Source organism: Lagopus muta, chromosome 14 (genome assembly GCF_023343835.1).
Source record: "Lagopus muta isolate bLagMut1 chromosome 14, bLagMut1 primary, whole genome shotgun sequence".
Lineage (NCBI taxonomy): Eukaryota > Metazoa > Chordata > Aves > Galliformes > Phasianidae > Lagopus > Lagopus muta.
This window is the reverse complement of record NC_064446.1, coordinates 1,773,413-1,915,824: the sequence shown is the minus strand read 5'-3', so window position 1 is coordinate 1,915,824 and position 142,412 is coordinate 1,773,413. Positions and strand designations below refer to the sequence as shown.

General features: G+C 52.6%; 1 protein-coding gene across 3 annotated transcripts; it reads right to left on the bottom strand.

The window, feature by feature from the left end:
* Positions 1–81,631: 81,631 nt before the first annotated feature.
* On the bottom strand, positions 81,632–128,810 carry PCDH1 (protocadherin 1). 3 transcript variants are annotated; one of them, XM_048960944.1, is made up of 6 exons: positions 128,718–128,810; positions 127,565–127,714; positions 122,043–122,857; positions 118,514–120,706; positions 104,515–104,734; positions 81,632–82,201 (listed from the first exon to the last, which is right to left on the bottom strand). In XM_048960944.1, exons 2-6 carry the CDS (start codon positions 127,626–127,628, stop codon positions 81,816–81,818), a joined length of 3,678 nt encoding a protein of 1,225 aa, XP_048816901.1. In that variant the 5' UTR covers positions 127,629–127,714; positions 128,718–128,810; the 3' UTR covers positions 81,632–81,815. The 3 variants fall into 3 exon arrangements, with proteins under 3 accessions (XP_048816901.1, XP_048816900.1, XP_048816902.1); XM_048960945.1 differs by lacking the exon at positions 128,718–128,810 and adding an exon at positions 83,528–83,569 and having other exon boundaries at positions 82,089–82,201; positions 127,565–127,928; XM_048960943.1 differs by lacking the exon at positions 128,718–128,810 and having other exon boundaries at positions 127,565–127,928.
* Between the last annotated feature and the right edge of the window lie 13,602 nt (positions 128,811–142,412).

The following is a 142,412-nucleotide window of genomic DNA, read 5'->3' as shown; positions in this document are numbered from 1 at the left end:
TTGCAGTGCCGAGCTTGGAGGAGGAGCTGCAGAACTGGAGAATCAAGTGGTTCCAGAATGCTTCGGAGTCCAATGCTGAGTCTATTTGCTATGAGAGCAAAGGATCTTGATAAGCCAAGCTGAATACATATTGAGCATCGAAAGCAACATTAAGCTACACAACCTCCACTTCCATATCCCGTTGGTCTCTGTTCCGCTACTATTACAAAGACTGCTGCAAAAACTGCTTTAGTCCAGCTTTCTGCTCAAAGCAGGACCAAATCCAGAACCAAATCAGGTTGCTCAGTGCTTGACCTGCCTCATAGGAAAGCACCTTCTCCTTGTGTTCAGCTGGGATTTCCCTTGCAGTGTGCTCCTGTTGCCTTCTTTTGGTGTGCCTCTCCAGGAAGAATCGTAGAATCATTAAGGTTGAAAAAGACAACTAAGGTCATCTAATCCAACTGTCCACCTACAGCAACATTGCCCACTAAATCATGTCTCTAAGTACTACATTTATCCTTTCCTTGAACATCTCCAGGAAGGGTAACAGCACTACTTCCCAGACATTCTGTTCCAATGCCTGACCACTCTTTCTGAGAAGGAATTCTCACCAATTACCCAATCCTAACCTGCTCTAGCACTACATTACACCATTACCTCACATCTTATTGCTGTTACTTGGGAGAAGAGGCCGACCCCCACCTCACCACAGCCTCCTTTTAGGAAGTTACTTACTTCCATCTTCTCCACACCCTCTGAGGCTTTGCTGATGACATACAATGGCTTCTTGCTTATTGTTCTTCTGCTTCCTACATCTGTTGGACTTGCTGTTTTCTTTGTGGAATAGCGGAGGTAATTAAAAAGGAGCTTTCCAGATAAATCACCTTCCATCTTCCTCTCCTGTGCTGACAGAATCCCAGAATGGAACACCAAGTAGATGGGAAGATTGCTCCCTCCAGAAATCACAAGGGTTTCATGGTTCCCTCTCTACTTAATGAAGAGAGATTATCTCTGCAGATTTAATCCTCCACCTTTGGGATTTTCCACCGCAGCTCCACCCCTGGCTCTGCCCTGGAGGAACCTGTATCATTGCTGGCTGCTCAGGGATCCCCTGGGAGCCTTCGGATGCCCATCCTGGTTTGAATCTGGCACACTCCGCACTCCCCTTTCTGTTGTCACGTACACGTGCTCTGAGCTCAGCCACTTTCCCCAGCCTCACATTCATATTTAACTTCAGACAGCTAATTCAGATTGAGCTGTTTCTTCTCCAGACAAACTTGTCAGGGCTTATTTGTATGCCTCCCTTGTTCTTCTTCAGAGCCTCTACCTTTTGCTTTCCTGAATTGTAATTAAAAACCTACATCTGTCCTGCAGACCCTGGGAACAATTTCCAGATCCGATACAGAACTACAGCCACATTTCAGATTCCTGCCAGCACAAGACTCCTTCCACTTGTTGCTTGTTGCCATTCAAACTGCCATCCAGACAGAATCTGTGTCTTGTTCTGGCAGCTGAAAGCATTAATAAACCGTAAATCCAAATGAAAATTGAAGTTTAGAAGATGCTCCATCACTCATGGACTGAAGACCACTCTCAGTGGTTTCCAGGCCAAAACATCAGATCAGGAATAGGTCTTCCTGCAGGCAGCCAACATCCTTAATTTATCAGTGACTCAGAAGTCTCTTTAGAGATAAGAATTAAGGACAACATAAAACTCAGCAAGATGAGAATTGCCACCGAGGCAGCATGAATCACATGGTAGGTTGAATTTGTTCCAAGAATCTGGATATTGATACAGTGAAATGGAGATCCATGCATCTAGGAACAAAGATTTACATACAGAGAGGGGCTGTTGTACAGGGCATAGATTAGAAAAGCACAGTGGGATTGAATGAAAGACATATGAACTTGAGGTCCTCATAGAGGGGAATTACAAAGAACAACAAGCACTGGCTTCACCTTCATACAGGACTGTGAGTGTTTTTATTAAGACCACCAATGTGCTCAGTGCCCAGTTCCAGGGTCACACATACTGAAAATCTGGAAAGACTCCAAAAAAGAGGTATGCTGGTTAGTGAAACGATGAAAAAAATCCTCATTTTATAATGAAAGGTTTAATGAAAAGCACTTTAAATAGTTACTTGACACAACTCTGGAAGTACCCAGCAAAAGAGACTGCATTTGAGACCAGGGAGCTCTTTAATCTGGCGATCAAAGATGTAACAAGATCTGATGTCTGGAAGCTGAAATTAGACAAATACAACCTGAAAAGAAGACATATTCCAACAGTGAATTATCCATCAAGCAATGTATGGAAGAGGTGGCTGATTCCTCGTTACCTGGAGTTTTATTCCTTGAGATTGGATGCCTTTCTGAAACAGCTACACCAGCTCAGCCAGAAATTATAGGCTTGACATAGGAATCGCTTGGTAAAACTATCTGGTCCTGGTGATGAAGGAGGGCAGCATAGCCTTTTGGCCTTAACATCAATAATCCATGGCATTTTGTCATGGAGACATTTGCTCATCTTGATCTACATGACTTTAAAAGCCACATGAACAAGTCTAGTTGCACTCGAGTTACCCTGAGTTATTTACAGATTACTCCACTGCATACAAGAGCTCAGTATCAAGTTCTTCAATTCCATCACATTTGCATGATCTGCCCATGGCAGGAGGTTGGAACTAGATGATCTTTAAGGTCCCTTCCAACACAAACCAATCTATGCTTCCGTGGTCTGCATAGATCCTCTTCTTCTTGCTGCTCCTCTCTCCAGGATTTCACTATCCTAACAACTTTGGCACAAAATCACCCACCTTAAAGCAGAGCTAATCTGCTTCAAGGGCCAGATTCCTCTTCTTCAGGGAGAGGCAGTTGGTTCAATCCACCCCCAGACTGTGAATAGCTGCACTCATTGCGTGCTCCCAGAAGGATTCCCAGGTGGGAAACTGCCCAACTTGGCCTCATTTGAGCATGGAGGAGGCTGGGCAAGTCCCAGGGTGGGCTGGGGAGAACCCCAGACCAGAGGTGATTCATGCGGAGGCTGCGCTCCTGTTCTTGGCACAGCCCAGAGCAGTGGGCACAGCCTTTGCTTACCTGCTTTCCGATGTAAGTTGTCTTTTGGATTTGCATAATCCAGTACAGTAAACAGTACAGTGGGATGAGACTAAACCAGGGGTAAAAAGAGGAAAACACAAACATGTTTACCTAGGCTAATGAGCAGCAGTCTGATCAGCAGTGAGCTGCCACCTGGACTCCTGAAGGGCACAGCTTGGCACAGGGTGGGAAAGCCGGGGGGGTGAGAGGTGGAGGAGAGCATCCATGCGTGTGGGAGAAAGCAAAATGAGGGATGCCATGGCTTCCCACCTCCACAGCATCCTAGCAGTGCCTTGGGTTGCTGTGGAACCATGTGCAGTTGGTGGGGGCTGCTGCCCCGCTCCTCAGCACTGTCTGGTGGCATTTTCTCCTCCAGCAGAAGTGCAGGGTGGGATGCTCAGAAAAGCAAAGCAGCTGTCCCAGACCTCTGCCTTCTTTCTCTGCTTCCCCAGCTCCAGCCATAAGGACTGGGAAGAGAGATCACCCTCAGGAACAAAGCAAGGTTTGAAGAAGGGGTCGTGTTTGAAATAAGAGATTGGGAAATCAACACGCGTTGTCACTCTGTTGTTGAAATGTCAGGTTACCTTTTTTCCTTCCCAAGAGATTTTGAGAGTAAATTTATTTTAATTAAATGGCTTGAAGGGAAACAGAACACGATGTTTCATTTTGGATTTAACGCAACATTTCATTCCACCCTAATTCCAATTTTTTGATGCTTTGTGTCTTGAAAGAGGCCTGGAAAAAGGGATTCAGCCAAAGGAGTGCAGTCTTGGCTCCATTAGCAAACTGGAGACAAACCACTGTACAAAGCCCTCCCTACAGGTAAAACTCTGACACGTGCCAGGCTAGAGGTAGAGAAGCTTTCAATAGGGGCTCCCTTGTTCACTTGCACTGCTTCTGCCTCCCTGGCTTGGAAAATGGGAACTCCAGTGGAAAGCAACCTGCTGCCCACAACTGGAGTGCGTAATAAGGTGTATGTTTTATATGGGAGACGGTATTAATGGGGCTTAGTGGATGAAAGAGTCTCCACGGCATCATAAATTCCCTAGACAAGCTTTTGGTGTCATAGTGCTTCTTGTTATAATGAAGGGGATTTGAATAGGATGTAATGTAGTTGGGAGCTAAGATATGGCAGCAATTTATCAGGAGAATCTGCTGCCGTGCTTGGGAAAATGAAAGCTTTTTTAGATATAGATACAGATGGATTGGAAATGGACTTGCTTCTCACACAAGAGGCTCCTTTATCACCAATAATATCAGGACAAATACTGCTTTGCACTTGGCACTGCCTCTAATTGCATTAACATATCAGTTGCGAGTGGTAATGCTTCCAGCCAGAAACTCATCACCAGCAGAGCCTCTGGCATCCGAAGAAGGGTGCCAGCTGCTTGTAGGTGTGAATATTGTCATAAATGGGATTTCATAAGCAGAAGTAAAAGATCTGCTCGTATCTCCTTCTGTAGTAAATGAAGCAGCTCTTTGCTTTGCAACTCCTCATTCCCCTTCCCTGGCTGGCAGCATGTGCACGGATGCATGCAGAGGAAGGAAGAGAAACTTTGGGGGGAATAAAGGAAAGCTTTACACTACAGGGACAATGTCTCCTATGAGTTCTCAGAGCATAAACCTTCTGCTTTTGTATCGACTCACTGCCACCCTGCAGCGGGACAGCGTGTGTCTAATCTTGGCATGACAAAGAACATAGAGCACTGGGGAATAAGCCAGGAAGAGAACTTAAAAAGTACCTTAAAATAAAGTATGGGGACAAAATATGACATCATAACCACATTACTCTTCCTGGCTGGGATAACTGGAGGGGATCTGAACAAGGCAGTATGCACAGCAAGTGCAGAAAGACTATCTGATGTCCCACTGTCTCAAGTACGCATGGCTGGCCACCATGCTCCTTATATAGTGGATGCTGTCCATCCTGCAACAGCAGCCCTGAAGCATGACTTGTGCACACTGTGCACCTGCACGGGCACCAATGGGCACTAACTTTCCCAACTGCCTGCATTTGGGCTCCCCACCCACCCCTCCAGCAGCTCTACTTAAATTCAGACTTGAGCCTCTACCTCTGCTTTGCTGTAAGTGTTCCTAATTCTGAGGGGTTTTCATGGCTGGATTTTGGACCTGGCTCAATTGTTTCACTTCAGGGCTGCGTTGCCACTGGCCTGGTATCATGCAGTCTGTGCCAGCCCTGAGTGCTGCCCTGTGCTGGCTTTGTCTTGATGTCCCTTCACACTGAGGGCTATCAAGGAAGCTTTCTCTTCTCATGGAGAGCCAGTGTGGGGCACTGAGGAGTCTTCCAGCTCCTGCAGAAGGAAAGCAGGCTCTATTATGAAGGGACAAAGAAGGAGAAGAAGAGTGGGGAAGCAGAGCTGTGCCCTCAGAGCTGGTCTTCTTCCCAGCTTCCTTGGTTTGGCCATGCAGCAATCCCCTGGCAAGCAGGATTGCTGTGTGAGACAAAAAAAGAAAGATAGAGGTACACTTTATACACTTTATGTATATTCTTACTTTTCTCCTTGCTGAACACCGAAGGACTGTGCTGCCCAAACAGACATCACTGAGTTCACAGGAGGAACTGAAGTACGTCCTTCCTGCTTGCATCCCTGGTGGCCTCTCTGTGCCTCGTGGCTTTTTGAAGGTCAGCCTGCTGCTGAGGTTTTGATGCTGGGTACAGGCAATGTTTGGGATTGCTCTGCCTTCTGCCTGCACTGATAGCAGAACCTGTAAGTGGGGTACCCAGGCAGCATGAGGACATGTGCCAGGGCTTCAGTGGGGAGGAGGAAAGGGTTCTGATGGGGAAAAAGAAACTTTTCCTAAAACAAATCCTTAACTGGGCATCATTTCTCTGGTGTCTGCCCTCAGTTCAGGTTAAATCTGAATGACCTCCTCCCAGTTCTCAGAGGGATAAGGAGGTTGCCCTCAACATTTGGGCTGTGATTTGGGTGGGAAGGGGAAGAATTTGGATCTGTTCTGTCACTGCTGTGGGGTTTCTTAAGTGTCAGCTACTCAGGATGTAAATGCTGCATACATCAGGGCACTCAGAATTTGGCTCATTCTCTTTTGATCTCATATTTGTGTCTTTTTCAAGGCTTTGGATCTGTTTATACACCCCACCCCCTTCTTTTCTCCTTTATAACTCTAATCATCCCTTTTAGCTTCTAAAGATAGGGTAATGTTGTGATAAGGAAAAAGTAATTTTGCAGCTTGACCTAAAAATGGGCATGGTTGGATATAGTCAATCCTAGGAATGCAGTCTCAGAATTAGGCACAACTTCCAAAAGTCCAAATCTGGAGTTTTCTTGTGCTGTGTTCTAGGTGACCCTTGGGGCAGCTTGTGCTGTCCCCTGCCACGAATGCCTGGCACTGGGACTTTGGCTGCAGCCCAGGAGCAAATAGGAAGGGTGGGGTGGAGGTCTGATACGCTCACGTTGGTTTTGATGGCTTTAAGGAGTGTCATGGCAACAGTGTTAGCTGGATAATTAATATTGCACACAGGACTGTAGTGCAGACAGAGAAGACAGTGCTTGAAATCCACAGAACCCCTCTGCATGACTCTGCTGTCCCAGTTGGGTGTGGGCTGCTCTGTCCCAGGACCAGCAGGGCATGGGAAAGGCCAGAAGACCTATGTGCAATGCCCCAGCCGTCCCTATTTCTAGCACAAGGTTTGACTTGTGGGCACAGCATTGATCCTGCTGGAAAGGACCAGGGCACTGCTGTGTGCTGTGCTCCTGATTTCCCCATCCACAAGAGGGAGAGCAGAGAGCCGAGGAGAAGCTTCTCCAGGATGCCTCCTGCAAGAAGCATTAGATCTCCCACCTGTGCAACCATGAGCTCAGTGAAGTGAGTCCTGCAAAAGGAAAAAGGCATCTTTGGTGAGGTCTGAGAGCTGACTTTGTTTGCTGTGTGATGCTGGATGGAAGAAACATCCAGTTGAGAGCACCTGCTGGTGTATGAGCACTCAGCATGCCAGGAATGGTGGAACTGAGACTCCCCAACACCCCCTAGAATGAAGCATGTCTCCAGTGGTGGAGGTCCTGGAGGTGTTCAAGAAAAAGGTAGATGGGGCATGGAGGAATGTGGTTAGTGGGCACGGTGGGGTTGGGTTGATGATTGGACTGGATGCTCTTCGTGGTCGCTTCCAACCTTAACAATTCAATGGTTCTAAGTGCTGGGGAGAAAGGTGATGTGAGAATTCCAAACCAGTACAGCCCTGGCACACAGCACCAGCAGTCCCCACTGTTCTGGCAGCCACCAACCTGCCATCATACTTAGGGGTCTGGCTCCTGTCAGCCCATCCTGCCCTCTGGACACTCCCTTCAGGTGGATGTGCTCAGCTCCTTTGGAGAAAGGGGCAATTTCCTTTCCTTGGGGCTTCCACACTCTGCAGGGAGCAGCAGCAAGCATGAGGAAGGATTAGATTTCCTTGCCAGAGCCTTTATCAGAAGATATAATACACAATACCCACAGTGAAGTGTGAACAAACAAAATGAACAGCTCTGCTGTTCATTAACACGGCGTAGGTGTTGGCTTATATGAGGAAAGTCAACCACTGTTGCTGTGGGGAGCTGTTAAGTTGAATAGCAGCGGCCTGCTGTAAGTGAAGAGGTACCGGCCTGAAAGGAGGAATGTTGCTATTGTAATTGCATCTGCCATAATGAGGAGCTTGGGAGTGGGGCTGATAAGCAGCTAGATAACACACTAATGAGCAGGATGGCTATGGGCTGTCAAAGGACTAGCTCAGGCATCCGCAGGACCCCCATGGTATTGCAGGAGAAGGAAGTGCGGACCAGGAAACAGCCAAATATAGCATTTAAAAGATGTATAGGGCGAACCGAGCACTTAATGCTGATAATAATTGGAGCTTGAGGGTGTGCTTAGTGTATGAATAAAGTAATTAACCAATTAAAAATGCACAAGAGACACATGATAGAAAATGATAACCAACAGGAAAATGATTGATGCCCCGTGCAGGGAGCGGCAGCAGTCGGTGTGCATTATTAGGAGACGCCTGGTCTCTTCAGATACCGACCCACTGGGTACTCTTTGATCACTGGTCTCCAGCGTCGTGCTTGCCACCTGCTGTGCTGCCTGTGTGATAAATTGTTTGGAATTAATTCTCTCCCTCCCTACAGGAAACAGACTCTTGAAAATGTTGGGACCCGCTCTGGTTGGCTTTGAAATGACCAAGCATGTGGCGTGGCCTGAGGGCAGCTGCTCTCTGGAGCCACAGTGCCGGAGCAGAGCAGCAGCCAACACCGTGTGGCACACACACAATTCCCTGGATGAGCCGGGGGGAGTTAATCTGGGGATGCATGATTGCGTTCTCCTTTTGCTATTTTCTTCTGTTGAGGTCCCCAGAAAATGTCAGTAAGAAAGATGGAGGTTTCAAAGTGAACGCAACAGTGAAGGTCATCTGCATGGCTGGAATTCAGGTGCCTTCTGGATGAGCACTGTGGCTCACTCTTTCTTGTGCAGCTGCAGTTTCATTTTTGCTAGATCCAGCTCTGGGAACGTAGCTGTGGTTGTGCCAGCATAGAGCTCCTGCTGGGTGCTGTAGGACCCTTCATCTGCTGCCAGACTGGGAAAGTGCAGAGGCAGAAGACAAGCCATGGGAAGGGAAAGGACCAATGGGATGGGATGCTGCCCTGGAGAACCACATGCAATTCTTATCTTTGCTACAGTGCTCCCATTCGATAGCCAGCAATTTGTGTACACCATATATTTCACCTGGGACTTCTCATGAGTTCTCCACTTCCCAGCATCTGGCTGGAGGCTCTGCTGCTTGAATTAAGGCTTCGAGTTGCACTATAACCAGAGTTAGTAGGAATATTACTCTGAAAATAAAACCCATCCTTGTAATGAGCTTTCTGGAGAAAAATGTCAGGGACTGGGTGTCTCATATCGGGCATCTAAAACTAATGGATCTATTTAATCTTCATAAACCTGATTCTGCATTATGGAGTCTTGTGAAAATGAATTCATGAACATCCGTGAAGCACTTGGGTACCAGAACGATGAGTTTCATAGCAAAGCAGATGAGGACATTAATATTTCTCTGTTTGTTGCAAGAACAGTGGGCAGTGGCCGGTAAATAAGGCAGCAATAAAAAATGAGGATGAAATACAAAGTAAGAGACTGTGCTCATGCTCAGCAGCATCACATCGAGCTGTTGGCTTGGTAACCTCCCTGCTGCTTCCATGTGGGTTTTGCTCTGAGTTCAGGGTGTTGATTTACCTTGGTGATGGTTCTGTGCTATCCCTCTGCCAGAGAGTGTTCTTGGGCCAGAGAAGGCCACAAAGCAACTTGCCAGCTGTGGATATGTTGTAGGTTAAAAACAAAACAGCTTCAGCTTCAAAGATTTCAGCTCACAGATATGAAGTGCTGCACCTCTTCAGCATCTCACCTGCTCTGCAGCACCCACCTTCCTGGGCAGGAGGTGCTGCTGAGGTTTGGGCTCCTGTTTGGAGATGCTGGAGTTCAGAGAATCACAGAATGGCCTGGGCTGGGAGGCATCTCAAGGATCATGAATCTCTAACCCCACCAGCACAGGCAGGGCCACCAAACTCCCCATTTAATACCAGCCCAGGCTGCCCAGGGCCCCATCCAACCTGGCCCTGAACACCTCCAGGGACAGGGCATCCACAGCCTCTGTGGGCAGCAGTGCCAGCACCTCACTACTCACTCTGTAAAGAACTTCCCCCTGACATGAAGACTGAGCAGATGAGTGTCATGTCTGTGCTGCGCCAAAGCACAGTGACAGAGGTTGAGATGCTGTGCCCACTTGACATGGATGCTGTCTCTGGGGATGTGGGATCAAACTGTGTGCTGCAGTGCCTGAGCAAGCTGCAGGGATGTAGCCAGAAGTTTCTGCTTGCTTCTTTTTCCCCCATCCCACAGCCTATTTTAAATGTGTTAGTATATACAGTAAGCTTACATGATATGCTGTGATTTATAGATAGATGTATCCTGTCTATCAGCTCCTTTCCAGGCCTGGTAAGTAGCAAGGCTGGCATCTGCCTCTCTGTAGATGTGTCTTTGAGCTGCTGCAGCCAAGCAGCAGACCTGGTGTCTCAAGAGGACAGCAGTCATTATGCAAACAGAGTAAGCTTCCCCCAGCACCCCACTGCTCTGCCCAGAGAGCAGGGACAAGCCAAGCTGTGATTCCCTCCATGTCTGCGTCTGCAAGGGAGTCAGGGAAACAAATAGATTTTCTCTTTTTTTTTTTACACCATTGCTTTGCTCTCTCTGTCACAGAATCACAGCATGTCTTGAGCTGTGTGGGACCCACAAGGACCATTGAGTCCAATCCCTGCTGCTGCACTGTACATCCTTTCATCTTTCTCCTTTTTACCTTCCTCTCTCACCACAATGGTCAGACCATCGACTCAAGGCTGTTTATCTGAATATTTCAGCCCCCTGAGCCTCCCCACAATACAACTTGAAGTATTGACACGTTTTTTGTGCTTATTATTTCTAACGGCTTATTCATTCCCTTCCCTCCTCACAATAGAGCCTGTAGGGTGACCTCAACCATGAGGAATGGCAAAGGGCTGAGTGAAAAGGCGCTCTACCTTGGGGTGTGACACACCACCTAAAGGACAGGATTCTTCTTGTCTGTGTGATTAAATGCCATAAGTACATCTGCTCCGCCCGAAAACATGCTTCTGCACTCCGCCACAGAAAGAGTTCTGGTCCCTTGAATAAATGAGCCTGAGCTCTGGGCTCAAAATCCACGGCTTATGAGCATGCTACAGATATTAGTCACATTGTCTAATGCAATGCTGGAAAGCCCTTGGATGCTACAGCGACAGGCACAGTGTGAGCACTTGTACGAACTAGAATAAAAAAGCTGCTTCCTGCAAGCAGTCATGAGCAGGCTTAATGTAATTCAGTTTCTAGCAGAGGAAGTCTGCCCGACCCACTCATTTTCCCTCCCCTCTCTGCTGAATGAGTTTGATATCTGTGTTATTGAAGAAGAGTCAAGTCAAATAGAAGAGGCTTGCGTTTATGTCCTGATTCAGAAAAGCGCTTGAGAAGCTACTTAGCTTTAAGGTGATGGTTAGAGCTGAGCATCTGTGTGAGTGCTCTGTTTCACTGGGGCTGTGACCCAGATCCAAAGCAAGCCCTGTGTACCTGATGTGGTCCTGCAACAAAGCTCACTCCTTGTATTAACAAGAGGTGGACTTTCTCAAAATCCTATTCAAGTTGTCCTAGTAGGGTAGATAATCTCTCCTCATTTCTCTGACGTTAATCTTTCTCTTTATGCCCCAGCAAAGTCTCAGAGCTCCTCAGCTTTGGTGGAGATGCACACACCCAGGCAGCAGAGCATCCTGTGTGCCCCCCAAGAGTGTCAGAGCACCACAGCACATCTTGCTGGTGAGGGATGCAGGCAGGGGGTCCAAGGGCAAGGGGGTCCTTCTCAGAGATGTGCTGGTGAGATCAGAGCAAGAACACGGGGAACAGCACCCTGACATCCTGTAGTTCTGTGTTATGGCTAAAAAATGAGTCTTGTTGCATGATCATGAGGTAAGACAATGGTACAGTTAATATTAGGAATAACCACAAACGTTCTTGCAAGGGATAATGAAGTCTGAAAGGCTTTGAAGCATTTTGTGGAATTTGGCTCTCTCCCTGCATAGGTTTCATTTTCCTGGGGCAGACACGTTGGCCACACCCTTGTGCTCACAGATTTCCCCTTGGCTCACTGAACCTGAGCCTTTCCATTGAAACCAACCGCATCCGTGTTCCGTTCCCACCTTCCATCCACCACCTGGGCACTCTGAGATGGGGCACAGAAGGAACCCTTGCAGGCTGCACCCTGGTGTTGTGTCCTGAGCCTTCTCCCAGCCTGCCCCCCCTTAAGTCCCCAGCATTCTGCCCTCACTCTTCTGCCACCCATTTTGAGGTCCCAGGCTCTAGCCCCCCCCCCCATGGAACCCATCTCCTGCTGCATCCCACCCACCCACAGACAGTATCCCACAGGGGCCAGCTCAGTGAGGAGCAGATTAAAAAGGATCTCCATTGTGAAAAATGTCAATATTTACATTCTCTGCGTTAAGTTGTTCTTTTTCCGACTTTCTCCCCTAAGTGCCTGATCTACTGTTTTGAAAAGGCACGGACCCTAAGAGCAACACAACCAGGAACTGACAGAATTAATAAAAGAGAGGCTGGGGCTTATGAAAATAAGATGATATTAACAAGATAATTATCTCTCATCAAATTAGTCCAGAGGGAGCCAAGCCAAGCTCCACTCAGTAGCCTAGGAGGAAAGGAACTGGCAGGGGAAGCTATTTGTACAACAACAATAGAAGAGCTCTGCCCTTCTCCAGGAAAGGGCTCAGAGCAGTGAGACACCACTGTGATAAGCACTTTATAAATGCAGATAGAGGGAACCTTTTGTCTGCGGAGCTGGGAGCCGTTTCCAGCGCAGCAGCGCAGCTCAGGAGTGGGATGGAGCAGGGCTCCCAGAGGGCTGCAGCTTGAAGTGCCCGGGATGCTCATGCAGCACTGCCTGGCGGTGCTACCTGCTGCCCTCTGCTATTTTTCTTCCTCCTTTCTCTCATCTCCTTCCTCTTATTTTTTTTTTTTTTTTTCTCTGCTCTTAAGGCCGGAGGATTTATTTTTCACCTGCATGCCTATCTGGGTTTAACTTGGATTTAGCCTCGCTGGAGACCTCTCGTTGCTCTAATCTCCCTCTTTATCTTCGTCTTTCATCAAAACAAGGCAGCTGGGTGTAGCACCTCGCTGGTACACTTCGCCTGAGCGCAGCGGTCCCACCGCTCCATGGGCGGCGCTGGGGAAGGGGCTCCCTCAGACACCACGGTGGCCATAGCAGTCAGAGAAGATCTTGGGAGATGTCAGCAGTTTGCTGTCCCTGCATTGGAGTCTTACCCAGTGTCAGACCCTAAACCCGCTCCAAAGAACCACCCTACTGTGGCTGAGTATCCTGTTCAGCTACCAAGCAAAGAAATCCCACACTTCCCCCCCCCTAAGGCTTCCAAAGTAGAGGCTTGTCTTTGCAATTACACCACCAGCTGTATTTCAGGCGTCTCAACTCATTTCATTTTCACTCTTTCTTGCTATTTATGTGGCCGCAGTTTCCCTATGTGAAGCACCTGCAGGCTCTCGGTGTGCTTCATTTCGTAACCTACCTCTGAGCCACTGCCTTCTCCTGCTCCCCTAGATGGCAACTTAAGACAAGCATTCCTGCAGCTGGGAGCCGTGCCGGGCAGGGAGGAGAGGGCAGCAAAGCAGATGATGGACTGAATTCCGCAGTGCCGTTCTGTCACCAACCAGACAAATGCCACCTCGGGCTGCCTTGTGGGTGAGCCTCCTGTGGGAGTTTCTCATCGCTTTGCTCTCAGATGAGCAGGTTGGGCTCTGCATTCTTTACTTGCTGGAAATGTCATGGAGCTGTAAACTCAGTTGTTGAGTTTGCATGGGAACAGGTGGATGCTTATGAGCGCCAGAAGCCTGTCAGATTGTTTCTGTACCCCATGGAGGGGTGCCCAGTGTCTGGTCTGTGTCCTCTGGGCACAGGGAGGTGTTTGGACCATATTTTAGAGAGGGTCTTGGAAAGAAATCCCAGGAGCTGAATGCTTGCTGAGCAGGTGTTGGGTGGTGGGATACATGACCATCACAGTGAGCATGGCTTTGTGCAGACTCCCAGAGCAGTCCTATTTTCAGAGATCTCACTGCCCAAGTGCCCAGGGCTTGAGAGACCACCCCAATGTGGGGGGCTTGGTGCTGTGCTCCTGCTGCTGCAATCATCAGCTCCAACTTGGCTTCCCTCAGCGGAGAATCACAGAATGGCTTACACTGAGGGGCACCTAAAATAACATCTGGTTCCTACCCCCCTGCTGTGGGCTGGATGCCCCAAACCAGCTCAGGCTGTCCAGAGCCCCATCCAGACTGCTCTTGGGCACCTCCAGGGATGGAGCACCCATAGCTCTCTGGGCAGTAGTGCCAGGGCCTCGCTGCCCTCTGAATGTTGCAGCATAATTTGCTGTGGAGCTCGGGCCTCAGTAAATGAATACGTTGTGGAGCAGCTGAATGAGCAAATTAAGACTTTTGGCCTCTTCTGGCAGTGGAGAAAGCCACGCTCACCCCATGCGCCAGGCTGCTGAGGTCTGCCAAGTGCAAAGCCATCTGAAAAAAAAAAAAAAAGGCAAAACGATTCAGTGAGCTAGAAAATGCCCGGGCTGTTGTGTGAAATTCCTCTGCACAAACCCTGTCACTCCTCCTCAGCCTTGCACCCAGCTTTGCCTTTGATGGGCATCGCTCGCATTAATTGGAGGCGACAGGGTGCTGGGGAGTGATCGGGTGGGTCTCCTGGCGTCACACCCCGGCCATCGCGCTGCTCTCGCTGTCCCTTTGCTCCTTCTCCTGGCCTGCTGCCAGCCACTTGCCACCGAGATCACAGAAGGGGCAAGAGGCAAAATGTTTGGTGCCACTTCCAATTAGCAAATTATTTTATCTTCTGGTTCCTCGCTCTAAATCTGTTATGGCGGCTGGAAAATGCCTCCCTTGGCTGACTAGATGGATGCACAGGATATTTTTTTAATTTGAAGGAGGGGGAGAAAAACTCATAGGCATCCTCAGATCTGTTCTCCACTCCACCTCCAGCCCCCAGCTCTGCTGGAGCGGCGAGCTCAGGGAAACCTGCCCGGTTGCTGTGTTTGTGTCACGGAGCAGGGAGCGATCCCAGCACTGATAGCTGCCTGCTGGCTCCGCACACAGAAATGTGGCCTGACATGGGGAGATGGCCCCAGAGCAGGGCTGCTCTCCTGGGGCTCTGCAGCCTGTCACCGTGCATGGCTCATGCGTATCCTGACGGGACAGGGATGACCCCATGGCACCTCCGCTTCCAACTGCTGGGCAGCAGGCAGAGAGAGCAGGAGTGGGGGGATCCTGAACACAAATTGCAACCAGAGGCTGTGTTGCATGTGGAAGTGGGCTGAGCCAGGGGTTGTGAACATCTCGACCCTGCAGATACCTTGAGCTGATCCCCTCTTCCCCTCCAAATGTCATTTTTTAGCTGCTGTGACCGCCGTGGAGAGAGATCTGTGTCCAAGCAGCACACATTGTGCACGAGTTCAGGAATGCAAACCTCATCTTGGCACAGCCTGGAGAGCAAAGGACTGAGCAAGAGTCCTGGAGGGAAGGACTGAGGATATCACCCAGTTTATAAGGAAGCAAGCTGCTGAAGTGCTCAGAGCATGCCCCGGGTGGGCAATGCAGCGTGCCAGAGATATCACACCTTGCAGAGGCTGCCGAGACCCTGCCATGAGCCAGCAGTGCTCGAGGGCATCACACAGAGGAACCGGGCTCTCCCGTGCAGACAAGGCTCTAAGAAAACCTTAGACACAGCTAAATGAGTGGCAAAGATAAAAGAGCAGAGATAAGAGATTAGAACTCCTATTTGACAACAACACGATCTTCATATCTGCGGTAGATGAGCAGGTAAAAGAGCCGTATTCAAGCACTTGAAGTATTGTCTTGAGAAACAGGGAGTAATTAGCCTACCAGGAGGTGGATTATGCTTTGCTTGCCTTAGATTCAGAATGGGGTTGCAAAGGAAGTTTGGGTCACCTGTAAATGGGGATCTCTGCAGAAAATAGGGGTTGCTGCATCCTCTATGCTGCTGTTTGGGGAGGGCTGCCGTCTCTTTAATTACAGATGTAAAATGGCCTTAATCTGAGCAGAGCAAACAGTCTGACACTATTGACGCCCAATTTACATCTATTAACATGCAGACAAAGCTGGTTTGCTTAGCTCCTGGGTTTTCTCATCACCAATTTGCTGACCATCTCCTTCCCAGGAACATGACCAAAGCCAGGAAGGTTTCTCCATCGCTAAATGTTATTTGGGTTTTTCTAAGCTTCCAGCTGTGTTGATCAGAGATATTTTGGGCATTGTTCTCTGCTATCTAAGGCACCACACCTCGCTGTACTGGGTTCAGAGCAGGCCTCTATCTGCAGCCACATCTCTCATTAGGAAGTGTGCTCGTGGGAAGGTGAGAATAGCACAAGGGAGCACCTCATGTCTTAGCTTTGCCACAGGCTGATACTGGAAAGTGCTGAGGAAGGGCTTGTGAGCAGGGTGAGCCCACAGATCTGGCTGCCGTGATGACAGCCTCCAGCAGCAGCAAGCAGGCTTCTGGTAAGAGGCTTCCCAAGCTGGAGATTGTATCAGCACCTCAGGTTTTGATTCCTTGATGGATATCTATGCTGGTAATTTATGTCAATTTCTGGGCTCACCTGTGCAGGACCACAGGGTCACGTAATCCCCAGCACCTCTTTTTAGCTCATGTCAATCCCACTGCTCCACCATTTCACTCGTTGAGCCTACTTATTCCTCAGTGCTTTATAGGGAAAATTCATCCCCAAGTCCTCTTCCATCACATTTTCAGATCTCTTTAGCTCAGCTTCTTCCCAACAGTGGCCATTTCATGGACCTGATCACTTCCATCTTTCTTCTGCCAAGTGCTTTGGAAACCAGAGTTCCAAGGCAGCCAGGGCTATTATGGACGTGCACGCAGCACGGACTTACACTTGGACAGAGAAATGCTTTTTTGATCACTCAGACCCAGGAACACCAACCTCAGTTTGTCCTTTGCTGTCACCTAACCTGCTCCATTACTCTTTTGATGCCAAATAATGAAGTGCAGGCACTTGTTCTTCCAGACCCAGCAGTGCTTCGGGAGGCCCCGTACCCAGCCCTGTGGCCCATCCTGTCAGGAACAACCTGCAGCAGGGAGATGAAAAACATCACAGTGTGTATAAGGAGGCAAAGCTCAACCCTGCCAGTGTGCGCCAGCATTGTATTCCACTGTCTCCTAATGTTTGACTTTGAAATGCTAATGTTCTTTTAAAGTAGGTAATTTTCATGTAACTTCTATCTACAGGACTCAAAGGAGGTGTTTATTAAGATCCTGCCTGTCCTGGGGCATAGGTAATGAATTACAGAGCCTTTCCCTGACCAAAATCCAGCCTGGCTGCTCTGCACTGACGCCGTTCCCAGCCTCAGAAGCAGCAGGGGTGGCCAAGGTCTGGCAGTGCATGTCCAGGGAGGTGTCGGGTGCAGCTCCCACCTCATTCCTTATCCTCTGGACCCTCCTCATGAGCCCCTGAGATGTTGGCAGGAAGGACACACCATCTCCTGGCCTGTGTGCTCAGCCCACACCCCAGTATTTGAACCTCAGGGTGATAGGTCCAGAGCTGGTGGAGTGCAAGCTCAGGGTATCTCAGGGGCTTCTGGGGCAGGGGAAGAAAGTTTGGTGGTGACCTAGCTGGAGAGGGACAGAAAAGCACAGCAGCACGAAGACTGATAGCACCTGACATCCCACGCTTGTATGCCTTTCCACTAGGTTCTACTGTGCTGGCTCCACCAGATCCCACCATTCAACCACGCATACCATCCAGTTTCCATCCTACCAGTGCTGGTAACCATGGTGTGTAGAATCATAAAATCATCCGGACTGGAAAAGACCTTCAAGACCATTTTGTGGTGTGCACGACCACCTTCACCCATCTGCGCCCTTGGGGCCGCATCCTGGCACTGTAGGATGGCACCATGTCTCAGGGCTCCAGCCATGGGGCTAGGAGGGGACCAGAACCAGCCCCACAAGGGGCTTGGGGAAAAAGAGTAGGAGCCTTCCCTGGCTGTAGCCTGGAGGCTTTTTCTGGGCTGTGGCATGCTATAGCTATGCCATGAGCTCAGGGAGCTGGGGAGAAGTCGTTTCATTGTTGGAGCTTGTTAGGAAAGCAGGGTTTGTATGCTGTGCAGTTGGCAGAGCAGCGATGCTTCCACAGAACCACACAGCAGCAGTGCCGAATGCTCTGCCCTGTGCGCCAGAGCAGACCCAGCCATGTGCACAGCAAGCAGCATCCCCAGAACACCCCCTGAGCATCACACACGAGCCCAGGTGACATTTTTAACCAGCGTTCTACAGACAAGCTCTCTGCAAGCAGCACACACCGACTTCATCTGAGTATTGTTTATCCTGGGGGCACGGGGCAAGCCAGGAATGTGTCGGAGCAGCCAGCCGGGTGCTGTTTGTCCGAGAGCGTCTGGAGTCGATCTGTCTGGTTGGGCCCTGAGTCAGCTGGGGAGCGCTGCAGAAGAGCCCCAGGAGCAGGGGAGGAGTGGTTCGGACTGGCTTGGCTGGCTGGGGAGGCACCAGCCGGGCTTGGGACGAGCAAAGAGCCAGCCCCGAGCTCCCCGGCAGCATGGGCAAGGCTTAGACAACTCATCCCGCGACTGAAAAAGAGAAGGAAAATGAGATTTGTCAAAGCTGCTGTCCTGCTTTGAAGGGCCACTCCCAGCGCTGATGAAAGCCGGTCTGCGCAGGGAAGCCTCTGCAGAGGGCACGGCAGCCTGGGGAGGCACCGCAGCGCTTGGGACGGGAGCTGATTCCCATAGTGAATCCCGCAGCACCTCCCAGCCTGGGATGCGCAGCGGAGACCGGCACCGGTTTGGGAGCAGGGAGCGGAGCCGATCCCCTCCTGCGTCACCGCGGTGCACGGAGAGCTTTCTAGATGACTTGGCATGCTGTCCCGTTAATAATAGAAAGCGAGGCTGCCCGGATTCTGTGTTCTGGTGTGAATTATGCGCACAAAATACAATTTGCTTTGCTAATGGTTTTTTGCCGTTTTGGTGCTGGGGAACTTTTCAGAAATCATTACCATGCGCTCGGCTCTTTATATTTTTCTCTCTCTTCTCAGGCAATTTGTCAGAAGGGATTTTTTGACAATTTCACTGAACCATGCTTGAGAGCGGGTTAACCCCTCACGAGCTTTGAGCATTTTCCTCTCCTTTCCACTGGCTTGGAGTGGTTTGTTACGGCTGCCTTCATTAGCAGGAAGCTGGAAGGACGGGCAGATGGATGGGTGGCTATCCGTTCCTCGGGCTCTGCATTCAAAATCCTCTTTGACATCCCCTGCGCTTTCAAACTCTCGGTCCTCTGGATAATGAGAGACTCTCCATTCCTCGGGGACACCTAAACAGTGGGATAATTGCAGTGGTACTGTTAGGGATGTCTCCAAAAGCACTGAACCGTGGCGCATCCCTGAGCTAGGTATGCATGCCAGCACTCCCCTAGGCACAGACTGGGCTCCTGCATGCTGCTTGCCCCTACGTTTGCTGGAGGAGTCCCTTTGCAGACCCTCAGACCTTGCACAGCGTCTGCCCCATGATCTCAGACACATCCAGGGCTTTTCTGCTCTGGATGTGAAGCTCTGCTACACAGAGAGGTCTGATGGGGATGGAGGTGGCCAGCAGGAAAGGTGATGCTGCAAGCCACTGGTGCCTACTTATATCCTTTCTGTGGGATGTTTAGAGGTGTTTCATCACCACCACCACCTCTTCTCATTCAACAGAGCAGCATCGCAGGGAAATGTATTGGAGATGTTCCTCAGGCCCCAGCCTGCATTCACAGGATGCTCGCTCAAACACAAACTCCCTTTGAGCACATGTGGACACTGAAGCATGTATATCCTGCCTAATTTACTTGCATTCATATCAGCATCATCAAATTTTGCAAGCTAAGTGGTGGGGAGCAAGCATATCTGAAGTGACAAGAGACCATCCTGGGGGGACATAGATCCTGGAGCAGGCAGCGGTGGGGATGTGTGGTCTCAAGCTGTTGCATCTTTGATTTTGCTATATTTTTGCAGTACCTGAACAGGGCTGTCAGCCACTGTGCTGTAGCCAGAGGCTGGGGCAGCTGGCTCCCTCCCTCTGCCTGAAACTCCCTGAGCATGCTGGCTGTAGCTGCCCCTTTTCTTCTGCTGAGAAAATTCTGCCTGTGTGCCAGCCTAGGAGGGGCTCCATTAGGATGAATGCAATCCTTTTGTTCTTACTCATTATTTGGATCATTTCTGATGAGTTATTTCAAATAAGAAGTGGATGAGACTAGCTTGGACATTGATGGCTGAAGTCTTCCTGTTGAGCGATGCTTATCATCTCCAGCAGATGCTGCCAGGCACCAGGTCTGTTAATTGCTGCGGTGGTTTCTGTGATGTTGGCAGATGATGTCACACGTTAAGCCATTGGGTTTTCTGCCAGGTGAAGCTGGTGTGTATCCTTGCTGTCTTTGGGGCTTCTGTGTCCTGCATGACTCCCTATGGGTGATCGTTAATGGATCCACTTTGGCCATGGTGGGTTAATCTCTGGGATTTCTGTGGAGCTGAAAATCCTTTTCCTTATTATTTCCCATCCTTCTCATTCATATGCTCCACAACCTCAGTTTTGGAGATGTGGCCCTTTAAAGCCCCTCCAGCATCTCAGACTCTGTGCCAAGCCAGGTCTGTGGACAGAGATGCCAACTGGGCGGCAGCAGTGCTTGCTGTAATGCTGGCAGCTTCCTCAGCTCTCTCTGGCCTGTGCTACCATCCCACTGCTTTTCCATGACAAATTAATCATTTAACCTCTCTGAGGTCACAGTTCCATTTACGAAAGCCAGCCCACAGCACACAACTTTCAATTTGCAGCCCTACCAGAGAGGTTTCTCTGATACTGCTAAGGACATGAAGCCGGGCGGTTAAATGAGCAGGGAAGCCTATCACTTCGTGAAAGCATCTAAATATCTGCAATGTCACTTTGCTAAAGCATCACTTTCTGAAGTGAACTAAATCTCCGCGATGTCAGCTCTTGGAGGACAAATCCCGTGGTTTTTTTCTTTATCTTTGTTGAGCTTATCTCTTAAGGATGGTTGATGCTTATTTTCCATCATTTTCACGGACACATTGAACCCAGCACCGTTGTGCGTGGTCCCTGTGGTGAAACACCGGCATCTCTGGGTGGTCCATGAGCCCCGATGGACTCAGCTGTCCCAGGTGGCCTTGGGGAGGTCTGCAACTCACTTCCTCCAGTGGACTCTTAGCAGTCCAGCAAGGCAAGCATCAACAAGGGCATCCGAGTTGCTCAGAGATTTACCTGAGTCAATCCAGCACCATTTGGAAGGTCTCAAAACATGTAGCTGAAGGCCAAGTGTCTCTTCGAACTCTATGTGAAATATGCTGGACCGAATCCTTGAAAAATAACCCAGGCTCAGGGAACCTAGGAAGCTGGCCAGCACTAGGAGTCCTGTGCAGCTCAGAATGCAAAGAATTAATTGGAAAAGCAAAATAATTTTACATGAACTAAACCTTTAAATGAAACTGAGGAAATCCAAAGCCCTAACTGTTGTGGTTTCTTGGAGCCAGAAAATTGCAACAATCTGTAGCCCATAACTAAACCCTCACAAACGTGTGAATGTTGCTGTCAAGACCATTAAGAACCTTTGCAGGTGTCTTTTTTTGCCTTGAGAGCACAAAGCACCACGATATTCAAAAAACAATCTTCTGACTCACTTTCACGTCCTTTCGGGTCACTTTCTCTCTGCATTGTGCCGCCCCAACACAGGGGTTGGAGAAGGGCACTTTTCTCCCTATAGATTTCATATCCCTCTCCCAGATGCATCCTCAGTCTGCAGAGCAGCTTGCTGTGAAGCTCAGGGAATGCCTACAGCCCTGGAAATGAGACGTGTACTCCTTAGTGTGTATAGTTGGAACAAAATGGTGAGAGACCCTCTTTGCCTGCAACTCCTCATTTTACTCATTGTAACTGCTGCTAAAGGGCACCTCTGCTTCCTTCTACTCCTGCTGCCTTGAATTCCTTCTTCTCCTTCCTACTGTCTTGTCATTCCCCTCCATTCAGGCAACCCTTCATCTCTGTACATCAACGCTGACCATCAGAACCGTGATGCTGGGCATCCCTCACTTCTCCTCCTTTGATGTGCTGCTCCCTGGCTCCCAGCTCTCACATCTCCAATGCCCCAGGTCTTCATGAAGTGCCATCAGAGCTCTCCATCCATCCTGCCCATCCTTGCAGCATCCAGCCCAGCTCCTCGCCATATTCCAGCATCGGGTGCTCGATCCTCTGCCAAGCAGCTTCTCCCCCAGCACTGACCTTCCGCACGCAAGCTGCCGAGCAGCACGCTCAGGCGTTTGTCACTTAACATCTTGATTACTGTCACTTCTGCCATCTCCAGAGTTGCTCCTAGCCACGTCCCCCTCCATTTGGTTTCTGTTGCAATGCTTCATGACCCACGCACGCAGAGATAATCGCATCAGAGAGCATGGGAATGGCTTCATGGACTCAGAGCAGAGGTTTCTGAAGCCAGGAGTAAATAATTAGGGAAGAACGTGAGGAATTGGGCATACTGGGGTGATCTCCCCAGCTGTCCCAACCTTCCCACGCTGTGGGTTATGGCAGATTCGTGTCTAACAGCCGCGGGCAGAGCTGCCCTCAGTGGGCGTGCAGTGCCTTTCTGGATGCATCCTACAGCAGCAGCGAGGTGCAATAATGAGCCATAAAAGAAGGTGCTTTCTTTTGTTTGTCTTAAACAAGTGGCAGGATAGTTTCATTTTCATTCGTATATAATGAGAAGCCGTGAATAATCACTCACTAATCACTTTCTCTGAGCTATTCACGGCTTTACAAAACTAATCACATCCCCCTTTAGTCATCCCTGTTCAAGGCCAAAGAGCTGTTATGTCTTCAGTCTCCTTACAAGAAGTCATCTATTCCTGCAGTCGGGTTCTTCCCTGGTGCTCCCACTGCTGCTGCATCATTGGGTTGAAGAGTTAGACCCCATGAAGACACATCTCAGGAGGAAGGGCTGCATCGGACATAGCATGGCCCCAGACACCGCCAGAAAGGATCTGCCCATCTGTGCTGGCTTCAGAACACCTTCTGATGGGAGAATTGCTCCAGGTAGGTAAGGAGACATCTCTCCAATTCTACTTGGGTCTCCAAACACAGCAAAGAGTGGTGACTATCACAGCAGGCTGTGTGCCTCACACATGGAGCCCCGGGAGCCATCCGCTCCAGCAGTGAAGACCTGCATGCCCGTGACTGCAACCCAGCAGAATGTTAGGAAACAAGAAGTTAATAAAAGAGCATCTTCTCCATTAAATCTCAGTGTGGGGAAGTTTTCTTTCCCTTTCTTTCAAGGCAGATGTTTCCCATCCCTATAGAGTCCAGGTGCACGGGGCTGCAGAGGGGATATTAATCTGGGGCTGGGGACACAGCTGAAGGCTGGGATGCTCCCATAGCATGGGTGCATAGGTTCCTCAGCAGAAGGTGTCAGTGCCAGAAATGGGTTTTGGGAATAGTTAGGATGTCCTAACCGCAGTTCTGAGGAGCTGGGAGTACCGAGGGAGGTAGGCAGGACTGGGATTATTTATCTGCTTGCCCATCACAGCGGTGGCTGGAGGCTATCAATGCAGAATCAATACTGTGTTGCAAAGCCCCAAGCCAACCATAGGGAATTTCTGCTGCATCTCCTCATGTGGGATAAAATCTTTGCCGAGGACTGGTTTTTGGTTTTGATTTTTCTTCTTCCTCCTTTTTCTTCTTTTTTTTTTTTTTTAAATTTCATTGATTTCCTTTGTTAGCTGGGCTGGTTAATGGGCTGAGCCATGCTGGACTCTTTGGTGAGGGGAGGGGAGATGATGGGACTTGTTTAAGCGTTGTGTTCTCACAGTGGGAAGGCAAAAATGTCAAGGTCAGATGGATACACCTGTCCTCCAGCCAGGAGTAGGTGGGCAGCAGGGATGTGGGGAGGGGAAGAGAGCCCTTGTGTGCAGTGAGCACAAACCTCTGCTCAAACTAAGCCTAAGGGGCACCATCGGTCAACAGACAGATGAAGTTTCCTTTTCATCAACCGACAGTCCAACACAGCCCAAGACCTCCAATGTTAACCCAAAGCAAACACTGCAGGGCAACATCAGAGCCGGGTGGATTTGTTTGCTGAGCCGGGCAGATTTTGGGGGATGTGTGGAGGTGAGGTGCTGCCTGCAGGGAGGGTCTGATGCTGTGCAAAGGGGAGGAAAACGATGCACGGCCCTTGGGGATGGAGGGAGGGAGGGAGGGAGAGAGTGGGGCTGCTGGAGGATGCTCAGCCCGTGGGGAGCGAGGAGGATGCTGTGCCGCCGGGCTGCTCGGGGCAGTCCATGCAGCGCCGCTCCCACGAGGAGCCGGCAATACGAGCTGCTTCCCCTTTAACGCGCTGGGAAAGGGAAAAAAAAAAAAAAAAAAAAAAAAAAAAAAAAAAAAAAGACGCAAATAAGGAGCCGGCCGAAAATTAGTAGAGCAGAAAACTCCAAATGATGCAGAGCTAATTCCTTAAGTGTCAGACAGGCTGCCAGCCCCTCCGCTTCGCGGCCCCCCAACCCCTTAGCACCCCCAGGGCCAAACCCGTCCCCTGGGACGCCCGCAGATCGCAGGCACAGCATGCCCCCATCCCCCACTTCCCCCCCGGGGCCGGCAGCATCGCCCCCGGGCAGCCCCGCAGCACCGGGGTGAAAGGGCAGGGGAAGTTTTTTTTCTTTTTTTTCGTCTTCTTCTTTTTTTTTTTAATATACTTTTATTGGGCTGTAAATTTCTTTTCTCTCCCCACCGGCTCGGATCGATGCTCGCAGTTTACCGAAGTCTCAGGCACACAGATTAAATCCTCTCCCTCTATTACATGAGATGGGCTTTTATTCTCCCTCTGATCACTCGGAAATAAACACAGCGCGAGCGAGGGTGGGGGAGGCAGGAGGAGGGCTGGGGCCGGCCAATTTCAGACCTGTTTATTCCCTACCAGCCTCGGAGCTCGCAGCCATTAAACAAGCCGCTGCCGCAGCCTTTCTCCTCCTGCTTTCCCCTTTCCCCTTTTCCCGCTTCCCTATCTCCCTCCTCTCCCTCCCCCATTATTTTTAGAAGAACAATAATAATTAGGCAGAGCAGCCTCTAACACAATCGTTTCAGCCTGAACAGGCAATTAGGACAGGCAGAGCGAGGCTAATGAACGGTGCACGGGTCCCCCCCAGTGCCGCCCCTCGGTCCTTTCCCCGCGTTCCCGAGACGTGTGGCTCGGCGGCCGAGCTGCCTCCGTTAGCACAGGAGGGAGCTGGCGGCAGCACGACCCCCCCCGGGGGGCTGAGGATGGAGACGGAGCCATGCACTGAGCCAAGGGTGATGAGCGAGAGCCGCGCGCGGAGGCCGCAGCAGAGCTGCCAAGCTGCAGCCTTGGCGCGGGGAAGTCGTCTGCAGAGCAAGAGTGACAGCCCGTGTGCGGCCTTGGGGTGAGGCCGTGTGCGCCTGTGAGGTTGCCTCATCGCCCCGTGGCAAAGCTGGGTTTCGGCACTGAAACGCCAGCGCTGCAGTGGTGCCACAGGCTGAGCTCTGCACATGAATTCCCCCCATAACGAGCATTCCCGGAGATGCGGTGTGGTACCCGGGGCCAAGCAGCTGCACTGAAATATTCATGCCAAGCTCGCTTTGAAGACAGCATGATTTCTTGGAAACTTGCTGCGTGTCTTAAATGGAGCTGTCTGCTCTGCACGGCTGCCTGGGTGTGATGGGAGCAAGCGGGGTCCCTGCAACGCCAGCAAGCAGGAGCTGCAACACACAGGTCCCCGTCACACCTGCAGCTCCCCAGCCTTGCCATCACCGATCCTGAGATGCAGCCGGGACACATCCTGGAGTCCTGCAGACATTTGCTGCCTCAAGGAGGCTGTGGAACACATCCCACGCGGGAGCCTTCAGGTGATGGGATGCCAGGGTTGTGTGCTATCAGGGGAGCAGAGCTGAGCAGCAAAACCCAACAGGAGTGGCCCCAGTTCCCAAAGGTCACCACGACCAGCTCTCGTGGTGTGGGACAGTATCTGAGTCACATGGCAGGGGGTGCCCTGGGAGCAGCTGACCCCTGGGCCAGAAGCAGCTCTGGATTGCTGTGCTCAGTGCTGGCACTTGGCAATGGGGAGCAGCAAACAGATGGGAGATGTCCCCAGCCCCAGAGCCTGATTCAAGTGGATGTGGGAAAGGGAACATCAGTTACACTGGGTGTTTTCCTACACCATGCTCTGCCGTGGCCCCGGATTGGCTCTCCTAACACGCCTAGGTTAAAGTGAGGGGGCCGTTTGGCCCCAAAGCTTCTCAGCATATTGAGATTACATGATACATAGTGGTCAACCTATGCAAGAAAGCAGAATATCCCATCTGCCTGTTCAGCAGAGCCTGAGAGCCGTCTCCACGCAGCCTCCTGGTCTGCACCCACCGCTGTGTATCTCAAACCCTAACGTAATTTGCTGTCCCTTAGGCTGCTCTCAGTATTACTGCTTTCCAAATGTCTCTCTCCCAGTCTCCGTGGTGTTAAATTATATTTCCCCAGCTGGATTACTTTGCATTTGTTCAGAATGAATTTCATTTGGCTATTTCCTTCCTATGCCTGACCCTTCTTTCCCAGGGCATTATCTCTTAGCTCTTTGTCCTCACCAGGATTTGCAGCACCTTCCCATTTCATATCCTCTGCAAATTTAATTAACATGCTCTTTACCCTCCCTCTTTCAGATCAAATGAAGATGTTAAAGGAGAGCAGACCTGGCACAGATCTAACCACTAACCACTAACAACAATACAAGTACCTTGCACTTAAATTATGCACTTTCCATCGGAAGATTTCAAGAGCCTTTGCCGAACTGGATAAGTATAATTATTAAAGCCGGGAACTCCGTTACACTGGGGAATTTAATATTTGAGGTCTGCCTGAGGGCACATGTCTTGTTGGCTGTTGTGCAGCCATGGACACTGACAGCCCCGGCTGGGCTGCTCTCGTCGCGCCGCGCTGCTCCCTCAGACACAGAGTCCCTGGGTGGGGAGCTGCTTTCGGGAGAAGCAAAAGCAGTGACCTGGCACCAGGCTCTGAAGCATCTTCTGGAGTCGTTCCAGCAAATGCATCATGCTGAAATGCTGCTGAATGAGGAAAAGCTCAGACAATGCTTCAGGGTTTATCTGCAGCCACGCGGTGGGGAAACAGAGGCGTGGAGCTGCTGGTCGGTGTGGGGTTGGCACTGGGCAGCGCTCTGGGGTGGGACCCCAGGGCCGCTCGCTTGGGCTTGGAGACGCCTTCCCCAGTTCCTATGGGCACAGCCTGCTCCCTGCCCCAACGCCTGCTCACATCCTCCTTTGGCATCATCCTAACAGTATCCTGCAGCCATGTGGCAACTGGGGCTGAGTCAAAGGGGGGTTTGTAGGACACGATTACCAAGCTTCTTACAAGGCAAAGGCCTTTTTTCCCCTGTTTTCCAACATTTAACAACTAAATGTTCTCATCTTGTTAGCGTTACCTTGATGATGAATAATGCATACTGCTCTTGCTTTGTGCAGTGCTGCCTTCTTCAATCTCTGTTGCGTTATGTGTGCACGCATTCAAGCACGCTATCAAATTTTCCTTGGCGACTTCCTCCAGCTAAAAAAGCCCAAGAGCTCCACGGGGTGCGTGCCTAAAGAGTTGTGCTTTCCTGGTGATGCCATTGCCTCCTGTAGCCCAGCACTGCCACAGGCTCCTGCCTTGCAGGGGAAATCCTGCTACTGTGTGCTGAAGCATCATTCCTCCCCGTGCTTCTCCCTTCTGAGAAGGCAGCTCGTAGCCTTGATTTCAGCAGCAATATTTCTGAGCAGGCATTCAGTGTTTCTTGTCAGGAGTGGTGAATGAAGCCCAGCAGTGCTGTTTAAAGAAAATGTTGCGTGGCACCAAATGGAGATGAGGGAGCCGTGTAATTCCAGCTGGAAATTAGCTTCTGGCACCAGAGCAGTGGGTGCCCGTATGCCTAACCCTAACTGAGGAGTGGCCTCAGGAACCTATTTCTCCTAGCATCATTCACCCGTGAAAGAAACGGGCTGACACTGTACTGGGTGCCAACTTTTGCATCCTTTGCAGACCTTGCTGTGTCAGATATGCTCCAGGTAGCTCCTAGGGGCAGTGGATTCCAAGTTTCCAGCCCTTGCTGGCAGTGGCATCCAGCTGTATGTGATGCATCACGGAATTCCTGATGAGGGTAATCCCATGTGTTTTCCACCCCAAAATCATGCTGATTTCCAATGCAATCCATTTCTTTACCTTTTCAATACACACCCTTGTCCCTGCAGAGCAAGGATCATTCCAGGATGCACGCTGTGATGGAGATGGAAGATAGTGCACGAGCTCCTGCACATCAAAGTCAGGAGCTTTTTCCCTTACTTGCTGTTCTCTGCACAATTTATTATCAAAGAGTCGTGCCAAGCTCCTGAGTGCATCCTGTGTGGGCACAACTGTGCACACACAGCAACAGCGAGCTGGGGGCATCGCTTTGCTAGGTGTGTCTTCTCAGAAAGAGTGGTAATGCATTGATACAAGATGCCCAGGGAGGTTGGTGGAGCCACCGTCCATGAAGGTGTTCAAAATTATATGGATGTGACATGGAGGGATATGGTTAGTGGACGTGGTGGGGATGGGCTGGCAGTTGGACTGGATGATCTTAGTGGTCTTTTCCAACCTTGATGATTCTATGAGTCTATGAATTGCCTCTTCTCAATGCCAGACCTGCTCGGCTAGGATATCCTGGCTGGGAAAAGCCTGTTTCTTGGAGGGGTAAGGCAGAATTTTGGGGGCTCGGAGAAGTAAGGTGCAAAGCATGGCATGGTTTGTCTGTGGCCATTCGTTGGGCTGGAAGTGGGTAACACAGCTCTGCACACATCTCTCACATTCTCAGTGCCGTGAATTTCATTTTGTCCTCTTCAATTATTAATCCAGCAATGCAGCTGCCTCCCCACTCCATGCCTCCAGGCCTCAGTTGGAGTTTCCAGTTTCATCTCCTCCCACATCACCAAGGATGCAGGCAGGCGCAGAGGTGACAGGGAGGAATACCCATGGGAACTCACATCCCCAAGCTGGTGGCTCCTGGTGTCCTGGCATCCTAAATGCCTTGGGGCTCTCTTTCCCCAGAAGCTGCAGAGCCTCATGGTGCCAAGTTCGAACCCCACTCCTGAGTTAGTGGCACGTTGCTGGGCTGTGGGGGGAGGGCTCAGTCCTGAAGCTTGTCTTTTTGCATGGATGACACCTCAGCCTATGTGTTTTCTAGGCACTGGAGCAGGTTGTCCAGAGATGTGGTGAGTGTTCTGTCCCTGGAGACACCCAAGGTCATTCTGAACAGGGCTCTGAGCATCTGATCAAGCCATAGGTGTCCCTATTCATTGCAGGGGAGTCAGACCAGATGGCCTTTAATGGTCCCTTCCAAACCTATTGATACTATGATTCTATGAAAAATATCCAGAAAGCCTAGGCTGTATCCAGGAAGGATCAAGGCTATGTGGAACCAGGATCTAGGACGGGGTATCTGCACTCAGATTCTCTCTCCTCTCTTATACTGATCTCTCTCTTACCCTGATTACCATAACAGTACCCCCACGCTCTTCATTTCCTGTCTTGTGCCACTGCTTGGTGAAGAAGCTTCGAGTGGAGGTAGCATCTCTGTGATAAAGCAGGATGTGGTTCCTCCTGCTCGTAGATGGGGAAGTATGCATGGGGAGATGGGAATAGGAGATGCAGTGGGATGAGTTTCCAGATAGAAAGGAACATAGAGCAAAAGGCAATAACCAGCATGGCTAGAAATCAGTACACAAATGTTATTAAGAGAGAATAATGCTTTCATGCAGCTTGTCCAGGATTGCTAATGAGGGGTTGTGTGCATCTCCCTCCATAAGCTTGCATAGCCAGTGAGGTTTTTTGGTTTGAGAAAACCACAGCACAAAGTCTTGCTCATTTTCAATCATAGAATCATAGAATCACCAAGGTTGTAAAAGACTCACGGGATCACCCAGTTCAACCATCCACCAATCACCAATAGCTCTCATTGAACCATGTCCCTCAACACAATGTCCAGATGTTCCTTGAATACCTCCAGGGTCAGTGATTCCACCACCTCTGGGCAGCCCATTTTAAAGCAGCATGACAGGCTGTGCTGAATGGCTGTGCATAAGGAGAAACCTTTGAAGCTAAGGTCGATAACCCAGATGCCTCAGTAGGGCCAGCTGATGGAAGCTGCCTGGCCCCAATGAACGGGCACGGTGTGAGACAGCATTGTATAGGGCTTGGAGGGACCGGGCAGAGGGATGCCAGCACCAGGGGATGGCTGTGCTGATCTTCATAAGAATTATAGAATGATTGGGTTGAAAGGGACCTTGCAGCCCATCCAGTTCCAACCCCTGCCATGGGCAGGATGCCCCCCAGCAGCTCAGGCTTCCCAGGGCCCCATGCGTGGCCTTGGGCACCTCCAGGGTTGGTGCACTCACACTTCTCTGGACAGCAGTGCCAGGGCTTTGCTGCCTTCTGGGTGAAGAATTCCCTTGTTTTTCTTTCCTCCCTTGAAGTATCTTCAGTGTGAGAGCTCCCTTGGTATTTTAGAATTGTGGCTAAAGAGCTTTTCCTGCCCTTCCTCAAGGGCATGAGCTGCGGTGCAGATTGGGTTCCCATCATTTTGGCACCCCACCTGGGACCCAGTGGCGGGCTTTTGCTGTGCCAGAGGCTCCTCGTGTGCTGTCTTTTCTTCTCGGCCTCTCCAGGTGGTCCCACTGCCAGCCTCTCCCTGCCCGCTGGCACCTCGGCAGCACTGAGCATTCTACCACCTTCCACTCACTTTCCCCAGCTTGCCAACGTGTCACTTACACCACCATCCATGTCACCTCCGATCCTGGCCCACAACGTGCAGTGTGTCACCTCAGCAGAGGATGAACCACTGAGAACTCGAGAGCCAGCCAAGCAGAAAGCAAAGCATATGTCATCTCTCCTTATGTTTACAGGGGAGAACATCACCTGGCATCACCGGAGACAAGGGCACGCGTTGAGCGATCTCCTCCCGAGGAGTCGGCATTGATGGAGCCTCAGCTCCAGCACCTCCCAGCAGGTCGCCCCAGCAGCCCCACATGAACGTCTCTTCATTGACTTTTGGAGCTTGCTGCACAGCCTCAGCCTCGTGTCAAGCACAGATGTACGTCCATTTGAACCATCTTGGGGCTCGGAAGGGAAAAATGCATTTCTTCAGGGTAGTGCTAGCACAGAAACAAGTGAGAGCAGGGCCTGGCCTGATCTATCTGGCCCTAAGGAGGCTTAATTGCAGAGCAGTTTGCTGCAAATGTCCCATGAAATTCTCATCTCCTTTGCTGTGTCACCATGCATTTGGCACTTCTTTTCATCACCATCTCTTTCTTTAATGTCTCTATCTTTTAGAACTCCTTCCCCTACAGTGTTTCTGCTCTTGTATTTCACACCTCTGGACAGCTCTGGTGGAGATCCTTCAGCATCATCCCTTCATGAGCCCAGGCACAGCCATGATCCCACTCATTTGGCCCAGAAAGCCATTGTGGATGTGCTAGGATATGCCTTTATCCTCATCTTTTGTAAGATCTTCAGCCTCCCGTTGCACATCACACCCTGACTGCCTTTTGTCTCAGTCACAGGAATACACAACACCCGAGGGCTCATCTCTCTACCTGGCTTTTAAAGCATTGTACTTGTCTCATCGCCAGCTCTTGTCTGCAGGAGCCAGCGTGTCAGCGTAATGTGTTACTGCCTGCCGCGGTGCTTCTCGTTAGCTGCTTCTTCCTCAGCATCCCACCTCTTGCAGTGACAGGCTTGGGGAGATGGAACACTGGAGGAACCTCCTCCTGGAGATGTTTGAGTTGCCTGAGGGCTGTGTTTGTACCTCGCCAGAATGAGCTGTTCTGCTCTCGTTTCTGTCATGGTGAAGCTGGAGTGCTGTGCAGGGGGCTGTTTCTGGTAGCTTGGTGGCACGGCTGAGCTTGCAGTTTGTGATGGGTCTGCATGTGTCCTCCATTACAATGCTTCCCATCACCTACAGTGGGGAAGAAATGGGCCCACAACCATTTTTTGGCCATCCCTAGGTGCTCCCACGATAGTAAGCTTTCCTTAATTTTCTGGGTCTAACTGCAAGACTGGGATCCAGCTGGCCATCAGCTATAGGCCACAGGATGCTGAACCATACTGGGATATGGAAATCCTCCATCTCCATCTTACAAACATCAAATCCAGATCAGAACCTCTCTATTGCATACAAGTGCCAACATGCTGAATGACAACATTACCTGAACACAGTTGAGAACACTGGGCACCAAAAAGAAGCAATGCTGCTGGCCTCCCCAATGGAGGCATGCACCTTTTATCCATACATCCCACACCCATTTGTTTACATACCTATAAATCCATAGGGGCACATACACGTGTTCACCCCTCTGTGTGCTTGGTGGGTCTGTAACCCATTTCAGGGGGGCAGAAGGGTCTCTGGATGGGTGGGATGTGCTGTTGTTTGGGAGAGATGGGATGCAGCCCCGTGCAAAGTGCCTGACACACCTGTAATGAGGATGATTGAGAGCTGAGTGCAGGATGATACTGAACAATATAAGTAAGTGGTTTTAGTGTCAGCAATCTTCAAACTTGCTGTCAAAGGGAACATTTAAACGATTTTCCTGCTACTCCAACGCATTCAGGTTATATTTATACCCAGAGAAAACTGGTGCTATAAATGTCAGGTTTGGAGAAGGGCTGGTTGCATCCATCAGAGGAGGAATTAGAAAGTAAGGAGGAATGATGTATCATTGCCACTGACAGACCTGTCTACAGAGAGCACCCTGCAGGCTGACCTGTGTGCTGGGTGCCCTGGACTTGGTGTCCTGTACCAGCATTGTGAGTAGGATGAGTATGGCCTGCGCTGGGCAGTGCTCTGAGGGGGAATGTCCTGAAGCCTGTAAAAAGCAGAAGAATGCACACCAGCACAAGAGAGATGTGATAAGATTGGCAATCATTCTGTTTTGCTGGTGGAAGCAGAAGAATAAAGGAGATTGTTGGGAAGACTTACCCTGCTCACTGAGCAGGGGGATTCATTAATTATTCTGGCCTTTCTCTTGGCTCTCCAGCTTTCCAGCAACTCCCCATTGTGTCCGCTGGGTCTCCAGCCCCACTGGGCTGTGCATTACCCCTGCCCTGCCAGCACAGCCCTTCTAAAAGCCCTGCAAGCTCTGCTCATGTTGGAAGTGGGTCCTTCTTCATCCAAGAGACTGTTTCCTTCATTTGGGTTGTGCACTCAGTGCTGGGCAGGGCTGCCTCACTTCCGAGGCACAGCCCCATCCTGCTCCAGCCTCCATTGGGGCTGGCAAAGAGGAGAAGGTGGGAGGCACTGAATGTCTATCAGAGTGGGCTACAAGCACTGAGACCATAGAGTTGGTATTTTGGGAGGCAGAAGATGAAAGTTTTGGCCTTTCTTTTCCTTTGGGGACAGCCCAGCACCTGCTTTGGGGAATTCCTACACCTGCTTTGTTGTAGGAGATTGGGATGGACTGAAGTTGGCAGAGAGGTGAGGCATGGGGGATTTCAATAGCTTTGAGCAATTCTTGGGATGCCCACAGCAAACCAGAGCTTACAGAAAACCCTTTAGGATCTCTCAGGCAATGAAGGAGGATCCCCATGACTCACATACTGTATTGGGGAGATGCACAGGGCACGTTCTGCTGTTGCTGTAGGACAGCTTTGCAGGGTGGCACATCCAGTTCCAATGGGCTGATGGCATTGCTGCTCCCAGAGCCCCGATCCTGCACAAGTCCACCACAGTGCTGCAGAAGTTCAAAGCATTCAGCAGAATTTCTTTTCCTCAGCAACCTTCCTGGCACATCCTGCCCCGCTGCCCTTTTGCTGGCGCTGCGCAGCCGGGGTGAAGTTGGAATAAACAGCGTTGTTTTTTCTGCTGCAAATTTGACAGAAATGTGATGGTGTATTCAAACGTAATCCAGGTCAAATTGGCAGTGGCAGGTGAACCAGCCGTGCACAGCTCTTGCTGCACAGAAGGAGTCACTGAAATTCAGTTAATTGAGGGCAAAGGAATAAAAAAAAAAAAAAAAAAAAAACCAAGCAGGAGGAAAAAAAATTGACATTCCCGAGAACCTTTCACGTATCAGCGGGAAATCGTTCCTAGATCAGCTAGCGGGTCGTGTTGACAAGTCTGAGAGCGAGAAAAGGTCAGCGCTGCGGGGTGTGTGGGATGCAGGGGGGGATTCCGATGGCAGAGGCAGCGGGAGCTCAGCGCTGCCCCGAAACCTCCTCTGGCTCTGCCTCCTCTCAACCAGACCTCCATTGAGCTGTGCTGACACTCCTGCCTCCTGCCTCCAAGCCATCTGCCCTTACAAAACGCTCTGGGAATGGAGCCCGCGTGTGCTGCAGCCAAATCCTGCAATGCTTTGCTATGGTGAAATGCAGTGCGGGGTTGAACTGCATTGGTGGGAGCTCTTTATTTTTGCTAGACAGCTTTGCCACCCTTCATGGTCCTGGGCTCCTGGTCTGGGCATGTTGACTGCATGCTGTCCATCCACCATCACCACAGCCAGTGTGGCTTCACCCTGCAGAACTAGCGTGCATGCAGAGAAATGCTGCATTTGGATGAGAAATAGGTAGGGAAAGGGCAATTTGAGCAGTCTGTAAGAGCCCACTGGGGATTAAAGGGCAACGATTTTCTTGGTCTGAGTAACAATGCAGAAAGAGATCCAGAGCTTGAATCAGTATGTCGGCAAATTTGGACTAAAAGACAACCAACACCTTACGCAGGGCTGTTGCAGTTTCCATTTGGTGGCATCTGAACTCTTTATTCATTATTATTCTTTGAAGAAAAAAATACAGTTTATTTCAAACAGATTTTGGTTGAAGGAAGCGGCAACACCAGAAAGTGAGTGCGTATAGGCAGTGTGGCAGCAGCACCTGCCCTTGGGCCATCTCTGGATGGGCTGATCATTGTTTTGCATCAATCTGGGGTGCAAACAAATAATTCAAAGACCAGTCATGTTAGCATGGATGAGTTCCCCACAATAGCGCTGACACTGGCAACCTAGGCAATGGGAAAAGGGAAGGCTCATGAGCAGCCTATGCTACCCAGTGATAAACACAGGGAAACAACAGGTTATTCTCTGAGGATAGGATTGTGAGACAATGGATATCTTCAAGCTCATCTGCTTGTTCCTTCCAGCACATGACATTTTTGGGGCTACTTTTCTCTGGTGCTGAGTGGGACACAGGGCCAGGCAGGCTGGATGGAACCATCCCTCTCCCAACAGAGCCCAGAGCAGATGCTGGGTAAGGGAACAAAGATGGCTAAGCACACCCAATGTTCTCTCACCACCTCCCACCCTCCTACAACTTCCAGCTTGGAGTATCCCTGAGCCAGGCATCATTGCTGTGTTCTCAGGAACACTCTGTGGACTCTTCTATCTGCTCTGCCCTTGCACCCATGGAGATTCTTAATCTACCCGTGCTCTGCAGACACTTTGCACTTCCCCTTCTCACATCGAAATGAACACACAGCAGGGGGGTCAGAGGAGTCGTCCTCTTCTTTTCTGATGCACCATGGAAATCAGAGATGGGACTGAGCAAGGCGAAGCCTTTGTGGAGCCTGGGAACATTTGCGCAGCATCAGATAGTGGAGGCAGCACAGAATGGTGAAGGAGAATTGAAATAAGACCCTGGAGCCCCTCGCCTGGGTTTGGTGTCTGCTCAGGGTCAGATTTCTGCAGGAAGAAGCAAAGAAAATTACTGTCATCACCCCATTCCAGTGGTAGCACAGTCAGGAGGATGCTCCCGGCTGCACTGCCACAGACCCACGCAGCAACACCGCCAGGGCTCTGTCTCCTCTGGGTGTCCTTTGGGTGTTTCCATCAACCCCCCCCATTCCAACAGCTGAAGGAACATCATCACCCCGTCCTGCCTCATGGGAGGAAGGGAGTCCTCAGGCACTTCCAGCTGCCCCTGTGCAGCCCAGGTCTGCCTGATCGAAGCACGGGGATGAGATTAGTGCTTCCTCCTGACCTGAGCAGCTCACCGAGTCTTATGTTTGTTAGGGAGAAAATGGATTAGAAAGTCATCTTGCTTGGTTGTAATCCTATTTCAAAAAATGCTCTGAGCCCTGTGTCCCTAAGTAGGGGGGGCTTGCCTCAAGCTGCTTTACAGCACCCACAGGAATACCCACCTCCCAGCCAGCCCACCATCCAGCAGCAAGATGGTTTGTGCAACCACCTGCATCTCCGGGCAATTGCTCTATCCAAACAACTAGCCAAAAGGGAAACAGCAGGATGGAAAAATTAAGAAATCCGACTGCCTTCTCAGCCACAAAACAAACCATAGCATTGTTAGAATTGCACAGTGAGAGATGGGCATGCCTGCAATGCATTTTCCTTGTCGGGGTGGCAGCCCCCAGGGCTGTCCCATGGAGTCATTCCTGGCCTGCCCTGTTACTGCTCCCACGGGTTTCAGGAAGGTGAAGAGCCCAAAACACGTCCATGCCTCTCTGCTTGGAATGCAGCCCCCTGCTGTTGTCAACCTGTGGGAAGAACGTTTTCTTTTCCAGCCATCTCCCTCCACACAGCAAACTCCACTTGGTGCCTGTTTTGGACATGGTGCTCTTAAACGTGGCACTGCTGAGACAGGCCAGAAAGATAAGCTGACTCCTTCCCACTCTAGCTCCTATGCTTAAAATCATGGTGCTCCCTAGCAGAGAGCCTTTAACCCAAGGTGCCTGCCTTGGGGAGGCTGTGCACCACAGGGAACCCCCAAGGAAATGTGGAGATGTGAGACCAGCTGAAGCAGGCACATTCATTTAGAGCTCTGACTGCAGAATGCAAAATGTGAGGTTGTGAAAGCCAGGGAGCTTTCCCCCTGAACAACCCTGAATTCCTATAAAGCCCAATGGACTGTGCCAGCTGCTCTGGGAAATTTCATCCTCCATCCTGCTGGCAGCTGAGAGTGCCCCAGCACTGGGTGGAGGAAATGGAAGTTTAGTAAAATGTTCCAGAATCAGTTGAATCTCCCAGCCTGCTCCAAAGCAGGTGTGAAATACAGTATGCTCCTCATGCACCCCGGAACTGGGCAGGATTCACTCAACACAAGGCTCTGGATGCACATTCTTTATCTCACTGACAAGATTTATAAAGGCCCTGAGATTTATTCTGCCTGTAAAATCCTGCTAAATGTAGAGATGAGTTGTACAAGGGCTATTGTTTGGAAATGCATCGTGTCTGCTGGCAGAAAAATGGCCACATCCCTACCCAAAGTCATGCCGCTGCCAGGTGCGCTGGGACTGCTCTGAGAACCCATCTGGAGTACTGTGTCCAGGTCTGGAGTCTCCAGTACAAGATAGGGAGCTGTTGGAGAGGGTCCAGAGGAGGGACACAAAGATAACTGGGGGGCTGGAGCACCTCCTCTATGAAGACAGGCTGGAGAAAAGAAGGCTGCGGGATGACCTCATTGCAGCCTTTCAGTACCTAAAGGGAGCCTATAAAAAGGAGGGGAGTCAACTCTTTGAAAGGGTGGATAACAGCAGGACAAGGGGAAATGGTTTTGAGAGAGGGAAGATTTAGGTTGGATGTCAGGGGGAAGTTCTTTGCAGAGAGAGTGGTGAGATGTGGAACAGCTGCCCGGAGAGGTTGTGGATGCCCCATCCCTAGTGGTGTTCAAGGCCAAGATTGGATGGAGCCCTGGGCTGCCTGGTCTTTTATTAAACGGGGGGTTGGTGGCAGGGGGGTTGGAGATTCATGATCCTTGAGGTGCCTTCCAACCCAGGCTATTCTGTGATTCTGTGATTCTGTGAGATGCTCAGGGAGGGATGCAGGCAGCAGATACTATCCCACCCTACTACTGCTGCTGTAAGGTGAAGTGAGGAGAGGGGGGACATGGGTGGACCCAGCATGGGTAGAACTCGGAGGGAGGGAGGATGCTGGGGTGCCCATGGAGGAGGGAGGGTCATCACAATGGCTCTGATGGGTGAGGGCATCCATGGCAGGACCAAACAGGCTGTGGCTGATGGCAGCTGTGGGGCTCATTAGCCTGCAGCCTGGGGGGGGGGGAGGACAGGACTTGTGGTGGAAGGGCTCTTTTTGAGGGAAACGTGAAATTTTCTCTTTCGAAAGAAAAAAAAAAAAAAAAAAGAATAAAATAATGTGGAGTCGGGGAACGAGCCTGAGGGTTACCATGGAAACCCTTCGCAGAGCCGCGTCGCAGCAGGAGACACAGCCACAGCCACAGCGTCTCCGGGGCTGCAGCAGCGATGCCGATGGGCACCCAGGGCCGCTGCACCCGGAGCACGTACATCACCCGCTCCACCCAGGCCAGGGAACCCAAGGACAGAGACGTGCTGAGAGCCAATGAGCCACCAACGGCCCCGCGCGCCGGCCACCAGCCTGGGATCAACGCGTCCCGCGGAGCAGCGGCAGCGCACCGCCTCGCCGCAGATTGGCTCCGAGTCGTATCGCGAGGAAGATCAATAGAACAAATTACAATGGCAGAACAATACGGGAGACCTGAAAACCCCCCAATTACCGAAAACCTAATTAATGTGTTGCGAAACAAACACTGTGGCGATGCTTCAAACGGTATTCGCATGGCCACAAAAGTTTCACAAGGGAGGCAAAGCAATTCGTTAGCCCGTGGCAGTGAGGTGGGAAGGAGCCCAAAATGAGAGCGAGAATGGAAAACAATTGCTTTGATACAGCCACAGCTGGGAAAAAACAAGTGCTCTTTTCCAACACGCAGCACAGGGACTCCCATATGCTACCCCAACACCCCGCAGGGCTGCAGATCAATAGTCCTGTAGAAAAACAGAATCAGAGAGCAAGGAATGGAAACAACAAAAATAAAAGAGAGAGAAATGCACGGCAGCAGCTCCTGAATCCTTCTAGGAAGAAGGTAATCAGACAAAGGGATGCAAAGCCATCCTGGCTCCAGGAGCTGCAACCGAAAGGAATCTGACCTGAAAGCCTGCCCCTGAAAAGAACAGCTTTCTTGGAAAAACAGTGACTCCAAAAAGCAGCATATATTCCTCCTGGGAGCCCTGATACAACGCAGGAGTGAAGGGGGAGCCCTGGTTGAGGCTGAGCACTGCTTGAGGCTGAGCAGCCCCACACAGCCCCAGAGATGCAGTGGGATGCAGGCCAGCAGGGCCCAGTAGAATCTCTCTCCAGGATTGAGCACCAGGCACCTCCATGGCCTACAGAGGTTCATGTGTGAGTGGATGGAGGCATTTGCTTGCTTCGGAGATTGCAAGAAAGAAATAAAAAGGAATAAAAAAACAACGCTCTTGGCTCAAAGCTGGCAGCCAGGACGAACCTTAAATTGCTACATGCAGGAGCTGGTAGCAAATCATCTGACAACACTGAACCCGTGCACTGATGCAGGATAAAAATAAACAGGGCCCCGTGAGCCAGAGAGTCATCACAAGCTGCGTGTGAGTGCCGACCAGCAGCCCAACAGTTACAGGGTGCTGGAAGGAAAACACATCTTGTGTTGGATGCAGAAAGCTTTGTGCTAGGCTGTTCCTTGGGGGCGGTGCAATCACTGAAAGGGGAGGTTGGAAAGGAGCTGGGGCTTCAGAACTCTGCCCATAAACCTGCTGCAGAAAGTGCTTGTAAGCTTACTGGATGTCATGTCTGGTGGAGAAACTTGGAGAGCAGTGTGTCAGAAAGGGGTAAATAGGCCACTGCAAGGTTGATCCATGCAGTGTGCTCTTGTTCTGTGCAGGAACTGCTGTGTGGCATGCAGAAGCCCACATGGGAGAGCTCTCTGAAGCTGGACATTCTTGGTTTCACATCACAAAGAAGCCAAGTTCATGAAAGTGGGTGGGCTTGTGTGCACCTCATGGGTGTGCAGGTTGGGAAAGTTGCATAGGATGGACAAGATCTTAATGGTGATTTCCATCCCTTACTGTCCTGTGATTCTAGGAGGATACAGCAGCCCAAAGGTCTGTGCCACTTGGTGCTTTGGGGAGGGCTGAAGGACAAGATTAACCCAGTCTCCTTCAGGACCCTCTGGTTCCAGCCATGTGGCATACACACAATTCCCAAGACATCAATCCTTTGTGCTCAATCTGAGTTCACAGATTTTTCTCCCGAGGACGTTTTGCAATGGCTTTTAGCTCTGAGATGCATTTTTCAGATTACTGAGGGTGGAGCCTGTGTTTGGGAAGGAGGACCCTGCAGAGTGCTGTGTTGGTGGCCAGGGCTCTCTGCCGAGATGCCGTTCAACCCCCTTTGGGAGTCTCCAAGAGGGATTTTGCTGCTTGATGAGTGGAGCATTGTGTCAGGAAGGCCACGAGCTCAGTTCTCCCATGCCCGAAGCAATGGCCTGACTTCTGGGCTATTTGCAGTATTTCATTGCGTTGGGAAACATTTTGAAACTCTCCATTTTCATTCGGATGCAGGCTGATGACTGGTCTTTTTCCGAGGGTGAATGTCTTTTTGTGCAGTGTAATTGCTGTTCCCAGCCAGCTCTGGAGGGGACCTCGCACTTGCATGAGCCCTCCATAAGGCAATAGCCTTCTAGCTGAGCACAGCACTGGATGCGGGCAACTCTGGTGGGGATGAAAGCCCACCAGCCCATAACCATGTCCCACCACCACTTCACTCTGCTGCCCCCCTATACCTCTCTGCCTGGGGGTTGTGCACCAGGTTGTATGCTGCCAGGGGATGCAGGGATCCCGTTGCTCCCTCCTAGGCTACTTCAAATTCTTGATCCCCCATACTTCTGCTTCAACTCTTCGATGAAGCCAAGCTAATGCTGTACCCAGAGAGATTTCAGTCAAGCCAAAATACTGTGTTCTGTTTTTCCGTGCTGGATATCTTCCCCTTTTCTCTGCACATAACTCGCATGGTAAGGTCTCCTCTCCCAGCCCCTGCTGGAGGCTCACCCCACTTTCTGCATGCAGACCTTGGATGTGAAAGAAACCGGAGTGAAGCTGTCTTCTCTCTTGATGGGCATGGGGGGCTCCCTTGTCCCCAGAACCACAGGGGAAAATCCTTGGGCACACAAGGAGAAAAACTCACACACTTTCAGCATGAGACACGCATGCATATCCAACACAGAAGAGCCATCAGGTGGTTAATTAGCCTGAGCACCATTACCAATGGGGTCTATTAGCAGGGTTTTAGTGGGGTGCTCCCTGTTTGGGAGAAGCCATGTGCACAGGGCAGCAGAGAGGCAGCAGGAAGCCCCAGAAATGAGAGATTGTGCTCCAGCTGCTGTGGGGGAGTGGAATTCCTCACCAAGCTCCTATTCATCTCCTTCCCTCCTGTGAAGGGAGCCGTGTCCCAGACAGGCAGGAAGCAGCTGCATTACCTGTTCTGATAATGTCCCATTCCTTTGCAACCCCTGGGGAGAAGGAAGGAAGCAAGCACAATAGCTAAGAGCCAGAGGAAGGCTTGGCACAGGAACACTTTCCTCCCTCTTTCCTACCCGCCTTGTGTCTTGGGATGCTCTTGGACGCCGGCCACGCTCAAGGAAGGGATGTGTCCCAGCATGGGGCTGCAAACAGCATGGTCCTCCACTTCTCCATGGCCCTAAAGCCTGCAAGAATTAAGCCCTCAGGGAAGGGGTGAGCAGCTTGCCCTCAGCACCCCGAGATGATGCTGTTCCCAGGCACTGGGGCCACAGTCATGTCCCAGTCAAAGGATGGAGAGCTCATCATAGAATCACAGAATCACAGAACCACAGAATCTCAGAATGGCCTGGGTTGGAAAGGACGATCACTTAGTTCCAACCGCCTGCCATGAGTAGTGAACACACCAACCAAGTCCTCTGTCCTGGCCACCCATGCAGGATGGCCAAGGAGGATGTGCTCCACCAGTGGGATGTGTCAGGCTGTAAGCCTCCCACCCACAGCCCAGCAGATAGCACCAGAGCCGAGGATGCTCATGCAGCTCCTGGCATGATCCCAACCCTGGCAGCCTCCTTCACGAGCTCTTCTCCATCTCACCCTCTCTCTCTGTTTCTCTCCCTTGCACTCTCTCATTCATGCAGATCTGCAAGGCTCTGCTGCTGAGCTGCCTCCAGGGGCCTCTCCCTCTGCTGTGCTCGGATTATTACTTTTCAGATTTGCTCTTAAACAATGGCAAAACCTTCAGAGCAAATGCGGCGAGGGAGGTTTCCACCCTGCCTTCTCCCACCTCCCCTAGGTGCTACAGAGATGGGAATCCAGACACGGTGTTTGCCCATGTCGCTCCTGATAAAGAGCATCAACCAGGAATGAAACACAAAAGCCACCTGGGGAAAAATACAGCTCCTGACGTGTTGCTGGAAGGGCTGGCAGGAAAGCACTGCCTGCTGAGTGTGGTGGGAAGGGAACAGAGATGCAAAAGGGATCTACCTGCCCCCATGTTCCTACAAGCATGCAGCAGGGAGGGATGGGTGACAAGGTGTGAGCAGGCACCTGCCTGGCTTCTGCTGTCCAATGCAGGCTGCAGTGGAGCTTCACTGCTGCCTGTGGGAATCTCTAATTCCTTTCTGAAGTATGCTGGGTTAAATGGCCCTGTGGGAACACACAGCAGGAACCTGAGGACAGCCCAGCCCGGCTTTGTTGGGATCATTGCTTCAGGACTCGACAACACAGAGAGCTAGCAGATCTTTGCTGGGATTTGTCCATACATTTGGCCAATCAGCCTCACATCCCCAGGGATGATTCTGGCATGGCTACTGTTTCCTGCTTGGAGCCAGAACAGAGGGCGTGAGGGGGAGCACATGTTGAGTGTTCCCAGCCTCCCCCATCGCAGTGGGATGGCAGCAATACCAACTGATCCCGGACCCACCAGGGTTTGTGACTGGGACTTCAGTGTTTGCATGCAGCCCTCTCAATGAAGCGCACTGCACTGTGGGCCTCTCTCCATCAGCCAGATCACAGCAGAGGTCTGCGGGAGGAAGTTCTTCCCTGGAGATCTTCCCCCAGCCTCAACCCTCTCTCCCCACAGAGCCCCCAGCCTCTTTCCTTCTACACCCGTTGCCCCCTCCCTTTGCTCCTGGACACAGCAGCTGCTTCTCCTTCTCTCTCCCAGAACATCTCCCACAGCAGCTACTCGCTCTGACATTCGAGGGTTATTTAATGTATGTTTTGCTTCTTGTAAATGCAATTTGGTGGCTGGAAACAGGGAGGAAACCACGTGAGCAGTAGCATCCCTGTGGACCTCTGGCAGACGTTCAGCTGAGCGCTCCAGGGACTGGGGTTGGGAGCCGAGGGCTCACAGCCATCCTGTCCTGCACAAAGTCAGTGCTTGGTGCAGAATCCCACATCCCAGTGGGATGCCCAGCCCTAAGGTTTAATCCCCTCACCACTGCCCTGCTGTGCCTGGGTGTGGGGCAGCACAGCGTGGACCAAAAACGTCGCTATTCCTAAACTGACAGTGCCGAACTCCCAGGCAGATTAATTTAGTATGAAGGAAATGCTATTGCAACAGAAACACCCTGCAGCTGTAGGGACTGGGCATTTCTCAAGCTCGTCGTTTTTAGTCACAGAAGTGATGCCAGGGGGGTGCGGAGCAGAGGCCAGAGGGACATTCAGGCTGCTCAGGCAGCAGGGAGGCAGAGAGCAGTGAGGGTCACTCTGAGAGCCTGGGAGAAGGTCTGCAGAAAGAGCAGGGCATGGAAATGAGGGGCAGGCAGCGAGTGGTGCTGCCAATAAAGAGCTTCACCAGCATCCATGCAGAGGGAGTGCACCCCTGGAAGACTAAGCATGGGCCAACTACTTCCAAAAGGAGGAGAAGGGTGTGGGCTCTGCTGCAGGGCGGGCGCTGCAGCTTCATTCTGCCCCTGAGTATTGTTCAGCCCTGGGGAGTTTCTGGGTGGTTGTATGGCATTGTGTGATATTCACTCTCTGGTATGAAGCAGTCAGCACGATGCGGATGTTGTATGCAGTTGGAGCAGCCAGAGCTGCAAAAAATGGCATGGGCTTCCAAAGCAAAGTGCAAGAGGACTTGGGCTTCATGGTCTTCCCAATCTGGAAATGGGCTGACTGTGCTCAGCTGAAGTTTGCTGAGCTGAGTTAGCTGAGGATAAACAAGCCATAAGTGGTTATAAAGATTCACTGAACCAAACACATGGAAAAGATCATCCCTTCAGTGCACAGCCTGCACACGGCTGGAGGGAAGGAGACCCAGGAGTCAGCGTGGATGGTGCTCCCCAGATATCAGATAAGGAGAGGGCAAAGCTGCCTCTGAGGAGGAAGGGAGTAGATAAATGCACCCTACCTGCAGAGCAGGAGCTGCAGGGTCTCTCCTGCCCTCCTCCTCTGTCCCATGGGGATGGGACATGGGAAGAGTTTGTCCCAGCAAAGGCACTGAAAGGGAACCTGGGGAGTGGGTTCAGGGTGTGACAAGTGTGAGAAAGGCATCCTAGGCGGGCATTCAGCTCACTGCTCCCAGAGCCCAGGCATGCCAATTCATTTGGTGCATCGTGAAAACCTGGTACTTGCTGCCCTGGGATGGGGAAGAGGCCAAAAGTAAATCTGAAAAGCTATTAGACAAAGCCACAACACAGGACATGATGATCTGGGTTCAACTTCCAACTCCTGAAACACTATTTGTAGGGTGCTGGGAGAAGGCTGAGAGGAGGAGCACCTCTTCTGTCCTCCTCTGTGTCCTATACCCAGACACCATGCAGAGTACTGGAGCTATCAGCATTTCCTAAGTGATGAAGACAGATCAGTTTTTGCAACACTGGTGCACGGGATTGTATTTTTCTGACTCACATTAGAGGCTAAAGCCCAGGAAAGCTGCGAGATGGTGCTCCTCTTGGAGGTAAAACGTGCATATCTTTCACACCGGCCCTCATCCTTGCCTCCATTCCCATCAGCCACCCCAGATCAAGGTGCTGACCCCACAGCTCCTCTCCCTGCGTGATGTCCCAGACCATGTCCCCCTCAGCTGTGAAAAACACCAGTTTTTGAGCCCCTTCCTTCCTGATTTTCAAGCACAAGAATCACCTGTGGGATGAATTTTCCTTTCCACCCCATAACAAGCTCATTTCCCCGTGAGACGCTGAAGAGGGACATTGCCAAAGGCATTCTGAACATCCTAACTGATTATATCGACCAGATCACCCCTGCACACACATTCATTCCTTCAGTGAACATTAATGGATTTCTGATGCATGATTTCCTTCCACAGAAACTGAAGCAACTCTCCCCCATTACATTGTATTTACTCATTTACCCAATAGCTTTATTCATTACAATTTCTACCTATTTGCTTGACATAGAACTCTGACATACTGTAAGACTCTACATCCCACTTAATACATTCAAAGAAAAACACAAAAACTCTTTTGTCACATTTGATATCTCCTCTTACTTTTCTTCAGAGACCATTTTAAGCAGCAGATTATGTATTACAGCCATAGATGGGAAATGTCATCTCTTCCTTCCGTACGATTTTTGGGTGAGTGTCTCTGGTTCTGGCAATTAGTTCTCATCCTGCTGCCTATTTGTTTTAAATTCTCTCTTTTAATGGCACTTCCATTCGAATCAATTCCTTTGGTTGTCTAATACCAAGCTGCAGTGCTACCTGAGGCTACACCAGCCCTGGGCACCAAGGAGTCCCCTTCTCTCCCTCTTTCCTTGTTCTCTGTAATTTCCTTCCTGGCTTGCAGTTGATTTCCTCCCCCTCCCTTCCTCCCAGGGCCTGGGTTTCTCTCCTGCCAGCCCTGGTATCTCCTCCAGATTTATAGCCTGACTGTGTTCTCAATTAGCATGTTCCTTCCAGCTTTTATGGCTTCCAAGTCACAACATTTTCAAGACTGTGGCAACATATTATAGACTGCACATGTAAAACAGGTATTAACTGCATCTATATCTTCCTAGACTCATAATTTCTATCTCCATGTTGAGCTCTCCAAAGACTACACAAGACTTGGAGCAGACGTGACTCCAGACAGTGCTTTCTGAATTAGCTTCCCCGGTGCACACTGGTTAATAAAAGACCTTCTGCTGTTCAGCCCCTATCCTCGCTCCCCTTGAGTGACTGCACCAAGCTGGGAAGGAATGCATCTGCCCCTCCAGAACCTTTTCTGCCGCCTTCCTGCTCCTCCAGGCCAATCTCACCAGACAGGACAGAGCGTGGTGAGTAGCCAAGAGGTGAGATTTTGGGATGCCTCAGCAGGAGGAGATGAGGGTTGGTTTGTGGATGGAGGATGGGAAGCTGCCTGCCAAGCAGGTCGACGTCCTGGAGCAATGGGTGGCTCTTCATGAGCGTGTCTGATCTGTGGGATTTGGAGGCTCAATCTGTGGGCATAGAATCATAGAACTGTTTGAGTTGCAAGGGCCTTTTTAAAGGCCATTGAGTCCAACTGCCTGCAATGAACAGGGTCACCTACACCTCAATTTGGTGCTCAGAGCCTCGTCCAGCCTGACCTTGAACCTCTCTGGCAACATCCAGGAAATCCTTTCAAAACCTCCAGCAGTGTCCTGACTGCTGGTCTGCAGGGCTCCAGGCTTACAGAGAGGAAAGGAGAGCTTTGTTCAGAAACCCGTCAGCATCATTGTTTCCTGTATAGACACTGCATTTCCCCCTTTGCAGGAGGTTCTTCTGCCCAACCGCAAAGGGCTGAAGCATGGATGCAGGCTATCTCCTGCTTTATCTCTTTCTCCTTGAGCAACTTGATCAGCTGATGACATGGAGCTGAGTGTCCCCTAGGAGAAGGCAGCAAGCCCTGCCTGCCCAGCTGTGCCCTGGGGGTTGCATGACCCAGCAATGTGTGGCTCACTGGACTGTGTGGAGGATGAGGAGATAAATAGAATCATAGAATCATAGAACGGCCTGGGTTGAAAAGGACCACAATGATCATTTAGTTTCGACCCCCCTGATACGTGCAGAGTCGTCAACCACCAGACCAGGCTGCCCAGAGCCACATCCAGCCTGGCCTTGAATGCCTCCAGGGATGGGGCATCCACAACTTCCTTGTGCAAAGGCAGCACAGGGTTGTTTGCAGAAGGTGAGGAGGTTCAGGCAGTCCAGCCACCAGGAGAGATCTTTTCTCCCCACAAGACCCAACCAAAAAAACTCTGAAATCATGAGTGGTGAAGAGGACAAAGCCACTTGCACACCTGATTACATCCAGGGCTGCAAATATATTAGAAGTGTGCTCACCTCTGTGACTCACTGAAAGCCTCGAGAGCAAGGCAGCAATGGGATTTCAGCCTTGGGGAGTGCAACGTGCGTGTTGGCAGGAGGGTGACGGCATCATGGAGCTGAAGCCTGTAACTGCTGTGAAACCATTTGGACATTGGGAATGTAAGCGACCGTCTCTTGGTGTCAGCTCTGCTCCCAAGGCATCTGAAAGAATAATAGCGCTGATCTTGGAGGGATTTCAAGAAGCTGAAATTAGAATGAATGCTGTTTTTAATTTGGCCTAACGAGCTTAAAGAGCAAAATGAAAGACTCCATGCAATTTTGCAGAGTCAAGACACTTAACACTGAGCTGAGGCACATCAGAATGTGATCTTTGCAAGCATTTCCCCTCTTATACACAGACAGAGCAAACAAGCCCCAGCATCTGATTCAGATTAAATGGTTAATTATTACTGCTATTGTTGAACTCTGACAGTGTAGCAAATCAGTGATGTATGAGGGAGAAGTAAAGCTGCACAGCCTGCAACGCGAGAGAGGATGCAGACAGCACCAGAGACTCGCGGCACTGCAAGCGTATTTATTAGTGTCATCTCACTTCTCTTGAGATTGGCAGGAGATGGGGATCTTTAGCACGGATTTGACTGGAGCTGGATGATAGCCTGGGGGCCAAGCACAGGCTGAACGTTAATAAAAAAAACAACACCAGAAATGTCCAGATTGATTGGGATGGTCACCTGCTTAGCAGAACTCACTCCAAAGCTGCCCGTGGCGGATAAACCCCCAGGGATCTGCTGGGTGGTGACATTGCCTTGTACCGAGCAGTCACACCGATGCTGAGTTACAATTAAAATGCCCATTGCTTCGTTATCACTGCTGAAGGGCAGGGGTTTGGGTATGCAGGTGCAGCTCACTGGGTGTCTCTTCTGCATGGTAGGCTGTGTGTTTTATGCAGGCAGAGCTGCTGATTGCCTTAAAATACCGAATCCAGCAGACAGAGGCAGGATGCGGTGCTCTGGTCCCAGTCATGAGGCATAGAGCATAGAGAAGTAGAATGTGCATGCGTAGAAGCTGGCAGAAATAGACTTCAAGATTTGTTTGGAGAGCATCTGGCCAGACCTTTTCTTAAGAGAAAAAAAGAAAAAAAAAAAAGAAAAAAAAAAAGCACAATTGCAATTGCAACAAGGTCTCTGCAGCAAGGTGAAAATCCAAGTGCTGCCAGCTGAGTCAGAGAGTCTGCTTGTGTGGAAGCTCTCTTTTCTCCCCTGCTCCTTGAGGTCCGGATCTCTGCAGCTGCTGCTGGGATTCCCTTGCACTATGGAAAGGAACGAAATCTGAGAGGACCCGGCTGCAACCAGGCAAGATTTGTCTCATCTGCAGAAAGCTCCTTTTCCTCTTTTCCTCCTGCCATCACACGTTGTTTTTCCTCTCTTTCTGCAAGTGCTTGATCCTGATTTCTGTAGAATCGTAGAATGGCTCAGGTCAGAAGGGACCTTGAAAATCACCAACTCCAAGTCCGGCTTTTCAGGAGGTTGGTTCCTGCTCCATCTCTCTCCTGTCTCATGTGCACAGAGGTGAAAGCAGCCAACTCATCTCCCATCCATGCACCCTGACCACCATAACCCCTCTCCCACCAGGCAGCTGCCAATGACTCCTTTTGGGGATCATTGCCTTGGCTGGTGGCTTCACACTGTTCCTATCCAGGAAATATGGTGCCTGAGTTAAGACTGGCAGGAACACTCCATGCTTCCAACCAGGGCTTGATAGTGCTTCCTACTACCTTACAAGGGAAATTTCTGGATTAATTTATGGCAAAAAGCATCTTATACTTAACAACAGGGACCTCAGTGTTTCTAGTGGAAACCAACTCCCATCTGACTTCCCTGTGTGCCAGGATGTTGGTGCTGGTGTGAGATGAACATCATGTTGTGTGTGGTCTCCTCACACCCAAAAGACAGTTGTTCCCTGACCCTCCTGGGACACTATGGGATAGCCAGCCTCTGCCCAGGCCAGCAGGGGCCATCTGTTGAGCTGTCTCTCCCCCTTGGTTTCTTAATGACTTCCCACAAAGCATAGACCCCCAGTATGTCCCATCCTGTGGCCTCCTTCCTGCTCAAATCCTTCTGGGAAGGGACATCAAGATGAAGATGGGAAGCTAGTCCAGATCTGCTGGGCTCTCGTGGCTATCAGGGTGAGGAGGCTTGAAACAATCCAATTTAGCAGGCACAGCTCACAGGGACATGAATAATGGGAAGTTGATGCTAAACTGGAGACATAATTTTCATACCAGTGCAAACAGATCCAAATTGTGATAAAAGGTTTTCATCTGCAGAGGCTTGGAGAGGCCCCTGTGCTCTGATTTACTGCGCCTCTTAATGTCGCATCTGACAGCACTTTGCAAACAAAATGTTCTGGCCATAAACTAGCAGGAGCTGAGTTAGTGAGGTTGGGGGTGGGGAGGGAGCTGGACCTTGGGGAACTGGAAAAGAAGTTGGGAGAGGGATGTCCTGGCTGCCCATCAGGGCAGCAGAAGAGCTGGTTGGAAGAGACTACAGCAGGAGGCAAAAGAAGATGAGGCTGAAGGCAGAGATAAGGCTCAGATCTGTGAGGCTCAGATGGGGGCACTCAGCTCCTCCTGCTAAGCTTCAAGGAAGTTACATGTCTGAATGCACTTGAAGAGGTGGACAGTCCCATTGCTGAGGGCAGACCAGAAATGTTGGCAATGGCTGCCCCTTGCCCAAGTCAATGGGAGATAAGGACCTGACTGGTGTTTCTGTAAGGCTTTGCAGTTCATGATCCTCTTGCCACCTTCTGTCTACACCTGCCCCATCCTCTTCCTCCTTCTCTCCTTCTGGGATCAGGGAGCTCCACATCTGCAGGGAAAGGTCTTCAGACCAAGGGTCGAGAGGTCAGAGTCTGCCAGCAGACGTGGACTTCATGTCTCTTGTCTGCATGTTTTCTGCCCTTTCAAACTCCTTCCCCAGAGGTGGACAACTGAGAAGCCCACTGCTGGAGAATGCTGGACTCGGCAGTTGTGGGAATCCTTGGTCCTGGGCTGCAGCCTGGCAGGGATGCTGGGTTAGCTGGGAATACGGATCAAGTAGCAGGAGCTGCAGGCTGATAGATCACGGTCCCCAGGCATCTGAGCACGCAGACTGCTACGTTTTGCACCAGTGGAAGCTTTCTCAGCCTGCTTGGCTCCACTCCCAGATATAATGAGCTGCAGTAATTGAGCCTGGAGGTCAGAAATGTGTGGCTTGTTGTTGCCAGAGTGTAGAGGGCACTGTCTTCTGCACAGGAAAGCCTTGGTAAAGATGGCTGCTGGTCTCCATGGATATTTGTATGTTGACTACCATGGATGATGATGAAGTGAACAAGAAATCTTCAGAGAGCTGCATCAGGTCCACTGTCATGTGCAGGGTGGTGTTCAGCTCTGTCCTGGGTAAGCATTGCCTTGCAGCAGTGCCAGGAGGTAGTCACAGCCATGAGGTGTCATGCCAGTCCCCATCCTGTCTGATATGGTTGTCGTCTAGGAATTCATGTTCACTCACTCATCCTGCCTGCTGGTGGCAAGGCTTAGGGACAGCTGCCATACTAATGAATGAGGGCATACAAATAATAACCCTTAATTCTTGGAGAAACAGAGAGAACTACCAGGGAAAGGCTGGTGACAGAGAGCCTCTGACATGTCCCTGTGAGCTGAGCACAGAAGGACACATAGCTCTCCATGTTACCTTGTGATGTGGGGCCATTCTCTATCCAAGAGGACCCATGTGAAGCAGCTGGGGTGATGGGGAGCAGGCAGCCTGCACACAGACCTCGTCATCCTCTTGTCCGACCTTCTTGAGAGCACCGAATCTGAGCAGGTCTCCGTTGGAGCTGAAATTCAATGAAATCCTTGACCCTGGATCAGGACATGTTTTTCTCCCCAAACCTTGTGACCAAGTTCAGAGCAATTTGTTACGCTTTCCTTTGATCTCTCCATCACTTTCTGGCTGGGGCAGAACCTCCTGCCAGGTGCACGTCATCATTTCTGAAAACCATCCAGGCACTGCAACTCAAACTTACTCCTGAGCTGATGTTTCTGTGGGGGTCCCATGACCCAGACCCGTGAGCTACCAGAAAACCAGCAGCGCTGTGCTGCACGCTCACTTAGCATGTAACTTACCCAGCAATGCTGTGACTAAGCGCTGACACATTTGTCATCCGAGCTGCCTCCTGTCCTCTGGGAAAAGTAAATGACATTATTCTAACCCAGGCGGTTAATATCAGGCCCTCCTGCCTCCTGTCCCCCGCATGTGCAGTGACCACTTGAGCGCTGAAGGCAGATGAGCATGTTCTTAATGACATTCCCAGCAGTGCATCCTCGCTCCAGAGAGAACTAATCCCTGTAGCCATTCATAATGTGGCTGAAAGCAAGCAGGCTGGGATTCGCTTCCTCATCTTTATGTGTCAGGCCCTGCTCGTGCTGAAGGAGCATCAGGCTCAGCAAGGAAGGAAAACTGGATGAAAATACCCTGGGTGAGCCTCGAGGCATTGGCCATCATAGTGCAGAATAATGAGTACCAGAAAATCACCTCCCCGTGTCAGGCTTTGCCCCCACAGAAACTGTGATCATTGCTGTCCCCAACTGCCTTTGTCTTCCTGGATTCTGTGGTAGGATTGCCCCACACTTCCTTGAGGTTTGTCCTCCAACAACAGGCTGAGTTCATTACCGTGCTCCCAACCTCCTCAGATCTTCTCATCTGGACCCCCTGGAGGCACCTGGCTCGACCGGAGATCTTGTGAGGGCCTGGGAAGTCCTTTCTAATTATAAAAAGTGATTTTCCGGACCAAGATCTGCTGTTGTTCCCCCAAGGTTGGCTGTGAGTTGTGATCTGTGCTGTGGTCAGCTGAAGGGACATTTGAGATTTGGCATTTGATGTGCTTATCCACCATGGCACCCTGTGATCATAGGCTGATTGCTCCTGGTTCTTTTACTGCCAGAAAAGCTTTTGCCTGAAGGCTGCAGATGCTGCAGCCCTTCCCTCTGTCTCCATTTGCCCTCTCACACCACTCACTGCACTGGAGAGGAACTTGGGAATGCCTGTGCTGCTGGGAATGGGGAAAAGCCAGGCACTGAAGGAAAGCCAGCCTATGTTTGCTTTGGGGAAAAGGGATGCCAAAGTCAGGGCTCTGGAGCAGTAAGACTCGGACTCTGACCCAGCCTGGTAGTTCTGTTGCTCCTGTGTTGTCCAGCTCTTACAGGCCAATCCCACTGAAAGAAAACCCCCAGAAAAATAAGGAAGCATGAAGACGGGGCTCCAGTTTGTGAGCATCTGGCACACAGTGAGCGCTGGCAAACACTGGTGTATGGTAAATGAGTTGAGGGACAGTATTCCCAAGCACACAGTGCAACAGGGAGTTCAGTGTCCCAGAATGATGGTGGTTTCTCAGGGCCTGCAGTTCTAAAAGCTGCACAATGCCACCCAGGATCTAGGCACCACCACTCTCAAAGTGCTTTGGAAACAAAACTGAAGGTGGCACGGATGAGATACTTCTGCAGTGACAAGTGGCACTGCTAATGGGCACCACACTGAGCGTGTCCCAGCCTTGGCCAAGTGGAAGAGGCCATGATGTCAGGCCCTGAGTACAATGCTCACTAGACACCACGTATTCTGGTGCTTCCGCCAGGTGTGTTCTTTTCTCAGGAGGTGGAGGACTGATGGGCCCCATACATTTGGGCTGTTTCTTTCCACCAGCTTGTCTCCAGCAGCGGATCCTGGGTGGGGGACAGATTGAGATGTCTATCCTGGGTTTGGATATATATCCACAGAGCACCTTCTTACTGACACGGAGCTGTGTGGCTGAGTTCTGGAAAGCAGGCTTTGAGGACTGGAAAGCAAGGGCTTTATTTCAGAGATTTTTAAAATACCTCTGAGGAATGGTTTGCTCCAAATGCCAGTGTCCCTGCTGGGGCAAGGAAGGGCACATCCTACAGCTCCAAATCCAGGTCCATCAACAGATGTGCAGGAGCTGGTGGTACCAATAGACACCCTCATGTAGCTCACATAGAGCTCACAACTTCTTCATCTAGCAACCAGGCTTCTTCAGCTGTTGTCAGAGCAACAGCAGCTGCTCTGTACTTCCTCCTGGCAATAAAGTTTTGCTCTGAACCTCAATGACAATTCCATGTACTCATGCCCAGATGCTCTCATGATGTCTCCTCGTGCTGCTGTGCAAAAGGCCAGCACACACGGCAACATAAAGAGTTATTTACATTACCCCCAGTGAGAAACCTCATGGCAGAGATCATCGGGCCAGTAAAGCCAACCAGCTCACTAGCAAATTTCCCCTATAAACCAAGCCACAGCAGGACAGGGCAGTTCATGCTTTATTGCCAGCTGTGCTCCCCACCTGCATGCTATTTGAAACGGTGGGAGATCAGAGGCAATGGGGTCAGTTCCTCGGAGCCAGGTCTTGGCTTTGGGTTTTATTTCACTGCTGAAGGTATGGCAATTGCTGGGTGTGGGGATTTGTTTGTGTACAGGTCATTCCTGACAGATGAATTGAACGATCCCCACCACACTGCTGGGGGCGGGGATCAATGTTCTGTCTATTTACGAGGAGCAACTGGGAGCAACTCATGGCTCCTCATTGGGTGCAGCCTACAGTCCTGCAGCGCCCTTGGAATGCTGCTTACCAGCCCCGGGCACTCAGCGATAGTGATAGACTCACTGTGATCTCCCCATTCCCAAAGCTGCTGGTGCTCTTCCTGGGGATGGTGTGGAGAGCTGCGACTGAAAGCCCTGATGGGAGGTGGAGGGCTCTGTCTGCAGGGAGCAGTGCATGCCTGGCTTGGTTTTGGAGCTGGTTTGTGCAGCTTGAAACAACATCTGTCTCCTTTTAGGGTCTGTTCTTCCACAGCATCCCTGCCCTTGAGGTGCTGGTAAAAAACCCAGATCAGAAAAGCAAACCCACAGCACTTGGCAGCTTTAAGACAGCAAAAAGACAATGTGACCTCTGCCAACTGGGCTGGACTTGAGGGGACAAACCCCTGCGTCCAGATGCTCTATGCCCAGAGGTTCCCAGCCCACCTACCAGCCTGCAGCTCCCAGCACAGCAAACCCTGGAGCCCTGCCATCCACCTCCCACAGCCTGGAGCCACTGCAGCACAGAGCTCTTCCTGAGCAGCACAATAGCTCTCCACAACAGCTCTTCCTCTGCCCCTCTGAGGACAGGGCTGCAATCTTTCTAATGAGTTTGTTCAAAATGAATTTTCCAGGTTTCGCCACAATTGCTCCCCCCCTTTTCCTCCGCCTGGCTCCAGCACTCCCCAGCTCACCCAGCGCTGGGGCTGCTTCTCCCTTCAGTCGCAGTTTAATTATACGAGATGCTTTATTTCCTCCCCTTTTGGTTGCTATTTGGTGTGTGAATTCAATGTTCATAATGCACCCTGGGAACCCCTGCGCTGCCTGTGCTCTGCTGGGTCCCTGCACTGCTGATTAGAAAGAGATCCTTTATCCGTGCCGTGTCAAAGCAGCCCAAACTTCGCATTCACGTCTCCCCCTTCCTGAAACGCCTGCGAGTCCGCGCTGCACTTGGAGCCTCTTTGAAAAATCCCTGCGACTCTAATAGCCAGACTGACGCTTTCATCGCCGGGGTCACAGCTCCTACCAAGAGTTATTAGTGTGCCTTTCTCTATTCTTTAAAGCTCTTTCATATAATGTGCAGTCTGTTTGTGTTTAGCCAGGATTTTGTGTAGGTTTGCTGCCAGCATGGCTCTGTCTGTGCGCAGCTCAGCTTTGGGTTGGGGCAGATGCTGCCCTCTGCATCCCAACGAGGGGATGTGGGACCCTCACCAGTGTCTGGTGAACATGCCCTGCAAGTGTCACTGCTGTCCCCTCTCCAGATCCCTGCTAAGAACCACTGTCCCCAGGGCTGGGGGAACTGGCAGCCTCTGCAGCAGGATGGGAGAGGTGCTCAGGTCCTGTCTCAGTGGGTGCTGCAGCCTTGCTGCTCTCCTTCACGAAGAGCAACTCTAAGTTCAAGTTTAGGGGCTTACCTAGAGTATTTTAAAGAGACCAAATCTAGGGGGAATAACCTCAGTAGGGCAAGGGCTTGTTCATCCTGCCCAGAGCTCCTGCCCTGTGAGATGTGTGGCCCAGCTGTTCTGGTAGGCAATATCTGCACTGGTACCATCACAGCTTGCACTCCTCTTCAGGCTGTTGTCTGGCTGTTGTCTCCAGCCTCCAGATGAAGCTCTGCCATACCCCCAGGCAGAGATGCCACTCTCTGCAGGTGTGAGCAAGTGGTTGTTCATGGCCCAAAGCAAGCAAGCTTATCTCCTAGCTGAGCCAAATGCGTGATCCTGCACAAGGGTGGCCACCAGGGACCTCATCTTACCCATTTACAGATCTAAGTCTCTTCTGATCCCTGCTAAATCCACATCCTTAGGCATGCCTCGTGGCCATGAGTCCCTCCAGCTAAGCTCTTGCTGTACAAATGAAACTGTTTCCTTTTATCAGCTTTAATTAGGTTGCCTTCTGGTTTCACAGCCTGACTCTTTCTCTTCATTGTGAGGTGAGCAGGGGATAGGCAAGCTCTCCATCACATGTACCCTGCACATCACCTCTTCCCAGACAGACCAATGCCAACCCTTCCCACTTCCCTACAAGTTCTGAAGTGCTGCCCTTTCATCTCTATGACATTGGCTGCTTCCTAGAGTGCAAAGACACAATCCAAAAGGGGCTTTGTGCTGTTTCTTACAGCTAGCCTGGAAGAAAGCAAACCCATGAGCTTTACCTCTGTCTGTGATCAGCTGCAACCCAAGGAGAACATCTGTAGCCTGTGTTCAGCCTTCCAACATGCAGTCAGATCTGTGGCATCTTCCAACCCACTGCTTCAGCACCAACATGGTCAGTCAGCCTCTGATTAAAGTGATGGGAGTGGAGGAGGCAGGACCACCAGTTCACAGTCCTGCTCACCTCCTTTCTCAGGTGCACGCTCTTTCTCTTGCTGACACCCTGATGTACGCACTCAGGTCACTCTTGTGCTTCTACAGGCCAGAGTTGCTTTAATTATTCATCTCATATGCAAGGTCAATGTTGCCCTCTTTTCCTATGTTAAGAGCAAAGTCTGCATCATAGTTGCTACGCTGTGCCACTAGGCACAGACTTTCACATCTCCCCTAGCGAGTGAGAAAATATTTAGCCTTTGGAAGGCAGGAGATGTAGGTTGGGAGGGGGCGAGAGCAGGACAGCTATTAGCTAAAAGCCCTGCAGGAAAATCAATTCCCAACTGCTGAGCTCCCCTCTGCAGGTGCTGATGTGCTCTGCTTCCTGGAGAAAGATACTGCTCTGCCTGATGCAGAGTGTATGTGTGTGGGAGCATGCAGGAGCTGGAGCAGCTGCGTTCGTCTCACCATCTTCAGCTGTCTGTGGTAGAAACCTCGCCAATGGGGCCATTTGTTTCTGCTTCAGAACAACAGACTTTCAGGCAAAATGCGTCTGATTAGTCCTGGCTCGTGCCCCAGACTGCCTATGAGAGGCACCGGTGATTTCATGGGTGAGGATGCTCAGCTAGTCTGACCCTGAGATCATCCCATCCTTCCAGGAAGCACTTTGCAAAGAGGACCAGTTGCAGACCTGATTTCGAGGAGAGGGGCTGGGAGAAGCTCTTACTCCTAAATGGAGAGGAAGCAAAGGGCTGAAGTATATTTTTAAAAAAATATTAAAAAAAAAATCTAGGAGGTCTGGAAGAAATTTAATCTGTCTAGAGACTTTCTAAAAGGCAGAGAAAGATATCCTGCAGCTAACAAAAAGGTTGCTGCCAATTGCCTGGAAGTGGAAGCACTGCTGCATGCTCAGATGTTCAGGGGGTGCTGCAGGTGCAGCCTGGGACTGCCTGGTAGTAGCTGGCTGGGGGCTGGGGAGCTGCCCTCCAACATGTCTCACTGGCACTATAAGGCTTTGCGCAGACATCAGCCCATGATGCATCCCTGGCACTTGCTAAGAGCTGAGGGGCACAGAGAAAAACCTTGTTCTGAAACCTGGGGGCTTGCAAAGCAAAGTCACCCATACAGTACAGCCTACAACGCAAGGCACAGCAACTCCTGCTCCTTCTGCCACCTCTGCACAAAACAGGGGCATGAATGTGTGAGTCAGGCTGTCCCAAATTGTGTGCAGGACACCCAGCTCTCCTCTCACTGCTACTACCCTGCTCCATGAAAGAGTGGCTGAGATCCATTGCAGTTCAGATGGACAAGCAGGTAGATGGACCAGGTAGGAAGATGGGCCAGGAGATGAACCAGGAAGGAGATGGACCAGTCAAGGCGTGGACCTAGCAAGAAGGTGGGCAAGGCAAGGCAACCAGCTGTGAAGCAGATGGACCATGCAGTGTGGGCTGACCCTGGGCTGAGCAGCCAAACCTTGATGGTACTGCAAAAGCTCTCCTGGTCCAAGTTCTCCATCCTTGCTGCTGACCCTCGTGTGTTGCATGGAACAACGTAGATGTCAGTCTACGTTGGCTGTGATTCAGCAGGGAGTCAAGCAAGGAGCTGCAGCAGGACGTCCACAAGTGCTGGGCACAGCAGTGTGGCACAGCTGGGTCCCAGTGTAGAGCCTGGTCTGGCTGCAAACCACAGTGAGGATGGCAGCCAAAGTCAACGAGGAGAGCAGGCAGGCTCTGAGCTAGTGCCCTGCCATGCGAGGAGGCTGATTTCCACGGGGCTGCACACACAGCCACATCTCGTGCACGTCATGGGTGCTCATTTGATTAATGGCCTTCTTGGACAGTTAGAGAAATTGTTCAACTCGGCTAGTGAAACAAAAGAGATTGGCAATCATGTGAAAAATAAGGAGAAAGGTTCAGTGAAATCCTGGCACTGTGAAATGAATGTTATTAATTCAGAGTGAGCCAGGCCAGAGTGTCACACACATCAAGGCCAGGTCTCACCCTGCTTAGGAAAGAGGCGGATGCCAAGTGGAGAGAACAAAGGGCAGAAATGCAGGCAGCAGCCCCACAGCCCATCCATGGGTCTGGGCTGATGAGCAGAAGCAATGGAAGTGTGGCCACAGCACGTGTCTGGGAGCCCCAAATTTCATTATGGGAGCCACATGTATGATGGGAGTCCTGTGGATACGGGACCTCTATGGATGATGGGAGCTTTATGGGTGATGGGAGCCCAATCAATGATGAGAACCCTGTAGATGATGGGAGCTCCATGGATGATCAACCCCTATAGATTATGGAGCTCTGTGGATGATGGGAGATCTATAGATGATGAAGTCCTATAAAGAATGGATCCCTACTGATGATGGGAACTCTATGGATGATGGGAGCCCTGTGGATGCTGGTAATGTGGGTGTCCATCCAGGGCTGGGCTGGAAGCCAAGAGCTGCCACTGCAGCATTGGCTGTTGCTGTGTTTGCAGGCACGGGGCAAGTCCAGGGTTCTGTCTGATCACAGAATGATTCAGTTCCACAAGAACTGTAAGCAAAGCCCAAAGCAAATCACATCCAGGAATAAATAGTAGTTGTCAGCAGGGTTTCACAGGGTGCTCGTCAGAGTCTCTGTCTAACAGAAGTCTGCCAGAACAGCAGGACACCTGGGAGGCTGGCGACATGCTCTGCCCCTCACAGGGTTGGGGGAACACCGAACTGTGTGCTACTGAGCTGCGGAGCCACTTCCATTCACACATGGCTGGGTGCACACTGAGGAGCTCTTCAGCCCACCATGGACACCACCAGCCCTGTTGCTGGTGGATCCCCTGCAAGAACCACAGCAAGACCCCGTAGGACCAGGTGAAGTTGTACTCTGTGGTGTCTTCACATTTGGAGGTGGCTTCATCCCATGGGTAGGTGCACAAGTTCATGTGTGAGCGCTGATTCTTCAGAGGACAGTCAACATAGACATGGCATAAAGCAGATGGAGCAGGACACGTGCTTGCGGCCCATGATGTAAACAGATTTGAAAGGAGACAAGAACAGATTTGAAGGGAAGGAAAGCACTCTGGCCTCCAAATTATGGGGGAGTTAAGGCAGAAAGGCACCTTTAGGTGTCCCTCTAAATGTATGCATCTCTTTGAATGTCTTTTGGACTCGAGACTGTCAGCTTCTGCAGTGAGATGGGAAAATTGCTTGGCCTTCAGGGGAGTTGCCAGTGGCTCTGGAGACTCAGGGATGCAAAGCAGGAGGATGAGGTTGGCTTGCAGAAGTGTGCCAACCTGGGTTTAGCACATCCCATCTCTGCGCAATGCCCTTCACTGCCCATGACCCAGAAAGCTGTCATCCTGTGCAGCTTGCTCCTGTCATCTCGGAGCTGGCTCCTGTGAAGGGGGCTGTGCCCCCAATACACACGTTTCAGTGGCTGCTGACAGATAACATTTAAAACATCAAGTGTTCAGATTGATGAGATGATTACACCCATAGGCAGTTCTAAGTAAGAGACCCTGAGGACATTTGGGCCACTTCTGAAAGCTGGGGCCATCCTGTATAGCCAAGGTATGTGGCTGGAGAGGCAGGTGGGGCTGTATGGAGCACAGTCTCCTGGGAGATGGAAGTCCCAGGCTAATGGAAGAGAACAGAGAAAAGTGAGTCTGCAGCTCCCAAAAAACTCAAATCTGAATCACAGACAACTCTACAGATATAGAGTTCCTGTGTTGGCACCAGTTTAAGTGGTTTGGAGGACTTCATGTTCAGAGTTCGACAGATTGTCATGGGAAGACTTTATGTAAAATAGCTCATGGAAGTACATTTGCACTAATTGCCATCACGAGACCCAAACTTAGGACTGCAGGCACTCGTCTCCATACTTGCTAATGACCATATTTTGCAGGTCTTGAAGTGGACTGCGTTATTAGGAGCATCAGCCAAAGGAGAACAAGCAAAAACATCTGGCCCTTGGGTTGCTGGCAGCCTCCTGGATGGAGCAGCAGGTAGTGGCACTGAGCCCTTTGCTCTGGCCCTCTTGGAACCTGCTGCCTCCTGGCAGGATTGCAATTTCCAGCCACTTGGCTGCAAGGTTCCTCAGCGGCTGATGGTGAGCCAGGGGAATTAGATGTCACAGATAGGCTTTGACAGCCATCCCAGGGGAGTTCTTTTTCCAAACTCTGTCTTCGGGACCTGAGCTCTGAGAAATTTATCCTCTCCTCAGGGGCTGGTTGCTGCCATGGGATCCTTCCTACGAACTGAGGTTCTGTGTCAAATGAGAACCAAGGGACTATGGCTCGAGGAGCTCGATCTTGCTGAGAAGGCAGCACTTTTCTTTCCTATGCCCCCAAATAGAGCCATTTTTCCTTTCTGCCACTGAACATGTAGTGAAGCCGTGCCCTTTGGACATACAACAAACAGCTGCAATATCAGGCTGTAAGGCTTTATTTTTTTGGTTGATCATGATTCATTAGCAAAAAGCAGAGATACAAAGGCACATGGAAAAGGTTATGTGAGCAGGCAACTGCCTGTTGCCACACGACTGAGGTTAGCATTGCACTTAAGCTGCTAGTTCTATAATCATCTCATCTGGGATTTTCTACTGGAGGAGTGCACAAATACCAACACATTCTAACAGCAAAACTCCTTGCATGGACAGAACTATCCTGTAGGACTTTCTATTCAGCGCAGGAAAATCAAACCAAGTAAGCAGCCCCATCCAGACCATGGAAAGCATATTGCTGCCCATGAAGTTCTTCTGCAGGAGAACCTTCAGGTGCTTCTATCCTCTTCCCTCTCCCACCAGCACCCACCTGAAGATGCCTGCAGGGTAACAAGCCTCGGAATGCTTAGGAGATTCAATGCAATGGCACCTGCAGCCTGTTGAACCCTGAACTCCAGCAGGTGATGGAGTAAGGACCAGAACCCCAGAACAGTTGAGCTTGGAAGGGATGTCTGCTCCAACCTCCTGCTCAAAGTAGAATCAGAACCAGTAGGTTGCTCAGAGCTGCAGCCAGTTGGGTTTGGGGTATTGCCAAGGATGGAAACTCCCCAGCCTTTCTAGATAAGTTGTTTTGAAATGGCTCTCCCTGCCTCAGGTATTCTGCTCCTGGTGCTTGCCTGTCCACTGATTGCAGCAGCTGGAAAGACCCCTGAGGGCTGGGGTTGGGCATTGGCATGCCTGGGTGCTGGGACAAGAGCTGCCAGCACTGGCTGCTTACTCAGCTGTGTGCAAAACACCAGTTTCTACTTATAGAATGGGGAGCATAAAGGAGTCAGGGGGAGCATAAATGTGTCAATGGGGAGCATAAGGGAGCCAGCAGGAAAAAGCTGCAGTTTCCTCAACAGCCAGTTTTCAAAAGTTGAGAAATGGAAAATGACAAAAGCTGGGCTCCTTTTGCTGAGGGAGGAGATGTTCTTAGCACCACTGATCTGCCCAGCGTTTCCACAGCCACAGCTCAATGCTGGAGGCCCTGCCCTGGAGCTGATGCCACTGCAGCACGGACAGAATCGGAGAAGTTTAATTCGTTCCAGCAGATTTGCTTGTACAGTGGTAGGAGAGTCATAGCTCATAGGAAAAGGCAGAACTGGGCTGATGGGCACAAAATGTTCAGTGCTGTACTGACCAGGATGCAGAGGAACTTGTGTCCTCAGCCCAGAGCATGTGGCCTAGTCCAGGACATGGCATCATACTCCAGAGGTGATGAAGAGGCTGTCTGGGATCTGGACACAGAGTTTGACTTTCCTACCACTGTTCTGCCCCTCTCCCACACCCACACTGGTGCACACCATGCTGCTGTGTTGAAGCATGTACACGGATTGGTGAGGAGATGAGGTGCAAGAGGATCTGCTGTTGGATGGGGGTGGGACACCAGCCCAGGGATGGAGGTGTGATCCCAATGGGCAGGCTCTACTTTGAAGCTCCCTACAGTCCCTGGCTTCAGCAACCAGGCTCTGGTCCAGCACAAGGCACTTTCAGGCTTTTATTGGGAAGGGCTGGCGAATTCTTAGTGTCTGAAGAGCACATCTAAGTGATAAGCATCCAGATTTCAGCTCAGAGAAAGCTCCAGGAATTGCTCTGACTCTTTCATTCCCTACTTCAAAGACGCACGATGTCTTCAGCACTTTGGGTTGCTTTGGGAACGAACCAAAAATTCCTAGGTTAAAACTCATTTGCATGTAATCTGTTTGTGAATTTTGGTATGAGATAAATGCAGGCTGGCAAGAGGACACTGTTGTTTATACGCCGGGGCTGGTGAGCACAGAGCTTTGCAAACAAAGACAGAAAGGACTGTCGGGGTGGAAATGCAGCTTCCTGTACCTCTGAAAGCAAATGTTTGCTCTCCAGTTTCCCCTTGGGTCTGCACATTGTGGAAAGAGGGTCAGGCAACAGCATCCCTCCTTTGGTCACATTCCCATAGGAAGCATCTGTTCTTCAGCATATGTTGTTGGAAAAAAACATAAATACAAACACATTTTTTAGGTTGCTTCTGGTTCATAGGCACTTCTAGCAATTCAGGGTAAGTCTGAAGGATGAAGATGACCTGATGGTTGGTTACATCCTACACAGAAATCTCACAGAGCCAAGCCTGCTGGGCACTGAGTATAGGATCTGAGGGACCTCTCCGAGGATCCATCAGCTGAAGGTCAGGCAGGGCCATGCACAATAGTGTCCATCCAGCTGAGCCAGCCTCCTGGCGACCTGAACAGGGAGATAGGAAGGGTAATGGAGGAACTGGGGCAGGCACAGTGCAGGGGCTGCAGAGATGGGGTCTGAGGAGGGGACATGCCTGAGTGTAACCAGCCTGATGTCCATCTGCTGGGTGAAGGGTTTGTTGTAGCTTCTACTGAAGATGTTTGATGCTTATTCAACACTGGGACACAGCAAGCGATAAGGATATCTCTGCCATGCAGAGCTGGAGCAGGAACATGCAAGGACATGATTTTGTACCTCTGGTACCTATAGTGCCTCATGTGTTTGGGAGAAGACCCAGATCTGTTGTCTCCTTCATGTCCTTGTGTGAGGACACCCACTCTGAGCACAGCATTGACGTGGGAGTCACCTCCAGTCAAGAGTCATCCTTCAAAATCAAGGTCACATCGTGCCATGCAGGGCACCCCATTTCCTTCTGGGAATCCCTTCTCCAACACGGCAGCACCTCATCCCAAACCCGCATGGCTCCCTGGTCCCCCCATGGTCTCCACAAATCCTCTCCCAGCTCTCGTGAGGAAAGCCCCAGGGTAAGACAAAGCACAGACTTCTCAGGATCAGTGATGGCATCTGAAGTGGACAGGGATGATGATGTAGCAGGACACTGTTCAGCTTCTCCCGTGTGGACCCCCATGGTGTGAGACCCTCCATTTCTTCTGTAAGCGCTGAAAGGGCTCTGAGCCCACCCTGCCCTGATCCTCTGATGGGTTCAGCACTTTTTCCAATTTCTACTCAAAATATATTCATGAGTAGTTTATCCCACTTGCTCTTGTGCCAACACTGCCCTATAGTTTAAATAACAAGCTGCCGTGCTGATGTTTACCTTTCCTTCCATCTAATTCTCTCCAAAATATTTATAGAGAGCAATCATATGTCTTTCAGTAGCTGTTCTTTTTTTTCTGGGTTAAACATCATGGGAACACTCCCCACCTTTTCCATGAGCTGAGCAGGGCTGGCAGTCTGGTGAGTGCATACACCAAGAGGAACGACTGAAACAACTCCACAGCTTCATGAAATACCACCAGAGATCCTCAAAAAGGGCAGGAGAGTTTTAGATGCTTTAAAGAAGAAGAAGCCCTTGGGTGGAGCCCTCGGGAGCCCTGAGCTGGTTTCCAGGAGCAGAGAGGGGGACTCATCAGGAAATAAGGGTAATTTTGCAGTTTTGTATCTTGAATGCAGCCCAAGTTGGCTTATTTCCTCCTTGCTTGAGCTTCTCACCTCAGCACTGCTAACAGGCTCTTCTCCAAGCTCTGCAGGTCTCCTGGTTGGGTCAGAGCCTGGCTTTCCTCAGCAGGGATCCATCTGGATGCTGCCCCTATGACTGCCCATGCTCTCTCCTTGGCTGCCAATCTTTTCCTTTTCTTTTTTCTTTTTTTGAATTTCTTCTTCCTGGGTATTGAATTCAGCTGCAGAGACAGTGAGGCTCCTTCCAGCATTACTGCCAGGTCACCTGATGGCTGATCTCCAGTATGACAAGCTCCATCCCACTAAGCCTTCCGGTGCCCTCTAAAACCTCGAGCACACAAATGTCTGCAGATCCATGGTCACAACATGCCCATAACAGCACTCACTGGCCCCTTGGGACATGGCTCTGAGCTCCCATCCCTGCATGCAAACCCTGCTACCTGTGATGGGGTCCATCCCTGGACAGGGGGCCCCATCCTGGGGAAGTTCAGCTGTTTGATTTCGTCATGGTTCCCTGCACAGAACAGCTGGGTTTGGGGCTCTGATAACATCATCCCCTCCCAGGAAGCTTTCCAGCTCTCATTGCAGAATGGGTGGCTCAGTCTCTGTGCTCAGGACACCACCAGCAATTGTGGTTGTATTACAGCCTCCTTCCAGCTGCCCACACCTTGCCCAGGGTCTTTTCTTCTGGGCCACACTGATGCTCATGCCCATCCTTCACTGTGCTCAAGTGTTGGGTAATGAGGGAGAGGAAATGCGGGATCTGGGAAAACACAACGTGAGGGCTGACCACTCTGGGCTTTAGAACAGGTTGTAAAGGAAGCTGTAATTAAAAACATCGACTAAAGAGAAAATGGTATTAAGTGCCACATGGATTTACCAAAGGCATACTGGGGCAGGTTGGCTCAAATAGCTTTCCTTAAGAAAGTAGCTGCTTTTCCAGACAAAAGAATTGAGGTAGATCTCATCTCCCTGAACCTCAGTCAAGCATTTGATGTAATGCACATGAGAAATTATTAATTAAACTGGTGTAGATGGGGATTAATGAAGAAATGATAAGGAACAGGGGTGAGATGGGAAATGGCTGGAGGGGAAGCAGCAATGGATAGTGTTAAAAAAGCAAGCAGGAAGCTGCAGGCAGGCTACTAATGGAGTTTCTCAAGGATCCATTTGGGGTCTGATTTTACTTAATATTTCCACTAATGATCTTTGCACAAAAGGTAAGATACTGCTGATAAAACCTACTGATGATTCAAAGAAGGAAGCCAACACATGGCAGCAGTGGAATATCAAACAGGGGCGACTAAGTGACCTTAAAGACTGCAGCGAGAGACCTGGAAGGAAATTCAATAGCACAAATGTGAGGTCAGGTTCTTTGCTACTGATGCAGGAACTTCAGCTGTAGCTGGAAGTAAATGAAAAGCACCAGGAGCTCGCTAGGGGAGTCGGTCACAGCACAGCTGTGAATTGCCAGTGTGGTGGAGCAGCAAAACAGCGCGTCTGAGCTGAGCTGCAGGCACTGTTGGAGGGAGAGCCTGTTATCAGTGAGTCCTCTTTGGAGACATGACATGGCAGCCCTCCTCTCTGTGGGATGCCCACCATGAGGGCAGCCTGTGCCCTGCAGGTACTGCAGGAAGGACTGTGTGGGTGCCCTTTGGGATGACGGGTGGCGCTGGCACAAGAGGAAAGAGGCTTCAACAAGTCATGAGTCTTATGGGACTAAGAAACAGAGGAGCTCTGGATGATGCAGTGCTGGTGCAACCTGCTGTGGTCAGCCTGTACTGAGCAGGCTGTGCTGTGAGTTTTGTAGTATGGGGTAGATGCTGGAGCCCTCTGGGACCTCATGGTTCTGCTGACCCCAGGGAGACATCCAGACCCACAAGCACGTGGAACTGCTGTAGATTATAGAATCACGGAATCATTAAGGTTGGAAAAGACTTCTAAGGTCATCCAATCCAACTGCTGACCCATCCTCACCATGCCCCTTAACCATGTCCCTGGGTGTCGTTTCTCCACAGTTCTTGAACACATCCAGGGTGAGTGATTCCACCACCTCCCTGGGCAGCCTGTGCCACTGCATCAACACTCTTTTGGATAAGAAGTGCTTCCAAATATCCAACCTGAATCTCCCTCTGGTGCAACATAAGGTCATCGTCTCTTGTCCTACCACTATTATCCTGGAGCAGAGACCAACCCCCCCCCTCACTATAACCTCCTATATAGAGAGCATTGAGGTCTCCCCTGTGCCTCCTCTATTCCAGACTGAGCCATCCTAGCTTCATCAACCATAACACATGTGCTCCAGATTCCTCACAGCTCGTTGCCCTTCTCTGGACACACTCCGGGGCCTTGATGTCTTTCCTGTAACAAGCAACCCAACACTGAACACAGCACTCAAGGTATAGCCCCGCCAGTGCCAAGTACAGATAAATGTTTCTCCAGAGCTACATGACAGCTAGTTGATATAACACGGTGACAGCAACGCCATCGCCCTGTGTATCACTGCACCCTTGGAGCATTGGCACCAAGCTGGTGGAAAAGCCATCCATCCAAATGTGATACCTGTCATGCACTCTTCTCCTGTGCCAAGCCACACAGGGCAAACAGATCTATGTGACACAGTGGTCCCATCCCTACATAAGGGTGACCAAATATTTTCCAGGGCCATGTATTCATGTCTTGGCTCTACTGCTGGATGCCCTACTGCAAACTTCCCTCTGGTTCTTTGGGCCTCCCCAGTGCACACAGCTCTGGGCAGCTGCAGGGAGGTGCACATGCTGCTGTTGACACTCTGCCTTCCCTTCTGACGGGTCGTGATGAGGCTGAGGTGACACTTCTCCATCCGACCCGACAGCTCAGGACACTCAGCCATGCTGGCAGGGCGCACACGCCGCGCGCCGATGCCAGCTGTTTCTGCTTCCACTTCATCACTCCTCTTGGAGCAGATCCTCAGCGCTGGCAGCAGCAGCAGCTCTCCAGCACAAGGCTGTGCGGATGTCAGCTCCTGGAGGAAGCTGTGGCTGTGTCAGGCCAGTGATGGGGAATGCCAGGCGTCCCAGGGTGATGTGGCACCTGGGCACCCCTTGCTGAGTGCTGGGGGATGTAACATGGGAACCCCACAGCAGTTCAGTAAGGAGGATGTTTTTACCATGCAGAGGACAGCTGTTGAGCTCCTGGAGACAATCACGAGCCTTTCATTTCCCCCTGAAAGTGTCCCACCCCTCCTCTGAAGCAATCCATGAACACACACCCCCGCTCCTGTTCTTGTGAGCAATAAGCGTGAACCCAAACTACTACTGTCCTTGGCCAAAAATAAAGCACAACTCAGAGAGATAGCAGGCTTTGCAGCCAGCCTGGGGCTTCGCTTTCCTCCCAGTATTTGCACAGCACTGGGAGAAAACATGAGGTGACTTTGGAGCCTGATCCCATCAGGGCTGTCCCCATCACTTGCACCCCATGGCACAGGGCTGCCTCCACATGGGGCACAGCACCCAGGAATGGGCATGATAGGGCCCTTAAAGCCCACAGAGCCCACCCTTTCCAAGGAACCAAATACAAACTGATGCCATACAAGGTGCCAACACAGTGCTGAACTGGCCAAGGCTGCTGGCGCAGAGCAGGGTCAGCGGTGCTGGGACACGCACTGCACTGCTGTGACACCTGCCTGTCATCACGGTGTGTGCTCACTCCAGCAGACGGGGACATTTTTTCCTTGGGGTCAAGTGAGCCGTGAGTCAGCCCAGAGCAGCGTTTTCCTGTTTCCTTTGTCCTTCTGCCTCCCACTCCGAGCCTGCCGTTAGAAATAAGAAATCTTGCTCGGTTAGATGGCTGCTTTTCCTCCTCTCTATAATTAGATCTTCTCATTGTCTGCTCGCTGCTTGTGTGACCATATCGGAGCTTGGCTTCTGCTGTCAGGCAACCACGGGGCATTCCAGTCCAAGCGCCACTGATTTCTGCTTTTATCCATCCGAAGAGATGAATGGACGCTTTGCCACGCTGGCGTTGGCCGGGCTCCACGCTGCAGCCAGAGCTGAGCTCTGAGGGAACGCAGCCAGGAGGGCCCTGCCTGCACTGCCACGGCTGGGAAGAAGGGTGTTGAGCCTTGGGGGTCCCTACCAGGAGACCCCATGCTCATCCCTTCTCCTTTTTGGTTATTTTTTTTTCCTTTTCCATGGGGAGATTTGGGAATAGGAGCTCGTGTTTCTTCAACTTACTGAAGTGCTCCATGGTGGGCAGTGAAATAACCACGCCGTTGAACGCACTGGGCTAATACTTTGAGTAAAGGTATTCCAAGTAGCTGAACAGATAACAAAGCTGGGGAGCCTGGAGGAGGAAGGTTGGAGGTGTGGGGATTTTGTGTGGGGAAGATGACCCAGGTGGCCAAAGGGAGGTCCAGGTGGGGCAGGCAGGGACCTGCACAGCACAGCAGCGGGTACAGCGGAGGCAAGGAGCTGCCACGCACAGGGACACGTGCAGCAGGACGGAGGGCAGCTGCAGCACAGGGAGAGCTCAGAAACAATCCCCAGCAAATAACAGGGCGGAGGAGCCCCAGCTGCTGCCAGCCAGACTCCATTTTGCCCATTTCAAGCAAGCCTGGAACACAATTTGTGCTCTGACAGTTTCCAGCCCATTATACGATATATTTTTTTTTCCTCCTAACTCGATTTTGCGCTAAAATGAACTGCCCCCCAAAAAGGCACTTCGTATTCTTTGGGAGTGGGATGGATTTTTGGGGTGCTTTAGCAGCACATCATGTGATGCCCACACGGAGCTGCTGCACCCACAGGGTGATGCTCTGGGTGCACCTCAAAGGGGCTTCAATAGGGTGCTCTCAGCAGGTGCCCCCAGCACAGTGTGAGGGTCCCATCATCTGCTTGGAGCACAAGGTGCAAAATGGTAAAAACAGCAAAATTTGGCTTTTTTTTTTTTTTCCTTTGGCTTTGATCAAATCAATAGGGAAAAAAAAATAAAAATGTCTATTTGCATCTTATTTTATTTTAATAAGATTAACTATACCTGTGCTATCCAAATGTCTGTTTCAACATTTCCAAGCTAAAGAATTTCTGTCTTTGTTTAAAATGACATTTAGGAACAAATTTAATTTCAGAGTTCTGTCTACTTCTGTTTGAAAAAGCCCAAATTGCAGTGGAATATTTCGGCTTTACTGACACTGAACATTTACTCTGATCCAAAGGAAATCCTTCCAGAACTTCATTTCTAAAAAAAAGAAAAAAAAAACACATATAAAAAAATCAGAATTTGATGGGTCTGTTTCATTTGCAAATGAAGGAGAAAAAGAAAAGCAATGACATTCTCAGCATGTGCTGTGGCAGCACGGCTCTGTAGCTCACCCTGCAGTGCTGAGCTGTGGGTCCCCGGTGCTGGGGCTGGGTTGGGGGTGCAGGAGCACAGCCCAGGAGGAGTGAAGAGTGGTGGGATGTGGGTGCAGGCAGCACTGGGGCAGTGCCATGCAGTGGGCTGCCCATGTCCCCAGTGGTGCTGTCCCCATCGAGGCCACCCCCAGCAAATGCCACCCATCCTTCTCCTGGCTCTTTGGCAATAGCTCAGCGTGTGCCAGAACCTCTTGGGTCCTTCCATTGCAGCATTTCGGAAGGATCTGCAGCCACTGTGACCCCGGCCACACAGGGGACTTCATCCAGGGATGGATTAAGCCTAATATATTTGCTGTCACAGCTTGGGCTCGACACTTTCCTCCTGCTCCTGAAGTGCTGTTTGCTCATCAGTTTGCTCCATTTATTAAGTGTGGCCATTGTGTGCTGGCAGCTCTGGGTCCTGCCCATGGAGCACAGCACACCTCCTCTGAGTCCGAGGCTGCCTTGGCAGCATGGGAAGAAGCAGGGAGGTGATGCTGAGGCTCGGTAAGCAGCAGAGAGGGTCTTGGGGGCTCTGACACTGAACGACATGGGGCAGGTGGCCCTGCAGGTCCCCACTGGCAGCAGGCTGAGAAGCCCCTCATGGTCTATGGGGTGGAATGTGACAGGCCCGGGGTGACTGCAGGAGGAAGGGCAGAGTGATGAAACTGCCAGAGAGGTAAAAGGGAGATAGATGGCTTTAGCGACCATACCAGGCAAGCTTCAAATACAAGGAAGAAAGTAAGGGCCGTTAATAAATTAGGAAGAAGATTAAATTAATGATGACTCAAATGGCTGAAGTGCTGCACGGAGCTCTGAAACCAGCCTTTCACCAAAATAAAGTAAAATAATCTAAGGAGCACCCTCAAACAATAAGGAAACAAAGAAAGACTTGTCGTGTGTGATTCCTGAGTGCAGGCAGCGTGAACCCGCACGGATCAGTGGGGCTGGGGGCACTCAGTGCAGAGCGGGTGGGACTGAGCTTATGAAATAAAGCGGTGCCTGACAATAGAGTTGTTGAAGTTACAGAAAAGCAGGAAATTACCAGAGGATTTGGAAAAGGGAAGTATACCAGCCTGCATGAATAGGCAGCGATCCCAGCAGCGATAACTTCACGGCTCCATCTTCAGTCCAACAATAGGGCCGATGGCCAGGGAGACTTCTGGAAAGGAACAAAAGTGTGATGCTGGGGCGCTGTGTGCCCACTTCTGCCCCACAGCCCAACCCTCAGCTGTCTACCCAGCAAGCAAGGAGCCCTGCATGGTGCTCAGGGATGGTTTTGTTCCCATGTTCATCTAGCTGCTGTGCCCGTGGTGCTGGCACATGTTGCCAAATGGAGATCCTGATCAGCTAGCGCAGCAGATTAAAAAACAAGTGCCAGCAACAATCAATTCTGGGATGAAAGCACAGAATTCTAGGTCTGCTGGACACAATGTCTCATTGCACAGAGATAGAGGAGGGGCTCCAGAAGCCTTCACGTGTAGCAGCAGGATGGGTCCTTGCTCCATCACCTGCACCCATGGTCCCTGCAGAAGAGCCAGCCCAGCTCTGTCCCTCCTCCTCACAGCTTGAGATCTTGCTCTGCAGTTACCAGAAACATCTCCGGGCTTTGGCTCAGAGCACAGATTTCGGCCCAAATTTTGCAGAGAGCAAACACAGTGGCAATGAATGGACCCTTGCAGAAGCAGAGCCTGGGGTGAAGGTGTCAGGGACAGAAGGTGTCAGAGGAGCGGAGTCCTGGGGTGCTGGTGTCACTGTGTTGGGAGACACTGGGGAAGGGCTGAAGGGACTGAAGGATGGGATTCTGGAAGAGATTAAATGAACTCAATCCATCTGGCCTGGGCCATCCATCACGCAGGCAGCAGCCGGATTGCTGTCTCTGAATGCCTGAGGGGTACAAACGCAAAGGGAGGAAGAAATTACGGAGGAGGCTTGGGTTGGCAGCGAGCGACAAGGGGGGGCAGGATCTGGCTGAGCCCATCCAGCAGCTCACTGGGGGTTGAGCCCCAGCGTGGCACGAAGCCTACAAGACACAGTGCCTGGTGGTGTACATGCTAGGCTAGGAGATACGGGGAACAACCTTCTGCAGAAAGTCCACAGCTGTCCCCCCTCACCCAGGGGCCACCCTCATCCTGGTGGCACTGAGGGCACAGCTTCGGGTGCACAATGAGGGTCCCCACCTGCGCCAGAGCCCTGCAGTGCCCATGCTGCTTCGCTCCCGCCGCCGGCACAGCGCTGCCTGGCTCGGGCTCTTTATCTGCTTTCATTTTCCGCGCACACCTCTGGGGCACTGCACGGATATAAAATAATCAAAATGACAGTCCCCAGATAAAGGCCACTTTTGTTAAGAACACGCCAAGTTCTCATGTAAAAGCATACAAATGGCAGTTTATTTTCTATCTCAGCACCTTCTGGGTCTTGCGAGCATTGAATACCTCACCAGCCCAACAAAAATACCCCGGTCAGCTCTTTCACACCCTTGAAACGCGGTGCAGCACATAAAGTCCAGCACCAGGAGTGAATAACAGCGGCTTTCATTAACCGTCAGGCGAGAGCAGAGGCAGGCTGAAGTGCTAATTCCAGTTGGGACCCGTTCAATAGCAAATTAACCTGCCAGTGATCTCCCAGTAGGCTACTGAGCAGAGCAGAAGGAATAATTTGAAACTAGGTTTGTAGAGGTAGGTAATATCTTTTTTATTAGATCAGCAGATAATTTGTAGCCAGATATTTATTCAACCAACCTTGGTGTGGGCGAGTGGCCATCCACCTCCCCATCCCCCCATCCCTGCATATCTGAGCAAAGAGAGAAGGTCCGCACTGTTTGCCTGCAGGCAAAATCCATGATGGTCCCCATGCATGGGGACACACGGAGCTGGGAGTGGGAACGCTTCGGTGCCATGAGGTTGCTCTGCACGAGCACCTGCTGGCTGCACCCAAAGAGGGGTGCAGTCTAGGGAAGGATGCCTGCGAAGCTTTTTTCCCCAGTGTGTCTGGCTGGGAGAGACAGCACAGCCCGGCAATGAGCGGTGCCGCAGGAGCATCACGTCACTGGCGCGGAGCCGCGTTGGCTGTGCAGCGCCCGAGGAGGAGGATGCTGTCTCCTGGCAACCCCTGCTCCTGTCACATCCATCAGCATCCGCATCGGATGCAGCGCGGGGCCGATCGCCTCCTGCAGCACCTCTCTACCAAGATGCTGCGGCCAGGGCTGCCGGGCTCTGATGAGTGCTAGTGAGGCCTCTCGGTTGATGTGGCTTCCCGACTGCTGAGCAGCCATTGCTAGCCCCAGAATGGGCTCTTGTGCTGCTGTGGGCAGCAGGAGAGCAGCTGCAGGGCTGGGCAGTGGCACAGCTTCTCATCAAGAGGAGTTGCTGTGTTGTGGAAGGGCTTCCCTGCAGTGCAGAGTGAACAAGGGATGGGGTTGGATGGTACAGGAATGGTCATCCTCTAGGCTCAGAGGAAGGTCTCTTCCATGCCCAAGTCCATACCCACATCCACACCCCACCCATGCCCATACCTATGCCCATGCCCAAACCCACTTCTTACAACCATGCCAATGTCCATGTTGAGCTGCCATCAGGCTGTGTGCATCACTGGCTTCAGGTGCCTGGGCCCTTCACCTGAGCCCAAATGCACACTAGATTTTCTCCTTCTGACCTCCAAAGGGAGGGAGATGTGGCAAAATATCTGTGCTTTCTCTACTGTGGGATGGAGGGTATGTGTCCTCCCAAACCCTGCCCTCACCCAAAAGTACTCTGAGAATATCCATCCCTGCTATGCTGACCCCATCACATGCTCCCCTGTGCCTTGATGCATTTCCCAGTGTAGAATGGGTTTGGTTAGAAGAGATCTTACAGATCATCCAATTTCAATCCCCTGCTGTGGGCAGAGTTGCCAACTCCAGATGAGGCTGCACAGGGCCCCATTCAACCAGGCCTTGACTGCCTCCTGGGATGGGTTACCCACATCTCTCCATGTGGTCTCCATCATTCCTGGCCATGCAGCCCCATTCTTCCCTGCAGCCATCCCCTATTCTGAGCTCCCAAACTCCTGCTTGGTGACTGTAGGTGCATGCAGATGGAGGCACAGAGTGGGATAAGAGGCAATCAAGGCTTGTGAATTGGCCCAGGGCTGTCTGCCAGGACCTCTTCTGGTGACTGGCAAGCTGCCTTCATGCTCACAGCCCCGCAGCATCAGCCTGTTTGGGGATGGACACTGCCAGCCCAGAAGAGATACAGGGCCGGGGCTGAGAGCTTTCTTTGCTGGAGGAGGCAGAGAGGTGGATGGAGGAGGGATGGGGGAAGCAGGCGACATCCAAGGGGGCCCGTTCCCTATGGAAGGAGATATTGTATCCTGAGCTGCTTCCAGCCAGGGACTTAATTTGCAACCAATTCAGCAGCAGAGCAGCATCCGTGCCGCGGGGGGACCGGAGGCTCTCAGCATCCCCAGGCTGCTGCTGGCAGCAAGGAAAATCCCCAGTGCCCACAACTGGGGCAGCAAAGGGGATGGAGAAGGAACGCACAGAGGAGAAGCCACCAGCTCCTGGAAAAGAGCCAAGAGGGCTCCGGGCTGCTGGGGGAGAGGAAACAGGAGGGAGGGAAATGGCACAGAAGGGAGATGTGGGGAGAGGAGGAGTGGGGGAGGGAGAGGACGAGTGCCTGATGAGGGATATGGGGAGGGGAGGCCGACAGAAAAACTAATCGAGGATGATTGAGGGAGGAGAGGAGGGCGAGTGAAAGATTGAGACAGAGTGATAAAGAATATGTCAGACAGACAGGAAAACTAATAAAGAATAATAGGCACCCCCGGCCAAACACAACACACACACCTGCCCGTGGCTGTGTGTCAGCTCAGTTGGCGCATGCAGGGACACACGATGATGTGCCCTGAGCCCCCCACAAATATGTATCCCCATGCACAACACAGCACTGCCTTGCTGGGACCCCCTCCTGCTTCGAGGTGTACACACCACTGTGAGCTGCCTCTGCAGGGCAGTGCTCTCTCTGCTGAGCATTGATTGCATGATTGCTGCTAGGGGAGCAGAAGATGCTCCCAGAGAAGCGTCCCCCTTCTACCACCTACGTCCAGCTCTGGAAAACCCCCTGTGTGCAGTCCCAGGCAGGGCAGGGCTGAATCACCAAGCTCAGCCCCATGGTGGGGTGCAAGCCTGTCCTCCCTCTCATTTTGGCTCGGGAAGGTGGGATGCTGAGCCTAATTTGGAATGTCACCCTGTCCCAAAGGGAGATTGAGGGGTGACATCTGCAAAGAGTTTGAATGCTGTCTGTGGTGTGCTCAGCCTTCATTGATGGAGTATGTGCCAGCATCGCCTTGGGATGGACGCATAGCTCTGGAACAAGAAAATGCATTTAATTTTCCTTTTATCTCCTGCAAATTGGAGCCATAAGCACAGTTCAGCAGGTTGTGAAGCAGGAGAAGATGGTTTCTCCTCTCTTTGGAAACAGCAGCTCTCCCCACCCTCCTCATTCCATTTGGGAGCAGGTGGTGCAGACAGAAGTTTGGGTAAGCATTTGGTGAGGGAGCTGTGCCATGGCAGACCTCCTCCACTGGGCAGAGTGGAAAGGTGCCAGCCCATCTGGTGGGCTTTGAGAGGTACCACCGAGCATCCCAGCTGCACCTGGAGGTGGCTGCAGCAGTAACACAGGAACGTGGTGCCACCAGCACCTTCCCCTGTGTGATACAATGGAGAGCTTCAGCCCCAGGTCAGACATCTGCAGGATCTCCAGTCCTTTCCCTCCAACCCCAGCACTTTGCACCTTCCCAGCTTGTAGCTGAATGCTTGCAGCCATTTGTTCCCTGCAAAGCTTTCCTCTTGCTTTGATTTTTGCTGCAGAGAGGCAAAGTGGAAGTGGTTGCATGGGATCCACGTCGGGATGAGGTGTTTAGAGTGCGGGCACGGTAAGGTGACCTTTATTAGACATTTCCTGATGAACAATGAGATGAAGGACTGTCCTGGGTTTGTATGGTCTTGGAATAACCATCCTGAGCCTGGAAAGAAGCCTTCCTCTGAGCGGGGATTATTTAGTAGGGCAGGAGAAGGGAAAATCAGCTGAAAGGCATCGCAGGGCTCTCAAGCATCCCTGCAGCACTGCAGCTGTGAGAAGAGAGGCAGGAGGAGGGTTTTGGAGTCCACCCTAACACTGAAAACCTCTCCTTTAAAGCCTCCTGAAAAGAGAGGAAAAAAAAAAAACACCTTCTTTTCTCCAGAGGCCAACCTGGTGATTTATGGATTTGGGGCTGCTTCACAGAGTAAAAGTGGGCTCTTCGACAGCCAGCGGCTGCCTGTAATGAGATCAGGGTGGAGAGAGAGAGCTGAGGAACACCAATAACTGCTGCACCAGGACAGTGAGAAGGGGGAGCTGCCCTGTGTGAGAAGTGCTGGAGCTGGAGCTGATAGGTGGGGATGGAGAAATCTGCTTGGCAAGGGAACGTGGAGCAGAGCGCAGCTCCATTTGCACTGATCCCATTAGGGCTGTTTATCCCAAACCCCATTGTTAAGAGTGGTTCTGCTGCATGGGCAGATGGGGGAGAGGGCACTCCTGGAGGGGAGGAAACACGGTGCCTGCAACTCCTGCTGTGGTGATGGGGAAATCCAGCAGCTGCAGGATCTGCAACAAAGGGAGGGGATGCGGATGGGAAAGGTACAAGGGGCGCAGAGCTGGTAGAGCTGCTGGGAGTCAAGTGTGTGGCTGCAGAGCTGCTCTTCTCCCCCATTACTGGAGGGTGCCAATTCCTTTCTCTCAGGGAGCACAGGCTCCTGCTCTCCCGCTGGCACCCCAGCCCTCTCACTGTCAGTCTGCCTCAGGGAATAAGCAGAGCTGCATGCTCTGCTGGGGATCCAGCTTGAGAGCCTCCCGCTGAGGGGGCTGTGCTGCCTCAAATCTTCTAAATCCCCTCCATCACAGCGCCAGCCAGGTAGGGCCCCTCCACCCCCTACTGCTTACAAATCCCAATCATCCTGCAGGCGATTACAGGGGCTTCTCTGCAGCACAACACCCAGCCTGTTGTTGGGGCTGCGCCGACACAGGCAGGAATGGGATTTGTGGCCTTACTCATCCTCTTTATGGTGGTACACGGAAGGATGAGCACAGTGGCCACCACCTCCCTGCAGCCAACAGAGAAGGAGGATTTGAGCTTCCCCAGCTCCTGATCTTCTTCCTCACTGTTGATTTAGGGGGTGAAGACCATCACTGTCCTCCCCATGAGCATTCCTGCTCTGCGGTCCCTCAGGAGCATATGGACATTGTGGCATACAACACATCCCCCGCCAGAGGGATGGGAACAGCTCCTCAGTTGCTGCCAACTACCCCAGACTCCCCTACTGCTGTACACCTGCAGCCACAGCTGGAGCGAGTGCTCTGCCAGCGCATCACTCACCTCAGCAAGTCACCACAATGGGAGATCTCATCTGGCCACCTCGTCCAGGTCTGTGCAGAGCTCTGCTGACTCCCTTCGCCCTCCCGCTGGGTCTGCTACCCCAGTATCACTGTATTTCTTTAAAGGTTCAGGGAAAATGGATGAGGCAGTTCTGCGATTTTCACCCAATTCCCCGTTTCAGGCTTGCAGGAATGCCAGAAGGGAAGAACTGAGTCAGGGAACCAAGTAAACACAATCTCCTCTGCTTACTGACAACATCGATTTAAACTTCACAATGATTTTACTAAGCAGAGCCCTGCTGGGAGAGAGCCCTGGGAGAGGCAGTCTCCATTAGGAAGATGGTGCTGCTGCACTCAGGCAAAGCCAGAAAGATCCCAGACCTCATCTGTGCTAGCCTGTGAGCATTGGGGATGAATCTGTCAGCGCTGCACAGCTGAAGCTGCAAGGTGGGGCCCTCAGGGGATGGCAGAATAGAGATTTCCATCAAAAACACAAGTTCCTGGCCTGGCACCTTCCCAGAGCACACTCAGGCCCTGCAGTGCATTGAGGCGAGGAGCCTTTTGCAGCAGATGAGCTGGAGAACCTGAGTCAGACCAAAGCTCATGCAGCGCACAGTCCCCTTCCCATGCTGTCCCAGTCTGGCAGCACTGCCTCTTTTTTGGATGTTCCCAGCCAGGAGAGGCCACCAGGCAGCAGGCAGGAGGTCCTTCCCCACTTCCACCCCTCTTTAGCCTGGAGCAACGCTTGTGGACCCAACAAGAACACCGTGATTTTGTCACTCATCTCCATTTTGGATCCTCATGATTCCCAGCCATGTGGGACCACTCTGGGATCAACCCTCCCAATATGGGGCTGCCCAGGCTCTCCAAACCCACTCTACAGGCGATACGGAGCCCTGTGTGCCAGCCCCAGGCATGCAGGGCGGCAGCAGCATCCTCCCAGCAGCATCCCCTCCCACCCCGCTGATCGATAGTGGCTGCCATGGAAACCAAACAGTTTCCAGAGCAGCTGTAGTGGTGTGGATGCTCAGGGCTGTGCTGAGGGGGTGAGGAAGGTTTGCTGCATGGATGGGTGCAGGGAGAGAGGCGGGGGTGTGGTAAGGAAAGAGAAGACAGGAGGGAGTGCAGGAGGTTCTATGCTGAAAGAAAAGGGGGCTGCACAGCCTGGGCTTAATGGAAGGAGAAGGGAACATAAGGAGCAATGGCACAGTAAAAAGCCAGGGGGACAGAGATGGCCTGGGATCGGGACTCTGCTTAGAAAGTGCCCTGTGGTGGTCCCCTGTAACCTGGGGGTGGATGAGTGCTGACAGCTCTGGGAGTTTTCTTGCTGCCTGCCCCTGTGCTAGCTGTGGGGTTCTGGCACCTGGAGATGTGGCCCTGGTGCCATGATCCCCACCCCTCCACCCTATCCCAAGCGCAGCTTGGCCATGGCCCCTTGGGGTGAGCAGCACCGCATCCCCCGTGCATGGTCAATAGAAGAACTCAGAGTGGGTGGAGATAGTAGAAGAGAGGTCCATAAATCACTGCTGTGCAAACAATCACCTCCATTTGGAAGCTCTTCCATCCCAGGGACACTGTCAGTGGCTCCTAAGCTGGGTCTTCATGCCATGGAAAACCCCAGCCCTGCAGCTCAGCAAAGAGCTGTGCATGGCACCCTCTGCAACGAGCCTCATGGATTTCTGCACAGGGGCAGGCAGGGAAACCCAGCCACCACTCCTGCTGTGAGATGGCCCAGATGTTATCAACAGAGCTAAAGAACCTATAGGAAATGCTGTGTGGTAGAGGAGAGGGCGAGGGGTGAGAAATGGGCTCGGATGAGCAGTGGCGGAGGCTCCTCGCTGTCTGTGTGTGTTTTCTGCTGTGGGATGTGAGATGTGGGAAGGAGACACCAGGCACAGCACCCGGGTTTTCACACTTTTATTGTAAAGCTTTAGGAAGGGCTAATTACAATGGAGTTGGTCATCTGACAGCTCAGCAAACAAACAGAACAGGAGAGAACGGAAAGGGGATCACGACGGTGTCATGCTTACTGCTCTGAACAGAAAGAGTTACAAGGGAATCAATTGTGCTCACAGCGCCCGGGGAAAACCAAGCCCAAGGCCGAAAGCCTTCCCCGCACAGGGAAATGCATTACACATTGAGAGCAATACAACCTTAGCAAGAGGCATTGCCTTAGACATAGGTCACCATCTGAAAAATAGTTGGGTACTTTACTCTGCCATAGGATTTCTCCTTTAGAAAAGCTACACCTGCATGTACATAAAACTGTACAAAAAACAAGGCATCACAAGCAAGGAAATGAAATCTCGTATAAATAGAACCAACACTGAAGAGCTACAAAGGGGTCGCTTAGATCCTTCCCACGCAGCCCGCCTGCTCCCTGGCTCCCACCTTTGGTTTTACCCCTGGCTTGTCCTAGTGCAGTGTGAGATGCGGTTAGCCCCCTACAGAGGCGTCCCACCCTCTCCTCTTCCCTGTGCTTGTCTAGACTGGAGCTCGTGGGGAGTATCCCCCCACGTGCACGGAGGCTTTATCCTTCTGGCTTATAATTGTGCAAATGAGCTTCTTACCAACAGCACCTCTTCTTTTTCCCCACCCTCAGGCCTGGTCCCCAGTGATACCAACTTTCATTCCCATTGTCCCTTCTCCTAGTACAAATGCCCAGGGTTTTCTCCTCCCAAGGGACCCATTGCCAGCCTTGGCACCCTATGGAGGACCCATTCGCTCTGTCCTTCCTTTTCCTCACTATACACCCATCCTTACCCTCACCCTCCAAGACACCCATCCCTTCTCCCCACTGTGCTTGCATTCAAAAACCCAGCCCCACCAACCCTCTGAGCATCCCCAAAGGAGACGCATAATCCCCCTGTATCTTCTTCCCAATGGCATTCATCCCAGTGGTACCCGTCTTTGCAGAACCCATCCCAATGGTTCCCATCCCCATGGCTCCCATCTCAATGACACCCATCCCTATGGCTCCCATCTCAATGGCACCTATCTTTATGGCTCCCATCCTCATGGCACTCATCCCCGTGATGCCCATCCACATAATATCCACCCCCTTGGTACCCAAACCCACAGAACCCATCCCAGCGGTTCCAATCCCAATAGCCCCGTTCCTGCATTACCCATCCTTTCCACCCCTCTGAGTTCCCTGGGGACCCATCTCCTCTACACTTCTCCCCAGTTTGCAACACGCTTGCACTGAGAACATCGCCAGGTGCTCCACGAGACAAGACAGCCACCCCAGCCACACTGCTTGGAGCATCAGGATCCTTCTGGTGACCCCGAGTGGAAGGAAGGGAGCCTATCCGCAGGCAGTAGCCTGGGAAAGCTGCTCTTGGACAAGCACCCCTCAGATCTGACTCTGCCAGGGGGGTCCCCAGGAGGGGCACCGGACACGGCCAGAGCCACGGGGAGGTGTGAGCAGTCGAGTTGGCAGTGGAGTCAGAGATCTTGGCCAGCGTGGCCAAATTGCACATTCTGCCCAGTTAGGCCCTGAAACTACAGAGCTACAATTAAAAACAAGTTCAGGAGCATGACCTGCTCAGGCAGCCAGGCCAGGAGAACGAGGCCCCGCCGGCAGAGCGGGCACCACCAGCGGGACATCCCCCGGAGCCACACACCCACCCCACACTGGGTGAGGAGCAGCAGCAGGGGCCAGGAGGGGGGTCCTGCCCCCCATTGGCACCCTGAGGTGCTGGGGCAGGTGGGGAGCACGGCTAGGGCACCGTGTCCATGCAGGGCACCAGGAGTTGGCACCGCCAAAGCAAAGGGAGAGGAGCTGCTCAGAGGGGCTGCTGGGGGGAGGTGGGCAGAGGGTCCTGCGGGCACCCTGTGCTGGTCGGGCTGTTGGCAAGAAGAGCCCCAGGCTCTCCCCATGTGCAGACCGGGGGAAAGCATCCTGCAGCTACCACTGGCCTCGCTCCCTAAGGAAGATCCCAGAGATGAAGACGACTGATGCGATGCGCGAGTATGGGAAGAACTAGGGTGCAGCACAGCCTGTCCCCACATCCCAGCAGGGAGGGAGGAGCCAGGGAGGATGACCCGGGAATGAGGTGTGAGTCCCCCAGACTCCTTCTGCCAGGGTCCCCCCGAAAAGCAGACAGAGATGCTCAGGAGGGCACCTGGGCATCCCCTCTGCGATGTACACATCTCCAGGAGCGCCGTCCCCACTGCCTGCACGGTGTCACCCCTGAGAGGGGGCCGGGGCAGCAGGGACTGGGCAATGGAAGAGAAAGCTGGAGCCCGTGAGAGTGGCCCTGGGGCCTAAGGGCGGTGGGACTCCAGCAGGCAGGGGCTCGGCAGCCCCCGGCGTGACCCTGAGACAACGCTCCTCCTGACGAAGGCAATGGTGGCTTACAGGCGGACAGGACGGAGGTCGAAGGCATGGCACAGCCGGCCCCATCAGCAGCCCCTTTCCCAGCGGAGGCACCAGGCGAGGGGTTGAGGTGCTGCAGCTGACGACGACCCCCTGCCAGCAGAGTGGGACTGAGGGCTTCTCCGGACCCAGCCGGTCCCTTGCCTGGGGATGTCCTCATCCCTTCTCCTGCCATCGGGCACTGGGACACCAGAGACCCCCCTGGCACAGCCCTTGCCTATGGCACCGGGCAGTCCCTAGGGACCCTGCAGCTTGTGGGCACAGTGACAACGTTCCAAAAGAGATCCAAACTGACAAATAGCTGAGTCCCTAAAGTCCGGCAAGGGCTGCCCTCTCCTCCAGCTCCCCAGCTGCTGTTTCAGGGACTGGTCATAACTCTATTTACAATATAGAACATGAGTGTGGGCCGGACGCTGCGCTCCCGCGGGCTCTTCCACACAGCAAACCATTGAAATCTGGAACTTGCTCCCTGTGGATTGGGTTTGTGTGTGTGGGTATGTGTTTGTTTAAACGTCTTTTGTTTCAAGGACAATAAAAAGTTTCAATCAGGCAGGACTTGAATGTCATTCCTAAGGTTCGTATTTACAGGAGTCTACAACAAAGAGCCAGGCAGCTCGCTCCCTGTGCGCGGGGACACCCTCGTCTCATGCCCCAGGGACTCCACCAGCTCTACGTGGACCTTTGGTACGTCAGCCCTCCTCTCCAGCCATGCCCTCCGCACCAGGAGCCTGCCCAGCCTCCCCGACCACACAGTTCGGAGACACGCATCTGCAAGTGCTGGGAAACTGGGAGTCAGATGCCTTCACCCCTCCCACCCGCCCCAAGGAATGGGTTTTAAAGGCGCTCCTTCCATCCCTGCCTCGCCCTGCCTGCTGTCCTCGAAGACCCTGGGCACCTCCACCACCACCCAGAGCAGAACTGGCCGCAGGAGCCCATAAAGCAACCAAGTTTCAAATGTTTCCAGGACGCTGGCCTTAGAAGCATGTCTGCTCCTGGCCCCTCGGGCCAGCCTCACAGGTAGATCTCCCTCTTGGTGGTCTGGGATGAGGGGGTGGTGGCTGGCTGGAAGTCCGAGGTCTGGGTGAGAGGAATTTCCTCCATGGGAGAGTCCTTGCAGGTCTCATGGCTACTATTGGAGAAGGCACTGTACGTGGGGAGCAGGCGGAGGTTGGCCATTTTGGTGCTGCGCTCTTCTGAGAGTCTGGGGCTGCCATTCCCGACTTGCTCTTGACTCCCTCTGTCTTGGTAAGGCACAAAAGTGGAGAGTTTGAGGGCGTTCTTGGGCCTGCGGCTGGGGGAGGATTGGCCGGGCATCCAGCAGGTGTCGGAGTGGCCGAACTCCGTGCACTCCCGGGTACAGGTCCCAGTCATGGCTACATCAGGCAGGGGACGGAGATCTGCAGAGAAGCAAGCAAGAGGCATTGTTAGGCATGGACAAGCCCAGTGGGTTGATTGGATGAGGCTGGAGTACAGCCCCCATGGTAGGGACCTTCTCCCCAGAGCTGACCAGGTAGGAATTCTGATTCTCCTTTGGGAAGAGGAGCAGATGCAAAGGGGACATTTGAACACATGGACATGAAAAATGTAAGCAGAGAGCTCATAATTCCCAACAGCCGTGTCCCTGAGGACAAGCACCCTGCAGTGGGTGCAGGTGGGATCATAATGCAGCACAGCTCACTGAGCCCACCCTAGGAGTCATGAACCCCTTGGCCCAGCCCCATCGGACGTCCCGTGCCATGCAATCAGGAGTCCTTAAAGAAGTGCCCCAAACTTGCTGGGCTTTTCACTGCCCTGAGTAAATCCAGATTTCCTGAGCACCAGCTCTGCTCATCACCAGGCGTTCCAAGGACCCACTGGAGGTTCCTTTCCAAGCCTAGCTAGAGGTCCTCAGCCAACTTCCAGTCTCTCACAGTTTGAGACCTGAGCAAAGCACAGCTGGGCAATCCAACACCAACCCCCAGAGAAGTCAGACACCCACGAATCCCTGTCCCAGAAGCATCCAAACTGCTCTGTGTACCAAACACCTTTCCAGACCTCCAGATATACCAAGGCATCAGATCTGCTTGTGGGAAGTTCTGGCCATCAACAGCACCAGGTCATTGCCTTGTGTCCACTATGCCAGAGGTTTCCAGGCCTTGCTGCTCTTGCTAAGAGTCTTCAGAGGCCCCGGCTTGGAATTCCCACCATTCCTATATAATACTTACAAGACCTGTTCCAGGCATGAGCCATCTCTTGCTATCTGCCCCGCTTGGGCATAACACAGCTCCCTGTCACTGCCTGGGACACATCACTGCCTTTGGCACCTGCTGGCAGGTCAGGGCTTATACTGTTGCTCATACTACGAGGTTGAAGGGACCTACAGCCCTGGCAAGAAGCAAATTGGAGCCTTTCATGCTATGCTGAGACTTCGCCTCTGCCAGCATGTCCCTCCTGCCACCAACTCAGGGCTTAAGATCATGGGTGATCCCAAGTCACCCCGCACAGCTTTCATGCACCAGCAACACTGAGGTCTCTGTGGGAGAAAGCTCTTACGATGCTGGGAATGGGTAGAAAGGGTCAAACGTGAGAGCTAACAGGATGGGCATGGGAGAGAGGCATAGTAAGCAACAAACCAGTGTGGGAGCATGTCTTGCCCTAAAAAAACACCCACTGCAACCCAAACTCTCCCATCCCCTGGTGCACACGTTGGCTGCGATATCCTGGCAGCAGCCCCAAGGACATACCTCCGTGCAGACCCCTTCACAGCCTGCTCCGCTCAGGGGACTCTAATGAGGAGCAGAAAAAGGACGAGAGGGTCATATCAGTGCACAGCCCCAGCCTCCAAACACCCACCCTAGGATCCTCCTGCTCCCCTCCCCATTGCATTGCAGCAAGCCCCCAAATGTCCTCATGGCACCCGCTGCCTTCAGGTTCCAGCCTCCCAAAGCTGCTTGGCCGCCGCTGTGTTTCTCCATCCTCATCCTCACCTCCCAGCTGACTCGCAGAGCTCGAGGCCACCTGGCTTGCGGTGATGTGCACACACATGGACACAACCCACTGGGGTGGGTTTATGTGGACATTTGGCACTGTGGATGGGCACACATGGAAGAACCCATGCACAGGGGACAGCCATGCTCACGGTGCAGGGTGCAAAAGCCAGGGACCAAGCATCGGAGGGGACAAAGAGCCCACAAGTGTCACTGTGAGAGCTGTGCTTGCCTGTGGTCTTTGGGATTGTTCTAAGAGCCATGGACAAAATGTTTTCCCACTCCCTGGGCAAGTGCAGAGCTGCCTCAATTATTTCTCTGAGCTGCAGATAGAAATAATCAAACCCTGTTCTCACCTCTCAGTACTAACAGGATGGCCACTGGTTGGTTGGACCAAGGCCATGTTGTGCTGTCTTTCACTTCTGCACAAGCAACACCTCTCATCTCCTTTCCCAGTACACAAGTGGGACAAGTCCTCACCATTCCCACTTTCTGAAGGGCTTGGTGCTGCTCTTTCATGTCATGGGATGCTCCAGCTCCAAGGGAAGGTGGTCTGCCATGGGACAGAAATAATGCCACCTCTCCATCAAAGCAAGCCATGGAGATTTCCTCGCGCCAATAGCAGCTGAGAAATCACAGGGTCAAGCAGGAACTCGGTGTTCAGGATCTTTTATTCTGCTTTTCCCATTGTTAATTTCTGGCATGAAAGCCATTTTCCAGTGCTGTCTCTTGCAGTGAGATGCTGGCATCAGTGCTCTCCCGCTAAAGGAGCGCATTATGTGCCGCAAGCACAACCAGCTCTGCTTCCAGAGCCCGGGAACGGGCAGGGTGCAATTCCTGAATAGCCACAATTTACTGCAAACACGACCCCACGGCCTAATTCTCAGCACATGCCGGTGGGCTGGAGTTCAATGTGCCACCACGGGCAAGCACAACTCTTTAGGGGTAAGCAGCAGTGAGAACTCTGCCCACAAAGGGCCAGTTCTGGCCACGGTGTCCAGGCAGACACCATTTCCCACAGCCTGCTCACTGCACCCCAGAGGGTCAGCCTACCCCTCTATCAGCATCTCCATGCCTGGAGGGATGCGTGCTTGACGGGGCATCCGCACCCGCTGGCTTCTCCCTTTCTATTGCTTGGCTGTCTCTGGCTGCCTGGGGGCTGCTCAGCCTCATTGCATAGGAATGAGCCGGGGCAGTAAAAGTCGCATCCCTTTGAACTTTTCAGATGAAAAGGGCCTTTATGGGGGATGCATTCAGAGATGCGCCTGGGTCCTGGCCCCTCCTGGAGGAGGGGAAGCTTCCTCCCGCAGCCCTGCTCTGCAGCATCCAGGGCACCTCTGCTCTTTGTGCAGGAGGCTGTGCCGGGCAGTCTCCTTTGGGAAGAGGCACATATTGGTGCTGCTGCTAATTATCTCTCTGTTTCCCTCTCGCAAGGACTCTTCTAGTAGTTTTATTGCTCTTCGTGGGGGATTTCAGCAGTGCACTTGAGTACCATTAGGGAGGAGACAAAAGCAGGCAGCATCACTCAGCAGCACTTCCATCTCCTGCAGTAAATGGGCTGGGGGTCCCTCGCCCACCATAAGCCAAGTATCTTCAACAAATGCTGAGAGCCGGCCTGGAGCATGGTTTTGTGCCACCATCTCCAGTGTTCATGGTCTGATTTGCTTCTTCCATTCACATCAGACATCATCACCAAGAGCGTGGTGTGCAGGGCTGGGAAAGCAGGGGTGCTACAGCACATGTGGCTGTGAGTTTGGGGGTGAGAGGATGCAGAGGAGCATCTCTGGGATGGAGGAACATGGGACTGAGGGTACGAGGCAGCAGGGCACAGCAGAGGGTGCAAAGAAGCCTGGAGGAAGAAGAAGGAAGCACAGCATGCAAGGAGGGAGCAGGGAGGCTCAGGGCTGCAGAGATGCGGGGAGTCGCTTGGAGGCAAAGCAGGATGCGTTCCTGAAGCGTTACATTGCAAAGAGTCATCTTCCCCACCTGATGGCACAGAGAACATCAGCATCTAACTCAGCCAGCCGCTCCTGCTCAGAGCCCAGCAGCACTACACCTGACCCAAGAATTTCTTTCCACGCAGCTTTCCTTTGGCTAAGCAGGACGTTGGCAGCTTTACCATCTCTGTTCCCTGGTGCAGACACATGAAAACACCGCTTGTCTTGCACTAAGCCCTCAAGGCTCTGCTGACCACTGCTGGGACATCCCTTACAGTGATGACCTTCCATGGCATCCCATTCCAACAGCACCACCGTCCCCGCCCACATCCCGTGGGATCTCCTGATCCCTGGTGCTGCTCTTCCCAACAGCTCCCTCTTACCAACACCATTCCCCCGCTTCACCTCAGCTCACCAGAGCCATTGCAGCACCATCACTTCCTCGAGTTTTCCACCTGGAGCTCTCACACCCATTGGCACCACCACCCACAGCGCTCTCCCCATCTCCCCATTCCACACTGCCGTCCTGCTGCCAGCTCCCATTCTCTTCCTCTCTCTCCAGGTACCGCTCCCCAGCAGCGTGGCTCCCCACAGCACTGCTCCCCACAGGTGCTGTGCCCCGTGGCGATGCTCTCTCCAGGTGCCGTCCCCCCACGGCGCCGTTCCCAGTGAGCACCGTTCCCCACTGCGCTGCTGCCTATAGGTACCGATTCCCCGCAGTGCCACGTCCTCCAGGTGCCATGTTCTGCGCTGCCACTCCTCCAGGTACCCCCTGCTGCTCTCCTCCCTCCAGGCACTGCCACGTCCTGCAGGTACCATGTTTCACAGCACTGTTCCCCCCAGGTATCTCTCTCCTGCAGTGCTGCTTCATGCTCTGCTCCCGCTTCCTCGCTCCCTCTCAGTGCGTCTAGTTGGATAGTGCACCCAGAAATCCAGTTTTTATACAGCAGCAGCCCCATATCTTCATATCTTTGTACGGGCCCCTTCCCACTCTCGTCTCAGCCTTCTCTGTGCCTCTCCCCTGCACCACTGGAGCAGCAAGTGCTCAGCAGCCCATCCCCTGCTTCCTGCCCTATTTGGCTCTGCATGTGATCCTTTTGAAGCAGGGAACTCGAGGGCTCCTTCCATTTCCCCTTCCCCTTCAGAGGGCTTTTGGGATCTGGGAGGTGGCTGCAGAGCCCTGACCTGCTCTGCTGCAAAGTGCAGACCCCAGATCTCCTTTATGGGAGCATGACAACTGGATGCTCATCCTCTAGATATGGGGGGCTGCAGCATCACACTCCCCTCCTGCAGCCCACACCCATCCCTCCTCATCCCCAGTTCCCACACAGCACATGGCCACCACCAGAAGCCCTCTGCCTCTGGGGCAGCACCAGCACAATCCTGATTTCACTTTCCAGGCCTGGGGGAACGCTGCTGGAGCTGTGCCTGTTTCCACAGCGATGCTCCAAAGATCGATGAGCAGAGAAATATCAGAAGCTGAGAGCAGCAGCAGAGCGCTCCGCACTGACCACGTCAGCCCCTATTTTCCTGGACTGAGCTAATGCTGTCCCCACAGCACCCGGGCAGACGGTTTGCAGGACCATTCCTCGCACTACAACACCCAGACAGACGGCTTTGGGGACTGATTCTAGCACGGCATCACCCAGGCAGATGGCTTTCCAAACTTAACACCATTGTGGCACACGCAAACAGATGGCTCCTGGTATCTGAGAGTGACCCGGTGGTGCCCATCCGGTGGTTGCTGCAGCTCAACACCGCACCTAATGCTCCCAGGCCATAGCAAGCAACGCCAGTGCTCTCAATAAATACTGAGAGAGCTGCAGCTCTGATGCCAGCACATAGATGGGTTTCTTCTAGGCACGCAAGTCAGCAGCTAGAGCGCACACAGCAGCTAGATGGCACACAGCCATCTCCCCCAGACCCTGCAGCATTGCCCGAATGCTGAATAATGGTGGCTAAGCACCAGTGCAGCTTGCTCTGAATGCAACGGCTTGTCAGCACCCAGATGCACACATGGAACAAACCGTGGCCCCTGTAGTGCATTACATCAGCACATACGAGCTGCAGAGCTGAAGCAAATGACTTCCCAGATCCCTCCAAGGGTATCACAGCAGAACCAGTGTGTCACTAATGGGGACAGATGCACCCACCAGCCCTAGCATCACCAGCACAGGTAGCAGAATGCTGAACCGTTCTGTCACCACTCTGCACCTCGGTCCCTGGGGCGCATCTCCCATCCCCTCCCTTTGCTGCTGGAGCTTCAGGGCCACCTCCCACTGCTGCTGTGCCTGCAGCCCGCAGCCCACAGACATTGCCACGGCAACAGGGTGAGATTCGCACCACCGGCACTGGGAGCATCCAAACCGACAGCTGCAGCTCAGGGGAAGACCTCCAAAATCACCATCTGCAATCCCTGTAATACCCAGGGAAGAAAATCTCATCCCCTGTCACAAAGTCTGTGCTTGCGGTGCTGCTTGGATGATCTCCTGCCCTGGCACCACAGGGCTTCAACCTTTGTGGGACTATAAAAAGCAGAATTATTACATTAAATTACAGAATAATTACGTTAAGAACTACCTTAATAGGATTATGGGGGTTCAAAGGTTAGAAAATGCCAAAATTAGGATTGTCCCTGCAGTTTTAATTCACTTCTTACAAATCTGCTTTGTGATGCAGACCAGAGGCACTGTCTGGTGGAAAACGTTCCTCTTTTGCGGGGTCCTCCTGTAAAGAGGATGGGGACACCTCGGTGGTGCACCAGGTTTGGGCTGGAGGGAGAGGCTCTGCCATTGGAACTCCACCTTATGGGCTGCAGAAAGCAAAGAAGGCACAATGAAAGGGTCAGGAGATCACAGCAAATTGCGTCTTCAAAGCATGGGGCTGGGGGCAGGGGAATTCCTTTACCAGTGAGCAAAACCAGCCATTTCCTTCCTTACCTCCTCTTGGAAATGAGCTATCTGGACAGATTTCACCGACACTTTTCAAAATGTTTGGTAAGCGGCAGATGCCCACCATGAAAAATTGTTTCCTTGCGCTTAAACTTGGCCAAAACTTGCAGCAACTGAAAGCAGACTCAAGCAGTGGGCATTACTGAGCAGTCCTCACTGATGCTATGTGTAGGGCAAGAGGTAAACAGCCATAAGTTGCACCAGGGGAGATTTGGATTGCTATTAAGAATAATTTATTCTCCAACAGAGCTGAGATGCGTTGGCACAGGCTGCCCAGGGAGGTGGTGGGGTCACCATCCCTGGGAATGTTCAGGAGATGAGTAGATGTGGCATCGAGGGATGCGGTTCACGGGCATGGTGGGGGTGGGTTGGGGTTGGACTACATGATCTCTGTGGTCTTTTCCAACTTTCATCAGTCTATGATTCTATGATAAGGCACAGTGTCAAGTCTACCTATGGTACAAAGCCTTACTGCCTATATTGCCCCAACTGTCCTTTCCCCTACCAAGAACTTCTCACAGCACCTGCAAACAACAGATACCCACCAAATAACCTCCAGGAGGGTCAGGGAGCCCTGCAGTACCCAAACCAAACAGTGCCATAGCCAGTGTCCTCCCACACCTCCCTACATGCCCCCGTATCTCCTGGCTGGGTCGCTGGTCAGGTGAGCACCAGCTGCTGCAATACCTTTGGGAGGTGGGATGCAACGTCCCCAGCTGGTTCATCTGCCCCTGTCGCTGCAGGCTGCCTGTTCCTCCCCTTCTGGCTTTTGCATCCTCTCTTGCGAGGGCTAATGACGGTTATGTAAACACACAGGGAACAACACCTGCCATCCCCAGGGGCTCTTAGCGCATGCATGCCTCTGATGCGCATTCCTGCTGCCCAAATACCGACACAATCCCTGCGTGCACCATTCCCTCTTGGCCTCTGCAACACCTCCTGTGCATAGTATTCCTCCCAGAGGTTCCCATAGGGGTCCCAGCCTGGGTCTGTGGTCTGGCTTTCCTCCTGTCCCACTTGGGCTCTCTGGGGATGCAAGGACACGTGCAGACAATGGGATGGGGTGCTCAGGAGGAGCAGAGTCCCAGCTGCTTGCCTGAGCGATGGAGTGCCCACAGAAGAGAAGCCCTTCTCTGGCCCCCAGAATGATTGCTCACCAGCCCCAGCTTGGGTGATCAGCAGGAGAGTAGATGTCAGGGTCCTTGGGGTATCTAGTCCCTCTGATCTCGTGGTCCTCATTGTTATGGGTTGCTGACATCTTCCCATAAACAACCTCTTACCCCATTTCCTTCCTGCTCTCCCACAGCTTCTGAGGGGGGCTGGAGACCTCTCCCATGGCTCCTGCACCCTTGCCACTGTCCCCAGGAAGGAATGAGCACAGCAACCTGGCATGGGATGCATTAAAGCACCAAATGCTTCTTACAGAAGGAACCTGTGTGGCTGACCCAAGAGCTTCAAGGCCTACCACCTGAGTTTGGGAAAGGTGTTCTGGCACATGGAGGGGTCCCTTAACCCCTGTGTGACCTGCAGCACCCCAAGCCTCAGGCTGCATCTGCCTTCCTCCAAGGGTTAACCATCCTCTACAAAGCTTCTCTGAGCTAATTAGAAAGAGCCCAGGCAAATGTGGTGGCAGACACCACTGCACTTATCTCCACACTTCCGGGGCTCTGCCCTTATCATTTAATTAAAGCTGCAGCCATGCTTCCTTTCCTGGCAGCACCTCATCAGGGAAGGCAGTGGAGCTTGAGGCAGTCTCTGCAGGCAGCAGGATGAGGGCAGGGAATATACCCTGGGAAGGCCAACATTGGGGAGAAGAGTCCCTTGGAGCCAAACCCTCCTATCAGCCAGGAGTGTCCCATGTCCCACAGCACCCCAAAAACAATCTGGGGACACCTGAGGTGCTGGGAAAGGGGATTGCACCAGGAGGATGGACTCAGAGCTCCTGTGCCAGGGTTGCTAGGAGGACCGAGTTTGCACAACGGCTGTGCTGGAGCACGATGCTGCTCAGAGGGCACAAAATGGTGCGTGGGTGCAGCTCCGTAGGGCCATGCACCGACAGCCATGCAGTGAAAAGTTTGGCCCTCTGGGGACAAACAACCCCCAGCCGATGCTGGCAGCTGCTGTGCCAAATTCCCCGCCTCTCTTCCGAAGCACATTTAAGCTAATGTGTCTTGAAAGGGAATTCTTATAAGCGGTTTGTTAGCAGGGCCGAGACAGCATGCCTTGTTCTCACAAAACAGCTGGAACACCTTCGCTAAAACTTAAGAAAAAAAAAGAGAAAAGGAAAAGGAATGAACCTGAGGGAAACCCAGCATGGAAAATTTAAGCTTTAGTGTTAGAAATCTGCTGAAGTGATAAGCAATAGAAAATAAGCCTGAATAATGCTAAATGTCAAGCAGCCTGAGGCTGCGCAGCCTCTCTAATGATCCCCGCTGCGGGATGCGGAGGCTGCAATGGGAGAAGGTGGGGGGACGGGAGCAGCAGTGCCAGCCCTGTGCCAGCACCATGCACCCAACTCCCAGCTCCTCCTTCCTCCTGGCATCCCGATAATGATTCTATGTGAGAAAAACAAATAAACGATGTGAACTGGCTGTGGGGTTCAGACCTCACCTGGAGGGCGGCATAGAGAGCATCCTGGGGGGGGGGGGGAGCATGGGGATTTGGGGACATGTGGCTTCATGAGCGCTGCTCCCGCTCCTGGGTGGCTGCCGTTCATTGTGCAGCATTATTGCAGCTCTTGTGTCAAGGAGAAAAGAACTGGCATTCACGAGTCTGCCTTTGAACAAAACCTTTGTTAAGCTCCATCAACAATTTAATAATCTTTCGCTAGCAGGACAATGAATCAGGGGAAATTGTTCTTGCGAGGGGGGGGAGCTGCACGCAAAGTGCTGCTCAAGGCTTCAGGAGTCACCTAGGTCCTGAGCGATAGATGGAAGCACAAGTTGGTGTGAGGGGCTCACATCAGCCAGGGGGCTGCAGGCAGACAACCCACTGCCCAGTGGGAGACATGGGGCTGGGAAAGAGGAGGAGCAGCCCTGGGTAAGGCTGAGCCCAAGGAACTGAGATTAGGGTTGGTGGTCAGTGTGCACAAGCCTTGTTGCCTTTGCGTGGATCCTGCCCGGGGTGCCACCACCAGCCTCAGAGCACCCAATGTGAAACCCAATGCAGTAATGGGATATTGCCCTGAAATAGCTGGTGGCTGGGGGCTCTCTGAAGTGCTTACTACAGAGAAAAGGAGTCAAGGTTTGGGAAAGGGAAAGAAGCAGGTTGAGCATGCCCAATTGCATACAGATCACAGAATTGTAGGGGTTGGAATGAGCCTCTGGGGATCATCAAGTCCAAGACCTTCATGAAAAACACAGGATGAATGACCTGACTCTAGAGGACGATGTCAGGCTGCTGAAGGACAAGGGCAACCTGTGCAGGGGAGACCATGCCTCTGAACGGTGCTGAGGAGCCTCTCCCCAGAATCATACATTGCTCACTCCTCCGACATCCACATGCTCGCAGGGTGGAAATCCGCAGTGGAAGCCGAATGGGAGGGGGTGAGAGACTGGCACACGGCAGGAGCAGCGCACGCACTGTTGCACGTGCCAAGGAATGAGGCCAGGTGGGTGACGTTTGTGGATCACACTGCTTGCCGTCCTGCTAGCGGAGGGACTGAGGGATGCTGCTCAGGGATGTGCACGGGGAGGTGCCTTCTGCTCGTGGAAAAATGGGAGGTGTCAGTGCCACTGCAGCTCGCAAACGTGAGCATGCACAGGAGGGCATCCACACCTCTCTGAGAAAAGGGAGGGGTGGGAGTGGGGAATAGAACAGGCTGGGCTCTGCGCGGGAAGACAGGGGCGAAAAGAATATCCACCAGATGCTGATGAGCACTGCTGAGCCCTATGTTTGCTACTGGGATGACACTCTTGTAGTATAGTGGGAACGGGAAGGGTAATGTCACTGGAGGGGGAGCACCGACCCCCGCTACCACTGGGTGCTGCAGATCCCAAGTGCTGCCAGGTCTACACCCTGGAGGGAGTCCTGGAGATGCTGAGCAGATATACCGTGTGTTTTAATGAACACAGGGCCAATACCTGGCGGGGCAGCGGGGACAAAGCCTCATTTTGCATTTGAGGCACAGTGGCCGAAGGGATTTGCCGGTTCCATCACCCTGTGAGCACAGCGTGAGCAAACAGTTGGACTATCAGGAGGAGATTCTGATTTCACGGTCCAACAGAGATGCATGAAAACTTCCAGAATCGGTGCAAGGGAGAGATTTGTACAGGTTGTTTTTCAAAAGGAGATAATAGTAGCAGTTCTGCTCCTTATAGCTCAGTAGAAAATGAATGTATAGCATTGGGAGAAACAGCAGCAAACCTGCTTGAAAGAGAAGCTCCAAACCAGCCAGGTAGAGACCTCAGAAGCATCTGTGATTCGAGATGTCTAAGATCAACAACTGACCCTTTGAAGGAAGCTATTAATCATCATTAAGGAGGCTGACGTCCCAGAGAACCAAGGGGCAAAGCAGCCCAAGTGTTGAGCCTCACTGAATGGGTCAGCAAAGGGAAAATAGGGCTGGGGGGAGGATAAATACATGTGGGCACTGGGGAGTGCCAGAGGAGAGCAGCCCAAGCATGGCAAGGCTGATGGAGGCAATGGGGAACAATACTGGCAAATCACTGTCTCCAGGAGTGCAAGATGTTTGCTTTCTCTCCCTGGTGTGTCTCTGTGGGTGCCCCTCCTGTGTGGCTAATGAGCAGCCAGACACAGAATCCGCAATTTCTTTGGCTTTTATTCATTTTCCTTCTAGATAATAATAAGCCTCGCTTTTGTCAAGATCCCTGTTGTCTGGGTAATTTCATCTGGAGATCCTCAAGGAACAGAGACCTCCCTACCTCTCAAAGTGTAATATCTTGGTTTTAGCTGGCATATTTTCAAGCAATAACTTATACAGCAGAAGAAAAGATTACTTATATTTAATTGGTATTATACTAATTACTAGCAAAATACATCAGGCAAATATCACATCTACTCACTCTCTGTCATTTTACGTTCCTTACTCCATCTTGTCTCTCCCCAGCAGCCATAAAACACCACAACATGCTGTTCTGACACATCCCTGAGCGAAGACCAGATCCTAATTTTCTCCTTGCTCTCACTGCCTCCTGGCTTGTTCGTTTCTGAGCAAGGTGTTGTAAAGCAGACACAGCCATATAACTGATTGAGAACTGCTGCTTTTATGAACTCATGTCTGTGCAGCCTTAGCACCCCGCCTCACCCAATGGGTTGATGGCCATCCACGTAAGAACATTTCACCATTTACAACCTGAACGAGTAAATGACCACCGACAGCCTGAACCAGAGGCACACGTCCTCTCACACACGCGGACCAGCCAAGCTGCTTCTTTCCTGACACGCTGCATTCTTGCTTGTTGCCCTAAATGGTTTTAAGTGCAGTCAGTTCAGCCAGGTCTCACCCTCCAGTAATGGCCCTGGGTATAAATCCCAGCTGCTCCAAGGACTGTCACCAGCACAATCCTCGTCACCAAGGTTGTTTCTGCAGATGGTCTGCCTTTACCCAGTGCTGAGCATCTCTGCCAGACAGAGCCTGGGCACAGCGTGGGGTGAGCCTCATGGAGGAGCCTTTCCCAATGAGCAGGATGGGTGAGATCACCCCAACCAAGAGAGTTCAGCCCAAAGAATGTGAGCTGTGCCATGCCCGTTGGCTCCAAGGCCCAAGAACAAACTCTGGCTCTTTGTATTCAGCAGTAGGGGCAGTAGGTAGGACTTGGTGTCCACCAGAGCTTGGGCATCAGCAACAGGACCCAAGGGAATGGCAAGGAGCTGCATCAGGAGTGGGTCAGGCTTGGTGTTAGGAAGGAATTCTGCACCAGAGGGCAGCGGGCGCGGAACAAACACCCAGGGCAGTGGGCACAGCCCTGAGCTGCCACAGCTCAAGGAGTGATTGGATAACATTCTAAGACATACAGTTTGGGTTTTGGGTGGTGCAGTGTGGAGCCAGGAGTTAAGACTTGATGATCCCTATCAATCCCTTCCAACAGGGTGTATTCTATGGTCCTATGGTTCTATGAACTGCAGTTCTCCCTTCCCATGAGGAGCTCGCCTGGATGCCTACCTGTGCGACCTGGTGTAGGGAACCTGTTTTGGCAGGGGGGTTGGACTCGATGATCTCTGGAGGTCCCTTCAGAGGGGAAGGGACCCCTACAATTCTGTGATTCTGTGATTCATCTGAAGGCCACTGCAGGTTACCTAGGAAGCCCCATAACCCAGTGCAAGTGCACAGCCTGTCCTCCGTCTCCTGATGGAGATACACCCGGATGCATCTACCAATGAACAGGGATCCCACCCACCATGAAGAACACTGGGGGACCCGATGCACAGTTGACTGCAGAGCACTTGCTGTCCTGCTTGGACCACGGAGAGGGATGAGGAGGTGAAGAGGGAGCCCAGGTGTGACCACATAGCCCTGGGAGCAAGGACTGATTGCTCCGCTGCTCCTATAGGAAGCCCTGAGCAAATGGCAGGGCTGCATCAGCACACACTAAACGAGCCCTAGATCCTGCCAGGGAGCCTGGGCTCCCTGAGAGGAAGGCAAATGCGGGGGCTGATACGGTTAGATAACCTCTGAGTCAAAGCGGCCTATCCTTGGTAGCTCTCGCCAGATGCCATGACTAATGTTAGATTTATGGAGTGTCCTCTCTGCAAGTAAAGCGAAGTGCTAGCGTTACAACCACTTAATGGAGGTGACTTCAAATCAGGATGGATGAGAGCTTGTGGGAAGGAGACAGGAAGAGAGATTCATTGATAGTGTGAGTACAAAGGATAAAATCCTAGGGAAGAGCGAACAACTGAGACTGACATTTGACCTGTCTCAATAGCAAAGCTCGCATTGATTTCGCTGGGGACAGGAATGAATCCCTTATCGTCTATCTCACGCCGACAAGAGGGATTTTCCATCTGAGGGATCTGCAGCTGACCAATCCTTCAAACTCAGGCACATGCTATTTTTATGAGAAAAAAATGCAGTGTGAAGTCCTCGAGAAGCTCAAATGGGAGACTTCATAAGCTTCTCGGGCATTAAGTTTAAATCCCATACTAATGCAGGTCCCCTTGCATGGGAGGAGGCACTGGCAGGTTTATAGAGACATTCAGGTGCTCTCGGAGGCAGATAAAGGGGAAATAACCGAGCTAGATCATAGAGGAGCTGGAAACGACCTGTCAAATTACTTCAAAAGGAGCTTTCTAAAGGAGCAGCTCTTTGAAAACAACAAATAGTCTGGGACCGCTGAGGGATCTAAGTTGTCTATTGCTTTTACTCTTGGTTGCTTATTCTGCCTTAGACGTTCTGGATCTGAACGCCAACCTCTGGCTGCTCGTGGTCCCCCTGCAGGTCCTGCTCCCGGTGGAGTCAGGATGGGAAAATTGCTTGGACGGATCTGGCAAAAAGAAACAGTGACCAAGCAAAACTTCAGCCTGCCCCGCTCCCCGATCCAGTCTGAATGCTGCCAGGCAGCTGTGCTGACATGGCAGAGCTTGTGACACAGGGACAGGGATGAGCAAAGCACGGTGGAGGAGGGTGCTGCCTGTGCTGGCATTCTTGAGAACAGCACGCAGGGCACCAAAATGCTCCCAGCTCAACTGCTGCCTCCCACGGACGGCTCTTGGGCTGCTGCAACTGTTCCAGAGCACTGCCCAGCAGCAGGACCAAGCCTGGGGGCTCAAGCCCTGCTCTAATGCCTATTTTTAAGCCTGAAGTTGCTTTGCCCAACCCGTCGTTCTGAGCAAGGCAGCAGGAGGAAGAAGGGGCCCAACCCTCCGTCTGAAAGCTGCTTCCAGTAACCAAGTCTGGTGACCTTGCGTTGAACCCACAAATAGCTTGGGGATGACGACCTATTCTTTGGCAAATAGGCTTTGTACCAAACCAAAGAAAGGGTGCTCAGACATGGTGCAGATAAGAATAGCTGTTGATGACCATTATGCTTAGGCATCTGCAGCCATTGCCAGGCAATGGCAAAAAAAAAAAAAAAAACAAAAAAAAAACCCAACCCCATGTAATTACAGTGCAGGCTGACAGCAGTAGCCTACACATCACAGCACCCTGCAGCTCTGCTTGTAACCACAGTATGAAGGTGAAGATCTCTCTGATTTAATGCCACAGCGCTGAGACTCAGCTTCAACCCTGCTGAGATGCAGTGGTGGAGGAAAGCATTCCTGCCCTAAAGGTGATGGAGTGAGGACCTCAAATATTGCAAGCATCAGTATGTGCAGGAACCATATGTGGTATCTTAAAGATAAGGAAGGAAAACGAAGTCAAACTGAAGATGGAGGGGCCCTTTTAGAGGCAAACTCCTTACTCCTGAAGACTGGGGCCAAATGTTTAGGAGCAATGAAGACTACCAGCCTTCCTCCCTCAACCCCAGCTGACCACCAAGAAGACCCTCAGGGGTGACTGCGCACGCTCTAAGGGGGAGGGTCTTTCGTTAATCAGTTCTAAGAAAACAACAGTGAGTTCGAGAAAATATTTAACATATGCATGAAATTCTGGGTAAAAACAGGAGTATGTATGAGCACAACCAATAACTGTAATCTGCAAAGGAGCCAAGGTGTAGGCATTGGGCAGAACGACCCCTTCTGTGCGCTGCAATAAAGGAATACCTGCTTGACACGACTTGATGTGTTGTGTTAATCTACCATTGTTCTCAGCATCACTGGGAAACTGAAATCCTCCTTTGCCTGGGACAGCAAAATTTTTCTCCCCTTCAAAAGCTCATTTATAATTCCCAGATAAAAGCGCTCTCTCCTCCCTCCCTTTCGCAGAAGGAGCCCATGAGAAAAGTCACAGCAGAAACTGCCAAGTTTGGTGGTTCCAAAGCCACTCTTCTTTGTTTTTACCTTTTGGTTTTAAAATGTAAAGTTTTAAAATGCTTCCAAACAGAAGAAAGAATAGAGATTAAGAAAACTGACAGCATTTTCTCCACCTGATACTTTCAGAGCAGGAGGAATGTGAACATAAGGGAAGGGAGATGGTGCTCTGTTTTTTCCCATCATCTTGCCACAAACAGCAAGAGGGAAAGCAGGATGCCACATCCCAGCACAGGGCTGAAAGGAAGAGCAAAAACCTAAGGAGCCCTATTTCAAATGGAGGAGCTGTAAATACAGCCACAGGGACCTATCTATCCTATGAAGGAAGGCATCTTCCTATAGAAATATGGAACTTTCTGCCTCTGGGGCACTGACACACAGAGATCATTCTACCCAAATTCTTCATAAGCTGCAGTCACAGTTGAGGGATAGAAAGGGTGAATAAAGCCACCAGAATCCAAGAGGGAAACGGGAAATGTGGCTCCTTCAAATAAATAATGCCTCTAGAGAGGTCTGGAATCTGCCAAGGATCTTTGGAGAACTTCAGGACAATCTTACATGTACATCAACACATAATCCTGGGAGACAAAGAAGAGAATGTCAAATGAATTATTAAAGCTATTTTGGACAGCCTCTGAAGCAAGTGGCTTACTCGTTAGAAGGTCTTGGGAGGATTAGAGGCATTCTCTCTAGCTGGTAGACATGTATTTGTTACTGAGTCTGAGGCAGAAAAACAGCTGTACCCTGTTCACCTCAGTACAATTAAGGAAGGTGACATGGCTGACGTGTCATGCCACAGCAACCCTGACCTCAGTGACTTTTGTAAGAGACATTTTACCCAGACGCACTGCTGGAAAACAGGGAAAGGAGGAAATAAAGGTGAGAACGAGTTTGAAATTATGTCTCTGACAGAGATGGCATGTTGAAACCAAGATGGTGCAATCCATGGCCATTTGCAGTCTCTCAGATGCTGTTTCTCATGATAAGAATCTTTTCTCATGTTGCCCTTCAGTAGCTATTAGGAAAATCAGAACCTGTCTTCTGGGATGAACCGACATTAAGTGAGGAAAGCAGAGAAGCTCAGATTTCTTATGAAGACATACAGATGTCTGTGGACTTGAGGGCCACTGAGAAACACAGCAGTAATTTGTAGAAGTAGGTGAGATGGGGAAGATGGTGAGGCACTGGAACAAGCTGCCCAGAGATGCAGTGGATGTCCCATCCTTGGAGACATTCAAGGTCAGGCTGGATGGGGCTCATTGCAGAGAGTTGGACTGGATTACCTTTAAAGGTCTCTTCCAACTCAAACAATTCTGTGATTACAGAGATCATTTTGCCTACCCTAAACAAGAACAGGGTCTGGAAACCGCTAGTAATGATGACACATCTACAATAAATAATTCCAGCCCTGATGAGTTATAAAAGAAAAGGCTACAGTTTAATAAAGCAAAAAACAAAATCCCACCACGTCTCACCACCTTCTCTTGGTGCTGAGTCCAAGCAGTAGCCAGACCCAAGCCAACAGTCAACACAGGTGATCTCAGGCAGTCAGAGGGGGATGCTGACATGGGGACGTAGTGCCAGCCAGAGAACCATGTTTCCTTATTGTCCACCCATATCCCCATCTTCCTCCAGCAAGGTGAGATTTCTCTTTAAGAGGTCTGTACTGGCATCCTGTCCAGTGCTTGGGAGCAACACTGCACCAGCCAGAATACCACAGCAAGGAGGGGAGTCTGGGCAAAGCATTCCTCTGCAACAAAGCAAAAATGCTGCAGGGTATGTTTGAGAAGAAAAAAAATATCCGCAGACTGAACATGTGCCTGAAAGTCTTTCTGCAAGACAAAAGGGACATTTAAAGATAATGCAAAAAAGAAGAATAGGTTTTTAGATCTAGAGACTTCATTCTGGCAGATCTGTGTTGGAGGAGACAAAATAATTTTTTCGTCCCAGCTGCTGGCGGGGAGGAACGGAACAATAATAGTGAGGAGCTTAAAGAGAAGCTTATAACCAAGCTGAAACTAAGTAGGAGATGTGAGATAGCAGCTGCCCGGTGCTGCAAAGTCATTTTGTCACCAGGAGCATAGTGATGGGAGGGCTCCCCTGGGCTGCCCACCTCCACCCAGGGCAGTTCTTGTGCCCAGCCCAGTGCTAGCCACAGGCAGCTCGGTTTGCAAGCAAAGGGCACACGTGACTGGTGCAAGACTATAGCATAAGTGCCAGCAGCCATATCATATCTGTGCTTGGTGGAGATGCGGATGCTGCTGGCGAGCTGTGGGCTATCATCTGGACACATCCACACTGATAGAAGGTTGTTGGCAAATGGGAGGTCATGCAGAGACAAAAATGATAGGAAAGGAAGGAGGACATGAGCTACATTCAGAAGTGAAGCAGGAGGATAAGTCTCCCAGGCAGCCCTTGGAAGGGTTGCCAAAACGCAGCGCGCACAGCCAAGCCCTGCCAGATGTTGCTGCTGCCCAGGAGCAGGGCTGCAGGTCTGTGGTGGCACTGGGAGCAGATGGCAGCAGCTGGGAGGAGCTCAAGGAAAGGTGGGAGGGAAGGTGGCTGCCAAAACGCCTTGACTCAGCTCTGCTCATGGGAAGAGACTTCACTTGGCTTCTGAGTCTATCAAAGAGAACTTTAAGCATTGACTTGCTTGCGTGTGACCTACCAGCACGTATGAAGTGGAACATCTTCTGACATTATCAAGTTCAATGAGAAGAATTGGAAGCTAGGGGTGCTCAAGTGGAATTCAAATGCAGGTTTGTGAAATTGGGTCAGAGAAGACCTACATCTTCACCAGCTACCACAGCTGGATCTGCTCCCAGAGAGCTGCCGCTCAGCCCCAGCCAGACACACAGTGCACAGGGTAGAATTTTATGACCCGTGTCACAAAGGGGGTCAGATGAGCTGCTCCTCCTGGCTTCTCAACACATCAGTTCGCCAATCTTCCTCAAAACAAGGGGAAATTGGGGCTGAGAGGGCTTTCTCTATTAAGTCCAGCAGCCAAACCCATGAAACGCTACCTCAGCTCACTCCCTGAAGAGCCATGCTGATGCGTACAAAGGAGGCAGGAGACCTTGAGAAAAAAAGGCTGGTCTTGTTGGAAAAGCCTGTAGCTGTGAACCAAGTGAGAGGTTTTTGCATCCATCCCTGTCTCAGCCTCTCAATGATGCACTGCTCTCGCCTCATGCGTCAGCAGCTGCCCAGAGGCATCCGGGGCTTTGCCCTCTGCCCACAGCTGGGCTGCTGCTTGGTGGCATCAGGATCCTGCAGCAGCACTCGCCCTCCAAGCATTGGATGCCTGAACACTGCCTGTTCATCTGCCCAAAGCCAGCAAGCAGCTCAGAAAATTCAGATTATCCTTTCCCATTTCATTCCCCACCCATGGTGGGGCTGCCTCCCTGGAAGGGGAGCCGTAAGATGGGCTCATTAACATCTGTGAAGTACAGATACTGCTGCACTAAGTGCATTGCAAAAGCTCATGGGATGGTTGTTAATTACATATTCAGTGTGGGGTTGTAATGGCATGCATTAAGAGTGGCATGGGGTCCCCACTTTAAATAATGGGGATGAAACAAATTAAACATTTGCCCCTGTTTTGTGGGCTGAAGAATGCAGCTCAGGAATATTTTAACCACTGTGCTGTCATCTCAAGTACCTCCACACCACAGAGGAGCAGAATGAAACAGCCTTCACATAGCAACTCCTAATTTCCTAAAAGCCTTTATGTAACATTCTCCAAATTGCACAGCTTGGTATAGCGATCCCACTAAATTTTTACCAGAGGAGAAAGACATACCAGCACTTGCATTACCCAACCTCTGCATACACTGCAATGTGGAAGACCCTTTGCAGAGCATGACCACTCCCAGGCTCCCCAGCAGAGCCTCTCTTAATTGGGCGGTGGGTGCAAATGTCTCCAGTAAAGGCAACTGGTGGACAAGTGGGAGATTAAGCTCAGAAACCTCACAGGAGCAGATAGCAGCATGGCAAAACGCTGGGGAGGAAGCAGTGGGCAGCTAGGTGAAATACCAGGGATGACAAATGCCTGGGATGACTGTGGAGCTGGTGCGTCAGTGCCAAGATACTGGAGGAGTCTTCATCAGTAAGATCGTAATTCCTCCTGAAAAGGACCTGGCTCAGCCCCTGCAATAGAGCATTTTACTGCAGTCTGCACAGTAAAAGGTGTCCAAAAAAGGAGGACACTGATATGTGTGTTAATCAAGTGAAGAACCATCTACAAAGAAAAGGCATGGATCTGTCTTCCAGTTGAGGAGCTATAAATAGCCTTGCATACTTGCTTATCAGATTGGTTCGGCTGCAGGGATAATCTCCTGGAGAAAGCAATGGAAGCCCTGTTATGTTGGATATTTATAACTAGATGAAAGCCTAGAAAATGCACAGTCGTGTCAATCTTGCGCTCGTGCCGCAAGATAGGGTGTGTGGGATCCAATTAGTCTCTTCAGTTTAATATAAGGTCAAGAATGGCTCCGTCTTTCCAGCTCCACAAGAACGAAGCAGGGTCTCTTGAAGCACTCTGAGTGGCAACAGAAGCATGGTGAGATATTCCCGTAGGGTCACAGTGGTCACAGAGCTCTCTAGTAGGGTGACATCACCCTCCCTGCACAAACAAGGCATGTCCCCATGCCGCTGACAGATCCGGAATGCAATGGGAAATATGGCCCCAATGGACCAACCCAACGCAACCAGAAAGTTGTGATCCCCAAACAACGTGTCCTGGCTCCTGAGTCCCCTTATTGCCCGCTTAAAGCATCACAGCCCTCACCCCCAGCCCCACAAGTTCACTGAACTGCCATTGCCAGATAATCTGCAGAGCACCAGGGTGATGGAGTTAATGCCAGTAGATCCCCCAAGCTGTGCCCCGCCGCGGCCTCGGCTCTCACTGGATTTTATGTAGGTCGGGGCGGGTGCTGGAGGCAGCAGGACGCCCAGCAGCTGCCATGGGAGGGGAACTGGGCTGGGGGCAGTGAACAGAACGGGGGCTCCAGCACACCATTATCCTGTGTGCACCCAAAGAACTGCGAGGTTCTGTGGGTGCGAGGTGACTTCTGTTCTACGCTGTGAGCACTTACAGCTCCTATGCAGTGGGAAAGCTGAATTTGTGGAGTGGGTTAGGGCCAGGGACTCCAAAGGTGCTTTGCCCCCACAGCAGCCCCTACTCTGTGCAGTATCCCCTGGCCTTAGAACCATAGAGCCATAGAATTTCTCCACTTGCAAGGGACCCAAGGGGATCACTGAGTCCAACCCCGGGCTCCAAAACCACCCAAAATCCAAAGCTTATGTCTGAGAGCATTATCCGAATGCTCCTTGGTCTCCAGCAGCTCAGAGCCCTGCCCACTGCCCTGAGCAGCCTGTTCCATGCCCACTGCTCTCTGGGGCAGAGCCTTCTCCTAACATTCAGCCAGACCTTCCCCTGATGCAGCTCCATGCCTTTCCCTCACCTCCTGCCCCTTTCACCAGAGAGCAGAGATCTGTGCCTTGTTTGGGTCTGCTCATCACATAACATCCTGGCAGGCAGGCAGTGAACACGCCAAGGACTGCAGAATGCCCTCCATCTCCTACTGCAGAATTTCCAGGTTCTCCTCTCTCACCTTCCTCCTCCTGCACTTTCTCTGAGTCATCTGCCACATTCATGAGCTCAAGATCCCCTCTCTCAGCTCCAACACCACTGCTCTGCTGTACCCAGCAGCACAGCCACATGCAGCTCCCTTCACACAAGACCTTTGTGCATTCTGCATGCACCTGGCTGGTACTTGAGGGCTCTTGACAAGTCCACTGCAGTCATCCTGCACCAGAAACCTCTCCATACTGCTTTTCCCAGTTGTCTGGCTTGTGCTCTTAGGAAGAAAGCTGACTGCACGACACTCTCAGGCAGGAGGGTGTCTCGTATTGCCAGAGCATCCAATGGATTTGGGAGCCCAGCCAGACCCAGCTGAAACTTGCCTTGCTTTGTTGGGCACAACATTATCCCAGGAACTAACCTGTGAAGAAGGAGAAGATGGACTGACAGACCTTCAGGCATCCAAGTTGCCCTGGGCCCCCTCTGTGCTGTAAGAGGGGAACCCAGCATGCTTCCCAGCTCCAAGATTTTCTGAACACTCTCAGCTTTGTCCCAAAGTCAAGGATGCTCCCAGAAGCAGGAGATTTCAGGAGGACCCTTAGCACTACCTTTCTCTACTCCAAGAGATTCCCCAGCAAGCTCCCCCTAAGTACAAGAGCACAGAAGACAGCAGGTAGAGGAAAATTGGCGTTATGTGCACAGCCAGAGCCAAGGCTGAAGAAGCAGCTGAAGCCGGCCAGAGAAGCTAGCTTGGGGCAGGGACTGCTTTGGGGCAGTCAGCAGGCAGCACGGAGGCAGCATGGGGACAACGACTAGGGGTGAAGTTGTGCCAGGGCAGAGGAAAGCCAGCATTGCTGTGGTGGGATGGCAGATGCCTCTGGTAGGGCTTTGTAGGATGGACTCAAGCAAGAGGTGACCTGAAGGGCCCTGCTGGAGTCCTTAGGATTACCATCACCCTGCTCCTGGGTCCTCAGCCCCATGCATTCCCTGTGCCACTAAACCTCTTCTCTGCTCTCCAGGGAAGCTTCACATCTCCAAGAGCTCAGCATGGAGCTGAGCACAACCCAATACCGCTGCCCTCTGCCTTTGGTTAGGCACCACAGGACCTTCTGTCCACAGTCTCACCATGGGCAGCCCCTCTGTGTGCTTATATCCACACTGCATCCTCAGAACAGCCTTTTGGGCCCCCTGTCATGCTGCTAGAACTGTCTCCTAGCCCTTCCACCTCCTGCTATCCCCTCAACTCTCCCCACCCCACCATGCCTTTGCTGCTCCTTTGCTTTTCGCCTCCCAGCCCTACCAAGCTGCATGTGGGAGCCCCATCTGACCAAGGCACAGAGTCTAAAGAGCCTTGGGTGCAGGGTCCCCATGGTGGGCACAGACACGGGTGCCGCCAGCACCTACCATTCTCAGGGTGCTCCATCTCCCCAATGCTGCCATCGGGCGTGGTGCGCTCATAGTGGTCCTCAGGCAGGGCCAGTGGCCCAATGCGGGGCCCCGATGATGATTTGCTGCTGGGAGTCTCCGACTCCTCCAGCCCGCTGTCATAGTAGCTGTGCTGGGAGGGGTCTTGTAGGTCCTGGGCCTGGCTGGCTGCAGAGAACGTCACTCGGCGATGAGGTAACTGTGGGAGGAGAGAAGAGAAGAGGTTTTCATTTGCTGGGTGGTTGACATAAAGCAGGGCGCATCAGAATTGACCCCACATTGAAGGCAGAGGGTCAGCAGGGAATACTGTTCAAGGGACCTTGTGCCCATCATCTCCTCTGGCCCCTGCCTCCTTTGCCACCAAGGAGGACACATAGTTTGTATATCACAGAATCGCTAAGGTTGGAAAAGAACACTAAGATCATGCAGTCCAACCATCAACCCTTCACCACCATACCACTAAACCGTGTCCCTCAGTGCCACAGTTCTCAGCCTACAGGCTCTAAACAGCCCCCATAAGTGCCGTGCTCTGAATTACGGGCTGGCCTCCACCCCAGCCTTCATGCGGTCTCCTTGCCCTCCACTTTGCACGCACCCTTGGTGCTCTTGGAGACCCATTTCCATCAAAAGCCTTTCTAATGGGATCAAGGCTCAGCACAAAGCCTCGGGTGACATCATTCCCACCTTACAGCCTGCAGCTCGTCGCCTCTCACTGTAAGAGATGCTCCATCATGGGTCACGATCGCTCCTTCTGTGTGCTCGTTAAACACTGCCAAGCCCTACTTCACGCTTGCTCTCCCTCATGTTATGGAAGAGCTGCTGCAAAGAGCCATTAAACTGCATCATCAGCCTCCTTCAAATCCTTCCAGAAAATCCCTCTTTGTCATGATTAGCGAGGAGTGGAAAGAGTAAGGCAAGTTCACAGGGCAAAACCAGGATGATGAGAACACAAACACCAAGAGAGAATGACACACAAAATCAACATCGCAAGGAGCTGCTCAATGGGACTGGGAAATGATGGGGAGGCAAAGAGCCAACACACTGAAAGTCAGCACCATTCAGGCTAAATTCCACTTTCACTGCAGTATTTACCAAGATGGAGTGGCAATCAGGCATCCCACACAGCCAGCACCAAGGAGGACAGGGAAGGAATCAAGCCTAACCAGGGGAAGGAACACACAGGGAGCATTTAAATGAGCTTGCTGCTTTTAGGTTGGTTGGACCTGATTAAATTCACCCCAGGTGCTTAGAGACCTGATTTAAGGAACTTCAGAGCTGTTAGGGCTTCTTCTTCTTTTTTTTTTTTTTTCTGCTTTCTTTTTTTTTTTTTCTTAAGATTTTTTACAGGTTGAGGGAAGCTCCAGAAAAGTGGAAGAGAGCTAAAATAGCGCCTGTCTTTAAAGACGAGAAAAAAGAAGATCTGGAGAATTATAAAACAGTTAGCTTAATTTCAGTTCCTGGAAAAATACTGAAACAGATAAAAGAACTCTTTGTAAGTACCTACAAGATAACAAGGAAATGAGTAACAGCCACGGTAGGTTTGTCACAAACAAACATGTCAAGGCATTGAACTTCTCCCTTTGAAAAGGCATCAGGCCTTGTGGATGGAGGAGGAGCAGTAAATGTTACAGCTTGGCTTTCGGAACTTTTCTGACACTATTTTAGATGGCATTCTCATGAGGAATGCAGGGAAGTGTTGTAGGTGCAGCGTAGTACTTCTCTGCTCTGCTAATACATCTCGCTGCGGGGTGGATGCAAAGCCTTTAGAAAGTCATATTCAGAAAGTAATTACTGGAGACAAGTCTTACAGGCGGGACGATGTTTCAAATGAAATTCTCCGGGTTTTGTCCCGCGTCCGTTGCTAGCCTGTATTTTCATTAACGGCTCGGATGACAAATGTGGAATATATCTGTCACATTTGCACACTTGGGAAAAATAATCACCACGAAAGCAGCAGGCTGGCTGAGGGATTGGGGGCTGCAGCAGATCATGGGTTGGCTATCTATCAGCTGTGTCAAAGCCTCACAAAAAACGCATCTATATTGGGATGCATAAGCAGGATATTTGTCTTGAAGTCACACTGTGCTTGGTGCCAGTAGGGCTTCAGAAGGATTGTAGAAATGCCATGTCCAATCTGGAACATCACATTCATTGAATCATAGAATCACTGAGGTTGGAAAAGATCTGCAATATCATCCAGTCCAACCGTCCACCTATCACCAATAGTTCTTACTAAAAGCCATGTGCCCCAGGGAGGCAGAGAGAAATAAGAAAATATCCTGATAAGCAGGGAAAGACTGAGGATAGAGGTCTGGGGAGGAGAAGGCAGAAGGTGTAAAGCTTATAGATCAGGGAATCATTACAGTTGGAAAAAATCTCCAAGGCCATTAAGTCCAGCCGTCAACCCATCCCCACCATGTGCCCATGTGCTGCATCTACACATTTCCTGAACACCTCCAGGAACAGTGACTCCACCACCTCCCTGGGCAGCCTGTGCCAATCCATTACCACTCTTTCTGAGAATAAATTGTTCCTAATATCCAACCTGAACCTCCCTGGGTACAACTTAAATACATCACCTCTCATCCTATTGCTGTCACCTGGGAGAAGAGGCGAATCTCCACCTTGCTACAATCTCCTTTCAGGGAGCTGCAGGGAGTGATAATATCTCCTCATAGCCTCCTCTTCTCCAGACTGAACCATCCTTTCTGCAAATGCTTTCTTCAAAGAGAGAATAGTGGGCTGCTCCTTCCTGCCATTAGCAGGATGGAATTGCCTCCACTCACAGGGAGGAAGATGGAGGTTTCCAGAGCAGAAGAAATACCTACGTAGGTTTGGCAAAGTGTAAGAAATCCCTAAAAGGGGAATGTGCCATGCAGGAGCAGCAACTCTGAGAGTCACAGAGCTGAGCTCCAGCTCTGGACCCAGCCTATGGCAGCTATCCTACCTCCCCAAACATCTGCTCCCCAGCAGCATCTTTTCCTACAGAACACCTCCATCAGGTACCACACCTGGCTGGTAGAGGAGCAAATCCAGCACTCCCAGCCCTGCTCCCTCATGCACACAGCACTGTGGGCTCAGAGACCCTCAGCCCCCCACAGTCCCCATCATGCTGGGATGAGATAATAGCAGCTTGTCTCTGGCTGAGGCTCCCCACCCGCACAGCCCTGTTCTGGACTCAGCACGGCAAGACACTGGCTCCGTTTGTCTGGCTCTGGCTTGCAGAAATTGGGTTTTGTCTGACCTCTCTCTGTGAGGTCAATGCGCCTTTCAGCAGCAGCGCTCCCTGTACAAGAAGCTGCTTGTGCAGTGCGACCGAGGCACCCCTCAACCTTCTCCTGCTGTTATACAAGCTGGCTTCTTCAAGCCCCAGCCACAAGCTGGGTTTTGAGCCAGCCACTCCATTTCATGGCCCTCCTCTTTGCTCACCCCATTTTTCCCTTTCTATCCCTGTAAGGTCGGTTGCATCTCAATGCTCCGCTCCTGCTACCACCTCCCAGTTCACACCGCTGGGTCAGAGCAGTGTGAGTGCCCAGCTGAGCTCCTCCTGCACTGCAATGCTCTGCAGGACATGCATGGGCATCCCTTGCTTCTCACCACACGGCTTTGCGTTAAGATGCGCTTTGTTTCCGCAGGCCCGCTTTACCAAGCAATCTGGATCGCTCTGCATGACTGCTCTGTCCTCATTGCAATCTCCCACTCCACCAAGCTCCGTGTCAGACGCACATTTCATCAGCGTTGATTTTGTATTTACTTCCAGCTCGCTGATTGAGGCACTGAGTGGCAGCGGGTGTGGACATGCTGCCAAAAGCTCCTCCAGAAGACCCCCTTCCACCAGGGACTTTCCAGCCTTTCTTCTCTATGCTGCTACTAAATCAGATCGTCACCTAGCCAGCAGTGCCCCACGTACAATGGAGAGTGTTAATTTCAAATAATAATGATAACAACAGAAGGCTTGATCAACTTGGCATCTTCGCCAAGGCTCCATCAGCCGCACATTGTCAAATAGACTCTGTGGGTCCTGGTGGTGGCCAGGACAGACTCGTGTTGGTGACACTGCCTGACCACCTCCTGTCATCACGTTGGCTGCCATCACTTGTGGTCCCCTCAGTGGGCTCCTAGCCCACAGCACGCCCCTCGTTGCTGCCCTGGCTCAAGGCATCATTCCAAATAGCGGTATTCAGAACTGCGCTATCCCAAATAGTGTTGTTGCAAAGAGGCTGTATTTTGAACACCTTTGTCACCTACCAGCTCATTGGCAGGTGCCACATCCTGCCTTGTTCTCAACCCAAATTGCCAGTGCGACTTACTGAGTACTTTTGCATTTTTTTGCATAATTAACAATTTGCAAATGACGATTTCTGGTACTGCCTCCTCCTAGCACTTTTTTTTTAAGTGTTCCTCATTGTATCCTGCTTGTCAAAACTGATATTCCCCCCACGGTTTTTTTTTTTGGTTTTTTTTGTTTTTTTAGCTTTCCTCGTCAATTTTCAACACTCCAAAACTACTCATTTCTACTAATTATTACACTCTCCCTCTCCCCCCCTTTTATCACTTTCCTGTTTCTCACTGCTCTCTCCACTCTGCATGGTGTAACCATGAGCCCTCACTGTTCATCCTCCCAGGATCCTCCCCCATCCTGCTGCTCCCCACCACTGATCCCCCTCCCCCCAGGACCCCCATGGCTGCTGGAAAGACCCAGGGCACTCTCTGCTCCTTCCCACCTCTTCCCTTGGATGTAAACCTCCCCAGCTCAAAGCAGGGCATGCACCAGGTTCATTCTGCTTCCCAACTGGGCCAATGCACTCATCAAAACCAGGAGCTGGGCTATAAGGGAGCAGGGCTTGGCGGCGCTGCGCTGGCTCCCCCTCAAAATGCACCCGTCCACCGTCATGCTGCAGCAGGGACCACAGGGCCAGAAATTACGCCTTGCACAAAAGGAACCTTAGAATCCACCCTAGGCACCCTTTTCCTGTGGGATTAGTGCCAGAGCAGTAGAAACGTCAGAATTGTTAACCCCTTCGCTGCCCCCTGAACGCCTGCAGCCTCCGAGCCTGCTGCCAACAGAGCTTGCTTCCCCGGCCACTGCCACAATGCAGCAACTCACAGGGCTGTGGAGAGACAGCCATGTCAGACCACGGTGCCCAGAATATCAAAATAAGTGACAAGGGAGCCATTGTGGCACAGGACTTGGCCAACTTCAGATGAATTCATGATGCTCCTGGAGCTGCACGGCATCCCCTCTTACTGTTATAATGAAGACGATGCCCAAAGCTACGCAGCTCCAACTTTTTTGTGTACGCAGGCTTTGCTGCATGTGGGAAATATTTAATCTGTTAGGGTCATGTTTGGAAGTTCCATGCAATGTGGTGCAGGCTCTGGAGTGGGGAATATTACAGCCTTGGAAACTAAATGGAGCCTCTAGGAAAGCAAGATGGGAACTGCCAAGTGCAGAGCAAGGCTTTAGCTTTTAGCTTGAGAGAAAAGGGCCCAAGCTGAGCTCGTGGCCATTGCAGCCAGCTGCCTTACAGCAGCAACGTGTGATTCTGCTGGGGTGTAAGGCTGGGCATGGAGCGGGCAGCACTTCTGCTGTTCTCATCTACCAGTCTGACCTCCTCTCATTTATTGGGGTCAGCTCCTCTGGTTAGCAATGGGCTGCCAGTTCTGCTCCACCTGATGTCCATGAGGTCCCATCTGATGGCACTGCTCTTCCCCAAATCCTTGAGTCCATCCCCATATCCCACTTTGCTTTCAGAACAGCCCTTTGGCAAGGGTTGCGAGGTTTGCTCCTGACGTCCCTTCAGCTCCTTTGCTGCAGACAAATGAGGCCCCAGAATGAACACAGGACAATAGGAAAGACATGAAGGGATCCATGTGGATCACACGATTTGGAAAGCACCCTCTCACCCCTCCTCGTGACTGCTCACACAGCTCCATCTCCAGCAATTAGCAAGTGCTGACCTTGCAGTCAGAGGAGAGGTGTTACAAGCCCTGCTGAAATAATGATAGCAGAACAGCCATCCCGAAATGGACATTGGATCCCGAGGCGCTATTTAATGAATAAGTCTGGGTAAAATGTGGACTGTCTCCACATAGGTGCCCTGAAGCCTCCCAAAATTTGCATGCTGCTCAAAGGAGCTGCTGAAGCCCGGTGCCAACCTGCCTGCTCAGATCGAATTTATCTAACTCATAGCAAGATCTAACGCAATTAGAAACCCATTTAGACAGCCTCGGGACAGAGATTGCCTAACCTAGCAGCCTATCAGAGCTCCAAGCCCATCAAGGATGTGCAATTTGGCTTTTCTTTGGTTGAAAAGAAGACTGGAAAGGAAAATATGGAAATAAATCATCCGAAGGGTGAATCATAAAATCTAAAGGGGTCGTAATCTTTATGGAATAATGTCTGAATTGGACTGACCATGGTGTCCTGAAATGTCTATCACCTTCATGCTGATAATAGAGACATTTTGATGCTGGTTGGTGTTGAGCAGAAATTGCTTGGGACACAGAAGGAGGTCGCACCGTCATATTAGAACCATCTGAAAATCCCAGGCAGAAAAAAGTTCCAGGACAGGGAGAAACACTTGAACAAAGCCCTCAAGGAAGCTGACAGCTGCCAAGTAGGAGAATAATGCTGTGAAAATAATGAACTAATCTGGCTCCTCATTGCACCCAGTGGAGCTGATGGATAGCACGGAGGGCTCTGGGGAAAGCAGGGGGTCCCAGGCAGGAGGCTTAGGCCCCTTGGAGAGAGCTAACCAAGGGATGCTTGAACAGAAGACTCTGCATGCAGAAAATGTCAATTTGCTGAAATCAGATCTTCTTTCAAGTGAACGTCTTGTTTCAAAGTTGGGGCAGGGGGGATATCTTTGCTGACATGGAAAAATGAAAAAGTGATGCTCTTGCAAAGGTGATTTTCACTTCAGAATTCAAGCCTAGTAGCGGTTATGAAACTAAATTAAAGAAAATGTCAGTCAGAATGGTGCCTTTACAAAATTATTAAGAAATCTATCTATCTATCTGTCTATCCACCTAACTACCTACCTACCTACATACCAACCTGCCTACCTGCATACATGTCAACTTACCTACCTGCATACATGTCAACCTACCTGCCTACCTACTTACCAACCTACTTACCTACATACGTGTGAGCCTATCTACCTACATACGTGTCAGCCTAACTACCTACATACCAACCTACCTACCTACCTATATGCATACCAACCTACCTACCTACCTATTTGTCTACCTACTGACTTGAACCAAAACAAAACAGAGTCTGTCATTTCTTTCTGAATTGTTTTTAAATACAAATTTTTAGCTCGATGGTGATCCCACTTTGTAACCAACTCTTTCCATAGACAAGGGGCAGAAGCTTGACCGGTCAGTGGAGGAGCGGTGTCTGTTCCATAGGTCAGCGTGCTCTGGACATCCACAGATCCCTCCCACCAGTTTTCACATATTGATGTTGGGTGAGAGATATCACCTTCATTTGGAGAAATCGAAGAGATGAGACAGTAGTACTGTCGTGTTGAAGTACACTTGTGTCTGGCATCTTCTGCAGGAGCACGAAGCCATGTAGGTGGTGGAAGAGCACTGTGACCCTGCACAGGGATCTGGGGCAGAGCAGAGACTGCACCCAACAGCGTGGGCTGGAGGTGAACAGGTGCACACTTGTGGTGCCCTGTGTTCTGTGCTGCTCCCACGTGTGCAGGATCAGGATCCCGCTCAGCAACATGTATGAGGCACACGAACTGGTTTCCTGCACATGCAGAGAGGTGGAGGTGCTGGTTGACAGGAGTCATCTGACTACCCATCAAAAGCAGCAGAATTCTAGAGCAAGCCATCAAAGAGAGAAGGTGGAAGGTACAAAGCCTGGTGCAATGTGGTCTCCAGCATGACTAGAAAGAAGAGTAAGGGGAGTCCCACCAAAGCCTTCAGCGGTCAGCTGCAAGACTCACCATGTGTGTCCCACCCAACGGCAGGATCCCTCAGCATGGGCCACCTAAGAAAGTCCCAAGTACTTGCCCCTCTATGTTCCCTAGTGACATCACAGCCCTAAAGAGGTCTGGTTGTGAAGAACACCTCAAAGGGACAAGAAAAGTGTAGATGTTGCAGTGGGAGACATGGTTCTGTGGGCATGATGGGGGTGGGTCGATGGTTGGACTTGATCTTAGTGGTCTTTTCCAACTTGAATGGCTCTGTGATTCTGTGATTTGATGACCAGTTTCTGCTCCACCTGGCTGTTCAAATCCTGCTTGTAGAACAATATTCCCAGATGAGTGGAAATTCCTAAAGGAATTGCATATCTGCTCTCCTAAATTTAATCTCTCATCCACTCAGTTCCTTGTGTGAGCTGTCAAATCATGCACCAGACCTTGCAGATTGTGGTGCAAGCAAAAAATCTGGATAAAAAATCTGCAAAACATCAGAGAAGGTTCCTGAGCTCTGTTCTATGGAAAAAAAAGGAGACCTGATGGTCCCTAATAAACTGTGATCTTCATGAAATCCTAAGGAAAAGCAGCTCTGGCCCCTCCAGGCAGCTCAAATCAATGTCGCAACACCCCAAAAGGTCTCACTCAGCCTGAATAATAAAGAAGGGCTTTTTTTCATCTGGAATACCGATTTCCCTTCTATTGGGCTTGAGCTCATTTGATGAAGAAGCAGAAAGATTAACAGATTAGTGTAAAGAAACATCAGACATCACATTAGCAAGATATTTAAAGCAGGATTGCAGCCCTGAGTTCAGACAAGACAAAACCCCGCAGCAGGGACTGATATCTGTCAGATCCTTCCTGGCAGCAGCTTTGCAGATGCTCAGGAGCATGGGGGAGTTTGGAGCATGTGAACAGCAAGCCGTGTGGGAGCCAAATAGCTGCAGGCTTCCAGGTTGCCTGGGCCTTTGGAGATCTCTCCAAGGAGCTGAATCAGGGCACTCTGCTCTGGATTCTTTGCTGCGAAGCGAGGTCCCTCCCAGGGGAGAAGTGGTGGTTTGCTGCCTTCCCAAAATGATGGCTCTGGAGGCAGCTTTGATGAATCCTGCCCAGCTCTGTGCTTGTTTTCATAGAAGCTCAGGCATTTCGCAATCCAAGAGGTGCTCATGAGGATGTTTTGCTAATGGGGTGAGGACATCTCTGGTGATCTTTGGGCAGGATCCTCAAGTGAATGCCCAAATGGGTGTAGATGACGTGCTAATTCAGGCAGGATGTGTCCTGCCCTCCTGGCAGGTCACTGCCACAAATCTGCTCTCCTCCCACCCACTCCTTCCTGCCAGGAGCTAAAGGGCTGAGGCAATGCACAGCTCCCACCTGGGGAACAAGCAGTGTGCAATAACTGAGGCAGAGCCAGAGGTGACAAGGAGGTGCCAAAGTGCTGGAAGTGGCATGAACCCAACAAGGAAAGGACAGGCCTGTTGCAAGGGAAGCAGAAGGTGAAGCAGAAGGCGTGTTCATCTTTCTGCTATAGTGGAGAGATATTGGCACAGGCTGCCCAGGGAGGTGGCAGTCATCATCCTTGGAGGTGTGTGAGAAAAGGGTAGATGTGGCACTGAGGGACGTGGTTTAGTTGGCATGGCAAATGGGTTGATAGTTGGACTTGATGATCTTGTCGTGTTTTTCCAACCTTAATGATTTGATGACACCACGATCCCAAGTTAAAGCGTCCCAGCTGAGCAGTGTGTGCTCCTGGGAAGATGAGGACTGTGGGAAGAGCCCTGTCTGGAGCAATCTCTACTGAACATCTCGGTTTCTCCCATGAGCACAGTGTGGGTTGTGCAAGTGAAGCCAGGAAGGACTGGCTTGCAGGACAGTGGGTAGGAACACAGCTCTCCCATGGAGCTGAGCTGTGCCCAGGTTTTGTAGTATGACTGGAATGCACAGCGAGTAGGCTGGGGAGGGATGAAGGTTCTTTGGGCTTGGCTTAGGGCTCAAGTCCAGAGGCATCTTTCAAAACAAGAGAAGAGAGGGGTTCAGCCCCACAGAGCGCCCTGCAAGGTGTCAGCTCAGCCTCCGAATGTCCTCTGTACCTCTGGGCAGACACCAGATCTGGGGCCACAAGCACACAGTGGTCACTTCATTGCATGCCCCACTGGGCTGCCTTTCCCATCACAGCTCCCAGGGACAGAGCTTTGGTCTGCACATCTGCCCCACAACACCCCACCCTTCCTGCCCTATATCACACACCCTCTCATTACCTCCCACAGCACCCCAGCCCAATCCTTACCGCACCCTCCTTCCTCCCTCTGCTGCATCCCACCCCAAAGATGCACCCCAGGCATCATCTCGCATCTCATCCACTGCATCCTTCCCTCTCCCCCTTTGCAGAGAGATGCGAAAATGCTGGGAATGCATGCTGGCATTGCAGAAATCGCTGTGCTCCCCCTCCCCCCAGGACCAGGGTGCCTGATGTAGCAGGCTGCAGGGCTGAGCCCCGCTCCAGGCTGCTCCAGGAGCAGCACTGCAGCTGACAGCCCGGCCGAGCGGGCAGAGCGGTGCCAGGAATATCAATCAGTGTGCCTTGGCCAGAGCCAGCGCTTTCATTGCGCCGGGACTTGCAGGAGCTGCTGAGCTGTAGGGACGCGGGCTCAGCATCCATCAGGATTTGGGAGGAGAAAGATATGGGAGAGGGGAAGGAAACTGCCTGAGTAGGGCAGGAGGAAGGGAGCAGTCAGGAGAGAGGGATGGAGGGGGGCAGATGTTGCAGTGGAAGACTGGAGGTGAAAGGCAAAGGGAAAAGGGGGCAGTGGGCCAGTGGCTGGCTCAGCAGGACAGGGAGGAGGAATGGGCAGGAGTGGGGGCTTGGGGCTGCAAGGCCAGCATGTTGTGGGGAGAGCATAGTGCACAGGTATGAAGGAAGAGATGAGAGTTCTGTGCAAGCCACCAAGAGAGCAAAGGATGATGTCCCCAAATCCAATGGGGACAGGGGCTGCCAAGCAGGAGAGATTTGATGCTCTCCTCAGGAGGGTGGGGACAGGAAGCACCATGCCTACCTGTCAGACACTCCAATCACCACACCGCTTACACCCTACTGTCAACTTGTTGTGCAGTGCAATCTGCATACAGCCCCGTGCCACCTCCTCTTGGGACAACACAGTACCCATCCACATGCCACCTCCTCCTACATGGTTGCCACCCCTGTGCCACCTCCTCCTCGGGCACTGTAGTATCCAACCCCATGCCAACTCTCCTAGGACAACACAGCACCAATCTCCACATCATCTCCTCCTGCAGGAGACATAGCTCATCCCATCACCATGCAGCCTCCACTGGAGGGTGCAGACAGGGAGCATCCCACTTCTCGCCCTCCTTGGCACTCCCCATGCACACTCAGGGCCCTGCACTACATCCTCAGGCACACTGAATCTGCATCAGTTCAAAACGAGCCAGAGATCAGGAGCTGATTTGCATTTTGGGAACTGCTCCCAGCACAGCTTCTATCCATAGCAGGGGAAAACAGGGCAGGTCCCCCCTGAACCCTCCGCTCCATCTGCAGCTCAGCGCTGGATCCATTTATCAGCTCATTCCACGTGAGCGACCTTGACAAAATCCAATGACCCGGGACGGCAGGAGACTTTCCCAGACATCTGCCAACACCTAAACCTGCAATTTATGGAGACTTACAACTAAATTCTACCACAAGACAATTTCATTTCTGTCCATTACAGCTACAATATTCCTCTTATTCCCCCCCACCTGCAGTGAGTAATTAATGCTGCGCTGCACTGCCTCGCCTGTAGGCAGGTGCAGGTGCCTCTGCTGAGCTCGCAGCAGTGTGCCCAAGCCAACATCACTCCAGCTGGCTTTGTGAGCAACAGGGGGGCCGTAGTGACCTGGGCAGCTTTGGGTTTGTGCAGCCAGGAGAGGAGAAAAGAGGGAGAAAAAGTAGAAGAAATGCCCCAGCTGATGGGGGCTGGGACGGAGGTAGAAGAAAATACTTCAGCACCTGAATGTGGTTGTGTTCTGGCTGAGGGATCATCAAAGAGCTGCTGAGGGCAAGGAGGGAAGGGAAAGTGCTTTCGGATGGTTCCCGAAGGGCTGTGAGGAGAAGCCACATCTCCAGCCTGGCTGGCCCATCCCTGCAGGGCTGCTGCTGGAGGTGGGTGCCTGTGTCTCTTTTCCTCTTCTGCAGCCACCACACTTCCCGCAGGGCACAGCCGTGCCTGCCCAGGAGGCCCAGACGCTTCCCGGCCGGTTGAAGATAAAACCTGACGCTGTTAGCAAAATAAACGGGGAGGCTGGAAGAGCCAATGCTGGCACCAGGCTCAAACCACGGAAGCCAGAAGCACTGGTTTCCCCGGCTGATCTAATCTTTCCCAGCGCCAGACCTCCTCTCCCCAGCGGGCTGGTGGGGCCGGTTGGAGCCCCTGGGGAAAAGGTGAAGCCAGTGCCTCCTTGCACCCCAAGTTGAACCAACAACTTTGAGAAGGAGGGAGAAGAGCCAGAGAAGGGGGACCATGATCTTTTTGGGGAGCATGGCAACCTTGCTCCATTGCAAGCCTGTTTGGGAGGACATTTCCTTCACAGTGCTGATGCTTGTCGCGTGGTGGGGCGGGAGCGCCTTGCTTTGGGTGCCCCCCCCAGCGCTGCTGACGCACCCAGGCTCCATCTGCACCCGCTTCCTCATTGCAGCACTGCGGCAGGATTTGGGTCATGCTACCAAAGCAGGGCTCTGCTCCTCCGCCTGCTGGCCTGGAGAGGCGGAGGTCTTGTGTGGACATGGGGATGGATAGGATGAAGGAGAAGGCATGGTACAGGGATACTGGGGTGTATGTGTGGTGAACCGTGTCCTGGAGGAAAGGCTCCTTGGAAGGCTGGAGATGGGAGAAGTCGTGCAGGGAGTCAGCGCCCTGGGACCTCTGGGTTGGCTACTGGGGGATGGGGGAAGGTTATGGAGGGGCTGGCCCATGAGAACATTGTTTCTGGGCAGCAGGGACGTGGGAAGCCTGCCTGGGAAATGGCCGGGAGCCAGAGCAGCTTCAAGGGCAGCACGGAAAATAAGGCACAAGCGGTCAAAAATAGAAAACTTTATTGAAGTCAAATCCAACAAGGCAACAGAGCTCAGCCCTACGGCAGGAGCCCAGCCTGCCGCTTGGGGCTCTCCATGGGGCACTGGGGTACAGCACGGCACGAGATGGACCGAGTGGTCCTCACCCACGGGCCAGGAACAGATGAAGCCACCCGTCCCCTCTCTCCCTCCCTAGTAGCTAAGGACAGAGCTGAGAACAGAGCTAAGGGCAGACCCGACAGGTGCCAAAGCAGAGATGAGGTGCAAGCCAACTGGTCAGACAGCGCGAGGAGAGAAGGTTCCACAAGCTCCGGACCCCTGCGGTCCTCCCACAACCTCCAAGCACACCAGCCAGCAGCCTGGTCCTGCCCACACCCTGCCCCATGTGCAGCACAAGACCCGGCCAGACGCAGAGCAGTGACCTAACCGCAGCACACAGCAGAGACCCCGCATCCCACAACTCTGACCTCCCAGCCCCATGCCACCAGTGAGGAGCCCCATGTGAGGAAAGCTGCTGGGTCCCAATGCTTTCACTGTGCCAGTGATGGCAGAAGGCCCAAGCCCTGAGGAAGGCAGAACCCAAGCCTGGGAAAAAGGCAGTGCTTTGCTCCCCTGCCCAACCCCACCTGCCCAGACAGCGCAGCAGGTGCTGTGCTCCAGCTTTTGGGATGCTCTGCACAGGGAGCTGGACACAGCTCTGTGCTCACATTGCCCCAGTGACCGTCAGTCCCCAGAGAATACCCAGCTGGGTGGTGTCCCTCCGGCGCTCCCCATGCAGAGGCACAGGCGTGCAGCAGCCTGTGTGTCACCACCACCCAGGTCCCAGCCCCGGGCGCTGTGACAAGGACTGCAATGCTCTTCTGTCCCTGTCCCTTCCCCGCCCCGCAGTCCAGGCTCACTCCCACACCTCGGTCCAGATGGGTCCCCGGTGCAGTGGGGGGGCCGCTGCCGGCCTCAGGATGAGCTCTCCTACCTGCTTGTTGGTGTATTTCTGGGGATTGGTGCGGTAGCTGTAGTCCGAGTACTGCTCGGAGCCCGTTGAGTTGTTGTCCCCGGTGCCAACAAAGGTGTTGGTGGCCGGCAGGTCCTGCACCACTTGGTGCTTCTTGGAGGCGGAGGGAGACTGGGGCTGCAGCTGGATGGAGGGCAGGGGTGAGTTGGAGCGATAGTGCCGGCCCAGGTCCGGGCTGCCCGGAGGGTAGTTGAGGGGCAGGTGGATGCGGGGGCTGTCACTGACAGAGTCATTCATCAGGTTGAACTTGAGGGATTTCTGCAGCCCTGTCTCCTCCTCGTCCTCTGTTGGCTTGGGTGGCTTTGGAGACTTGCTCTTCTTCACCTTGTTCTTGCTCTTGCCACTCTTGCTGGCCTGCTTGGGTGCATACAGGTCTTTGGTCTCCTTCTTGCCTGCCTGGTAGCCACTCTTGGCCTCCCGCTGTCGGCAGTAACGCACCAGGACAACCAGCACGATGACCAAGGTGACAGCCACAATGCCAGCAATGACTCCAAAGAGGATGTTGCTTCTCTGCTTGCTGCGCTCATACTCGGGATCCCCGGCGATGTCTATGTCAAGTGGTGTGTCCAGGCTGTGCCCCACCAGTGTGTCCAGCAGTGTGCGATTGGCCAAAGTCTCGTTGACATAGAAGTGCACCAGGGCCGTGCCGTGCCGTGACGGCTTGCCCTTGTCGTTGACACGCACAACCAAGCGGTGCAGGCCATGGTGCTTGCGCAGGATCTCCTTTTCCAGTGTGATGTCTCCACTTTGGGGGGAGATCTGGAAGAGCTCGAAGGGGTTGCCTCCTGTGATGCTGTAGGTCAGCTCGGCATTGACGCCGGTGTCGATGTCCTCTGCCTTGACCTTGCTCACCTGCTGGCCGGGGCTCGTGTGGGGCAGAATGTGCTTGTAGGTGGCATTGGAGGGCGAGGTGATGAAGGGAGCATTGTCATTCTCATCCAAGACATTGATGGTCACCCCTACGTAGGCAGACCTGGGGGGATCCCCACCATCCACAGCCTTGAGCCGGAAAGTGTACGTACTTTGCTGCTCCCGGTCAAAAGAGATGCTGGAGAGAATGGTGCCAGTGCCATTCTGGATGACAAAATCCCCATTGTCTTGCTCTACCGACAGCTGGATTCGGGCATTTTCTCCTTTGTCAGCATCGATCACCGTCACCATGCCCACGGGGCTGAGGGGTGGCATGTTCTCCATCACCGAGAAGTTGTAGCCGCTCAGCATGAACTTGGGGTCGTTGTCATTCCTATCCATGATGTTGATGGCCACCGACGCTGTGCCCTTCAGGCTGGGGCTGCCCTTGTCTGCCGCCACCACCAAGAACTCGTAGCGTTCCCGCTGCTCACGATCCAGCACCGCTTTCACCCGAATCTCTCCAGAGTCAGGGTCAATGGTGAAGGAGTCCTTGGAGGACGGGTCGGTCACCAGCGAGTAAACCAGCTTGGCATTGGAGCCGCTGTCTGCATCACTGGCACTCACCTCCATCACTAGGTCATTGGGCTCGTTGTTCTCAGGGAAGGCCACCTCGGTGAAGCTCTGGCTGAAGACGGGCGCATTGTCATTCACATCTACTACCTGCACCTTCAGCGAATTGGTGCTGGAAAGGGGCGGGTTCCCCGAGTCCACTGCCACAATCTCGATTGTGTAGTCCTTCACCGACTCATAGTCCAGAGGTGTGGTAGTCTGCAGGAAGTATTTCTTCTTGCTGTCGCTCCCTGTTTCGCTAGCCTGCCGCAGCTGGAAGGGGACATCCCCAGCCACCACACAGGTCACCACAGCATTCTCGCCCTCATCTCGATCGGACACCTGTACCAGAGCCACTGCTGTCTCTACTGGTACGTCCTCCGAGATATTTGCCATGCCATCCTGGTGGGTGACCAACCCAATGCCCCGAATTTCTATAGAGGGTGCGTTGTCATTCATGTCCTTGATGGTGACCACTACCTGCGTGCGGGCACTCTTGGGGTTAGCCCCCTTGTCCTTGGCCATGACGGAGAACTTGAGGGTGCTGACGTCCTCACGGTCGATGGGCCCCTGGACAGTGATGAGCCCTGTGTTGCGGTCCAGGCGCAGCAGCCGGCGCACCACATCCGATGCTTGGTGGAAGGAGTAGTCAATCTCGGCATTGGCACCCTGGTCCGAGTCATTGGCCTTCACCTGCAGAACGGAGGGAGGGGACGGTGAATGAGAGGCCAGAGTGGGGGGAGAAGGGTGGATTTCCTCTTCTGAGGCTAAGACCTACGGGGCACCCTGAGACCGGCAGCGTGGCTGGGAGTGGCTCTGTAACAGAGGCCTTCCCTCACTCTTCCAGAGAAACCGGCTGTGCCGGTTGAGCTGAGTTCCCCTCCCGACTGGCTCCAGCATGCAGAGAATCCACTGGGAAGCAGCACTGCCAGAGCCAGGCAGCACTGGGGAGGGACAGCCCCTGCTGCACTGAGCCATCCCTTCCCACTGCCTGCAGCCAACAAGTAGGGCTCGGGTGGCTGGGAAGATAACAGTGGTGAGGCCATGCACAGTTGTGGCAGCTCCATCTCAGCTTGCACCAACCATCCCTTGCCTGTCCGCCAGCAGCTTTGCATTCTCATAAACCTGCCTAGTATTTGCTTTCAAAAGAAGATGAGGTTTGTCTAACATTTGCCTCCCTAATCGGCTCTCCGAGCAGCCTGTTCTCTGCACCATTTGCTGCCCTGCCGTTATCTTGCTCAGCAGATTTGGATGGAGAATGAAAGTTGTTAAATGTAAATTCCACCTTTTACCTCCACTCACAAAAAAAGGCGGAAGTCATTTCACCCAAAAGATAAAAGCTGAGCAATGGCAGTGGTGGTGGCTCAGCCCATTCTCCTCCCGGCCACGCGGCTCCCTTATCTGCTTCCAACTTCCATTCTCTTAACGGTGAAAAACGAATTTTTAAAAATTCACATCAGAATTAGCGAGCAGATGAGAGCCAGCCGCGCTCTGCTTATTAAGATGGCAGCTGCCGATAAGCAGATGTCGCTGCTATCATCTCGATGTTGCCTCCTAGCAAAAGCAACCCGGACCCAGTCCATGGGTTGCCCACTATGGTGCAGAGTCCTGCGTGCAGAAAGCTCTCCGGTTCTGCAGACGACATCCCCTGTCTCTCTGTTTCCATGGAGCAGCTGAGAGAATGCAATCAGTGAAAGGGTCTATGTTATGTCCATGGGCAGTGTTCAGACCAGCCTGGCATGACTCTGGTCTCCTCCTCAGACCGTGGGTCCCAGCTCTCCCCAAAACCCGCCACCGTGCTCCTAAAGACCCTGCTGCTACTCCCAACCCTTGCCAAAGTCCCCAAGGGTCCCATCCCACTGTGTTTTAGCAGAAATGACATCCCAGCCTGATGCTGTGGGCTCCTACAGCATGCAGCCCTTCTAGGATCTCCTTCCCCAGGGCAGCATATGGCCCTGTAAAAGCCCACGGGTTGTCCCTGCTAAAGCATAGGGGAGCTGGGGAAGAGCAGGAAACACAGAAAACCAACCTGGATGACGGAGTGCCCCACAGGGCTGTTTTCAGACAGCTCGGCCTCGTAGAGGGCCTTCTCAAACTTGGGTGCATTGTCATTCATGTCCACGATGGTGATGCGCAGCAGTGCACTGCTGGCCCGTGGCGGGTTGCCCCCATCCTGCACCTTGATGGTCAGGTCATAGGAGTCCCACTGCTCCCGGTCCAGGTTTCCCATGACAATCAGCTGTGGCTGCTTCTCCTCCTGGTCCTCAGCCACTTGCAGCCCAAAGAGTTCCTGTGCCTCAGGGCCAGCCAGCAGCTCGTAGGAGGCAACACCGTTGAGCCCCGAGTCCCGGTCCATGGCTGGGGGGATGGAGAACAGAGCCCCAATGTTGGTGTTCTCAGGGATGGTCAGGGTGAGGACGGGTGAGGCGAAGTTGGGGGTGTTGTCATTGATGTCGAGCACCTCGATCTGCCCCTCCAGCAGGCGCGGACTGTTGTTCTGGATCAGGTCAGTGATGGACACTTCGAACTCCAGGTAGCAGGGCTCTCCGGGCATCAGGTGCTGGCACTCACGCAAACTCTCCCGGTCGATGGAGGTCTCTGTGGTGTAGATGTCTCCCGTCTTGCCATCCACACGTAGGTACGGGGCCCCCACTTCCAGCTTGTAGAGGTGCCCCACGTCAGGGAAGCCGTAGTCAGAGGCCAGGCTGCCGATGAGTGTGTTGGGGGGCTGCTCCTCCTGCACTTTGTAGACCACACGCGTCCCGCAAGCAAGGGCAGGCAGCTGGCAGAGGAGCCACAGGGCCAGGCAGGAGGCGAGGGTCTTCATCCTGTGCCTCAGGGGAGCTGGAAGGACACAAAATACCTTGGGTTAAGCTGTTAGAGCTCCGGCTGCACTCTGTGGGACTGCAAAGCCACGACTCAAAAGGAAGGGGGATTCCAGAACCACCTGGCCCAAACCTCCACCAGAAAGGGCCCAGGAAGCCTGACCCTGGAGTGTCGAGTTTCCTAAGAGCAACCCTGTCACCGAAACCCTAGCCTTTCCTGCAAGACACAGGAAGCCACTCCTGCCACCGTCCACCCTCTTCGTCACCGCACACTCTGTAATTACAACCAGCCAGGCATGCTAACGGGGCAGACTGCACGCAGCCTGCTGCCAGCAACCCGATGGGAGCCAGCCAGGCTGGGAAACAGCTTCTCACCACAGAGACACAGGAGCATTGTGCACCACGCACTGTGGGGACACTGCCTGCCATGCATTGCAGGGACATGGGGGAACCTGTCAGCACCACAAGGCTGTGGCAGCAAAGGGACAGGTAGGGTCCCTGTGTGGGATGTGGGGATGCAGCCCCTCAGCACTGCAGGAACATGGGGCATCACAGGGATGCAAGGATGTGGAGCACTGCTTGCACTGCAGGCGTTCCACCCCTCCAGAACTGCAGGGATGCAGTGCACTGCCACAGCAGGCACAGCACAGCACTGCCCTCCCTGAGCTGCCAGCTTTGCACTGCAAAGGCACCACCCACCCAGCACTGCAGGGATGCAGGAGCCCTGCACAACACTTGCACTGCACTGCATGCCACCTGTCCCTGGTCCCAGTAGAAGAAGGGACAGTGCCCAGCATTGTGCCAGGGGAACACTTCCCACCCTGCACTGCAGCTCCCAGCACCCATCCTGCAGTCCCTGAGCCTCCCTACAGCTCTTCATGGCCCCTGAACACAACGGGCAGCACAGCATCTCCCCTTCGCTGCACGGTCTCTAGGCAACCCCGCACCCTGCACCAGCCAAAAAGCATTCCCTGCTCCTTCCCATTCTCTCCTGCTCTTGGCTGAGATGTGCCTGGGGGGTGCCCAGGGCTGTCCGTGTCCACCTCACTGACTGCAGAAATGGTGACAGGAGCGCTGCCCCCTGCATTGCAGACGCACACTGCACGCTACACTGCAGGCACCCAGCCACTGGAAACCTCCTCCCAGCGTGCAGACACTGCAGGGCCAGTGCCAGCTCTGCAGGGACTGTCCCCTCTGCACTGAGCCACACACTTCATCACCTTCTCCTGGCCACCAGCCTTTATGTCACCTGCTTCCCTGGCTGTGAGCAGACAGGGAGCCTTCACTGTATGTCCAAAAATCAGCATCCACAACATCTGCCATGGCACCCGCAGCAGCAACTCGCTCCTTCCATTCCTATCACTACCCTCCAAGCTCTGCACCCAGCCCGTGGAATGGGATGGGATGGATGGGACGGGATGGAATGGATGGGATGGGGTGGGATGGGATGGGATAGGATGGGATGGGATGGGATGGGACGGGATGGAATGGACGGGATGGGATGGGATGGGATGGGATGGGATGGGATGGGATGGTGGTCCTCCCACTACATGGCCAAATGCAAAATTCCTGCTCACTTGGAATCATGTGTCTCCTCAACAAGTGGAACATCCTGCGCCGGCTGCCCTGTTGCTTTCCAAGCCAGCTGCTCGCAGTCCCTCTATACCCTTGCTTGCCCATAGACAAATGCCTGCCTCAAGCTCTCCCTTGGCAGGTGGAAACACAGCTCTGCTTCTGAAAATGAAGCTCTGGCCCCAAAGCCCAGCTCCACTCTGCTCACTGGTCCTGCAAACACCATTTGTGCCAGAGGACAGATGCTCCCACCCCGCTGAGAGTATGCACAGCCATCCACAGGCACATTCCGGGTGGAAGGGAGGAGGAAAGCCGGCCATCCCCACCCTGCACATGGCCAGGGATAGAGGCAGGAAGCTGAGCAGGAGCACGATGTGGCTCTGCATCGATGCAAGCAAGACCCAGCAGTGAGCGTGCAAGCACACAAGCATGCGTGTGCACACGTGTACGTGTGTGCACAAGCACTGTAAAGGAGCACACCCATGCCTGCACCAGCAGAGCGCGTGCACCAGGATGGAGCTGGCACTGCTGCACTGCGCGCACACGCGTGTGCACAGAGCGACATGTGTGCGCGTGCCCCTGTCTCCATCACCGTGTGCTGGCATGGTATCACCCCACACAGGGGGCATTTGTGCCCTGCGGATGTGGGTCTGAGCCCACGCCGAGAGTCATCACCCCATTGCTTTGGAAATGTCTGCGCACTGAGGGCAGGGAGCATGAGGAATGAGGACCCAGAGGATGCCTGGCGGGGAGGCACCCAGCACAGGCTGTTTGCCCACGCCTGTTTGCATGAGGCTGGCGCTGACGTATCCGCCCTGCCTAAACCCAGGTGTGAGGATCTCAGCTAAAGGTAAAAGTCCATGTGTGGGGCCGTGGCTCTGCCGTCACACAGCCCTGAGTCACCAGAACCAGGAGCCCGGGGCAGGAAGGGAGGCACCCCAGGGTGCCCTGCACCCATGCGGTGTTCTCTGGGATAAAGGACTGGAGCCTGAACCCTGTGTTTCCACAGTGGAGGGAGCCCCCAGATTGGGGGGGCTGGAAGCAGAGTGGGGCCGTCACCCTAGAAAGAGGTGGCTGCAGGAGGAGGGTGGGAGCCAGGCACCTGGGTTCGCCAGGGGAACAAATCCTGCTTGGTGCTTGGGGTGGGGATGACACGCAGCAGACGTGAGAGCCCCGAGCAGGGTGTGAGAGAAGGAGGAAGCTCCACCATGGGGGAAAAGCACGTCTGTGCAGGAGGCAGAGGCTTCCCAGGGGCCGGTGCACAGCAGCGGTCTATTTTCCCATGGGATCTAAGGACCATCCCACACTTTTTTCTCTGGTGCCAGCCACCTTTTTCCGACCTGCTGGCAGAATACAGAGTGCTTAAAAATAAAAACCCCTCCCAAAACAAGTATTCCTCGGCACACACAATTCTCCCTGCGGGGAGAGTGCGAGAAGAGACCCGACCACATGAGAGAGGCGTTAGTCACGCTGCTTAATGCATGACTGGGAAGCTCTCGGAGGACAGTGGCATGCAAAATCCAACAGAATTCACTCATTCCCCCCCAAAAGACAAGCCCTAATGAGGGAGAGGCTATAAAGCACGGCTAATTCAAGCAACTGCTCCAACAAGCCTGCGATTCCCACAGCCTCTTGGCTTCGTTCCACAGTCAGCGGCTCCACATGGGGTTGGTTGCCGATGTCCGTCCCCCCCCCCCCCCCCCCCTCTTTCTGCTGCTGGGGGCTGATTGTACGGCTCCCAGCCCTGCTTAGGTCCCTCGAAATGCTGAACACCCAGCACCGATCCTCCCTCTCCCCCCCCCCCCCCCCCCCCCCGCCAAGCGCCGCTGCGATGTTCCAAGCCGGAGCGATATCCCACCCGATGCCAATCCCCGTGCATAGGGCTGACATTAAAGACGATACTGTCCCCAAAACGGCCACCGACGCTCCGACTCGCACCCAGCGCGCTGCTGGGTCGGACCCTCGCTGCTTTGCAGCACGTCCCGTGCCCAGCGCAGGGTTTCCTCCGGCTCCGAGCACTGCGGCTGCTCGGTGTTCGCTCGGCCCGAGCACCCGCGATGGGGACGGGCGCCCGCTTGGAGAGCTTTTACCCCAGAATTATTAATCGGGAGACGAGCGGTGAAGGAAAAGAGAGCAAAACCCGGGGTCCTCCTCCCGCTCCACATCACTGCAACTCGGGCAGGAGCAAGGCAGCGACCTGTCAGAGCCTCCCTGGGGGCAGCTTCCATCCTCCTCTCCGGCCCCTAAAATCCCTCCCCGGGATGCTGAGGGCTCCCGTACTGCTCAACTATCCCTCTCGCCTGGGGAGTGGCAGCGATGTGGCGGGGCCGGAGCAGCGGCAGGGCCGCAGGGAGCTGCCGGCAGCGGGAGCAGATCTCGGGAAGGACCGGGAGCGGCCCGGACTGAGGCTCCGCAGCACCGAACGCTGGGAACCGACAGCTCTGCGCCGTGCACGCATTGCACACGCACACCTCACACGCACATCGCGCGGACACCGGTGAAAAACACAGCCGGGAGCGCTCAGCCCGGCACACACAAGCAGTGAGCAAGGCTTTGCCGAGCCGCACGCACCCGCACCCCGCTGACACGCTCACTCACACACGCACACACACTCACACGCGCAGCCCCCGCTCCTCCACTCGCGAACCGCTCCTGGCGCACCGCCCGGCGACACGGGGACACAAGCGCTGCCGCCACAGCCGTGCCCCCCTCCTGCAGGCACCTGCCGACCGCCTCCCCGCTCCGCTGTGCCACGCACGGACAAACGGACACGGCCCCGCCGCCCACCCGCAACTTCTCCCGCTCCCACGCACCGCTTTCCCACGGCTGCAAACACCCTCGGATCGTGGGGAGGGGGTGGGATGGGGGGGGAGCAGACGCCCCTACAACCCACTCACCAAAGCGCACCCAAAAGGGGAAAAAAAAACCACCCCCGCGCCCCCCCACGGACACGCTCCCACGCTGGGGCACGGCTCCGAGTGGCACAACAAGTGGCAGCGCCCGCCCCGGCCGGCCCCAGCGATACCGGCAGCGAAACCAATCGCCCAGCCTTGAGCCCCCGGTGCCGCTGCCCGTGTCGTCGTCGTCGTCCCCCCACAACCACAGCCACGGCCCCGGTCGTGCGTGGAGCTCCCGGCCCCGCCGCGGTTCTTACTTGGATGCGGCCGGTGCTGCGCTCCGTGCCGGCTCCCGGAGCGCTGATCCAACGGCGTCTGCATCGCCTCCTCCCCGCCGGGACCGGGCTCCCCCCACCCCCCCGGCTCCTCCGGTTCGTTATCCACGGATGAAAACCAAAATTTCTTTTCTTTTTTTTTTTTTAAAAAAAAAAAAGGGGGGGGCAAAAAAAAAAAAAAGATTTTAAAAAAAAAATTAAAATTTTTCCCTTGGAAACCAACCCCCCCCTCCTCCCCGGGCCGGGATCGCGGCTCTCCGGCGGAGCGGCGGCGGCAGGGCTGGCGGCAGCCCCGGTGGGCAGCTCCGTCCGTGCCCGCCTCCGTTCCTCGGTGTGTGTGAGGATGTGCAAGGGAAGCGCAGCGCAGGCACGGCCCCTTCCCCCCCTCCCTCGCCACATCCCCGCTGCCTCCGCCTCTCGCCGCCGCCGCCGCCACGGGGAGGTGGAGCTCCGGCTGCTGAGCCGAGCCTCAGCCCCACCGGGCACCGGCAGCACGGCCGCCCGCTCTCGGCCCCGCTCCCAGCCTTGGCAGGGGCCGCAGCACACCCCCCCCCACCTCCCCTCCGGGACCCCTGATCCCGGTTTCTCACCCCGGGACCCCCCCGCTCCTTGTGTGGGTCGTGCGTCCCGCTTTACTTCCTTCCCACTGCTCCTATTTAATTATTTCTTTTCTTTATAGATTTGGTCATTCAGTCGCTTTATTCGGACCCGTAAGGAACGGGGACCGGGCTGGGGATGCATCTTCCCCCCCAGTGCTAAGTTTGCCCCTCAGCGGGTGCTCACACATAGCTCCATCCAGCGGTCCTCTCCTGCCACACCTGGCTGAATCACACTTTTATCGCCGGGTGCCAGGAACAGGGAAGCAGAGAACACCTGCGAGCTGCCGGCTGCCCTGGCGATGCCTTCACCCTCTGATTCGTACGACACACTTTGTGGGCGAGCATGAGTGCCAAGTGCGAGTCCCAAAGTGCAGCTGGGGCTCAGGGGGACAGCGCAGTCCCCAGGGAAACGACATCCCTCACCGCCCCTGAGCGCCCATCAGGGCTTGGTCTGCAGCCTGGCCTTGCTGAAGGCCCTGTGGGGCCGCTGGGCTGGGAACGGGTGCCCTATATGCACCCTGTGGCTTGGCACCCACCTGCTCTGAGAGTCTGGGGCCGTTGGGGCCGATGAACACAGAGATCTTTCAGCCAGGATGCTGGGAAGTCCTTCCCGATCCTCCGCAGCGCGAGGATGGGAGCAGCTGCCCGCTGAGCTACGCTAACCTGTTGCGCAGCTCCCGTCGCTGCACACATGCTCAGCTCGGCTGCGGTGACTGCACCATCTAGAGGCTGTGACGGCCGGCTCCGAGCACCCCTGGCTCAGGCTCAGCCCCGCATTTCCCCCGCAAAAAGCAGAGCTTGGCCCGCGGCAGGGCTTCTCTCCGCCGGACAGGGGCTGGGGAGAGGTTCTTTGAGGGGGGACTCCCCCTAAAAGCTGCGCTGTAATGAGCCATCCCTGTTCCTGTGGTCTTCTCCATGCCGGTGCGCGTGGAGATTTTTTTTCCGGGTGTTAATTCTCAGGAAGGGAATTTTGCAGAGGATACAAAGCGAGAGCCTGGGAAAGTGGAAGCCGACCGTGGATGGGCAAGGAAAGGGGCTGCGGGGTTCGTTGGAGTGAGACAGCAGGAGCTTAGCTTCGGGAAGGGAGCAGAGCAGAGCTCCCAGGGGACACAGCTTCGGTTCTCAGCTCCGACGGCCCTGAGAGGGAGGAGAGTGGGAGGAAGGGAAGAGAGAAGCAAATGATCCTGCAAGCCCTGGGCAGCGCTGTGTGCAAACTTCCACAGGGGCTGGGAGCAAACTTCATGGGGCATTGTGGCCAAAGGTTCCCGGCTCACTCCTGTTGCAGGCAGGTGATGTGCACTCAAGTGTGCTCCTTTTTGGAAAACGGGACAGGGATTTTGCTGTGTGCAGCCATGCTTTGAGAGGCAGATCCAGGCTGTGGGAGCTGGGGGTTTGTCTGCCTCCATCTTCCTGCTCTGAAGAAGTGGCCAGGCTCCTCTCTGCAGCCCTCCAGATAGGAGGAGAGCCCGTTGCCAGCATTGCCCTGTTCCATGTACTTATGCAAGTCACTGCCCTGTATACTTCAACTTACCCACTTCCTATCCTGACCAAGGAGAAAGCATCAAATCACCACTGTGGCCACTGCACTCTTGGCCAGAGGTATTTCAGCAGCCCAAGTGCTGCCCTGCGGTGCCGGTGATGCTGCTGTGCCATACCCAGCCCTCTCCTATCCGCTGCCATCCCCAGCCTGTCTCCCAGACAGCTGCTTGGCAGTGCCAGTGGGCATTGCTAGGAGAACAAAGCCTGCGAGGGAAAAGCATCCTGCTAAACCTCCAGGAAAGCGAGAAGAAAGGGAAACACGGAGAGCAAATGAACCTTACAAGAGACTAAATCCCCCTCCCCGACACACGCACGCAGCAACCTGGCTGCCGTCTGCTGCAAGGAGTTCAAAGGCTCCTCTGTTCCCTCTCATCAGCTCTAGGCTCCGCAGGAGAAGCAGCAGCTCGGATTTGGGCAGCAAATGCTAATAACACAGATGTTCTGACAATTTGCTTGTTTCTACAATTAAAAACAAAAGCTCCTCCGAAGCCAAATGCGCGGAAATGAGCACATTAAAGAACTTCTCCTCCTCGCGCCCCGCCGCCTAATGAAGGGCTGCGGGTTTGCGGAGGACGGGGTTCGATTTCGGCCCGATCTGGAGCGCACGTGGGATGCTGAGGGAGAGGAGCATCCCTGGACCACACTGCAGGGCCAGGGCTGAGCGACTCATGCGGCTGGGGTCTCTGGTTCCTCCGGGATGCTCTGTGCCCAATTATTGCAAGATGGTTTTTGTTACTGTTTTAACTCTTAGGATTTTTTTTTAACCTTGTTTTTCTCTCGGCTGCACTTTCGCTCACTCATTAATTTTGGTATTTTTCTCACGGTATATAACCCCTGTCACGGCTGCCATGGCAACGGGAGGGAATGTGCTCAGCGCTAAAATATCCTCTCAAAAATAACAAAAATAAGACAACAGAGGCAGCTTCTGTGGGCTGCTGCAAATGCAGAGCTGGCCCTGGCGCTGTGACGGCCGAGAAGGATCCTGGATGCCGAGGAAGTCCCCGAGCCCTGCAGTGCTCAGCCCCATCCTCCCCCCGTGCTCTATCGCCACTGGGCCAACGTCTTGAGGCTGAACATGGTACAGCCTCCAGAATTCATTTCTTCCCCCCCAAATATCACCACAAATGAAGAAGAGACGTGGAAGCAGCATGGAGAAGGGCTCTGGTGCCAGGGGCTGGCTGGCTCCAGTGGCTTTTTGCTCCTGCATGGATTGCAGGGGTGATGCCACCAGGTCTCAGGCACGGTGGCAGCTCGTCATGCAGTCCTGTTGTCTTTTTCTGACAGGATTACCGTGCTGCTCGAGAAAGGCAATTGTGTTGATATAGTACACCCGGATTTCTCCGAGGCATTTGACTTACTTCCACCTGACATTTTGATTAAAACTTGCATTATAAGGAATTAACAGGGCACATATTAGATGGATTAAAACTGCTTCCCCGGCAGATCTCAGAGGTAGTCGTTAATGGGCAGATATCTGCACGTAGAGCGATTTTACCTACGTCCCCCCAGGGACCAACTCTTCGTCCACCGCTATTAAACACTTTTATCAATGATGGAGATGAAGATATGAAATCTTTGCTGGTAAAGCTTGAAAATGACACCAGGAGCGATGAGATAGAGAGGAAGGAGGATGGTTTCCTGCTGAATCACCTGGTTAAATGGCTGGGGTGCATTTGGATACAGATAAACACCGGAATATATCTGGGTGCTAAGCCTGCAGGCTAGATCTTGGAAAGCAAGGACTCCAGGCATGTCTACACAGGCTGGAGATGGTTTCCAAACAAGCCAGCTCACCTGAAGCACTGCCAGTGTATCTGCCTCATCCAGCCTGGCAGATGAGTGCCTACAGAAGAGGTATTTAGGGGGCAGTGTGAACAGTTTCCCCCAAATGAAGCTGCTGTACCCAACTGCATGTGTCTGACCGCCAGCCCAGGGCCAGGGCTCTGCATCTGCACTGCAGGGAGGGACTGGGAGAGCAAGGCAGGCCTGATCGCAGCCAAGCCTAACGATGCAGTGCACAATTAACAAGGACGTCGTCAGATGATCTGAGGGTGTCCTCCCACATGGAGAGGACCCGTTAAATTCCACAGGGAGCTGCAACAAGGGCAGAGGCTGAAGAGAAGAGGCAGGTGGAGCCCTGAGCTGGAAGCCAGCTGCTTTGTGCTGAGAGCAATGGAAGAGCTTTCTCAGGGAGCACAGGGGATCACAGCATTGCTCAAACTTTTGCACTCAGATGAGATCTTTTTTTTTTAAGAAGAAATCATTTAATCCAGCTGCTGGGGGCTGCTGTGTGAATGAGTCGGGGCAAGCAGTCTCCCTGGATCTGGGCTGAATCTCCCACCTCCTCCAGCCTATGGCAGGTTGTCCATCACGCCCTGCAATTATTCACACAATGATTAATCGAATTCTTGCTTCAGGATTCAGATGGGCTTCTGTGGAGATCAGGAAGGCTCCTGTGGTCTCCACCCAGCATCTGCAGCAGGGGAGCAAAGCACATTAAATGTTTGTTCTCTTTTCTGAGACCATGCTGACTAGCTTGGTGCCCAGTGCCTGAGCTGGCCTTGGAGTTTGGGTTTCAGAGGAACTTTAGTGCTCTTCATAGAATCGCTGACGTTGGAAAAGACCTCTATGATCATCAAGTCCAACCGTCCCCCTACCACCAGCATTGCCACTAACCACATCTACACATTTATTGAACACCTCCAGGGACAGTGACTCCACCACCTCCCTGGGCAGCCCGTGCCAATGCATTACCACTCTTTCTGAGAATGTTTCCTAATATCCAACCTGAACCTCCTCTGGCACGACGTGAGGCCATCACCTCTCATCCTATCGCCGTTACCTCTCAGAAGAGCCTGACTCCCCCCTCACTACAACCTCCTTTCAGGGAATCACAGTGATCAATAAGGTCTCAGCATTAAACACTTTGCTCCCAGGGTTCCCTAGAGAGGTGTGGACCTACAGAGGCAGAAGGCAGCTCTGGGGGGCAGATTTCTGCAGACGTAGCCTTGCAAGACCCCAGCAGGAACTTCCACATCCCTGCTGCTCCTCTGGGCAGCAATCGGCTCCTCCTCCCTGAGGAGAATTCCACCCTCTTCCTGCTTTTGTTCAGCTGACCTCTCCTTGAAGGCCAGCCTCCAGCTGCAGCCCCGACTTGCCCACAGTGGCTGGTCTGGGGAGAGAGGAAGGAGAAAGGGAGAGGCTGCCCTCAGCCTCACTGCTGCGTGTCATAATGGAGTAGGGAGCCCTGGCCATTGCTATGGGGCTTGGGCAGGCCCATTGGGTGGCTGTCAGAGCAGGCCAGCCTCGGGTGATGGGCTGGTGCACTGTGAGGCTGGGGTTGAGGTTGAGGGCACCAGGGTGGGATGGAGAAGTGCTGAGGCCGTGCTGGCAGAGTCAGTGCTTTCCATCCCCACCAGAAGGGATGTGTGGCCCCACAGCCACAGTGTTTGCTGTCGGCACGGGGCTGTCATCTCCCTTATCTCTGCTCTCTGTTTGCTCTGCGATATCCCCAGGGCCAACACTCTTCCAGGGCAAAATCCAGAGACGCCAGAGTGAAACTCCAAGGGAAAAACAGTGCTAAACAAGTGACAAACAAGTTGGGCTGTGCTGGAAAAGCCAAACCAGCTCCCTCCCACCAAGAATGCAGTTCCCAGCAGTGGGAGCCCTGAGCAGTGGAGATGGGTGCAGTGGGCAGATCCGGCCTCATGCAGAGATAGCACGTATCTGTGAAAGAGAACCAACCTGAACCAGGAGCTCTGTGGGTCTGCAGCATGCAGTGCTCACATTGGGACCTTCACATAGGGCAGCCCCATGGGGTCATAGAATCATAGAATCATACAATCATAGGGTTTGTAAGGGACATCTTGGAGATCACTGAGCCCAAACCTGCTACAAGCAGGATCCCCAAAGCCCAGGAGCCCCCTGGCCTACATCAGATGGTTCACTTGAGGCCATTGGGGAGGCTGAGAAGCTGTGTGGGCAGGACAGTGAGACAGCAGCAGGGCAGTTTTGTGCAGAGCTGTGAGCAGGATGTGTCCTCAGAGACCAGACTTTGCCCATCCTGGTAAACAAATAGCATCGATTGCTCCAAAGCAATAACTGACTCAGTCATCCGTTTCTCCTGCTAACTGACACAACCTGCGGGGCCCTGAACTTTTGTATATTTATTTTAGGACAGAAGCATTAAAGGGAAAATATCAAACAACAAATAATCTACATGCATGCTGGCTTCCCAGCACTCTCTTCTCCCCTGGCTGCATGTGGGCCTGCATTCAGCTTTCCCCTCCAGTTGAGTGTTGTGGGTTTTGATGGAAGTTATAGGTTTGTGCAGCACCTTCTTGTGCAGGGGTGAATGCTCTTTTGGACATCTGCAACATCCCTGAATTATCCCCTGCTGTTTCTCTGCTGGTTGCCTTTTATGCCACCTCACTGCTAGCATGCAGCCAGTTAGAAATGCAGTAGAAAATCCCTGTGGCAGTAGGATTTTCCAACTGGGGGAGATTTCAGTCCTCAGGAGGAGATGCTGGAAGCCTGCTGAGCACACCAAAGCAGCCAGCCTGGGGATCTCCAGGACCTGGGTGTGGGAGCGGGTGCTGACCCAGTCCAGCAGCCCCATTGACGTACCAGGAGCTCCAGCTCCAGTGGCGAAGGCTCAGGCTGGCAAACAGCTTTGTTTCATCTCCAGAGGAAACACTTCAAAGCCACCTGAATGCTTTGATTTTGGAAAGGTTTTCATTCCTCTGAAGAGAAAAGAAGCTCCCTTGGCGTGGTGCAAAGGTCCCTGAGAGGCACCACAGCCCACGTGGGCATCCGCAAGGTGGTGGGAGATTGGGGCAGCCACCAAGGGCCTCGTGTCACCTCTTGCAGCATGTCACTGGTGGCCTGGCACGGGAAATGGGCTGCTCTGGCCCTGGGTAAATAGGGTGTCTGCTTCCAAGCACTCAAGAATTGTAGGGGATTTTTCCCTTTGCTGAGATCTGGGATGGAGAGCCAGGGGTGGGCTGAGAGCCAGGAGGAACACGAACTACAGGTGATGGGGGGAAAGGCCCTGGGTGCCTCCCTCTGTAGGAGTTGCTGGGGACAGGTATCACCACGAGGGCACAATCCTCCTATTACTGCTCCTGATGTAACCCTTGCTCCTTTATCCTGGCCCAGAGCAATCAAGGACTTTGTCACAAGAGCCTTCAAGAAGAAAAAGCCTTCTTGGTGTGTGGGAGCCCTTTGCAGCAAGAAGTGGGATTCATGTCCTTAGACAAATGGGGGGGAGTGGTTTGAATAACAAAATGCTCCTGCCCAGCTGAGGCTCCTGGAGAAAGCACCAAGAGCTGGCCAGCAGGGAGCAAGGAAACTCTCTTGGAAAGCAAGGCATTGAGGCCTTGAGGTTTGGAGATGGCTGTGAAGGACGTTGCAGGAAGCTGTAGGGTGAGAGATGGTTGCTCCCAGCCAGCAAACTCAGCTTCACCAAAACAACCACTCAGTGCAGGAGAAATGAGAGCAAAGAAAATGGGACAAGAGCAAAAAATGCTGCTGGGGTGATGGAGGGCTGTGTGTGCCAGGTATGTGTTGTCAAGCAAATGGCCAGATTAGCAGAGAAAGGGAAATCACTGGAGAGCATTGGCCTGGCTTGCAGCAAGGCTTTTTTAGGGAATCTGATCTCATTAGGTTTTACTCACCAAATTAAATCCCTTGACTTGATTACAGCAGAGTCACTCGGACTTGGAGCAGGTTGAAGGGCCACGTGCAAAGGGGCTGTGACCCCATTCCTCACCACGTCAGCCTGCAGGGAGCCCAGCACCAGCGCTGTGAGTGGCACTGATAAATCAGGGATGCTGCTGAGTCTGAGGATTACATTGCTGGAGCCAGAGTGGGCAGGGTTAGGAGGGAGTGAACTGGAGAAAAGCTGGGAGCAATGGCAGCAGCGCCTGGGAGACCTGCCCTACTTTTCCAACATTTAAGAACAGGGTCTCCCTCCTGTTTTCCCATCTTCTGTCCCCTTGGCATACGCTGTGGGGAGCTGCAGGGGATTTCCAGAGCATCGTCCCCCCCAGGCAGCCCGCAGTCCCTGCAGTGCCACAATGCTCCAGAGGAAAGTTCAGGAATGCCCCAAGGCACCAGGCAAGCAGAGGGGTCTCAAGGGAGGTGCTCACACTTCCTTCTGCCAAGCAAAATCCAACTCACAAACCTCATCCCCACCAGCTGTCTGCCTGTGCCCACCTTGTAATGGGTGGACACAGTGATTTGGGGGCAGGTGAGCTCCTGGGGGACTGGAGAAGGAGAAGAACATGGGAATTTTGCTGATGGGTCTCAAGGGCCTGAGGTTGCTTGCATGGTGCACAAAAGCTGATACAGAAAAGTATTTTAGAGTTATTTTAGAATATATATATATATATATATATATTTTAGCTTTTTTTCAGTCTAAGAATCGGGTATTTAAAACCCCATGGACCTTTTCATACTCCTCCACCTACTTAGGCAAGTGGGAGGGGAGGAAGTGACAAAATAGATCCTATAATACGTTGTAGTTTTGCAATCCTATTGTTAGCACTAGGAAAAAGAAACAAAACCAAACAATCACTTAACCCAAAACAGCACTGAGAGAAGGCAGCATGCCCAGCCCTGCCCTGGCTGGGTGTAGGCACTGCTGGCTCTTGGGTCATTTAGGATTTGGGCTTTGTCTCTTGTATTTCAGCCTGGTTCTCCAGGGAAATGAGAAGACTTTGGCTGGTGGTGAGCAGGGCAGGGTGCACATCCCTAGAGGTGTCAGCAGGGTGGCTGGATGATGCGAGGAGATGCAGGAATGCAGAGGATGGAGCCGCTCCCATCGCCTGTCCCCTGTCCATGCATGCACTGCAGCTCTTCCCCAAGTGTCCCCCAACAAGCTCTCAAGCCACCAGGCCATCCATCCTGGCCCCAAACCTGCCTCCACTTGCACTGCCTCACCTCATGCACCATGGAGGCATTAGATCCAGGGACAGCCTGCCCTAGAAAAGAGGAGCAGCTCTGCTCAAAGCAGCTGGCAATGGCAGCACAGGAACCCCTGCTCCTCGAGATTTCTAATTGAGCTTCTGCATAATTGTTCCAACCATTTCCTCACTCTGAAGCAAAGCTTATTGGTTTGCAATTCCTAGCACACCCCGGGGCCTTCTTCAAAATGTAGGCCCAGCATTTACTGCCCCCGGTCCAATAGTTGGAGGATGTGAATGCGTGTGTTATTGCTAAGAGCTTAGTCACTTGGATTTCAGCTCTTTGAGGACTCCAGATGTGTCATAGAGGCAGGGGGATTTGCTATCTTTTGTGTGTTCCAGCATCGTGGCTTCAGATCTGTCTGCTTTTAGCTTCCTGGCCCAAGGAGGATGCATCTGGGGTTGCATCTTCTCCTGCACAAATATTTCAGTCTGGGATGCTCCTGCTTTGATGGAATGGACCCACAACTCTGTTTCACCTCCTTGATGCCTCCATTTCTTCTGCATGTGTTGCACTGGCTGTGTGTGCCCTCAACCATCTCTGCTTCCCAATCTCTATCCCACATTTATCTGCGTTTGCTCTCTCTGTTCGCTCTCTGGAAGTTAAAAACTATTTTCTCAAGAGCATTTGGCTCAAACGATTCAGCATAAAAGCAACATGAACCTTTCCCTTTTCTCTTCTCAGTTATCCCAGAAGCTCAGCAGGCTCAAGCTGGCACCCTTTCTCATTTCATTCTGCCTTCCCCAGCTGCACAGGGCCAGGCTCACTTTCCAGCACCCAGGAGATGTGCTGCAGCCACAGCCACTCTTCCTTCTGTCCCTGTCCCCTGCACTTGTGTCATTGCAGGAGTCACAGCATCCCCAAGAGACAGGATTGGAGATAGCAAAGTCCTGTGTCTGAGGACTGTTCCCAACAGGGTTTTGCTGTCTTCTCCCATTTCCACAACCTTTTGTGGAAGGATGCGAAGTGCTGAGCTTCAGAACAAGAGCTTGGGCAGAGTGAAGGGTTCCCAGGATGGGAAGAGCAGATAAGTCAGCTGGGGAGCACCAGCTGTCACTGAGCAGCATCTCCAGACAGAGATGGACGTAGCAGACCATCGGTGCCATGATATCTGCTGAGCAAGCACACAAGGGGCCTGGCTCCACTTGCACTGCACAGCTCTGCAATGAGCTGCTGAAGACATGAGTTTACTGCAACTTCCCAGATGGCTTCAGTTAGGAATGCATCCTTGGTAGGGTCATGGAGGCATTTAGGGTCAAGGTACATGATGGAGTAACACAAGATTGAGTCTTCACCAAGCTCCCTATGAGGCTTGGGAGTGCAGTGCTGTGAAGCCCTGCGCACTGGGACCACGTGGGCTGGCCATGAGCTGATCACATCCTGATGCTGCTGTTCACAGGAGGTTTGCACACCAGAACCTTTCCCCATCATCTCTCCTTGCCTTCTATCCCCTTCACCTCCAGATGTTTGCAGCTGTGGATTGAATGGTGCTGCTGGTAGCTGCTTGAGTGGGCTGAGCCTGTCACCATTGCTGGAGCTCCTGGTGCTCCTGCCCAGGCAGAACCTCTTGAGTGCCTCCAGAATTGATGAATCTCCCAGAGGAGCCCTGAGCATCCTGGCCAGGACACAGCCTGCTTTCGTGCAGGCCCAGGCAGGAGTGTTCCCTGGGGCTGGCAGGATGCAGCCATCACCATGAAGGTCTCTCCAGAGCTCTGGGGCAGGACAAACACACAGCTGTGTTGTGATGCTGCCTCAACAGAGGAGAACAGCAGCAGCAGGCCTGCACACTGCTATGCAGTAATATCCAAATCTGCTTACTGTCTGCCGCTGTGATTGAAGGAGTTTCTGTAATAATGTATTAGCTAAAGCTTCCAGATTATCCCAAAAACATCAGCTTTAACAAAGGGGTAATGCCTCCTTAATCCCCACATGATCCCCGTTCCCAGTCTCTGCAGGACATTAATTCACAGCTAATACACAGACTCCAGGCTGGCTGCTGCCATGGGCTGCACCCATGGGCCTGGGCCAACTGACCACACACTGCTTCCCTGGGCTCCCTGTGGGATGCTGAGCTCTGCAGCTCCTGAGCAGCTCTCCTGAGTCTGCCAGCTGCCGTTCATCACAGGGTGCTGGGTGGGACAGCCTGGGGAATGGAATGCATGGGGACAGATGGTGGTGCTCTGCTCCCAGAGCTCTTCAGGCTGTCCCTGGCTCAGGGCACGTGCAGCACAGCTTCCAGAAATGACAAACCTCTCACCTGCTGTTGCTACCAAAAGCAGATCCAGCAGCTGGGAGGTGAGCGTAGAAAGCTGCATCCCATGCAAGCACCAAGGCTTCAAAGAGCTTCATCCTTCCCTGTTCTTTGTGCCAGAGAAGCTGTGGTCTGACTGCTCCTGGGAGAAGGTGCTAAGAAAAAGGACAGTGAGGGGCTGCAGGTCCCAGACCCAGAAGGAAAGCGGCGTGAGGCAGGAGCTCCATGGGGACCATGAGTTGCCTGTCCCTCTCAGCAGGGTCACAGGAGCCATCCTGCCCTGCTGGCAGGTGGGAAATCACCATGGAAATCTTTGCTGTCAACCTGGGGCTGCTGAGCCCAGGCCTGCAGCTGTACCCTGCTCCCTGCTGCTTCCAGCCCAGCTGGAATGGAGCTGGTCCAAGCAGAAGTCCTTGATGAGAAAGTTCACAGCCTTTTCCTCCTGCACCCCTCCTTCTTTTCCTCCAGGCCCAGCTCTGTGAGCAGAACTGTCTGGAGCTGAAAGTATTGATGGTGTGTTTTGCTCCAAAATCTGCTGCTCAGACAGCTTGAAAGCAGAGATTCTGGCCTGCAAACTGTAGTTATCTGGTGGTAACACCTGGTTGGCGCCAGCCAGATATACCGACAGGCTTTTTCCTGCATGGTGGAGGATCCCCTCCATCTTCACCTGCAGGGACACGGTGACAGGTGGCAGGGGAAGGGAGGAACAACGGGATTTCACAACCATGAGCCTTGGGTGGGTGCTGTCCCTGGTGAAGCACTGAACGAAGCCATGGCGCAAAGCAAGGGGCAAGCAGCCCCATCCACTGTGATAGAAACATCAGAAATGGTGGCAGTTCAGGCACACGTGGGAGCAGCAGCCACACAAACATCACAGCGATGCTCCCCAGCTCTCTGGGCCGGACCAGGTGGGAGCAGCATACATTGCCTTGTAGGGTGTCCCCAAGGCTGCAAATGGAGTGCTCGGGGTCAGGCTCCATGGGGATGCAGAATGAGCTGGGACGGACACATCCCACCCCATCTGCTGAGGCCAGCAGCGTCTAGGTGAGGACCTGAGCACAGCTCAGCTGCAACCTTTGGGCAGGCTTTTCCCACCGCCCTCTTTTTGAAGTGGAAATCGGCAGCTACCTCAAAGGGCTTTGCGATGGCTGAATTCAGCAGCAGGTGCCTTTTGCAGATTTCTCCTTTCTCACCAATTACCTTTCTGGTATCCACGGTTACTGCATCTTCCTGCAAGGGTAAAGCTTCTCCTGCTGCTCGCCCGGCAGCCAGCAGCTGTGGGGCATTGCTCCAGACCTGGCAGAGATTCGAGGATCTCCATGCAAAGCATCTTCCCTGCTTGTCTCCAGCACCTGCCTGCTCCAAGGTGCAGCCCAGCATACAGAGGACATGCAGACATCTGCCTCCGCTCCGCTGTGTGCATACAAACACCCTTGTTACCGAGGCACCGGGGCTGGCTGAGCTGAGAAAACATACACTGGGATCCATGGGAAGCTCTCCTCCATGCAGGAACACAGTTTGGACGTTCTGAGCCCAAATGCCAACACTTTGGCAGAGATTTCACCCTCATTTCTTCCACTATAATGCGGGAGAGCCACCCACAGCAGTGCCACCAGCAACAGAGCCTTTGAAGTCAGGCTTTTGGTAATTTTGGGCTGCAGGAGCTGTCATGGGGTCACACTGGGAGTCCATTGCAGACCAAAACCAACCTCACCACGTGCCTGCAGGAATCAGAGCCCTGCTGCATGCTCCCCATCTTGCTGAGGTGGCTGCCCATGTCTGGATGCTCCCTAGCATTGCAGCACTACAGGAAGACACCTGTGGTCTTGCACCCAGATGCATGCATGTGCACAGTATGCAAGCACACCTTTCACCCTAGAGCAAGCAGCAGATTGTCCAAGGCAGCAAACCCTCCAAAAACCCTCCTGCTCAGCTCCAGGAAACATCTCCACAGTTCTTTTTGACAACTGCTTCCCTATTGTTTTCTCCACTCCCTTCCCTCCTCTTTCTTGCAGTCAGCACTAGCTAATGCTCCCCTGCCTCTGCTCCAGCTTCATCATGCTAGCATGAGGAGCTGCAGCACAGTGCTGGGCAGGTGCCAGCTTCTGAGAGCTCTCAGGGACCCATCAGAGCAGAGCTGCTGCAATTGAGCAGATAGGGGCTGGAAGGGGACATGCACGTGTTGGTGTGCTCTGCTCTGTGCCTGGTGTAGTGCAAAATGAGGGGCACGTGGAGATGCAGGGAGATGGAAGGAATAGCAGGATGCTGGAGCTGGAGGGAACCGCAAGGGGCCGGTGTGGGAAGAGGGTCCAAACAGAGTGTAGATACATGGAGGATAGGTAGAAGATGCACAGCTGGAGTTGGCATCACCAGCACACAGGGCCTATGTCAGTTCCTGAGCAGAATGGAGACAGACATGGGATTCAGGAAGCTCAGTTCTTCACTCTGCATCAGGTCTTTGTGTCCTGCCCTTCCAGCTGAGCCACCCAGCTGGGCCAGGGGAGCCCTTGGCACCTCTCAGCTCAGTGCCACCACTCCTGCTGTGCAAGCAGCCTAATTACAAATACTTTAATGACAAATAAATGCCACATGCTGCCCACAGCAAGAGGAAGTGGAAAGCTAAAAATACCCTCCCCTTATGGCTGCCAGCAAACCCCAGTGGGCCACCTGCTAGCGGCAAGCCAGCAGCATCCAGAGCAGAGGCAGCACCCATAGCATGCTCAGAAAGAGAGGAGCCTTGAGTTGAGCCTGGTGCTGTCAGTGAGGGCTCCACGTGCAGCCTGGCTGCTGGCAGGCATTGCCATGGGGATGGGGAATGATGCTCGCTGTGCTGTAGGAGCATCATCTGCACTGCAGGTGGATAAACAGAGCCCCAGGGGCAGAAAGAGAGTGTGGAGATGTTCTGGGGGTCTGTGTGTGGCTTCTTTGGTGGCTCATGGTGTGGGACCCACATCAGGGCATACTCAGGTGGAGGACACAGGGGCCACACGCTGCCTCTCAGCCAACAGAAGGGAAGGAGGAGGTCCCTGCAGGACCCATCGCAGTGTAAAGAGCATGAAAGTAGAGAGCATCCTCCTGCAGCTTGCTGCCTGCCCTCCTGGCTCTGGAGGGATCTGCCCACTCAGCTCAAATGATGAGGGACAGGAAAGGAGCAAGGCAGGAGAGCCATGACTCCGTTCCGAGCCATCGGAGATTTGAAGCTTGTCAACACTGCAGGGCAGATCCTTGCCCTACTGTTACTGCTTGCCAGTGCATTACATGCCTGCTGCTCTTCACACCAGACCCATGCAGCCAGCCTGCTCTCAGTGCCTGTGCACAATCAGGGGCATCTCACAGGCCCTGTGCATGCAGCCCCCTGCAGCAGCTCTGTGTGCCATCCCTCGGCTCAGGAGGGATCTTTCTGGGCCATGCTTTGCTCCCAAATGAGACCCTTCATCCTTGTGCCCCTTCTGTGCCGCCCTATGGATTCAGCATT

Coding starts and splice junctions, on each gene's coding strand:
- PCDH1 (XM_048960944.1), bottom strand. CDS start 127,628: ATGCAGACGCCGTTGGATCAGCGCTCCGGGAGCCGGCACGGAGCGCAG. Junction 122,858..127,564: donor GCAGCACCGGCCGCATCCAA/GTAAGAACCGCG, acceptor GTGTCCTTCCAG/CTCCCCTGAGGCACAGGATG. Junction 82,202..104,514: donor GATGGAGCACCCTGAGAATG/GTAGGTGCTGGC, acceptor GCTTCTCTGCAG/ATCTCCGTCCCCTGCCTGAT.